At 33.7% G+C, this 135,105-nt stretch overlaps 9 protein-coding genes, 1 long non-coding RNA gene and 1 pseudogene across 15 annotated transcripts in view; 3 read left to right on the forward strand and 8 right to left on the reverse strand.

The window, feature by feature from the left end:
• Window positions 1-7,636: 7,636 nt before the first annotated feature.
• LOC105178588 (choline-phosphate cytidylyltransferase 2) lies at window positions 7,637-11,823 on the reverse strand. 2 transcript variants are annotated; one of them, XM_011102098.3, is made up of 8 exons: window positions 11,505-11,823; window positions 10,873-10,986; window positions 10,348-10,443; window positions 9,404-9,446; window positions 9,123-9,278; window positions 8,855-8,923; window positions 8,026-8,136; window positions 7,637-7,948 (listed from the first exon to the last, which is right to left on the reverse strand). In XM_011102098.3, exons 1-8 carry the CDS (start codon window positions 11,702-11,704, stop codon window positions 7,790-7,792), a joined length of 948 nt encoding a protein of 315 aa, XP_011100400.2. In that variant the 5' UTR covers window positions 11,705-11,823; the 3' UTR covers window positions 7,637-7,789. The 2 variants fall into 2 exon arrangements, with proteins under 2 accessions (XP_011100400.2, XP_011100399.2); XM_011102097.3 differs by having other exon boundaries at window positions 8,843-8,923; window positions 11,505-11,822.
• Window positions 11,824-15,123: 3,300 nt separating this feature from the next.
• LOC105178633 (uncharacterized) lies at window positions 15,124-16,634 on the reverse strand. Its single transcript, XM_011102143.2, has 2 exons — window positions 16,248-16,634; window positions 15,124-15,879 (listed from the first exon to the last, which is right to left on the reverse strand). The coding sequence occupies exons 1-2, from the start codon at window positions 16,632-16,634 to the stop codon at window positions 15,124-15,126; spliced, it is 1,143 nt and encodes a 380-aa protein (XP_011100445.2).
• A 20,102-nt stretch (window positions 16,635-36,736) lies between these two features.
• On the reverse strand, window positions 36,737-37,696 carry LOC105178631 (VQ motif-containing protein). The gene has a single exon (XM_011102140.3). It carries the CDS (start codon window positions 37,515-37,517, stop codon window positions 36,966-36,968), a length of 552 nt encoding a protein of 183 aa, XP_011100442.2. The 5' UTR covers window positions 37,518-37,696; the 3' UTR covers window positions 36,737-36,965.
• A 16,211-nt stretch (window positions 37,697-53,907) lies between these two features.
• On the forward strand, window positions 53,908-65,758 carry CYP97B3 (cytochrome P450, family 97, subfamily B, polypeptide 3). Of its 3 annotated transcripts, none has more exons than XM_088876131.1 (14): window positions 53,908-54,230; window positions 55,013-55,202; window positions 55,636-55,743; window positions 58,201-58,285; window positions 59,369-59,607; window positions 60,314-60,487; window positions 61,041-61,088; window positions 61,223-61,282; window positions 61,576-61,662; window positions 61,805-61,893; window positions 63,090-63,181; window positions 64,108-64,169; window positions 64,419-64,565; window positions 64,976-65,320. In XM_088876131.1, exons 1-14 carry the CDS (start codon window positions 54,103-54,105, stop codon window positions 65,087-65,089), a joined length of 1,623 nt encoding a protein of 540 aa, XP_088732257.1. In that variant the 5' UTR covers window positions 53,908-54,102; the 3' UTR covers window positions 65,090-65,320. The 3 variants fall into 3 exon arrangements, with proteins under 3 accessions (XP_088732257.1, XP_020554993.1, XP_011100398.1); XM_020699334.2 differs by lacking the exon at window positions 64,976-65,320 and adding an exon at window positions 65,351-65,570 and having other exon boundaries at window positions 53,909-54,230; XM_011102096.3 differs by lacking the exon at window positions 64,976-65,320 and adding an exon at window positions 65,341-65,758 and having other exon boundaries at window positions 53,913-54,230.
• A 619-nt stretch (window positions 65,759-66,377) lies between these two features.
• Window positions 66,378-72,000, reverse strand: FHY3 (far-red elongated hypocotyls 3). 3 transcript variants are annotated; one of them, XM_011102095.3, is made up of 9 exons: window positions 71,795-72,000; window positions 68,026-70,250; window positions 67,893-67,949; window positions 67,554-67,622; window positions 67,399-67,467; window positions 67,236-67,304; window positions 67,099-67,146; window positions 66,947-67,026; window positions 66,378-66,717 (listed from the first exon to the last, which is right to left on the reverse strand). In XM_011102095.3, exons 2-8 carry the CDS (start codon window positions 70,198-70,200, stop codon window positions 66,970-66,972), a joined length of 2,544 nt encoding a protein of 847 aa, XP_011100397.1. In that variant the 5' UTR covers window positions 70,201-70,250; window positions 71,795-72,000; the 3' UTR covers window positions 66,378-66,717; window positions 66,947-66,969. The 3 variants fall into 3 exon arrangements, with proteins under 3 accessions (XP_011100397.1, XP_088732256.1, XP_088732255.1); XM_088876130.1 differs by lacking the exon at window positions 71,795-72,000 and adding an exon at window positions 70,947-71,399; XM_088876129.1 differs by lacking the exon at window positions 71,795-72,000 and adding an exon at window positions 70,933-71,399.
• A 5,026-nt stretch (window positions 72,001-77,026) lies between these two features.
• On the reverse strand, window positions 77,027-81,406 carry LOC148784820 (metalloendoproteinase 1-like; annotated as a pseudogene).
• Window positions 81,407-88,966: 7,560 nt separating this feature from the next.
• POP2 (Pyridoxal phosphate (PLP)-dependent transferases superfamily protein) lies at window positions 88,967-97,682 on the forward strand. The gene is made up of 18 exons (XM_011102091.3): window positions 88,967-89,235; window positions 90,816-90,949; window positions 91,194-91,278; window positions 91,369-91,441; window positions 92,630-92,727; window positions 92,809-92,901; window positions 93,662-93,735; window positions 93,814-93,852; window positions 93,944-94,032; window positions 94,111-94,187; window positions 94,296-94,370; window positions 95,252-95,383; window positions 95,470-95,557; window positions 95,645-95,723; window positions 96,068-96,158; window positions 96,246-96,324; window positions 96,440-96,555; window positions 97,468-97,682. The coding sequence occupies exons 1-18, from the start codon at window positions 89,191-89,193 to the stop codon at window positions 97,537-97,539; spliced, it is 1,539 nt and encodes a 512-aa protein (XP_011100393.1). The 5' UTR covers window positions 88,967-89,190; the 3' UTR covers window positions 97,540-97,682.
• A 109-nt stretch (window positions 97,683-97,791) lies between these two features.
• On the reverse strand, window positions 97,792-99,221 carry LOC105178584 (uncharacterized). The gene is made up of 2 exons (XM_011102090.3): window positions 99,046-99,221; window positions 97,792-98,184 (listed from the first exon to the last, which is right to left on the reverse strand). Exons 1-2 carry the CDS (start codon window positions 99,139-99,141, stop codon window positions 98,065-98,067), a joined length of 216 nt encoding a protein of 71 aa, XP_011100392.1. The 5' UTR covers window positions 99,142-99,221; the 3' UTR covers window positions 97,792-98,064.
• Window positions 99,222-111,483: 12,262 nt separating this feature from the next.
• Window positions 111,484-120,452, forward strand: LOC105178583 (uncharacterized). The gene is made up of 6 exons (XM_011102089.3): window positions 111,484-111,651; window positions 114,998-115,117; window positions 115,266-118,517; window positions 118,626-118,868; window positions 119,099-119,257; window positions 119,931-120,452. The coding sequence occupies exons 2-6, from the start codon at window positions 115,034-115,036 to the stop codon at window positions 120,174-120,176; spliced, it is 3,984 nt and encodes a 1,327-aa protein (XP_011100391.1). The 5' UTR covers window positions 111,484-111,651; window positions 114,998-115,033; the 3' UTR covers window positions 120,177-120,452.
• Window positions 120,453-126,102: 5,650 nt separating this feature from the next.
• On the reverse strand, window positions 126,103-128,044 carry LOC105178582 (scarecrow-like protein 23). Its single transcript, XM_011102088.3, has one exon. It carries the CDS (start codon window positions 127,940-127,942, stop codon window positions 126,593-126,595), a length of 1,350 nt encoding a protein of 449 aa, XP_011100390.1. The 5' UTR covers window positions 127,943-128,044; the 3' UTR covers window positions 126,103-126,592.
• A 5,858-nt stretch (window positions 128,045-133,902) lies between these two features.
• Window positions 133,903-135,105, reverse strand: part of LOC148784821 (uncharacterized) — a 2,275-nt gene continuing 1,072 nt past the window's right edge. The window contains exons 1-3 of the long non-coding RNA XR_016063016.1: window positions 134,796-135,105; window positions 134,610-134,710; window positions 133,903-134,504 (exon numbers count right to left, since the gene is read on the reverse strand). The exon at window positions 134,796-135,105 is cut by the window's right edge and continues 1,072 nt beyond it. This is a non-coding gene — a long non-coding RNA (uncharacterized LOC148784821). The remainder of the gene's footprint in view (window positions 134,505-134,609; window positions 134,711-134,795) is intronic.

The raw sequence follows: 135,105 nt of genomic DNA on the forward strand, positions 1-135,105 counted from the left end.
AATTACGTTGAGTGGGATGCAAGGAAATTGAGAGGAAAACATATCATTAACTTGGCTTATCGTGCACTCCTGGTTGCTTGCATTTACCACATTTGGAGGAAACGAAATTTGAGATGCTTTGAGCATACGGAGCGACCACCAAATATCATAACCACCATTATTATGGAAGATATTAGACAGAGGATTATCAGTGTTAATTTATCCCGTTCTGTTAGTTCATGTGCATTATATAGATTATGGCGTATCCCTTGGCCTATCAGAGAGAAACCACCAGTTGAGCAATGTTGTACTGTATGATCTTATTTTATTAATGAAACTTACATTTACCCAAAAAAATATAGAAGACCATTAGTGACAAAAAAATCAAGTAACAATTTTAATATTACCATTAATTATATATTTTTAGTGACAAGAATGTTAATTTTGTCATGATAACAAATTTCATGATTTTTATAATTGCCATTATTATGTAAAAATTGGTACTAGCTTGACTTCGTAACAAAAAAACGTGAATAAAGTTATCACTAAATACAATTAGTGACTCATGTATAGTGACGACCTAGTAACAACAAATAATAGTTTGTCAGTACAGATGTATCACTATTGTATTTTGTGACAACTTTATAAATAATTTTGTTAACACTTGCACTAGAAAAAAAATGACAATTGGCTATAATTTTAATAGTTATGGACTAAAATTTATGGTTAATATGTTTACCACAGTTAAATAAAATCAATACAAAAACATAAATTTTCTACCAAGAGAAAATTATTTGCCATAAGAGCCATGGTAAAAGTATTTGCCTTATTTTTACCATGACTTGGCAAATATTTTAGTTACGCTTGCAGATACTACGACCAACAACCATTTTATGGCCATGGCCAATGATTATTTGCTATGATTTTTTTTAATGATGACAATTAGCCTTAGTTAACTGTTGTATTTTTTGTAATGTTAATATATATTTTAGTAATTTAAAACTTTCACTTGATATTTTGTCACTAATATCATATTTTCTTGTAGTGCAAACAAACCCATATTAAGTGAATAACTGCTTTTACAAATTTCAGACATCAACTCAAGAATTATATAATTTCATCAAACATGAGGGGTATTTATAATTTTTTAAACAATAAGGAAGTATTCATAATTATATATCAAACTTCAGAAGGTCTTATTATAAGTTACGCAAAATTAATACTTTCTATCTCGATTAAATAAATTTACGTAAAAACTTAAATTTTGACGACAATTAACTAAAATTTACCTTAGTTCTAATCCAATACAGTATTGATTTGAGATAAATGAAAAAGGTGATCAAAATGAGCTAGTAATAACATTTTTTTTATTCAATCTTAAACTATTGGTAATTTTAACTTAGTAAAATTCATCCATGATATTTTAATCTAATGGTTAAGACTGACCTGAGGCCCCATAAATAAATTTTGGATCATGAGTTTATTATAGTCTGTTTCACTATTTTTAGTTATATTAATGATTGATATATTAATTGAATTAATATATTGCTCAATTTATTGAGATATTAATATAATTATATAAATAACACTTTATAGAAAACAAAAAAGGGAAAAAAAATTTCGTCTTATAATTTTGGTTTGAATTCATTTTGGTCCTTTATCTTTGATAATATTAATTTAGTCCTTTATCTTATCAATTTTGCTATATTTGGTCCTTTAACCTGATTTATGACTCTTTTGCCCTTTCGATGATAAAGGCTAATAGTTCATCATAATGCTCTAAATATAATATAAACAAATATTTTTTCAATAAACTTAAACTCTTATACCATTCTAGGCGTGCATTAGCTACGAATGCAAAATGAATGGATATATATGGACTAAAATTGCTTTTGAAAAGTTGTGTAGGGATAAACTTATCCGAAATTGAGCCAAATGACTAAAATTAAGCAATTTTTAAAAAATTAAACTTAATAAATTACAAACTTATTAAATAAATAATTTTTCCTAAAAAAAAAAACAAAACAAAGACTTAGTGAATATTTTTTCGAGTTGAAGGAACAAAAGCAGTCAAAGCAAATTGGGCTGACTATTGATGTGTAGAAACAAAGGAATATCCGAAAAGATGTTTGTCCTCTAACAGAAGCTACGTTCTCATCATTCTCAATGACCAGAAAACTAGCCATGCCATGTGAACATACATTATTACTCTTTTTTACTATTTAATTAAATTATTGCTTTCTTTAGAACAAATTATTTAATCTATATCTATACTTCAGTACTAATATAAATTAGAAATGTTATCTACATTCATAAATGACGATTAATGATATTGTCGTATCAATTTTTTGAAAAATCAAAAATGTTGTTTAACTTATAACTAATTTATTCAACTTTCTAAATTTTATATTAACTGGTAAATTAGTTTTCTTTTACTTCTTTCTTTTTTTTTCTTAATATAGTGTATTGATTTGTATATTTTTCTCTTATTTATAATATATTTTAAAGAAAAATTATTTATTATATGCATGCAGGAACGGCGTGCCATGATAGCGAGTTAATATAAAAAAAATATATATTTTTACTCCCAAACGACGGTTTGTGACACAATTGCACTAAGTTTTCTTGTTGTGATGATTATAACCTTAATTGATTTTTTTTATTTATTTTCTTTTTATTTAAATGTGATCTGTTGATTTATACGTCTTATTCTTATTTATAATATACTATAAAACGTGAAAGATTTTCTTTAGATGCATATAGAAGTAGCGTGCCACGATGACTTATTTATAATATCAGGTACTACTATATTTACTTGAATTATATAGTATGTAGTATATTCTAAATAATGAATATTAAAAAAGCACAATTCTGATTTGAAGGACACATACATTAAGAGAGTGTTTGCGAAAACTTTATTTTTTAGAAAAGTGATTTTTGTAGAAAAAGTTAAAAATTATAGTAGAATAAAAAATGAATAGTATTTGAAAAAAAAGGCTAAAAGCAGATAAAAGCTAAATTGGATAGTGTTTGAAAAAAAATTACTTCTAAAAAAAGCACTTATTGTTTGTCAATAATAATTATTTTTCTACAAAAGATAATAAATATTATTTCGATTAGTATATTACATATTTAAGATTTAAAAATATTAATAAAAAGTGAATCTTTAGTTTAATAACTCTCACACTGTAGTAATATAACTACTTATTCATATACAATGATTAAATTAATCACAGTCATTAAATTTATATTTTTAATGAAATAGGGATAATATAATTAGATAATATAGAAAATAAAATATAAAATATCTAAAATATAAATAAGTGTAAATTTGATATTGTTAAATTATTCAAATTATTTGAAAGTTTCATAATCAACTTTAAATATGAAATATATAAAAATAAATTGAAAGTAATAAAGTTGAATTAAAATTATTGTAATGAGGGTACAGTCACGAAAAATAAAGTTGGATTGATTTACAAAAAAGTCAAAGCTGTTATTTTTTTGCCTAAACGTGTTTTTTTTTAGCAATTTCAAAAGTAGAAGTTGGCATCTCAAACATTTTAAAAATACTTTTTAGGAGTCAGAAGTTGAGAAGCGCTTTTTAAAACTCCTAGAAACACTCCCTAAGCATTTGATTGGGTGAACCACCCCAGTTGTTTGCGTTGGTCATAGATTAATTATTTTTAGGGTAAATTTAAGCCACCTTTCTAAAATTTGGCGTAATTATAAATACTTATTTATTATTTAAAAATTATAAATACCTTCTGAATTTTGACATTTGTTTAACAAAGAGTTCATTCAATTAACATCAGTAGATTTTTATTCAATTTTTATGATATACTAACCATAATAACCTTTTGGATTATGACTTCTAATTTTATATCTTTTGTAAAATTTTCTAAAATATTTTTATGGGTTATTTACTGTCCACACTTAGGTAGTTTTATATTTTTTTAAAATACTTTTATATGTCTGTGTTTGTGTGTGTGTATTTAAGAGAAAATATTCTACTAATGTTATTACACTAATACTGGGAAAAATTTAAGCTAAATTGGATTTGTCCGAATTTGAACCACTTATATGATAAATACAATATACTTATTTTGTGATTAGTATACAGTTCGTGAAGAGTGACAATACCGTGACAAATTTGATTTGATTTAACCTGATTCCGATAAAAAAATTTCCTGATTCAGTCAATTACGTCAAATAATTCTAATCAATTATTTTCTTAATATATCATAATTGTGTCATAATATCAATATTCTAAAAAATTGATCATACATCAATATATTGTCAATGACATTCGAATTACACCAAATAATAAAATAATAATTAAAATTTGTTATGCCCAAAAAAAACCATAAGGTATGTGGATGGTGTAAGTTGGTATTAAATCTCTCAGCTACTCCAAATGTCTCGAGTATCCTATCAGATATAGAATAAGCCTGCAAGAGAATACAGGGTTATAGCTAAGTCGAAATGAATTCCGGCAATGGCTCTTTAACGCTTAAGTAAGTACGGGTTTAAGGTCTTTGAAAGAAAAAGCATAAAAGTTGGAGTGGCCAAAGTCGTTCCTGATGCTGGAGAGCCAGTATATATAGGTATCGGCTGGATTGTACAATTTCACATGCACTCTAGATCAAATATTTGATCCAACGATGTACATTAAGTTGTACATACTCAAGATAATGACAGGTGGTGGTTCAGGGGACAAAACCTGTTATACTGTTAAAAGTTGTTGTGGGACTGGTGGTACCAGACAAATGTCCTTTTCACTAAGTGCGGAGGTGTGTAAAATACCTTGATACTTAGGCAATTTCGGCATGGTCCCAGACCTAGCATTTCAAAGGTCCAATACCCATTCGTAAGGTCTTCAGACTTCACTCTGTCAAAATCTCATGACTGAAGTCCTTTTTCGATTGTATAAAGATCTCTCAAGTGATATATAGGCATATTTCTAGATCAAATTTATAATAACTTCACATCAAGTGATATAAATATCGATACATGGGATTCCAACTTATCATCTAAAAAATCTTCAATGAATTATTTCATGAGTCCAATTTCATTGAACAAAGTCTTTATAAAAGTTAGAATATGCAATGAAAATGGGAAGTCCAAAGTCTTACATGTTAATTTTGGTCTATGGCCTAACTCATACCGTGGACCAAATGTCATAAATTTCCGGGGTTTTCTATTTGCAAACAAAAAAAATAAAATAGTTCACAAATACGTGACGTCTTAATTAATAATTAGCACATTAAATTGTACAATTACATGTGAACCGTCTGGACATTATTACGTTCAGAACTAGACTTCTGCAGTCCAAATAAGTAGAAAGGTAAAAAGGACAACTTGAATATAAAAATTGCACTAAATCTACAAAAGAAAATTATTTTGGAACATATAGAAATAAAAGTTATATATATTTTACAGAATGTAAGGAATATTAATTTCAACTAGCAATCAAAATTTTATTTTGATTTTGTAATATTCTAATCTCGTCTATGATATCACTGCATCGAACTATCATATGATAATATTAAATATTATTAAAATAAATAAATATCATAAGATTGATAAGAACGAAAAAGAAAAACATAAAGTTAGTTCATCAAAGGACAGAACAAAGTAAGGAAGTCAATTTGTGTGGACAATATTGTTTGTCGGAGCATCACAACTTTGACTTCAAACTAAGCTTTTCTTTTGTTCTATTATTAGTTTATGGGCAATGCAAAGAATTTAGTAAAGTTGTTCAGAGGAATTCATGAATCCACTGTTGAGGGGTGTAACAGTCTTTTAACATTTTAATTCACCTAAGTTATGACGAGTTTTTTTTAAAATTTAGCATAATTATAAAGATTTTTCATTATTAAAAAAAATTATCAACACAACATGCCGTCTAGACTCTATTTTGCATATAGTTGCGAGTTGATTTTTTAAAGTTTGTAGTTAGTTTTGATCGGGTAATAATATTTGATCTCATTTTTTTTTTTTCGGAAAGAAAAAAAACCAGTATCTTCTAATCATTCAAATTAGTTAAATCATCATGATCGTCTATTGAATTTTTAGTAATTTCATCTCAAAATTTTTAATTTGAGATAAATGAATTTTTTTTTTTTCCTAAAACTCTTCTGTTTTTTCTTGGTACAAACAACAAAACTTTTTTTTTATTAAAAAAAAAAAAAACTCAAAACTTGTCGAATACGCCTGTCAGCGTCCTTTCTTTTCTTTTTTATTTTATATTTTTGGATATATGAATGTTATGCCCAAAACGTATCCTTATCCTATACTGTGCAGAATAACATTATGTATGCTTAACCTTACATGGACCTACCAAAACCCAATGTCCTTTTATAGGAGTTGGTTAAGGGCGCCCACTTTCCTTAATGACAAGGAACATACATTATTGTTGTACTTGGTATTGATACCACTCCACTCAAATAGACGTAAGAGTTGCACACCATTTAGAGTGGATATCAGAAAAATCCTAATCAACTATTACAATGAATATGGAGTACTAAACTCTTCAAATGATTACAGGCCAATAATACAGATTATAAGAGAATAATAACAATGAATAAATGAAAATAACGAAACTTGTAAATGTAGAATAAACTCGGCTTAGATCAAGCCAGATCCAACACAAAGGGAATACGGTCACAAAAGTCTCGCACCCAAGAGCACCCACGGTAACACCATAGAAAACTCGAAACCCGACCACAAACTCCGATCAGTCAGATCTGTTTATCACTCGGTCACAGAGACCCCCAAACTCTTTATTTCACGAAGAAATGTAGTATGCTTTTCAAGATAATCACTTTTCTGTGTTTGAGAAGGAAAAGTCAAGCACTGACAGTACTTTTCTGATATTCTGTCCTTTGTGTCCAGAAATCTTTGTTGACCTTCAAATACCTTTATATCACATGTCCTCTAAAATCTTTCCTTTAACTGCATAACCTTCGTATGTTGCAATTGGCCCTAGTTCTTTTATAGGCCTCTTTCTGCATTATGAAGGTCTCGTAAGGAATGTTGAAAATATCCCGCATCACCATCCATAAATTGTTTGTTCTTTTTTCTCCGATAAAGCATCCAAGTGGTTATGCTGATAACAGGGCAAGACTCCTCGTAAACTCAGAAACCACAACCCTCAACTCAAGGAGGGAACTCACAAATCCCCCTCAACAGCTAATGTAACTTAAATAACAATATGATTCATCATTCAACACATCAAAACATCCAAATATATCAATAATTTTACATTTTGAATAACTCCAATGGTATATGAAGTCAATCTCACAGAATAATTCAAAATGGATGCTAGATTATTAGAAATTCGCTATAGTCAGGCAACAAAATTGTTATGAATTTGAGATCCTGAACAACTACAATTTTCAATTCAAGATAAGACCTACTATACATCAATCTGCTTGAGGGGTACTGAATATGGAAACAAAACTCTCCTTCCAGTCCTCGACCGATGACAAACTGATGCTATTCGGATAATATGAGACAAGCACATGTAACACATAGACTAAGCATCCCTTTCTCACAACCAAATCTCCTCGACGGTAACCAAACCATACATTTCCCAGTAACAAACTATTTGATGACAATTCATACCATGAGAAAAGCTAAAACTGCAAAGATATGGCAAACACCAAACCAAAAAGCTCAAAAGTCAGTAACATCCAACACAAGTTTGAGGAGAATATGTCAACTATTCTACAATAGCTTACACAAGCCCAAATATAAAACAGACAGCCGATGGGGCGACTACCAATGGGCCTAATGTACAGGGCAGTCATTTCTCATCACTGTCGTAATATTCTTCATTATCATAATAGTCTTCCTCCGTATCATAATAGTACTCATCATCATCACTCTCACGGCCATTAGCCAGGAAACCCGACACCTGTTGTCCTCTTAAACTCTCTTGAATCCGATCCCTAATAGCCGTTCCCTGAGAAATAGAAGTTCAGGGAATAATAATGACATAAAGTTTATGTATCTTAGTTTAGAAATAAGACTGCTGCTTACCATTTTATGACAACCTTCCTCAAATATCTCAAGAAATCCAGCAACCCATCGATCAGCATTTTCAACCCACATATTACGATGAATGCTAGCTGTTTTTGCAACAGTTTGTATCTAAAAGATGGAGACTTAAAATCAGTGCATGCAAAGAAACATGATAGATGAACAATAAGCAACACTCGATAGATGATTAAAGTTATAGTATCACATCATACTAAATGAAATCAGTGACTACACTAATACTAAAACAAAAAGGACTATAGGTCAGAGACCAACAATACCATTAGTCAGTGAACATGCATGCTTTAATCCCATATAAATTGTGAAGCAGAATGCAAAGACCATATTAATAACATCAGAAGAGGACTGCATTCAGCCAAGCAACATCAAGAGTTGGGATAAGTGCATCATTTAACATAGTAACTATATTTGGGTCTATTAACAGTCAATTACACCATGTTAGTAGTTATCGGGAAAGGTAGCACGGAAGCTTTCTACTGAGCAAATAATGAGGAGCGTTGTCAAAACATAACAATAATTGGTTTGGCTTACTAAAATCCAAATAAAATTTCTGTTTTATGACGGAGCAAACTAGAGAAACAATAATCTAGCAAAAATAAATATAAAGGTTCATTTAAACATTTCTATCTCCCGATATTCTCTATTTATATATTTTTATTCTTTACTCAAGGACACGGTGTAACTTTAAAATTAGCAAAAATGCAGTATCCTAAATATTAAGATCCAGTCATGTTTAGTGCACTAAAACTAAACTAGCAAAAACTGAATTAGGCAGTATTTCCATCACAAGAAGCTGTACCTTCTCCCCCACCTTTTCTTGATGCTCCTTGACCTTCTCCTGCAGCTTCTTCAGTCTCATATTTACCCTTAGTCGCTTTTCCTGGCAATGTGAAAGAAAAATCTAAGATCCAGCCTTACAACAGACGGACAGAGCAAACAATAAATTCAAGTCCCAAGTTTAGGCCCTCACTACAAATAACATAACAGGTTCTTGTAACTACTTTCAGGTCAATGAATGAATTTATGTAGATAGCAATAAATTCACGACAGAGCAAACAATAGTTTTCCAAGAATCATACCTTGACATAGCTAAGATTAAGCTCCTTCCTTGAATAACCACGATCCAAGTTGCGCATCACATATTGGTTATAGTCCTTCACTATCCGCATAATGATGTCAGACGTTGAAATTCCATCGGTTCTTTTAGTCTCTTTAAATCTTCCCACAGCTTTGACCTACATCAAGAATAGCATGATGTAAGATAATCAGCTACCAAATTGAAAAACAAAGATACCACTGCACAGAAAATCTGGAAGAAGATTGGCGAAACAAGAAATTGTGAGAAGAATGTCATGCTTACAAATTCATAAACATCGTTTCCAGCTCCACTTGCATCAGCATAACTGCGAAGTTACAGGAAGTTAAAATGCACAGTTTTTAACCACACCTACTTAGTCTCTTAGCAAAATGCCAAGATAGGGCAAACACTTGCATCTCACAACCACTGAATCTGGCTTGCATGGTCCTCAATTATTTTGTTTTAACATGCCAAAAACAAATACCACTCGCCTAAATTATACGTACCACTCCGAGAATCAACTCTTGTTATTGAATACCGGTTGGATTACGAAATCTAAATTTGCAAGGTTAAATCTATGCTCTCTTTGTGTTCGAATGAAGAACAGTGTTTAATAGATCTTTTGGTGGTTTCAGGAAATAGTTAATAAATCAGTTCTTATCAGATTTCATCTGATCTACCACTGTATTGACATAAAAAATAACTATCACAGCATTTCCGTCTGACACAATCCGAGAGGAAGAGATAGCCAAAGAGTAATAAAGACTGTTTTGATTCTGTTCTATTTCAAGACCACATGGAATTGGGACATGGAGCCTAAGGTGACTTGAAATATAAAGATAATAGGAAAATTGGAAATTTTCTCACTTTGTTTGGTTCATTCAATAACAGAACTGCAACATGTACCAAGACGTGCATCTCTCTAGACTAGCAAATCAAACTAGCGAATGCCTCTAATAACTAACTTCTTCTAATGTCGGCAAAACTTGTGTTAGATGAACAAGTAAATTGGAAAAGGCCAGATAAGCAAATATAGAAAAGTTTAAATGTTTGCAGGAACTGCTAAAAGTAGGTGGGATGACATTATCTTTCCAATTTTAAGGGTTAATGCCTAACACTTGCATAAGGAGAAAAAGGAGGGGACCTCTTTCATTTTTTTCTGCACCTTCATGGATCTAATCTAAATTCTGTAATGAAATGAATGTTTCTAGACAAGAAACTCTTACGGAAGAGAATCATGAGCCACAAAATCTATTCGGTGTTTGTCCAGGAACTCTTGATTAATTACCCATGGGGCATCAGGAATAACCTCATCAACCCACCTGCCAAAGGGAAATGCTTTACATGTTAAGTTATTTGATGATCCCATACATTCGACAACCAGATCAAGTCAAAAAAATCATTAGAAAACAAAAAACATTAACTAGGTACCAAGAAGAAAAATTCTAATTGTTTAGAGAATAATCATAATGTCACTTGCACATACATGGCGTGGCCAATCAGATGCAGCCCGGCATTATTAGCATCACATATCACCATCATTTACTCTAACCACAAAATGCTCAACACAAATCAACATCCTCACATGATGAACATGCTGGAAATTTACTAGCACTTCATGTCCACATTCAGTAACTACATATTAGCATCTAAACTCTACTAGGCTACAATAAACATAGAAAAATCACCAAATGAAACATTTACACAAGCATCCACGTGCAAATACTAAAAGGACAGGAAAGGAAACAAACTTGCAATGGCGAAGGGATTCATAACGCTCCGATTCAGTCATAACAGTCTTGCCTTTGAACTTGTGTGTAACCTCGTCATTGCAGCATCCAACCAGCAAGTACGTGTTGGGGAACCTACATAGATAAGTGGCATCATGCACAAGAACATCAGCACTTGTTTAACCATTGACCCACGAAAGAAAGAGAAGATTCAGAAGAAGCAAGAGCCCATTAATGTGGAGAAATTTGTAAACCCCGAGCAGATCGATGAGCTCTAACAACAAAGTGTGAAAAGGAAAGGGACAACTGAAACAGATCTTTCAGACTCCCACTCAACCAAAAAAAACAATACTAATTCCCCGAGAATATGAAAATCGACTGTAGGAAAAATAAAAGAATATATATTAACTTGCAGAAGAAAAAGTGATCTCAAAGGAGTGAAAAAAAAAAAAAGGAAAACCTCGGAAAACAGAGACACGATCTCTTAGAATCCCATCCAACAACAGAAACAAGACTTACACGGACATAAAATCAAACATCCGGTGAACAAGTAACAAAATTTCAACCAAACAAATTTTACGCAGATAAAACCACGAATTGAAAATCAAAAGCAAACCCAGAACAAAAAATCAAGAAAAAAGAAGAAAGCATACAGCTTTTTGGCTTGTTCCAGGGAGCGAGCATGGCCAAAATGAAAGAGATCGTAGATCCCATCAGCGTACACACGAACTGGGCCATCGGACGAGGAAGGAGTGTCGCCGGAGTTACAAACGGTGTCGTTTTTGTGGTTCACAGCTTCATCAACGGCGGTCTGCCTCTGCTCCTCCGCTATGGCAACGCCGCTTTCTCCCATCGCAACCGCTTGGGCCCCCCCTCTCTTCGGTTCTTCTACAATTTTCTTTCAGCTGCAATAATAATAATAATAATAACAAGAAGAACGAAAAACCGAATATCCCCCACGATGCCACCGGCTTATTTCCTTACTTTATTATATATTTATTTTAAAATAAAAGTTTTAGATAATAAATATACATTTACTCCCACCGTCCATGTGCCATTTAAATGTTCAAGGATTTATAATAAATATGATGGGTATGGCCCCAAAAGGATTGGCTCACCAAGAAATGTTAAGCCCAAGCAAAGGCTCGCCACCAAAAGAGAATCAGTCCACCCAGGTTATCAAGCTTAACCCAAGAAGAAGGCACCGTGCAATATGGTTCCGCCTAAAGGGGAGGCCCACTAGGCTCAGTCCAAGAAAGAGCCCCCCACACTAGAGTTGGCTTAAGAAAGTGGCCCAATCCGAAGGCCTGCTACTCTCTTCCAAGCCAGCTCGAAGAAGAAGGTGCTCTCAAGGGGTTGACTCTTCAGCCTAAGAGGACTCCCCACCAAATAGGAATCTTCACGATGAAGGAGTCCTCCTTCATACGAAAACTTGCCGCTTGAGGAACAGATAAGGTGCAACCTTATCCCCCATAAATCCCGCCTTCCTCACCAGACACGCTGCTCCCCCACCCCCAAAACTCCTTGCACAGAGGGACTCTTCATCTATAAATTGGGAAGCACCCCTCTACAAACAACTCCCCTTCCACACTCGAGAATCTCTCTTGCTGCTACTCTGTTATTCGAATTCATGCTCTTGCATAAGAAATTCTCACTTTTATCATAATTTTCTGTCGGAGAGAATATTTGTAGTAGGAGAAAGAGAACAAAAATATTAACTAAAATAAATAATTATTTAAAAAAATAGATTTTTTTTTTTGGTGAATTGTAAGTTTCCATTTATCCAGTAATATTTACAGAGTACTTCGGGCATACTCGGAGAAATACAAAAGGATCCACACTAAAGTTTAAAGAGCAATTAAATCGTGCGGGAAATGTGTCAAAAGGAGCCTATAGACTGGGTGATCTTTATGGAAATAATGAGGCCCTCGGGACTGGGTTTTGCACCCTCAAAGATGAATTCATTGCGATGCCTCCAAAGGGTGTAGACTGTGCATGACAAATCTAGGTGTCGCACTTTGTTATGAACGGAGGAGCCGGTTTTCTCCTTCTTGAGCCATTTCACCGCACTGTGCAGGATGGACATACGTCGGTTAATCCCAAGCCATACTTGGATATGTGACCAAACGTAGTTGCTGAACGAGCACTCAAAGAAAAGGTGTTTGGCCGATTCCTTGTTGTTGATGCAAAATGAACACAAATTCTCCTCATGGAGGAACCCGAGTCTGTCCCTTGTAGCTAATCTATTGCGCAAGCCAAACCACATAATGAACGAGTACTTCGGTGGGATGAAAGCCTTCCAAATAGATGCTTTCCAAGGTTGTCTTGTAAGTTTCGGTCTGAAGTACTCATATGCTTTCGACGTTTGGAGGCCCTTAGTGGTAGCCCATCCCGTCATATGTTCAATTGCTGTCGCCGGTGACCCAAAAGCAGTGACTATCTTATTGCGGATATCAGCATGCCGTTGAAGGAGTGGAGAATCCCCCTTCTTCGGTTGCCAGTCCCAAATCGAGGCATCTCTAAGGTAGACACCGTTGACCCACTGCACCCACAACGTGTCTGCCTTGTGGTGGATGTTCCATAGGATATGTGTAAGGAGCGCAACGTTCCAAGATTGAATGTGCCTAATACCGAGACCGCCTTCTTCCTTGGGATGACATATTTCCTCCCAGGCGATTGGTGCCCTCCTTGAGTTCCATAGAAAATTCCTACAGAGTCGGTGAATTTTCTCGATGACCGCCGCTAGAAGAGGGAAAACTTGGAGGCAAAAGCACTCCATGCCCTGAATAACCGAACGGATGAGTTCCAGTCGGCCTGCATAAGATAAGGATTTGGACTTCCACTTCGAGATGCAGTTAGCAATTTGATCCACAAGCTGTGAGTAGTTGTTGACTGAAAGTCTTTGTGCCGCTAGTGGAATGCCAAGGTATCGGATTGGCATTTTGTCTCTCGCAAACTTTGTCCTAGCGAGAATTTCATCAAGCTCCTCATTCCGGACACTCGCTGTAAAAATGCATGACTTGGAGGTATTGACGGAAAGGCCGGATGTGTCCCTAAAATCTTGTAGGCATTCCATCAAGATGTGGATAGATGGAAGGTCTCCTCGAGAGAAAAACATCAGGTCGTCGGCAAAGAGGAGGTGAGTGATTTTCAACTTTTCACATTTCGGGTGATAGTTGAAGTTTGAGTTGGAAGTCTTCCTGTATTCCATGCTAAGGAGGAAGAGGGCCGGCGACATCGGGTCTCCTTGCCTTAGGCCTTTCTTCTCCGAAAAAAACCCATGGAGGGAACCATTCAAAGACACTGAAAAGGATGAAGTGCAGACGCACGCCATAATCCAAGCTATAAACATTGGGGGAAAACCATACCCATGAAGTACTCGGGAGAGAAATGTCCACGAGACCGAGTCATATGCCTTGCGAAGGTCGATATTGATAGTACATCAAGGTGAAATTCGTTTCCTCGAGTACTACCACACCATTTCTTGCACCAAGAAAATATTGTCGGTGATATTGCGATCTCCAATAAATGCAGATTGGCAACGGTCGATTAGGTGCTCCAATGCGGGTACAAGCCGGTCCGAGATAATTTTCTTGATGGCCTTGTAGATGACGTTGCAGCACGAAATCGGTCGGTAGTCAGCAACAGAAGTGGAGTGCTCTGATTTTGGCACGAGAGCAATGATGGTGTGGTTAAGTTGCCGTAGCATTCGTCCACTCCTAAAGAAAATCCAAAATGGCCCTGCATACATGATCACCCACCACATCCCATGCTTTCTTGAAGAAGCATGAGGAATATCCATCGAGGCCGGGTGCCTTGTTGTCGTTAATATTGAAGATTGCTTCCTTAGCCTCCAGTGCTGTGACTTCCCTACAAAGCTCATCAGTAAGCTCGGAGGAGAGTTTGGGGCCGCAATCGAACACTCTGTCATCGACTGGGATGGTGTGAGCCTCGGTGCCCAAGAGTGATGTGTAGTAATCAACGAACTCTTGGGGCAATCTCATCGACAGCAGTAATAATGGTCCCATCAGCTCTAGTGACTACCGTAATGGAGTTTCTAGCAGCGTTTCGTTTCACCATATCGTGGAAAAATTTGGTGTTTCGGTCCCCCTATTTGAGGTAATGGATCTTGGCTTTATGGTAGAAGAAGTGTCGTTCGGCCTCGGCAAGGAAAACAACCTTCTTCTTAAGATCTCCCAAAGATTCCCGAAGCGTTACATTTCCCGGATTGCTTTCAAGTTAGTTCTGAGCATCTTGCAGTGCAAGGTTAGCCTATTTGGCCCTGGTGGAAATGTGGCTGTAGTGTTGTGTGTTGAAAGCTTTCAGTGCACCTTTGAGTGCTTTCAGCCTCTCGCAAAGGCTGAATTGTGGCGTTCCCTCCACATTCAAGTTCCATCGTTGTTCAACAGTAGTTAAGAAGTTTGGATAGTCTGCCCACATATTGAAAAGGCGGAATGGTTTTGGCTTAGTGGGAGTATGATCAAAGATAGTGACAATACCCGGAGAGTGGTCTGATAGGCATCCCGGTGGGTTGAAGTGGGCGCCGCAATGTAAACCGGCCTCAAGCCATTCGTTGTTGTAAAGGACCCGGCCAAGTTTGCACCACACAGGGTTGCTTTCGTTGTTGGAATAACATTTGTAATAGCAACCCGTTGTGGGGACGTCAAGCAGTCCAAGTGCTGCACAGCAGTCCACGAAATCCTTGAGTTCATACCAAGTTGGGGCCACTCCAAGTTGCTTCTCCTTGGGAGATTTCACACAGTTGAAATCGCCCATAATGAGACGTGGCATGCTTATCGTCTGTCCCAATTCTGTAAGCTTCTCCCACATACTCTTTCTATTGACAACAGAATATAGATCATAAGTAAACGAGATATAGAAGGAGAGTTGAGAAGACTTATTCGTGGCACGGCAGTGGATCACTTTCGGTGAGATATCCTCCAGTTGAAGGTCGATAACTGCCGGGTTCCAAATCACAAGGATGCGTCCACCGGCAATGGTGGCAAAGTTGTTGGCTTGGCACCATCCCTGAAATGATCAACTAAGAAATGTCTGAATCTTAAATGCTGCAAGCTTTGTCTCCAAAATGCCCAAGAGGCAAAGGTAGTTATGCTTGGTGAGGTGGGCTACCCCATTGTGTTTGAGGGGCCGATTGAAGCCCCTCACGTTCTAGAAATCGATCTTCATGGGGATCAAGTGGGGGACTCCCCTCCTGTCTGCTTCATTGGTTTACTGAACATCATTGCAGTCTCATTGGTCTTGATCCCCGGCACTATGTGTTGAGTGGTTGTCGGGAAATCAGTCGATGAGCTATCAGAGTCTGTTGGTATGGGAACCTCCCTATCTTGAAGTTTGAATGAATGCAGTTCTTTCGTGCTAACCCGTCCCTTGTGTACCTTGATGGCCGGTGATATTGGTTGGTGACCCTCCACTGCCGGCTTGGCTGCTGTATCTATAGATTTTCCCTTGTTCCTCCTTTGGACCGTAGTCCACTCAGTGGTCTGTGATTTCTTTGCTTCTGCCTGCTTGACAGGTGCAGTAGCAAGGGCAGCGGTAGCAGCCACTGCCGGTGTATGCGGGCCCTGGCATGTCTCCTGAAGGTGGCCGAATCTGTTGCAGTCAGTGCAAATTTTGGGGGTGAACTCGTAGACGACCGGTTGTTTTCGGGTTATGCCGTTTGGCATAACGAACTCCACTTGGTCGACAAGCTTTTTGGAAGCATCAACTTCTACCAGTATTCTGGCATACGATACCCTTTCCATTTTCATCGTAAGGGAATCCATGGTAATGGGGTTGCCAATCCTAGAATCAATCTTGCCGAGCGCATTAGGGTGTCAGCACTCAAGGGGGAGTGATGGGAGGGTGGCCCAAACCGGTGTTAGGCTGATATCATCCTCTTTAAATTCGAAGCAATACGACATGTGCTTAAGAAGTAAGGGACGTCCATATATGAAGTAGGGTCCACCGGACAAAATCCGTTGCCTATCCTCCTCACGGGCAAAATGGAAGATTAACCAACCGCTCTCGTGCTGTTGGAAACTGGATCCCCAAGATTGGGACAGTGCACAGATTGCTTTTAGTCTCGCGAATTTGCCGGCAATATAGCCGACGAGGCAAAAACCCAATTTGCTTCGAACATCAAGCATGTCATTGGGGTCCAAGGTCAGAGGGCCATCATCAACCACAAATTTGCTGAGTTTGTTTTCTTCAGTTAGTCTGCAGTTGGTGCTAAATAGCCCCCAAAGGAGGCAGTTTTCTTGGCCGAATTTTCAGCGGCAGTATCAGTAGTCGGTTGTTTTCCTTCCGACCCGGAGGCAGTGCATGTTGGAGCATCATTCTTAGTGAAGGAGGGGGTACCATTCAAGGTAGAAATGAAATCACCAAATGTAGCCTTACCGGAAGTGGTGGCATCATGTTGTTGCATAGCCGGTTTGCTAGCCGGCTGTTGCAATATTTCAGCAGTTTTGGTGGGTTCGGTTACTGTCAATGACTGGCCGGTAGTAATAAATTCAGCAGCTTTCCTTTGCTTCTTAGTGTTTGCGTCAGGTTGGTGATCGCCCGGCTGTCGGCTAGTAGCACCTGTTTTGACAGTTGCGGCCTTTGTCGACGGCTGGTCGGAGTATAGGCCGGCAGCAGGTTTCCGTAACTTATTGATTTTGGTCATAGCAGGTAGAGAAACGGCTGCAGAAAATGCTATAGAGTAATGGCAGCAGCAAGGCGGTTATGCAGCACTCAAAATTCGAAATTCAAACTCTCCGTCCACCAGAAAATTCAAAATTCAGACCCTCCGACCACCGGAAAAGGCCTGAGAAGATGGTGGAAGGTGCGCAGCGGTAGCAGAATATTGAAAAACAGTAGCAGGGCAGCTATTGAGGCTGAAATTCAAAAACTCAAAATTTAAAATTCAAATTTTCAGACCACCTGAAATTCAGAGTTTGAACCCTCTATCTAATTGTGGCCGGAGAAGTGGTGGAAGGTGCACAGCGGTAGCAAGAAAATGCTGCAATCTGTAGGAAATTTGCGCCAGCAGGAGCAAAGAATCTGCAGCAGAAACAGTTTCTCCGGCAAGACAGTAGGTCGTGGAGGCTTTTCAGCTGGCGAAAAGTCTTCAAAACTTAAAATCATTCGGTAGAAATGATGAGCAACGAAAAGAGATGCGATTAATCGGTCCAGAATTTGCAGAAAATTGAAGGAGATCCGTTAGAGAGCAAAACAAGATGGAGGCACTCTAGAGAGAAAACTTTCTAGAGAGAGAAACACTCATGACCTCTACTTCTACTACACTACTGAGAGCTCTTTCTTGATTCTATGGTTGGTGGTGAGAAAGTGAAAGATAGTGGGTGGAAAAAAGAAAAAATAAATAGCATACCAAAAATAAGGAAGACATCGAAAAGATACTCTCCCTTAATATATAATATAGATAGATATATAGTATAGATACTCGGTCCTTGTTGTGTCACGGGCTTCTATCATATTAACCAAATAACGGACTATACATTATAGTGGATTCTGCATAATTTCAATGAACCAAACGAGGTCTTAAGTTTTAATAAATTAGCAAGGGCATTTTAGTGTGTTTTGATTTTATTATTATTTCTTTTTTGGGAGCAAGATATGGTTTTAATTAAATGTCTCTTTTAATCTATGAAAGTAACTACATAATTTACATATTTTTACAGTGAAAATTATCAATTTAATGCTGAATTTAATAACTATTACTTAACATCTTGGTACAATCATTTTGAAATATTTACTTGTTGCAATTGTTTCAATTTTTTTTTTTTAAATTCTAGTTCCTTCTTTTTGCATCTCAATCATCATTATGGCCACTCACTATACTACAAAAAAAGGCGAGATTTGAGGTAGATTTTGGAACAATTTTTTTTATTTTTAAAACGATTTTCAGAATACAGAACTTATTTGGGCCGAAATTTGGAACGATTTTGGAACGGATAGAAATTCATCCTTACAGTCGATATTATAAAAAGTTAGAAACGGTTATCAAATAATTGTTCCTAGTTGGGACCGTAATTGTAACTGTCTGTGACAACCGTTCCTAATGTCGAATTTGTCTAACTTTTTTTAAAATTTCAAATTAGAATGGTTAGGGGCGGGTTTTGGAACGAATAAATTAGTTTTATCGGGGAACTTTCAGAACGAACTTTGTAATACTCGTGCCTGAATATTGAAATTTTTTTTTTTTTTGTAATTGGGATTAATGTAGGAACAATTTTTTAAACTGTAATCTACAACGGATTTCGGAACGGTTTTCTTAATTAGGAACATGTTTGTAGAACTATTTTAGTAATGGTATTAGGAACGATCGCATATAATTTGGAACATATATTAAAGACTGGAATAGCAATAGTATTTGGAACGGTTATCCAATAATTTGGAACACATATTTGAAATGGTTTCAATAATGGTATTTGGAATAGTCCATCCAGTTTAGAAACTCTTTTTAGGGACTGTCTTATTAACCGTATTTGGAACGAGTATTTACTTAAATTTGTAAATTTTCTTTACAATTACTAAAATCATTCCTAATTTTTTAATTTTACAATTTTTATTATAATTTATTAATATATTTAATAAATTTGAATAAATAAATAACTTTATACATTTTAATAAATTTTCATATATAATTAAATTAATTTAATGAAATTTTAGTTAATTGTATTTAAAAATTTAATTAATTGAACAAATATAAAATAATAGAATTTAATAAACATTATGAAACATAAATAATTAAGAAAAAAATATTATATTAATATGAAAAAGTATTTAATTATGAAAATAAAAGAAATTATAAAACTTAATCTAACCCCTTCTCGTTAGCGACGTCCATGTTGTCCTAATTCGAGGACAGGGGGTCTGTTAGAAGTGGTGCTGCAATTGAGGAGGAGGCCCACATCTCCCTCGTCATGGTTATCATGAGCTCGAGGCGACCGATGCAGTCCTCCATGGCCGGGTATGGCGGGGGCGGGGGCAAGGGCGGGGGCAGAGGCGGTGGGGGCAATAGTGATGTGAATGTGCGGTTGGAAATGTGGGCTTAAGAACCAAAGTCGAATACTCGGCTTTTGCTTTTGCCCCCGACTACAGCCAGCCACATCTACGCCGCATCATCGCCACTAAAGCCTCCGATTCTGTAGGGGCATTGAGGTCCTCGGCCGTGGGCTGAGGCTGACGATCATCCAGCAACTTTGGGAACATCTCCTGCAAAACAAATAAAATTGTTAGTACTTTTATTAAACGAAGAATTAATTATTAAAAAAATAATATTAATAATTTAGCTACTTATCGCCACCTCCGCTGCCCTCAGCCCGCTTCAACCACCATCCTCTTTCTTCTTTTAGCACCGCTCGAATAATTCAATCTACTTGAGTGGTCGATCGAGATCTGTCTCCTGTAGAAGAAAAAAATAATTAGCATCATATTTAAAAATAATGATGAAGCATATAAAATACTATTATTTACTTACCAACTTCTTCTTCTGCATGCCAATTGAGGTAGACCCCCCCTAATACACAGTCGAGGAAGCCGTGAGGTTCGCCGCCCGATTCGCCTTATTCTTTGAGGACTCCTGCTGGAAGTCCTCGCTGGCACAGTACGCCTGGAGCTGGAGCCAGGACTCGTTGGCCAACCAAAGTGGCCTGACCAAGCTGGACCAAGTGATGAAAAAAGTCTCCCGGATGTACTTTTTGGCCACATGTGGAAGATCCAAAATATGGACTTATTGACACAGTCCCACTAGAAAATCAAATAGAGCATTAGATAAAATCAAGTTAGTTTAAAATTAATTACTTTCATGCTCTCAAATCAGAAATACTGGTGCTCTGGCGGCACTTACCTCAGACATGACCACGGATGGGGGCAATGCCCTTGCACGACCGCAGTGACACGCTAGTGGAACCGACAATCAGACCTTAAAGAACATGTTATATTAAACATTTTCAAGATAAAATAATTAATACTAAAAAAACTAGGTAAATAAATTTACCTCGCGTCATCGGGACTGATGGACTGGCGCGATGATGGTGGGGCGACTGATGGTGGTGGTGGAGCAGCCGTCGAGGTGGCAGGCTGCTGTAACATGTCATCAGCAGCCTGTACAGCTCCAGATGCTCCAGCATCATTTGGAATCTAGCGGATGGTGGACGGTGCGGGCGTATGAGGTGGTGTGGGGTGGTCAAATGAATGTTTCCCAACCTGGGAAGCATCTGACGATAATGGTGGAAGCGGCAGGCCACGACTGCGGCCACGCCCTCGACCACGCGGTACAGTCGGCGTACCAGTAGATATTATCTAAACAAATTATTAAGTTAGTCTAAATTTTTTTATTATTAATATTAATATGTTAATAGAACAGAATAGATTACTTTTTGTTATTATTATGTGAAAATGTTAATATTGGGAAAATTTGCAAGTAAACAATTAGGTGCTCCATTGAATCGAAGAAAATTGCAGAAATATTTTCTCGAGGTTGCATAAGATGGTGGTGACACTAGCCTCCAATTCTTGTGCCTTGTTCACATCGAGCATCGTCGGACATAGAATTTGGAATAGAAGACTGATCTCAATCAATGCACTCCACACAGGCTCAGGAAGCATTTAATGAAAGATAATTGGGATCAACTTCTGCATGAATACATGAAACTCATGACTCTTCATGACGTGAAGTCTCAACTCCTTTATGTCGACACAACAAGCCAAATTAGATGCGAAGCCATCAGAAAACTTCAGATGACTAATCCATTTACATATCCTCCTGTTTTGCTCTTTGGTCAGAGTATATACAGTTTTGGGCATCACGTTCGGCCTTCTTTTGTCCACCTCAAGCTCTGGTCAATTAATATGATCTTGAGGACCTTCTGTGCATTCAGAGTATCTTTCGTTTTTTCCTTTATAACCATCACGGTATTGAATATATTGTCAAACACATTCTTCTCAATGTGCATGACATCAATATTATGTCGTATCAAATGCGTCGATCAGTACCCAAGCTCCCAGAAGATACTTTTCTTTGTCCACTTATGCTCGTTGCCGTATCCATCAGGGAGTGACCACGGCACCTCAACCATAGGATTAAACTTTTCAACCCATTTGTGGATCTATTCTCCTGTCACTCTTGGCCGTGCAACCTTCCTTTCTACTTGGTTCTTAGTGAATGCTTTCTTATTCCTACGGTAAGGATGGTCCGGAAAAGGAACTATCTGTGGTAGTCAAAGTAGCACGCCTCCCTTCCATTCTGTAGGTAGAATGCACATGTGTCTTTCATACAAATTGGACACCCAATAACACCAGCAGAGCTCCATCTAGACACCATCCCATAGACTGGTAGGTCGTTCACAGTCCACATCAATGCAGCGCGCATTGGGAATGTCTCATTCTTCGCAGTGTCAAGCTTCAGTATACCCACATGCCACAAATTCTACAACTCCTCGATCAGCAGCTGCAGGTAAACATCGATAAGACGTTTCGAATTAGAAGGACCAGGGATCACCATCGTCAGGAACATATACTTATATTTTATGCACATTCGCGGAGGGGGGGGGGGAGATTATACGGTGTAAGTATAACGGGTCAACCGTATTGCCTGTGCGGTGTGAACCCATCTATGCACAAATCCAGTCTAATTTTACAAGGCTCTACTATAAAATCAGGATATGTTCGGTCAAACTGCCTCCATGCCCTACATCAGATGAATCGCGCATGGATCCCTCTTCCCTCTGATGGTTGGTATACCATATTGTTTGCTCGACAATCGCTTCGAAAGCATACAACCTCTGCAAGCGAGGGATAATTGGCAGGTACCTCAGAATGACGTACGGTGTCTTCTTGTGACTAGGATTTCGCTCCCTGGTCGGCTTGTACCTAGTTTTTTCATAAAACTTACAGTAGTCCAAATCAATGCCGTCCTTTCAGTACAGTATGCAACCATTCTTACATGCATCAATCTTCTCAATAGGTGAACCCAAGTCTCTTATCAATTTGTTCATACTATAGTAATCTTAGGGTAGGGTGTGGTCGCGCAGCAATATATGATCAGGGCCATCAGCCCACTGCGATATTCGATCATATATATGCTGAGAAATATGGCCCTCGACTTTGATATTCACCAACTCAGCTACAACCCCCAATTGAGATTGGGTGCAACCATTCCACAACGGCTGCTCGGCAGCATGCACTACATCGTGAAATTGATCTGCCAGTCTAGATACATAATTGTAGGGACCCCCACCATAATATAAACTAGGCCCTGCATCAGTAAGACACGACCTCGTACCATCATCAGGCACACCATCCTGGTTATAATTAAGAAGACCAGACAGCCAGCCCGACGAAATAAAAAACCATCCTCAGCGCCCAATCCATCTGCGTTGCATCACCCCAAGGCATACTCGTACCCTATATAATACGAAAAATTGGAGTTTTCTCCTCCCGCAATGGGGCCGCCATGACGGCATCAGAATACTCCTGCACCCTTTTCTCGCCATAAGAAGTCCAATTATAAACTTCGGCATAAAACCTTTCATAAACAGGTCGAATTTTACCTCGCCCGTGGTTTTGAAAACGTTATATTTGTACTTCCGACAAGGACACTTAATTTTCTCACCGTTCATATATGCATGCCCATTTTATAAATGTAGCAACACCATCCTGAAACTTCGAAGTAAGACTCGCCCTATTTGGAAGGTTCTTCTCATACATCCATCTCCTCAACTGTCTTAACGTGACGATGAGTCACACACACACACACACAATATATATATATATATATTATAACATTAAATTTAATTAACAAAATTACAATAAATAATCAATTGATAAATAAAGGGTTAAAGTTGTTACTTGAAAATAACTCCAAATATCAAAGAAAATTTAAGACAGATTGACGAACAAGAGAAGAAAAATATTAGTTGGATAGTGAGAGATTAAAAAGTTCGAGAGAAATTGAGAAAATAGAGAGAAAGTAAGAAGAATGAAAGAAGATTGTTAGATTAAATAGAAAGAGAGAAACACATGTATATAGAAAATTTTGGAACGGTCTTTGGAACGGGTATAGAAACACGTAGCCATTAAAAAATAGCTATTAATTTAGACTTTGGGATGGCACTTGAGATGAGCTTAGGAACGGTCATTCAGACAGTTGAAATATAGACATTGTATTTCATTTGGAACGGCCTCAGTAACACTAAAGAAATAATTCAAAACAACCATTCCAATTTGTATCAGGTTTTGGAACGATTTTAGAATTAATAATACTCATAATCTGAAACAGCATATTTGATTAAGGGTATATCAAAATCGTTCCAAATTGTAACTCATGATACATTTTTGAACTGTCATTTTTGGGACATCCATTGCAACACATCTAGGAACAGTTTGATTATGACCGTTCCTAATTATTATATTGTTCCAAACAGAGTTCCAACCATTTATCATTATTATTTTGGAACGATAGTTGGAGCGGAGTTTGTAACCGTTTTGTTGGAACTCATCTTGAAACAGTTTTGACTGTTCTAAATTTATAACCAAAAAAAAAATGTCAAACACGACGTCATGTTTCAATATCCGTTTTTGATGTGTTCTAAAGATAGTTCCAAGATGGAATGGGGTTTAGAACGGTTTGGACAGACCGTGCCAAATCCCACTTTTTTTATTGTGCTATATAAAGCTAAAACTTAACAATTTAAAAAATACCTGATTTTTATTAATAAACTTGTCCTTCATAAATATATTATTCTAGAGTTATAAATATTAAAGTTTTTATATTTTAAATAGGCATAAAAATATCCCCCACAAAATGGTAAGGCAAGAAGTGTTCATTTGGTAAAATTGAATTGAACTTGAAAATTTTGATAAATAAAAATTTGATAAGACAAAATATTGTACTGAATTAATGTATTCGATCTCAATAATTATAGCTTTTTTTTTATATTTCAATTCGATATTCAGTAAATTAATTTTTTGTTTTGTTAAAAGTACTTTAAAATCGTCAAAATTAAATATTAAAAATAACTGCACTTCTTATTTATTTTTATTTGTAATAAGTGAAAGCATAGAAATTATGTAAAAATCATATATATATATATATAAATTAAATTATATAAAAATATATAAACATAATATTTTGATATTCATTACGATTTGGTAAGTCGAACTAAAATAGAAATCAAATCAAATACAAAAAGTTCGATTCGATTTCGGGTCATATTCATATTTCAATTTCGCCTCGATTTCATGACATCTCCAAATGTCAGCTTCGGCTTGATTTGATAGTTTGATTGAACTATGAACACTCCTAAAGCAACTTCCTTTAACACAAAAAAGAGGGGGATAAAAAAGAAAGAAGACGAAGAAGAAGAGGAAGAAAAAGAGACAAACAACTTCTTTTCGAAAAGTTGAGGGACGATCTTGTTATTTTTTTTTCTAGATAATTTATGCTTATTAGTATTTTTACGAGAAGTAACATGCAATTAATCCTTTAAAAAATGAATATTCAGGTTATAATTAGACGATTTATTTCTAAATTTAAAATATTTCAAAAAAGTTAATTAGTCCTGGGCGTTTAAGTATATTTTTTTACTAGAAAAATGTTACAAAAAATATTATAAATTAATATCAAATTATGGATATCTTTTGTTTTTCTAAATTCGAAAAAATCAGTATTATGTTGTATTTTATTGACTAGTGTGCCATTGGAGTGTGTGCAGCAAATGTTTACGTGGTAGAATTCAGACAGCGATGGGTCGTGGATTTGAACAATTCCTAAGCATTCTTTGCAAGGGTTTTTATTTAATTTATTTAAGAAGTTGAGTTTATAATAAAAATCTTTACAAAAGTAAAAAGGAAATAAATTGATAGTATTTTGAAAAGAAATTGGAAGAAGAACTTAATCAGAAAATACTATTTTAGCTTTATATATTTTTAAAAAAAATACTTGTTTTGCACTTAAATAATGCAATTAAAAGTATTTTTAATTAATCTCAAGTACTTAGGCCTTATTTTGTTTTATTTCCATACCTTCGTTTTCAATTTTTATAAAATTTCAAATACTAAGATTTTGTTCGACTAAATATTTTTAATATTTGTTTTTAATGAATTGGACAACATTTATAAAAAAAAAAAAAGCTGAATGGACTACATTTGATAGTACAAAAATGAGTTCGACTAAATATTTATTTATCGGGATCAGACAATTATACTGGAATCCTAATACAAGCTTCTTTTTGTTCGCTCCCCCTTCTGATCTACTGATATTTTGATTTTTTTTTATACTTTGAGAAAGATAAATTGTTAATTTAATTTTTACCATTTTTAATTAGAGAAAAATATAAGCAACCCTCTTGTGATATTGCAAATGAGCAAATTACCCCCTTATGAAAAAACAAATAGCGATTTACCTCTCTATATTTTTTAAAATACAATAATTTACCCCCCTATGATTTTTAAAATGAATCAATTTACATCCCTATATAAGGAGGTAAATTGCTTCATTTTAAAAAGTACAGGGGGTAAATTACTATAATTTTTTCATAGAAGGAAAATGTGCTCATTTTCAATATCACATGATAAATTGTTAGTCACCTTTTTTAATTAATACGTAAAGGGTAAATTGAAGTCACCCTTTCTCAACCATTTAGGACCACAATAAAGCTTCCTTCCCTTGATTGTTTGCACTCCATGAAGTTTTCAAAGAATGCACAAATTGTTCAATTTGCATGTTTCTTGGACCGTTCCATCATTTTCTATATACGTTGCACGAGTTGTATTTGGATTGATAAATTTAAATTTGACTGAAAAAATAGAAGAAAAAATTTCAAATGATTATAATAAAAAGAATTTGAAATTTATCAATATTAAAAAAATATAATTAAAAATTAGATTTGGAATACTTTATATTTTGAGTCATCCAAGTAAATTCAAAAAAATTGCTATTAAGGATTTAAATTCATAATTTCAAATCTTTCAATTCAAATGCAACATCAGCGAATCTCAATCTACTTAAATCTATTAGCTCCGCCACTGTTTCTTGGCGACTCCTCTTTGTTTTTGGGTGAAAAGAATTTAGTAAAAATGGTTAAATATATATATGTACATATATATATATATATATATATATATAAGTGGAAGGAGATGAATTCGGAAGGAAAATTTAGAGAGAAACAGACAGTAAGTGTGGAATTTGGATACAGAAAGTAGGCTAGCAATGGTTTCAGGTTTTTCGACTCCATGACCCAAACTCGTTCCAGATGGGACGAGTTTCGGTCCAAATTATGGGTAGTGGGTCCTAATAAATAGAATCCATCGGGAGTCATAGAGGGTCTCGAGTCCATTCCAACTTGCCCGTTAATATTTATTTATTTTATATATATTATAGATAAATATAATATGTAAGATATCCGCTTCAACATGTAATGAAAAAGTTGTTTGTTATGTGTAATTTAAAAATGTGATTTATTTGGGTTGTTTTGGCTATTTGTAATTTTAATTTACTAATTGCATAAAAATACTTTTGACTTAAATATTTGTGAATTAGGCCACGGATAATTTTTATTTGACATTGATATATTATTGAATTTTTTTTTCTTTATACTTGATATGATTTGTTGAACGTTTCAAATCTTATTTTAATTAAAAAAAATAAAAAAAATCGAGTCAGACTTATCCCGACAAATTTTGTAGCAGGATAGGATGAGTCTCGGGTCCGTATGTGAGTTGGCGGGCAGATTTCGAGTCCACCCCAACCCGTCCTGCTGCCACACGTACACGTAAGCAGTTTGACCATTTGATGGATAATTATTGAAGTGAAAATGAGTGATGTGAATGGATAATAATGCATTTACACTCAAAACACAAATACCATCTAAAAGAGTCGCTCTCCCACCACTCATTCTTCATCCACCTCAAATATGTGGAGGGGAATAATCTTTTTCCTTTAACAGATTGGAGGGAAATATTTACTTATATTAAAAAAAAAATAGTTTTAAAGTTTTAAAATTTTATTTTTGAGATAATTATATTTATAGCCCCTCAATTATTGTCAAATTACAAGAACAATTCACATTATTTAAATAAAGTGATAGTTACGCTCCCTTCTCTCGAAATTTGGTTTAATTGTACGTAGATCCCATGTAATTTTAAAAATTACATCTAATACCTCTGACGTTTGCTTCCTTATAAAGAATAGGTCCCTCTATTAGTCAAAATTCACTGAATTTGCTGATATTAACAAGAAATTTGAAGAGAATTTGATTTTTACCCTTGATTGACTTATTGATAATGAAACAAATTTTTTCTGATTAAACTAATCTTATAACCATGAAGATATACCTCCTCACATGCATTAATGTGTGAAGATGTATCACGGTAATTTGGTCATAAAAAGCTCTTGACCTGCGATAAATTAATAATAAGTCAATCGGGGGTAATTGTTGATTTTTATCCAATTTTTTTGTTAATATCAACAAATTCGATGAATTTTGACTGACAGAGGGATTTATTTGTTAGACAGAAACAAACTTCAAGGGCGCTAGATGTAATTTTTCAAACCACAGAAGGTCTATGTGCAATTACACCAAACCTTAGGAGAATAGAGTGTAATAATCCCTTAAATAAATACATAAATCGTCCTTATTTTTATGTCTCATTACTCTGACACTCTCTATTAGTAATGTTTTTATTGTACTGGTATCCTCCTGATGTATTGAAAACATTAGTAATAACTACAACAAATAATTTTTCAAACAACAAATATTAGGGTACAACCTTTTTTCGTTGAGATTTGATATAATTCTAAATTCCTCATTGATGTTTTAAAAATTATAAGTAACCATTAATTTTAATGTTCGTCTAACAATAAGTCAATTTTTTTTAGCATTTGTTTGGTTTTCATCCAATTTTTTTGGTGAACTCACCAAAATGTCGTTTCGAATTATGGACTATAATATTACATACTTTTTAGAATGTTTTTTAAGGTATTTTTATGGACAATAGTGTGTGGATTATTTCTTTTATCCACCCTCAATTATTTTTTTTATATTTTTTCAAACATAATTTTAGAAAATAAAAATAAGAGTAAAGTAGTAATGACCACTCCAATATATAGGGACTACATAATTATTTTTTATTTAAGAGGGGGTATTATTAATTTTTAAAATAATTGAGAGTATTCATAATTATACCAAATTTTATAAAAAGTAATCATAATTTACCGTAACTATTATTCCACAAGTATTGAGTGTGTAAATCACAATAACATTAGACTCAGAATCTGACTGGTCACGCCTATTTAAATAAATGTCTTGGGTATGAGTATCAGTATTGTAAAAATCAGGGAGTTTGCGGACGCTTTAGAAAAATGCTTTTTAGTTTTTGGCTCCAAAAGAGCACTTTTGAAGTATTTGGGATGCCAGCTTCTACTTTGGAAACGACTAAGAAAAGAGTTTTTAAACTAGAAGCACCCTCCACTTTTTCTTTTTCCTAAATAAATTCAATATTATTTTTGACTATTTTATACTTAGTATAATAATTTTAATTCAACTTCCATTTTTATTTTAAAATTGTATATTTAAAGTTGATATCTGAGTTTCAAATAATTTGAATTCTTACAATAACTAAATTTACACCTTCACCTATTAATATTTTACGTACTATATCATCTGATTATATTATTTTGTTTACATATTATTATTTGATTAATTAATAAAATAATTTTTTTTTTGGCAATCATGCAAGTTTGATTATTATGCAATTTTTTTGCAATCAATTTAATTTTTATCTGATTTTTACTTTTTCTTTTAGAAACACTATTCACGTTTAATTCTGTTATAACTTCTATATTTTCTACAAAAAAATCACTTCTCTAAAAACAAAAAAAATTGCTAAAAATAATTATTTATCCATTAATTTAGAATCATTGAATATGTAAATGTTTAATAAATCAATTGACTAAATCACATGTAAGACCTAACGCATATTTTATGAGTAGAGTGAGGACTCCACGTTTCCCTTTTCTTTTTTTAGTCAAAAAATGGTGAACATAATTTTATTAATATTTTTATTTTATTAAAATTCATAATTAATTTTTTGTTTTAGTCATTATCTTACAACTCATATATAAAAACTGACGAGAACTTTTCAATGCATTAATTCTCAATACATATTTTATTTGAATTAAATTAAAAATTGAAACTTCGTGCAATACTATAGTAGCGATGATTATATTTACATGCAAAATAAATATTAATATGTTATTTTAATTTAATTAATAATAAAATTAAACAAAAGCAAGAAATGTAATTTGTAAGTGCAGTAAATTGCATGGAATTAATTTTCTTAAGCCACTTGATTGAATAGCTAATTCAGTATGAGTTGGAAAGTTAAATAGGTTCTCTCGGTGGAAGGATATATTTGGCATTTAAAAAATTTATAATAATAAAATTACCCTTTAAATCTAAGTTATTTTTTTTATATGAATATTCATTCAATAAACTAAAATTGACATTTGATAGATAGGAAGTGATGGTTTCAAAATAAGACTTAAAGACATTTTAACCAAAAATTAACTTTTTAAATTTAATTTCTAAAACATACAATTTAAGAAAAAAATATAGTAAAACAAACAAAAAAATAATTAAAAAAAATAATTTTCACCAATCTTTTCCTTAAATTCTAATCTTTAGAAACTAAATATAAAATTTTATCTCTTATATTTTAATAAATATCTACCTTATCAAGGTGACTTTATTTTTATTTATTGTTTTAAATTGTGAACTTTATACTTCTCAATTTAATTATATATTATTGTGTAATTTTTTATGTTATTTTGTATAATAATAAAATTATAATATTCTAATATTTTTTCCTAAATATTGTAAATTTAAAGTAATTAAAATGATTTTTTTTTTATATTTTTTTAGTATTAGAATGCCACATCATTTTATTTATAAAACTAGTGGCTCCCATCAAAAGTATTTTTAATTTTTTGGGTCATTAAAGACAAAATATTTATATGTTACTATTTACTATTACTTTTACTATTATAATTAAATCATGTTATTTATTTTATCACGGAATTCACCATGATAAATAAACACTTAGGATTATTTTTGGTTGAAATAGAGAAACTATTTTTAAATTAAAAGATATTTTTGTCTTTATAAAATATGTTAAGATAGACATATGTATCTATTCAATAATTTTGGAGAAACTCAAGTATCAATCCAAACATCTGTAAAAACTCATGTATCAATTTAATATTTATAAAGAAACTTGGTTACCAATTCGATCATTTGCAAAAATTCATACATCAATTTGATAGTAATGCTAAAACTCAGGTACTAAAATGATTTTTACTCAAGACATATATATATATATATATATATATATATATATATATGTTAACACAAATATAGCATAAATTATTGTCACGCTACTAAAACGCAACATTTAACTATGATTAATTGTCATAATTAAAAATAAATAGTCACAGCAAATAGTTATTGACTACGGCCATGTAATGGTTGTTAATCATGGTATCTATGAGGGTGTTTCAAACATTTGTCATGGCAAATATTTTTACCATGACTCTTAGCCATGGTAAATAATTTTTTTTTCATGGAAAATCTATGTTTTTGAATCGATTTTATTTAACCGTGATCAATAAAAATAACCATGATTTTTTTAGTCCATAGCTATTAAAATTATAATCAATAATTATTTTTTTCTAGTGTCAATTTTACTAAATTATAAATACCAACTTAATCATATTTATATGATTATAATTTCACTCACAAAAATTATTATTTTAAATGAATCCAACGTCTAATCGAGTCAATCACATTTGAATAGATTAATATAAATTTTATAATTTAATGAATTTGAAAATTTATTAATTTAAGAATAATATTTTACTTATTATTGATATTAAACACTATATTTTTTCTATTCGATCTTTTTATGAAAATCAATAATAAGTACATAAATATAGAAATATAAAATAAACATGTCGAAATAGTGATAAATATAATAAAAAAAAAACTCAAAGAATAGAAAGAAAATAGTTATATTTTTTTATTGAAAAAAACTTCTCAATGACCTAACTTTGATTTTAAAAGTTGTGGGAAGTTGTTATATAAAAATATTTGAATTATAAAAATTAATTGATGTAAAATTTAAGAGAAATTGTAAAGATTTAAAAATAAAAAATAACTTATAATGAAAAATAATTAAGAATTTAATATAAATGGATGGACTAAATAAATAAGAAATTAATTATGAAATATATACATATAGGAGATAATAAAATATTAATCAATTTATTTTAAATAATATAATATAACTAGACCTGCCACACGACCAGTTTTCGATCAGTCGGATCAACCGACCGGTCGGTCCAATTTTCAAAACCATGCTTTATTGGCTAGAAATAGACATTGATAACCTAAAAACTCATAAGAACATAAAACAAAGTTTGTTTTTGTTTATTTTTGACAAATTTTCATTGACCATTATGGAATTTGTGGTATTTTGCAATTTTTATTTGTCTGATTTTTGCAATTTTTATTTTGTTATGCATTTTTTGTGGGGAAAAAGAAATTTTTGTCCTTTAATATTATCTTTAATTCATTTTGGTCCTTTAAATATTATTATTATTGTATTTTTTAAATTAATTTGCAAAATAATGTAAATGTGGTCCAATTACGGTTTTTAATCAATTTTTTGGCATTTTTCGCTGGAATTTTCACTTAGGCAATAAAATTGATGATGTGACGGTGATGCGACACAAATGACTGAAAAGTTTATTGTCTGTAACCAACATATGCCTTTAAAGCTAAACCCTTTTCTATACTTGAAGTATTTTGATATAGATTGATATTAATATTACAATGTATTAAATATTTAAACAATTAATATATGATATTAATTTTTTTTAGAAAAGATTATTCCTAAAAGATCGATGCATATTAATATAATTTTTTTATTCAAGAAGAATATAATTAAAATTAATATTTATCTTAACAATGGAATATTAACAACAAACATATATCTATATATTTAAAACACTTTATATATTACTTTTTATATGCTGATATTTATATATTCTACATAATTATTTATTATTTTTTAAAATTTATTATAAATCAAATAAATATTTCTTAACCAAACAAACTTTATAGGGGGAAGATGTAACTCCTCACTTCTATCAGCGCCTGCGAAGGTGTATAAGGTAGTTTCATAAAAAAAGAATTTGTCTGATATGCAATAAGTCAGTAATAAGTCAATCGAGGGTAAATATAAATTTTTATTTATTTTTTCCTGATATATCAACAAATTCAGTGAATTTAGATTAATAGAGAGATCTAATTATTGGACGCAATCAAAAGCCAAGGGTACTAAATATTATTTTTCTAACTATAAAGGGTTTATGCATAATTACACTAAATTCAATGAGAAGACAATGTAATATTTCATTTTTTAAGGAAAAAATAAGAAAAAATATCCTTTTTCACGTACTAATTGGTCCAAAGCTAGATTTTTCACTCCATCCCATCGTCATATTGAATTGTTTGATCGCCTAATAGGCCTTGTATTATGGAGATGACATGGTTTACCAAACACGAAATTAGTAGTAAGGAAATATATAAGTGGGGTCTTGTATGCCATTCGGTAAGCCCATAATGCATCATCAAAGTGACAGCCTTCTCAAATATGGACTTAATTTCTTGATTGGTGATTTGAGCTTGTCCACTTGTTTTGGGGTTGGGGGTAGGCCGTGGAGACTCGATTAGTGATGTAATACTTTATTCTAATAATGGGTTTCTCTCATTGCTTATCTAAATTGATGCGTACTGAATTTCAGCTGTATCATGAAATTGAAGGATTTTGATGAAAATTTTAAGATTATTGGGGACTGATTTGTGAAACAGAGGGTAGCACTTTGATACTTACGTCAGTAACATTCTTATTGAATAAATAAATGGAAAACTCGAATCAGAATGAGAATAATGATTGAAAATAATATTGAAGTGATGAAAATCGTGTGGAGTGCCAATAATATGCTGGAAATATCTTAGAAAATGAGAGAGAATGAGAGTTTGAGTGATAGATTGTGTTACCAAAATAACTGTACAATGTCTCAGTTTATAAACATTCATAAAGCAAGATCTTAAAGTTAGTTGGAGTGGATCCGGTGCCATCGGATAGTTGTATTTGTTAGCTACATAACAAAAAAAGGAATCTTGAAATTTGGACTTATCTAGATGAAAATATGACCGTTTGACCAAGCATTGCCCAATTTGTCAGGGTATATAGGGATGCAGTTGCTTGTGACTAAAGAATTAATTCCAGTCGAACCTCTTAGAGTTATCTGGAGATTTTTTACTATGACGTCTTAATGTGTCGGCCTCCTGTATGACGTGGCCTCTTTAATATATGATGACTAAGCTTGCTGTATTGGTCTTACTTCTTCGACCTGCCAGGTTAGGAGAAAGAATTAGTATTATGGACCTTTATACCTTACGTTAGGACTAGAAGGGCTTAGCCTGCTGAATTGCTCAGCGAGGGCCCACCTCCTTATCCTTAGGCTTTGAAAAAAAGAAAATTTGAGGAGGTATCATCACTTCCCCCATTTTCGGAGTGCAAGATTTGGTGTTAGACTACGGGAGTAGTAAGAATAGTCCTGCAACAGAAAATTTTTCCCATACATGCTCATCCAGTAGGAAAGATCCTGTTGGGTTACTGCTGTTTGTGCCTTGCTGTGCTGTTGAGCGAGAATCCTTGTGCGAAAGGAAACAACTGATATAGACATAGATTTAGGAGAATTGTACCTTTGTAAAAAAGGGTATGTAATCATTCAAATGATAAGTGAGAGGAACAAACTTAGCTATGCATGAGCAATGCAACATTCTCTATTGGCGGAGCCTGCGACAAGTAGGAGAGCAATCCATATAACGAGCAAGTATTGATAAATCATTGGATGGTAAACCAAGTAAATCTGCCTTTTAAGGCAATTTTATTAGGGCCCATAGCCTGCAAAGTGAACAAGAATGCATCAGCTAAGGACGACTTATCAAGGCTCAAGGCCAATAAGAAATGAGTGCACCGGTTGAGGGCGGCTTTAGGGCTCGAACTCGGCAAGAATGTGTGTGCCAGCTGAGGGCGACTTATTAGGACTTGAAGCAACCAATATATATATAATACTACACATATAAAATATATATATAAATCAATTAGCTATACTTACCTCAAATCTCAAAATGCTTCAATTAACATAAGTGACTGCTCAACCCTCAATTTTGTCATCAAGTCCTATAATAAAGTATTATACATATAATGAATATATTGAAAATATCATAAACTCTAAATAAAACATTATATAATATACGTACGTTTTTTACCAATCTTTTAACATTTTATCTATATTGAAGTTCAAACCTCTATTTCATTTTCTTTTAAATAACTACACTTTCTAAACTTCTCAAGTATATTTTAATTTATCAACTAACTCATAAAGAATTCATTTAATCGCCTTATATATTTATAACTATTATTTTCAATAACACCCCTAAATTAAATTATGATTAAAAACCTCATTTTCCTCTTCAATAATATAATATTTCTTAAATCTAATTTTCGAAATCTATGAATTTTTTATCAATTCCTCGTTACTACATAATTTAATTAAACACCAATATATATAATTACGCATTTGGTTGATAGGCCCGATGAAATTAAATAAATAAACTATAGTAATAATTAAATCTACCAAATCTAATAATTTACTTAACCAACTATAGTATTTTCAAATCAAATGGGATATTTAATTCAACACCAGTCTAAATGTTCAAACTCATAAAATTTTCTGATTAAATATTATTTCGGACAATATAAATTAAAAAATTAATAATAATTAAAATCAAAATTGTCCCATACCTTACGCGCAAGTCTGTCTGTGCATAAACGTGTGAGTGTGTGTATTTGTACATTAAAATGTGAAGGGGGGGTTGAGGTGGTGCTGCCGCCCCCCACTTTTTTATTATTATTTTTATTTTATTTTATTTTTGTAATAATTATCATTACGTTCTACCTAATTTCCTAACTAATATAATTTGCTCTCAAATATTATAATGAATTTCAATTTACTCCATTCAATTTTTATTATATTTCACTTACGACTTATAATTTATTTATTAATTAACTAAAATTTCATAAATGTTTACTAATTAATCCCACAAGTCTTTATAGTTTTTCAAATTCTTAGCTTATGGGGGCCGATTCCCCGACAAGTCAAGTCTTCTATCGTATGAGACGCTAAATAGTTGGCTCCTTCAATGAAAGAATAATATCTATGTAATGTTTCACATATTTCTTCAAAAAAGTAAGGCTTCTTGTTCAATGTGTTGTCCAATGCAGAAAATAATATCTATGTAATATTTCACATATTTCTTTAATAAAAGTAAGGCTTCTCGTAACTTGTTGTCCAAAATTCTATTAAGTCCCTATATTGGAGTGTCTTCTACGCCTTAAGGTAGGAAACGAAATAGGATTGTGTTGTTTGTTGCTGAATGAAAGTGCCTGCGAACCATCTGCTATAGTAGTGTAGTTGGAGGAAATTCGTAAAATCGATAACTTGAAATCGCCGGGAACAAGGTGATTGAAAAAAAGGTACAAATTTATGAGGATTTAATTTATTTTGGAAGCATGTTGGGCCTAATTCTGAATATAAGGGGTAGATTATAAAAAAAAAAGTAAAAAATTTTGATTAAAGGACCAATACAGTTAAAGTTTTAAAAATTTTGGGACTATAAATATCGACCGAGTAAAATAGCGGACTAAAAGTGATAATTGCCCTATCTAATTTACCTAAAGGATCCAAACAAAGTGAAATTTTGCTAGTTCGTAAGTCAAATAAAGAAGCTACGCAGTTTGGGGAGTTTAAGGAAAAACAAATGGCTAAAAAGGCAAAGCGACGTCGTACCAGCTATCAGGATTGAATTTGCTATTACAAGTGTGAAAAGAAGAAAGAAATTTACACCCTACGTACTAAAAGTCAGCATACACCAAACTTTTTTTTTCCTCCGAAGAAGACTTTACTCCTTTCTCAGTCATCAAAGCATGTAGCTCCGCCCGTAACCCCGGTTCTCACTCCCCGGCGCCGCCGCCTGCGTTGACAGACCGCTGCCATCTCCGCCTCCTCCGTCATACATGTTATCTACCATGAACATGTGTTGTTGCTGCTGTTGCATTTGGCTTGGAATATACTGCACATGAAACCCACTCCCCGGAACAGCGTTGGCGTTGGTGGTAGCGATGTGCTCCATAAAACTGAGGGCGGCACCGCCATCAACCAGCTGGGGCCTGTTGGCAAACGGGGCGGCGGGAGCGCCTGTGAATTGCTGCACCATGGCCCTGAAGTTGGCGGTGTCCGTGTTGAGCAGGGTGGTGGGGGTTCGTCGGGAAGCCCTCGACCGCCTCCGGAGGGGCTTTGATACACGGCCTTGATCAGGGATCAAATTATTATTTCTTGAGGCGGCTGCTGCGGCGGCGGCGGTGGTGGTGAGAATGGTTGATGGAGGGGTTTCGGTCTGAGCGATAAAATCAGATTGATATGGTTGTAATATCCAGTCACTCGAATTCGACATGGTATGACTAACAGCCATATATTGGGGATGAAGAGTGGAAATCAAAGCGAGAGCTCGACGAGCACTCCTCAGGCTTAGTACTTGAAAAATAAACAAGAACGATTGAGGTTGGAAGAAGGAAGAGATAAAAGGTAGAGTTATTGTGGTTGAAGTATTTATATAGTGGAGGTCTTACTAGTCTTGGTCTTTTTGTATTCTTTTTTTTTAAAGTATGTTGGGGTGTTTTTAATTTTTTATTGATATATTTGTATGAAAAATAAGAATGTGTTTTGGTGTAGATTCATTTAAGTTATATTTTAATATTCAAATTATGCTCGTTTTTATATTTTAATATTATTTTTTTTTGTATCAACATGTCATTTCAACTTTGCAAAATTTGCACTTTACTATATATGATTGTTCTTTTGCTGATTTTTTTTTGTGGGAAAAACATAACATATTGTGCATATATGAAACATATCACATCATATAATTCTTAAGTATCACATGTGCACTGCATGTGGTTTTTTTGACAAAAAATTTGGTGAAAAAATAGTTATAAATTGCAATATGCAAAATTCCATAAAGTTGAGATGGTAAGTTAACACACAAAAAAAATTAGATGCCAAAGTGTAAAAATGATCATAGTTCGGATGGCAAAATATAATTACCCTATTAAAATTATTAGTGGTGTGATATCAATATACACTATAAAAAAAAAATTATTCCCTATATTGTAATGATACGATCTAAAAATTAGTATAGCCGCGCTGGTTATACTAATTCTAACCACGGTAAATGAACATTTGACGTAGTTTTAACTATAGTCAAAATATTATCATAATTTAGAATTATGACTAATGTTTTGGCTTCGCTTGCACAATCAACGATTAATAGCTGCTACACAAAATCACAATTAATTAGTATTTACTAATTCTTTTCACTTTTAAATCATTGTAATTACCTATTACCAAAAGTAATATTTTTTCTAGTGATAAATATATCTCGTTTTTAATTAACTTAGTGATATACATATATATATGTATGATTAAAAAGATCAGATTATTTTTCTACATTATAAATGATTACAACTTGAAAATTATGATAATTCTATACTTTTTGACACGATCAAACAAAATTCATAATAAAATTTAAATTTTAATCATGATTAGTCAAAATTTATCCATGATTTTAGTTGTGGCTCAAATATTTGACATCACATGTAAAAATAAATAATTAATAATAGTTGCATAGCCATAATTAATTTGTATTAGTCATTTTTTATTTTTCATTGTGGCAATTGCATATCACAAAAAGTTGTACTTCTTTTAATTTATATATATATATATATGTCCTAAATTCCCAATAGATGTAGTTTGAAAATTGAGGTGAGAAGGTACAAAAAAAAAAAAGTAAAAATTAATGGGAAACCCCAATTTTAATTAATTAAAACCGACAGGGGACAAATATAATTTCAATTTTTTGTAAAAGAGATTATAAGATCGTGAAAATTAGTAACGAAAATGAAATAAAACGAAGCCAAAACAACTGCGTAATTACAACCTATAACTAATATTTTTCATTAATAATGTCTCAGCTTAGTAGTTAAGGTTAAGATTGAAGTTCCATGAACAAGTTTGAGGTCATGGATATGAATCCCACCAGATTGTTTTCACTTTATGTGAGTTATCGCAATTTGTTTGTCCTTAGTTAGTTGAATAAATATAATTTGTCTATTGATTTTAGTCGTACTGATGTATTAGTTGAATCGATGTATTACTGAATAAAAACTAATAATTTTTTTTATTTTATTTAAAAAAATAATTTAATTGATGTTCATCCATTACTTAGATAAATTTGTAAAAATTTAATTTTTTATGCTTTCTAAAAACATATTCTGATTTAAATATTTATGGAGAGAGGGTGAAATGTGAATGAAGAAGTTGCGAGTTGGAAGTAAAGCTTAACAAGTCAAAGCAAACGCTCCTTTCAGTTTGGTCCGCATGATGATGGCGTCTGGTGGGGTTTCTGGAAAGTGGCCGTACGTGTTGCTTCCGGGAAGCAACCCATCCGGTATTTGAAGATGAAAGCAATGACGTCATTTGTATTTTTTTTTATTTTATTTTGGAGATAATTACATCGCGCTTTTTAAAAATTTGGTGTAAGTATACGTATACCTTTTGTAATTTGAAAAAATTATATTTAGTATTTTTAATATTTATTTCTATCTAATAATGAATTTATCAACTTAATCAAAATTTATCGAATTTGCTTATATTAGCCAAAAAACAAAATGAATGAAAATTCAAATTTGTTTGACCTGGAATAAGTCAGTAATAAGTCAATTGTAACACACGGGTTTTTCCATTCATTTTTTTTTGTTGTATTAACAAGTTTGGTGAATTTTGACTGGCGTTGATCTATTTGTTGATGTATACAAATTTTGAGGGTATTAAAAATTTCATAAACGACATAAAATTTTCTGTAATTACACCAAATCTCATGGGAGAACGACGTAATTATACCTTCATTTTACTTTTCAATCCAAGATTTTATTGACTTGCCACACTTTTGACTGATCGATTTCTATAGTTCTTTTTGTCGTTAGGTTGGACGTTAAATCTGACGGAAAGCAACCACAGGAGAGACAGAAGGTCACGTTGCTTCCCAAAGTATGAAAATTTGGGCAAAAATGGTAGACATTCTGAAATTTTCATGTACAGACAGTAGCAAGCTTAAAGTGTGGTAGGAACCGAAAACTGCCGTATTTCTAGACTTACTAGAAAAAATATGATTTTTCGCTACAGTTAATTACTATAATAAAAAATAAAAAAATGAGATAAAATATAAATTGATTACGACTTTGCAATGGGTTATTAGTCGTTGTTTCTGCAAGTGTGGCCGAATCATGACAAATATTTTGGCTATGGTTAAAAACCATGGCGCATATCGATTAAACGTGGTAAAAATTTAAGTTTTTATTTTATTTAACCATGGTTAATAGTAGTGTATTACCATGATTTTTTAAGCCGTGATCATTTATAGTGTAGCGAAAATTCAACTTTTCTTTTTTGTAGCGAGTGATCACATGTCTCTCGTGTTTTTTTCTTCTTTTTTTTCTCATCAAATTTTGACATCGAAGCTAATAATGATACAATAAAACTGTGAAGATCAAAATTTAAATTTTTCAAATTAATTTTACTTGATCGTGATAAATAATAGTAATATAATATAATTTTTAAATCTTAGTAATTTATAATAACATCAACATCTTGATTGAATTTTCAACGTATGAGAAGGAATTTAATGCATTGAAGTAAAGCGTGTTGGAATATTATGTGGGTAAGTAGCCTTCTGACCACGTTGAAAATATGCATTCTTTTCTCTTACTATTATTGGAGTAAATTATATTTTGCTATTAAAATTATGTCTGTTTTTACATTTTGGTATCTGAATTTTTTTTTGTGTGAACTTGTCATCTTAACTTTATGAAATTTGTATTTACCATATATGATCGTTTTTTCGCTGATTTTTTTTTATTTTTATGGAAGAGCATTACATGTTGTGCATATGCGAAAAATATTACATCACACAACCCTTAAATATCACATGTACACTGCATGTGATGTTTTTTTGACAAAAAATTTGATGGAAAAATAATTATAAATGACAAAGTGCAAAGTTTCGTGGAGTTGAGATGATAAGTCGACATTAAAAAAAAAGTTCAAATACAAAAGTGTTAAAACGATTATAATTTGAATGGTAAACTATAATTTACCCTTGCTATTATTACAAGCCAAAGACGAGGGACACTCGCAATGTTTGGATTTATGTTCTCGCATTTTCCGAGACAAGATAAAACACACCTAATGTTTGTTTTTGTGTTTTTACATCTTATCTGTGTGTTTTTTTATTTTTCAACTTTCTATATAATATATATATATATATGTTTAATAATATAAAAGAGACATGATTTGACAATAAACAGTGATTTTTGTCTCTAAAAAATACAACATTAAATATACAATATTTATATATAAAAATATATATAAAAGAGATATGATTTGACAATGAACAGTGATTTTTGTCTCTCAAATCCCAACATCAAACCTACACCACTTATTTTAAAATATTTTAAATTAATTCAAACATACCATCTATTTTCAACACACACTTACTTATCTTTATTTTTCTCTCCCTATCTCTAAAACACCAAACAAAATACTCAAAATATAAATCCAAAACATAAGTTTTGATTTGTCGGTCAAACTTGTCTTTCTTTGTTCCTTTTCTGGTACCTTAGTAGCCGTCTTAGTAGGTAGTCATGTTTAATGAGAGCTGTTGGGATGTTCTTTTCATTTTCATACACATATCAACATTGAAATTATGTGACTTGGGAGCTGCTAATGTAATATTGTAATGACAAAACATTGTATAGTATGATGTACGATTTCCTGGGTTGTCGATTGTGAGGTGAGTTAAAAAATGTCTCATATTAATGTAGAGAGAGAGAATTTTTATTTGGTTCCCCAAGTTAAGTAGTAAATCAGTTCTAGTAACCTATGTTTCGACTTCATTAATTTTCGTTCTCAAGTTTTTTTTTAAAATATTTAAAGTCGGTCTTTTTTCGGTTAATTTAGATAGACAATTGACGAATATGACTGATTTTGATTATTTTAATAAAAATTGGGGACTAAAATTGATGAGGTGACAGAACTGATTTAGTGACTGACGTAGGAGATTAAACATGGAATTATCTGGTAAAGTTCCACTTTTAATCCCATAGAATAGATAGGAAAACACTTTTAGTCCTTTGCTTTACGAGAGTTTTAATTTGGTCCAAAAATTAAGAAAACTTGATATATTTTGTTTTATGTCGAGATTTCTATAGAAAAATAGACGAAAATGCACGTGTTGGTTAGTCAACTATTTTGGAGCAAAAATTTGCTGCAAAAATACACTTTTTGTCCAATAGAATTGGTTGGAGGGGGGGGGGGGGGGGGGGCTGAGGGGTGCCAACACTTTTAGTCCCAACACTTGATGTATTTAATTTCATGTATCCATTCCACCCCAAGGTATTGTTGCTTGGGTTTTGTGGTTCTATTTTCCCTGCATTCCATCACATGAACACCACATACTCATGCTTGTTCATAATTGGCACATGATATAGACATTTACCTTAAGACTTTTACTTGAAGTAGGGACACCTTGTTGCCTGTTGATGCTGGTTTCTTGCTTCTCTGTTCAATGAATGTAAACATTTTAGAAAATAAAAATAAAAAAATATTGTAAAATTAATTAAGTTAATTGAATTGGTTGTTTGTCATTCGTCAATTTTTATCAAATAATATTAAATTGATAAATATGGTAAGAATTCATCAAGTTGGCAGTATATTCGTTGTGTTTGCCCTGACATTGAACGGGGTCTCAATGTCACAATGCAATGTCCACAGACCGAAGAGTTAAACCTGTGGAGTTGGGCTGCGCAGAGATTTGACAGCCATGAAAAACCAACTTTTAAGGGTTGGTTTGAAACGTTCCAAGTTGAGGACTTCGAGATAGGGTATCAAGGGTTCTATAAAGAATTGCACTAAGTACTGCAGCCGTGTTTCGTCGGCAGGGGACGTAGGTCGTATGTGCAATTCTGTTGAGTTAGTTAGCAAGGTAGTCGACTGACTGAACTGACTCGCATGAATCGTCATATGGAAGCCTCTTAAGGTTTGATCGATATGACTGGGATTCTTGGTTCCAATAGTACGAGATTAATCCTCAAACTTGAAGAATCATGGCAGTCGCGTACATATGAAGACTGTATCTTGGATATATCGAGCGGTGATTGTGGCACAAGACATGGTCATCATAAGCTTTGTCCAGTGCAGTCGGATTATGTAGCGAGGATGATGGATTCTAAATAGAATTTGTCCCTTGTCAGTATATGACAGCGAAATCTCCTATGCGCTCTGAAATGGTTTAAACTCTTCAAGTCTATGGCCATAACGATTGATCCAATGGGAAGGAATTTCCTACGATGATTAGTAGAGTAAACGCATCTCGAGTTTCAACCATAGTTGCCTAGTCAAAGATGGAATTAATTCAGAAGTGTCGGATTAATTTGATTGGATTAAATTAATTCTTGAAAAGAATAAATAATTGTATCATTTATTTAGACCAATTCATTGGACGGATGGCCTAAAATTTAATTAATTAAATCAATTAGAATTTTAAGTTAGCTATTAAAATTAATTAGATGAATTTTATTAGGTTTGTTCCGACTTGTAAATTGAATTTATAAATTGAAAGTGAGATAATAAAAGGTTTGGATCCTTTAATTGGATTAAAGTATTTTTTAATATTGGGCTTATGAATTAAACTAGGTTTGATTTTATGTCCATTAGATGTGGACTTGATTTAATTTTAATTAAAGAAGCCTGAACCATAAAAATGCAAGCCAAGATCTAACCTTGGTTAGACCTTGGCTAGGTTGAGGAGGAGCCAAAACTCCTGCATGGGTGTGTTGTAGCCGAATTGGTGCCTTAAGGTGCACCAAAATCAGCCCCCAGGTGACTTAGAGGTGTTAGTTGGTAGTAGGAGTCTTGCTAGACTCCTTGGTGTCTTGTGACTACGTCACATATAAGACACCTTAAAACCCTCATAGCCAACTAGCAGCTGCTGCACACACATACCCACGAAATTTTGTTTCTAATATTCTCTCCAAAACCCTCTTAAATCTTAGAGATCGAAAGAGGGACAAAGGATCCAATGTTAATCAATAACGTTGTTGATTCTTTATACTTCTGTGTGATGGTTTTGCTAGCACGAAATCTCCACCCTTTAGCGGTGGTGTGCCATTTTTTGGTGGATCTCCAAATCAAGATATCACCGTGAAAGGAGCTGGAAACAAAGAGAAATCAATGCTTGTAGCCATGCAAGAAAACGACAAGGGTAAAACTTCCATTCTAGTTTTTGGAACCTCTTATCTTGTTTTCTCGCGATTCTTGGCCTTCTTATTTTCTACTGTATATCGAATGTCTGGAAAAAGATCAAGGGTACACCTCTTGATTGGGATTTAATTGTAGGTTTAATCGTATTTTTCGACTTTTCGCGCTCCTGCGGCGCTTCCTGGGACGATCCACTCCCTTCAATAAAAAATGCTTAATAAAAAAGAATGATGTATTTTCTAACAAAAATAAAAGATATTTTACACTTTTCTTATTTTTTAAACTTTAAATTTGATAAATCTTTATTAATATCTCTTCATTATGTTAGGTGTATGTCTTATTTATACACACATATATACACATAGACAAGATATGATCAAAAGAGACTTTCATAATCCTAGGTATGGGAGAAAGAATTCTCCTGTTGATTTTTAATTTTTAAATTATTAGTTATTCTATTTCATGAATTTATAAATATATTATTATTTTTTATGACTTCATGAAATTTGTTATGCTTAAAAAAAATTTCATTGATTTTTAATTTTTTTATAATCAATTTTTGTTTTATGAGATCATGAAGATCGGAATTTTTTTCATTGTTTTTTATTTTTCTTATCATCAATTTTTTTTTCATGAGTTCGTGACATATATAACTTTTGTGTTATTTATCATCATTTTTATTTAGTTTGTGTTTATCATTTTTTTATGAGTTCATGAAATTTCTTACGTTCTAAATTTTTTTCATTGCTTTTTACTTTTTTTATTGTCATTTTTGTTTCATGAGTTCATAAAATATATGATTTTTCGTTAATTATAATTACTTTTATTTAATTTTTATTTCTATTTTTTTATGAGTTCATGAAATTTCTTATTTTTGAATTTATTTCATTGATTTTTATTTTTTTATTATCAATTTTCCTTTCATGAAATCCTGAAAAGATTGAAATTTTTGCACTGCTTTTTATTTTTCGTATTATCATTTTTTTTGTTTTATGAATTCATAAAAAATATGATTTTTGTGTTATTTATAATTATTTTTATTTAATTTATATTTATCATTTTTCTATAAATTCATGGAATTTTTTATGTTCGGAATTTTTTTCATTGATTTTTATTTTTTTTATTACCAATTTTTGTTTCATGAGATCATGAAAGATCAAAAACTTATTCGTTGCTTTTATTTTTTTCTAAAATCAATTTTTGTTTTATGTGCTCATGAAATATGTAATTTTCGTGTTAATTATGATCATTGTTGTTTAATTTGTATTTATCTTTTTTTTATGAGTTTATGAATTTTTTTTTTGTTCAAAAACTTTTTATTGATTTTTAATATTTTTTAATTATCAATTTTCGTTTCATGAGTTCATGACATATATGATTTTTGTGTTAATTATAATTATTTATGTTTAATTTTTATTCAAGAGTTCATGAAATTTCTTATGTTCGATTTTTTTTTCATTGACTTTTAATTTTTTATTATCAATTTTTATTTCATGAGATCATGAAAGATCGAATTTTTTTCGTTGCTTTTTTAATTTTTTTATTATCAAATTTTATTTCACGAGTTCATGAATATATGATTTTTGTTTAAAAAAAGGAGATCACACATCAAGAAATGATTTTTTTTTTCTTTCCTTGATTTTTAATATTTTTTATCAATTATTTTATTTTGTGAGTTCATAAATATGTGGTTTTATGTTTAATAATATATTTTTTATTTAATTTATATTTAACATCATGTGCATTTTGACATTTTATTAATAATATTTGGTGGAAAGATTGAATTTTGCAGATACTTTTTACTGGTGAGAATCAATATTATTGAAATTTTAAATAGTGTTTGTATTTGTGTTTTGAATATTTTGTTTTGGTGTTTTGGAGATAGAGAGAGGAAAATAGAGATAAATAAGTGCGTGTTGGAGATAAATGGTATGTTTGGATTTATGATTTGAGGTAATTTAAATTATTTTAAAATAAGTTATGTAGGTTTGCTATTAAAATTTGGGAGATAAAAATCACTGTTCATTGTCAAATCATGTCTCTTTTTATATTATATATAAAAAGTTCAAAAATAAAAAAAATACATAAATAAGGTGTAAAAAATACAAAAATAAATATTGAATGTGTTTTATTTTATCTAGAAAAACGCCCAAAGATAACACAAAACATAGTGTTAAGTTTTTTACTATCAATTATTTTATTATTTGAGTTCATGAATTGTGTGATATACATTTGTATTATTAATTTAAAAGCACTCTCTTTCATTTAACTTTTACAAAAACAAATTTTTCATAAAATATAATTTAATTATTAATTAATTTAATCTGTACATAATATGAGCACACGCTAGTATCGATAAAAGGAACATAATAGCCAATAGTTAAAAGAGATTTAATGACCACTTTCAAACCAAAATTTACCTTACATGAACACTTATATTGGAAAGATTTAATCACCTTTTAAAATTTCAAAATAATTATTTTAGTAATATAATATTGAATTAACCAAATTTTTTTAATAAAAAAAAATTCTAAAAATTTTAAAATTTGGTCAAAATGTTGTAACAAAAATCAAAAGACCGCCTTGCTATAATATAGTCAATAGCCAAAAGATGGATAAAAGAGGTTTTGGTTTAATTGCACTTTTGGTTCTATTAGATAGGGTCATTATCACTTTTAGTCACCTGCTTTACTTGATTGACACTTATAGTCCCAAATTTTTCAGAATTTTAACAGTATTGGTCTTTTAATCATTTCCTTTTTCTTTTCTTTGATAATCTACTCCTTATGTTTAGAATTGATCCAACATGCTTTCGAAATAAATTAAGTCCTCATAAATTCATAGCTTTTTTTTTTACCGCTTTGTTCCCCAATATTCCAAGTCCTCGATTTTACAAACTATCTCCAACCACACTACCGTAGCAGATGGTTCGCAGGCACTTGGCTCCTTCAGCAACAAACAACACAACCCTATTTCGTTTCTTACCTTAGGGCATAGAAGACACTCCAATACAGGGATTTAATTTAATTTTGGACAACAAGTTGAACAGAAGCCTTACTTTTATTGAAATAATATATATGAAATATTACATAAATATTATTTCCTCCGTTGGAGGAGACAACTATTTAGCCTCTTATATGATAGACAACTTGACTTGTTGGGGAAACCCCCATAAACTAAGAATTCGAAAAGCTATAAAGACTTGGATAGACTAAAAATACTATGCTTTCAAGAGTTGGAAAAATTTTCTGATGATCCCCATCTGCTTCATTGCTTCATTATTTGTAAGCGTCCGGGGACTTCAAGCTCGAAGTCCAAATTTGTATTTTGATGATGTCACTGCGTTCGTCATCATCTTGTCTCTTTCAGATAATGTCACTGCGTTCTTCATCACCGTGTCCTTTCGAGCTATTGGTCATAATGGTTTGTCGGCCATGTGATTGATAACTGGCTTTCCTGCTTTGCTAACTGTTGGTCTTTGTTGTTTTCTGTTGATAGTCTTATTCTTGATTTTTTAGATTCTCCAATTTTTACTTTATTTTGTAAAACATCTTTCTTTTACCCTTGTCTTGATTTGGTTCAGGTTTCTTTTGGTAACCCGAATTTTTATCTCGAACAAGGGTTTCTTTAATATTAGTATTATCAACTTCTAAGGCGAATTCTTTAGCATGTAAAAATAAAATTCATTTCTTAAAATTCTTCCAAACTGCAAAGAACTCCTTCTTGTTAATGTGCAAAACTTAGACTTGTTGTTCTGAGAACAACCCTACTGTGTAACTATAAGGTTCGTTTCCTATAGCCGTGTCTTTCATGAGCACCGCTGCCCATCGATAGTCATTGGCGTCAGTGTAGACTACCAATTCGTCCTCATCTTATGGGATAGCAAGCTTGAGTAGGTTACTGCAAACTTGTTTTAGCTCACAAACTCTTTGAGTGTGGATTTCTTCCCATTTCCACTTTGAATTTTCTATTTCTTTCAAAAGTGGTCAAAAATCCTTTCTGTATCTTGCAAAATCCTTAAGAAAGATACCTGTAAAATTAACAACTCCCAATAAACTCTGCAAGTGCTTCTTGTCCTTGAGTACGTTTGAGAAATTGAGGATTTTCACCACAATATAATCCTGTAACTCAATATCTGTTTCGTTAATAAGAATTCCTACAATTCAATTTTAATCTGATAAAAACCTTATTTTCAATCAGATTTAGAAAATATTTTGCACAATCAATTAAGTGTTCTCTACTCAGGATGTAATAACTATCAAATTGTAATATTCCATTAATACCCTGATAGTTAATTACTAACATGAAATTTACCTCTCTTTATGTCGCCATGGTTTCTTACTAGAAAACCAGGGGTATTGTAAGTAGAGACTTTAGGCTCGATGAGTCTTGATATGCTCTTTGATAATCACATGTATATCCTTCTTGTCCTCCATGTTCATCTGGATAGATTTGTATTGAACGTACTTGTACCTACACTCTTCTTTAATTTTCAGAGTAGTTTCAATCTTTTTCCTATCCCACCATGCTAGAGGGTCTTCACTAAAGTTCATCTGGATAAGCCTCTTAACATTCTCAAGAGAGAGCTTTCTTTCTTCGCTAATATCTAGTAACTTTATCTCCTGCAATGTTTCCTTGAAATTCTTAATCTCTTTCTCCGATTCTTCGTAGAAGCTATCGCTATCGCTGAGTCCTTATTGCCTGAAAGACAAAAGAACTTTACAAAATTTCTTCTTAACCTGTATTTTTGAATGAGTTAATCTGGCATCGAAATCACCATGCTTGCTGCAAAAATTTATAGGCATTATCCTATTAAATGTCTTTTCTCTTTCTAAAACTTGTATCTCGCTACTACAATTAGTAGTAAAGATTAATAGATTACTCTGATTATCCTGCATATATCCTGCAAATATTTGAATGAAATTGTTACCTAGCAAGATATCAACCCCTATAATTTTGAATGCTCATTCAATCATGATCTTGGCTTCTTATATTCCCTTATTGAGTATTAGGACTTTATGCGAAAAATCCCTTCCTGCAATAACAAGTAATGTTTCCCTTGTTTCTTTAGGAAAAAAACTCCAGATTTTGCTTTGCAAATTTCTGATCCTGAATCAATATAAGCAGCAAAATATTTTGTCTTATATTGATCATACAACATATCAACAGATATATATATATATTTGGAAAAGGACTCGTCATTTAGTTCTTATGGTAAAACCATCAAGAATGAATTCCATAACTCCTTTTCTCCCCCATGGTTTATGATCTTTGAGAAAACTTCTTAAATTCATACTCCCATTTTCTCGTCCTACAACTAGAATTTTATAGCCTGCTATTTCTAAAATGCATTAATATCTACCAACAATAATTTGCTGCAAATGATATATTCATCACAAGGAAAAAAGTTTTCTTTCTTACTGATGCCAAATATAACTTGAATTTCTTTCCATCCTTTAGGGCATCTAAGTTTTACGTTATCTACCTTAATCTTTTAAAGAGTTAAATCTTTTAATAATTCTTTCTCCTTTCCTCTGTAGATTGTGATCCTATCTTCCGAAAGGACATTCTGCTACTAACCTCAGTTCTAAAACTAAGTGTTCGATCTAAAACTGGATGATCTTTTATGACAATATCGACACCACCTATTCTAGGTATCCTAATTGGATATGGTGTCATAACCTTAGCAAACTCCTTAAAAGTTTTAGTAATCTAAATGTACTCTTTCCTAAGAAACAGATCAGAATGATGCGTGTTGGAAAGGGCAAGCAATTCTATAAGTTATAGAATATGGTTTATTACCTTCTTTCAATAGATCTTTTCTTTTAAAATCTTTATGAAGGGTTAAAACTCTACTAAAATCTTTGTCTGCTAGGTTGTATGCAATCCTATAATGAATGTCAAAACATTAATTTTTTTTGCATACAGATTACCTATTATTGTCCTAAGGCAACCATATCTTAAATTGTTGATTCTTCTATTCATTATTGATGAATGTATTTCATAATTAATACCTTCCTTAAAACTTATTTTTATTACTACTTCAATAGTTCCTATGTGGATCTATTTCATAGTAACCACTACTTCTTCTTTAAGCTTACTCAATTCTTCAAGAATTTCCTCTTTAGGAATAAGCCGCATTTCCATCACATTACCTATAAGTTTCATGGGAATAGTAAACTCATCTGAACTTACTTTGTAGATTACGTGATGTTTTCTTTGGTTTAGTCCTATTTGGTTGAGGACTCTCCCGATCGCTCCAATCCTAAAATTATCGTATGGGCCTCGGTTGGAATCTTGTCAAATGATTCTTTCCCTGATTTTGTTAGACACCGTCATCCTTGAAAAGAATCCTGACAGACTTTCAGAGGTTTGAAACATATTTCCCTCATTGTAATTATTTTGACTCAATTGAAGATCCACTAGATCAATCTCTATTTCTACTTCATTTTCATGTTAAGGAATCTTAATTGGTATATTAGTACCAAATCGCCATAATAGACTGCATCTAGGATGTCATCCGTGGTTGCAAATTTGCGTAATTCACTACGTTTCTGCGGGCAGTGTGGAGAGATATGACCTTTTGCTCCCCAAGTCCAGCAGTTGCAGTCCTTGAAACTTTTATTGGCTCGAGTATGGGCCCATCTGAAAGTCCTCCTGTAGGGGTTCTCTCTATGGATCTTGCATGTGTTCGTCTAGATCCTTGGTATGAACCCTTGTTGGTCCGGTCTTCTATCCAAATTTGTATGTTCGGATTTTTTATTTGGACCACCACAATCTTCTCCTGAAAGCGGTTCATCTGGAACTCCTAGGATAGGAGTCACTACTTTGCTTCTTCCTCTTCCTTGGCTCGCTTGATTCTCCTATAATTGTCGAAAAATTATTGTTATCACAGTAGAGAGGGGTTCGTTGATCTTACGTCTTAGCTTCTTCACGTTTTTCTAGATGGATGCTTGATAGCACTAATCCTTCAGCTTGTCTTTAAGAAAATACATTCTCCTTGCAACTGAATCCAGCTGTTCTTTGGGTACTTTGTTTGACTGGATCAGCATTTCCCTCCATGGATTGCAATCTTTGCAAAGAACATTGGTGCTACTTCTTCTGTTGCTACTCCACTCTGGAAGAAATATTTATGAAACCAATTGATATATTCATCTGCTGCTCAAATACTCTTTAGTTCAAGGTAAAAAAAGAGCTTGTGCATCCTCTCTAGTCTTTTCTGCTCTACTTCCTTCAAAAGTATCCATCTCCGATGAAGTGTATCTTGATAAGCCTTCCTAGACGATCTGTTATTGCGCTCTTTGAATCTCTGGCAAGGATACTGACTTTGGTATCTTCTAGGGTGTTGTCCCATCCAATCTTCACTGAACCCTCCAAGCTCAACTCCACTAGTTTTATGAAGTTTTCTTTTATTGAGTTCTAAGGTAGTTGTCGCTATCTTTACTTTCCTTCATTCGATGATCCTGTGGAAGACCATTAGAACCTGTACTTCTCTCCAAGTGATTTTGTTGGTTCGAACATTGACTATGTCCACAATTCAGCCAATTTCAGTAAATTTGATAGATCTGCCCTTGTAACTTCTATTATTTCATGGAGCTAATGACTTCTCGAATCATATCGTCTCCTTTCTTCAGCTTTGGAATCTCCATTGCCTTTCCCTTCTGATGTATAAGACATATTGTTCCAAGGGTATCCCTGATTCGCTCCTGTCTGGATCTGGATGTCTTAGGACTCTTCCTTTGGTTTCTCTTTAGATCTGCAATTTCTGATTTCAAATCTGTAAGATCCTTATGTAGATCTGGAAGGAACTCATCCACCTTTTGGCTCAAGGTTTCTATTTTTATAGGTATATGAATTAATTTATGACCATAGTTTTGAATTGTCTTTTGAATTTCTCTCAAATTTTGCTAGATCTTCGAGGTATCCAGCTTGAGTCTTTCTAATTAACTCCTTTAATCATAATTTATAGAACTATATTAGTGAAGGATATTATCCGTTCCGTTTATCCTTGCTGGTAATCTACCATGGACTTCAGTTGCTTATATGTTTTTCATCGTATTTCCTGGTAACACCTTCTGAGTCTGGTGAATTTTCCGCTTCTTCTTGTTCCTCCTCAGTAAGAGGTTCAGGATCCGGCTTTATGGCCTTCTTTAGAATTCCTAAGGCGAAATTCTTTCTTGTTTTTGCAAAATCTGGAAATACTCTTGGTTGTCACTCGAACCCTCATTCGGTGTTTGGAGATAATCTTCTCCCTTTTCTAGAATTTTCATAAAGAAATCCCATCTTCGATCTTTCAGAATCTGAAAGTATTTCCTGTTGTAACTCAAACTTCCATTTGGTTCCATTCTCTTTAAGAGTCTCCTCCGTTAGTGGAAAAATATCTAAATGCAATATAAATAAATATTTCTTCAATAAACCTAAGGTCTGATATCATTCTATCCACTAGTCCCTTGTAATTGGGGTGTCCCAATAGGAGGCACCTATCAGTTTGCTAACCCTAAACTAGTGACTTCTCGGCCAGGCCCTCAGAGGTCACCTCTTATGGAGAGTTGCACTTCGGGACTGGGCAAGGTCGCCACATGTCACGCATTAGAGGATCGGGGTTTTTTTATAAGCTCTAATACCATTTTTGACGAGCATGATATTAGCATGCAATTAGAGATGAATCGAGACTAAATGTGCAAATTTTATGAAAGCTATGGAACTAAAACTATTAGCCCGAAAAAAAAAAAAGGACCAAAAATGAGTACTACCCCAATCTTATGGTACCAATTCAGCCTTCCCCCCCCCCCCCCCCCCCGAGATTTTACTCAATCTTTATGTGTGAATTTTGGCTCCTTCACAATATATTTTTGCCAAAATAATAAGAGTTAATTACATTTAGACCCCCTATAAAAATATAAAATTATATTTTCTCTCCAAAAATTTTTAAAATTATACTTAACTCCCTCCGAGAATTCTCTATTTACGCCTAACGACTTTCGTTAGGATTTGGACGAAAAATGCCGACTTTAACAAAAAAAATTACATTCAGTTAACATTCTCATGTAATAATTTTTTACTTATAAGTAAAAAATTGTAATAATGTTAATCTCATTCAACATATATATATTTTATATTTATCCCTATATAAGTATAAAATATATATATATAAATATTAAATGAGAGGTACAATTAAAATTTTATATGATTCTTTTTTGTTAGCGTTAGCATTTTTTATCCAAATCTTAATGGAATGGTCTCAACTGTAAAAAAAAGAATATTCGAAAAGAATGTAAATATAATTACAAAACTATTTTTTAGTAGAAGGTATAATTTTGAATTTTCAGAAGGAGGTCTAAGTGTAATTAACTCAAATACTAATAAATTAATTAGAAAAGTCGTAGCTATAGGGACATCAATTTTAAAATAAGTGTGCAAATGCTGACAATAATGTTAGATTATAAGAATGCCTGACGCGTGTGTGTCACTACAATAGTACTATCACTAGAATACTATTATCAAGATTGCATCATGGACGGATAGCAGACACAACTCTGAGTGGGAAGCTTTAAATTATGAATTATCCTTAAAAATAATCATTTTCTGTAAGTGGGATCTCCTTCTTTTCCTCCAATTCCCACCCAAAAAGGTGGTTGTCATTCTGAAGAAGAAAAACCAATAGGTTGGAGTTTGAGCTTTCAACTATGGCTTCTGCTCTGAGTAATTATTCATGCCTTGTGATGCATCGTTCCACTGAGTTTTCCTCCTCCCGTTTTCTTCCTTCTTCAGCTACTCCACTAGTGGGCTGTAAGCCAAAAGGGTCTTCAGTAAGGTATTATTTCAGGCATGGTTGTCTTTGGTAAATTTGAATTTGGTTTAAGAATTCTTGCCATTAACATGAATTCTTGTAACTGCCCATCTCTTTGTAATGCCCCAACGCATGATGATGGAATCAAGATTGAAACTTTCTTAGTGCTGGGGTGTTTTGAGTTGAATGCTTAGAGTTAGATTATGAAGGGTTCTGTTCAAATTGAGTGGAAGTGTTTCTGATTCAAATTCAAGGTTTGGATTCCTTGTAGATATGGAGTGCTGTTTCCTTATTAACCCCATTCATTTCATTCCCAAGTCCATTCCTTTGTAGCTTTTTTCTGTTATCTATCTCTGTTAATTATGTTCTGTTTTCCTCTGTGCTAATTATATCATTGCCGGCAATGTTTTACTTGTTTACTTCTCTTATTATAGGCGTTGCAGTGTCAGAGAATATTGTTAAAACTGTCTCATTGTTATTAATAAAGTTTCATACTATTAAGTTAAATTTGTAATCTCTTCATTTACTTAATATGCTGATTCTGTGAGAATTTTCTTGATGTTATGTATATAACTGTCAAATCATAGCATTTCTCTAATATTGTTCTAATAGTTCCTCTGTAAATGAATGAAATTGCTTGGTTCAGCAGCAAAACATAGTGAATTCAATTTACCAGTAGTACCATGGGAAACACTCTTTTATGCACGGGAGTAATACATATTATGAAATTGATTAATGGTTTAGGTAAATTTTGACAAGGGCATGTTGGAGTTTTATCTGGTTTGATACTTTTGAGCTGAATATAGGTGCCAGTCATCCACGAGTACTGATGAAAACAAAACAACCAAAAGCATGAACTTATTAGACAATGCAAGCAACCTCCTTACAAACTTCTTAAGTGGAGGAAAGATTGGATCTATGCCTACAGCTGAAGGTGCAGTTTCGGATCTTTTTGGCAAACCACTTTTCTTCTCCCTGTATGACTGGTTTATAGAGGTACTTCTTTAAGCACCATTTTATGTTATCTATAGTTGCATTTGTCGTAAAATTGTTCATGGAATGGCTTGGCATACTTAAAATTTGTATACTTATTCAATACTGAATTCAGGAGATATTATATGTTCATTGATTTTGTTTCTTCCACAACTCTATCTTCCTTTCGTGTATAGTATTTCCAAAAAATGAAATTGGTCAATTTAGCACTATATCATTATATTAAACATAAAGATGGGATGATGTACTGTCTTGTAAAATAGCCTTTCAAAACAAAAGCTTAATTTTCTTATGTGGAAGTAAATGCTTTGGAAGCGGGTGCTTGGTTGTGAGTGCAGCTACTTCTAATTTTCTTTTGGTAGTATTTATTAATTTTGGCTTCATTACTGATTTTGTTTGCGGCTCTAATTCCCTTTTAATTTTTTGGACTTTGCAGCATGGCTCAGTTTATAAACTTGCTTTTGGGCCGAAAGCATTTGTAGTCGTTTCAGATCCCATCGTTGCAAGACATATTCTCCGCGAAAATGCATTTGCATATGATAAGGTATGACTTGTTTCTATAATCCTCTTCTACTCTCTTTGAAAATTTGTTTTCGTATAAGACTCATTTTATGGAAGCCATTTGGTCAATGATGCCAATGGTGCATTATTGTCTCTTGCATTGCTTTGCTGTGTTCTCATTTGACTGTATGGATTAGATAGCTGTTTCATCAGTATTTATGCAAACCTTTATGCATAAATCTCTTATGGTTATGGAATTTTCTGTAATCGAATTGGGAGATTCTGAGACATCTTTTTCTTTGCAATGTAGTCCAACAGAATGAAAATTTCTTTTTGATGGTAAATGAATAAAAGGATGCGTGTTGTATTCTCATATAACATTTAGATTAAAAATAGTGCATAAATGAGGTTTGGTCTTAATTAATTACGTATCGGACCTCATATCTATCAATAGGCAATGGTCAAAATTTGAATTACAAAAACTGTTTTTAGAAGGAATACTCCTAAAAAAAGAGGATGTTTCCCTTTTTCTGATATAATATATCAAGGAAAATCACTTAATGATTGTCCATACTCCATACCATTACTCTTGGGGATCGTTTCATTTCAGTATTTGAGTTTCCACCCTAAGTACTCCTATTTTTTTAATAGGAATCTTGGAGCTATGGGAATAGTTCCCTTTCCCATTATTTTGAAGCCTAAGGTTTTGCTCTTCATGAAGACCAAGCTTACAATCGGATATAAGTGAGTAATAGTTAGTTTTGACCCTCATTATTAAGCCAAACACTGACAACTTTTTGACACCCAAATTCTCTGTTTTACCACTTGACCCTGCATATGAACAAGTGAACTTTTCTTGAATGGTTCTGAAAAGATTCAATACATGTTGGAATTATGCACACTTAAGGTAGAGTTATAATTAAAATTTACTCCAGTGCTTAATCTAGCTTTTCTGGAAGTTTTTAAAATTTTAAAAGATATGATGCATATGCAAAGAGCATCTATTTAAAATCTGTTTAAAGACAGAAGATCTTATGGATTTAAAAAAGTTTTAGGATGCTGCGAGGATTGATCGTACTTATCGTAGCTTTTATTGAGGCTTTGAAATTTATGATACTTATGCATATAATATCTGTCTACTCACCTCTGGTTAAAGACAGAGGATCATATGGATTTCATATAAGTTCTACGATGCTAAGACGATTCATGGTAGTTAGCTCTGCTTGTTAGTTAGTGGCTCATTCATGAATAGCTTGCATCAAGCATGTTGGTTTACTGTTCCATGTAACCACAGCTTTACAATCGGTTATACCTTTTAGCAGAGAACGAACTTCATTGCCTCAGGATCATTATAATTGTGGGCATTCTTCAAGAGGGCTTCTTCTTAAGATTAGATGCCGAGATCATGACCACCGAATAGTATCTGATTAGTGGCTATAGCTTTTGCATTTTGACAAGCCAAAAGCATAAGGACATGTAAGATTATATGGCTAAAGGGCGAAAAATCACTAACTTCAGGAAAATGGCACTAGCCATAATTAGTCTGGAGATGAAATTAAATATAAGACAGCGGGTGATTACAAATTAATTAAGACTCTTATTTTGCAGTGGTCTGTAAGATGTATTGGAAAAACTGAAAATTCTATTTTATTACCTATTTGGAAGAAAAGTTAGTTGTAGATCCCGTTCAATATACATAAATATATGATACTCTGCAAATTGACAAAAGCAGCCCCAGCACTAAATCTGAAACGAAGGTTAAAAAACATAAAGATAAAGTTGTAATCGGATGTTTTCAAAGGACAGTATTTATGTACTGACGATGGTGCTTTTGTACTCTAGTATAGGTGTTTAGAAATGCTAACTATTATGATTAATTGTTTTAACTCTTGCTTTTGGTAGTTGATCATAAATTGAGTAACTTATTGTTGGATGTGCTTATTCATTTGCATACTCATTGTTGACGTTATTACACACCTGAAAGATGCTGATATTTTGAGTATATGCATATCACTATCTAAGGAAGCAAAAATATCCAAATATGAAAAAGATATTGAAAATATTTCAAGAATAGAATATATTGAGTCTTGATGTCCCTATTCAATTTTTCTTCCACATCTTTAGGCTATAAATTTTATGGTATAAATTTCTAATCTAATGTTTGGGGTGCCATCATAAGGTTGCATCTCAAAATCCTTGTTAACATTGCCCAAAGCCTCTCCTCAAAATTACAAATTCCGGATTCCAAGCATATAGTCTTGATTGGTTTCAATTAGCATGACTTTATGGGACCAAACCTCACCATCATTGCCTCAATGATTTTACACTTTGTTCATAAGTAAAGCACAGAGTTGCTCTCTACAACATTCGTCAAGAAAGTTGTTTCACTGTTGATACCGGATATTATTGAACCAAATTAGGAGTAAATCATAACTTCTATAAATTCTTTCTGTTTCTCATAAAGTATTTTCTGATTGGCAATTCCAATAACATTATATAGGGTGTCCTTGCTGATATATTGGAACCAATAATGGGGAAAGGACTTATACCTGCTGACCTTGACACTTGGAAGCAGAGGAGAAGAGGTGAGCTATTACCACTTGCATAATTCATTTATTTTCTGTGTTCGTTCCATTTAATGTTGTGATAGAATTTCAGCAACGCTCTAAATTCCATGATGGACTTTGTTGACATTATTCTTGTACTTCACCATAAATCCACATTTGCAATAGTTTTGAATTGTTGTTCACATTTCAAATCTTCTTCGTTATATAACTGATAGCAACATCTGAGATTCTAGAAAATACCATGGAAATTATTGCATATTATACCCATAGTTTTTATAGGTGGAGACTTGGACTCTGAATCCTCTAAACCATATGATTCACTATGTAATTATTATTCTAGGAAGCAAATTTTTCTATTTAGTTTACAGTTGGTTTGTTTTCTAGGCCATGCTTTGAAAGAATCAAGTGAACAATGTAAATGTTAACCAAACTAAATGATGTAGTTTGGCGTTCTAGTCGCAAGATAAACTGAGAAAATTGGAGAAAAACTAGAAGTAAAAGAATACATAAATTTACAGGTTGTACCTATGAAAACCTATATCTGGAGACTGAGACAATTAATTAGTTCACTAAACTATCGTTCTCCCAAATCTCTCACCAGATCCTAACTCCTCCTTCTAAAACTTGTTCATAAGAAAAATCCAAGCTGCAATCTCCCTAGTTATAGGCAGCATTAGGCAATTAGAGTAGAATGGAAGTGCAGAGCAGAAAGTAGGAAATGTGAGGAATTGGGATTCTCTAGTCTCTAGAATGTTCGAGATAAAACGCATATGATTTTCTGTTTTTACTGAATTATTAATCTTATATTAGCAATTTAAAGTTTGCAAGTCAAAATCGTGAACTTTTTGGCACCTGCAATTTGCGGTTGACTTTAAAAGTCTCAAGCTTGGCAAGCTGAATATTGAGCTAAAAGAGGTTTTAGCTCAAGTTCCATTGAGCATGCTCTCAAAGCTGAGGTCATCTTCCTCTCCCAGTTGCAGCGGGGTTTTAATGGAAATAGGCTTGTTTTCTGGGCTGGATATGAAGGTTATGCTAATGTACTGGGAATAATGCTAGATAAATGGAATGTCAATCTCACTATTTACAATATTTTAACTGCAGTTATAGCTCCTGGATTCCATTCACTTTACTTGGAAGCAATGGCTAAAGTATTCACGGATTGCTCAGTGAGAATGATAGCGAAATTTGAAAAGCTTTTAGAAGTAGAGGCTTCAAGAGGAGAGAAAAAGATAGACTTGGACCTTGAAGCCGAATTTTCTAGTTTGGCGCTAGATATCATTGGACTTGGTGTGTTTAATTATGACTTTGGTTCTGTTACCAAAGAGTCCCCGGTGATTAAGGTATTCTTAGACTGTTCCCTTTTAAATTTTAACCATTGTAGATTCTTCATTTGTCTTCCTGTGTATGTTGAAGGTTTTCTTTCCTTTTTTCCTTTTCTGATATGTGCTCTTATTTGTGCTCTTTCTTTGTTGTAGAGAAGAAAAAGAAAAGCATGCTCTATGTTTTTGTATGTATGATCATTTGTGCGTCCGATACGCACGAGATTCTTTATCCTTTTTTTTCTTTTCATTTTTAAGATTTCCTGGGTTGGCACATTTCTATTAGTTTCAAAACAAATTTTGGTGTCAGGCTTTAATTTTGACAATACTCATAGGGCTGGTCATTAGATTGGCTATAACAAATACAAGTAAAGTAACTATTGTTTCTTAAGCTCGAATAAGATTTGGCTCAAAATTGTATCATTCTGATAGTTTTGGATCCATTTCCTTCTGTAAGCTGCTGCTAGAGTTTCTCTTAGCTTCACAAATTTTCTTGTGTAAGCTGCTGCAAGTGTTTTTCTTAGCTTCACACGATTCGCTCAATTTGAATTTCACTTAAGTTGGAAACAATGTCAGAGACCTGTCCACATCATAACACTACTTCAAGCCTGAAAGTGGTGCCTACTTTTTATGAGTTTCAGTTTCATAGTAGCGTTCCTTGTTCCCTCTCTTCTTGTTAATTGAGCATTATGAACCAATTGTTAGATGCTGTATTTTTTACTCGCAGGCTGTATATGGTACTCTTTTTGAAGCTGAGCATCGTTCAACATTTTACCTTCCTTACTGGAAAATCCCATTGGCAAAATGGCTTGTTCCTCGGCAGCGGAAGTTCCAGAATGACCTTAAAGTCATAAATGATTGTCTAGATGCTCTGATAAAAAATGCAAAAGAGACCAGAGAGGTGAGACAATATGCAGCTAGTTTCCAAAAAGTAGTAGAACCATATTGATGTTATTCTATGCTTAAGATAACAATGCTTGTGCATCATTAAGCATCCACAGTTAGAACTAAAATCCAGTTTATCTGTTCTTGAAATGTCATAGCAGTTGATATTTACCATGTAATATCTTTTTTATCTGTGTTAAAGTCAATGCTGAAACTCAAAATTTCAAATTCAAACTTCTAAATATCCAAGGAACTATTTTCTTGTCATCCAGTCTTGTAACTTTCAAGTTCTGTGTAAAACCTGATCGGTATTGGTTTCTGCATTTCATTGATGGATGTGAAATAGCTACAGCAATCTCAGGACTTTAGAATTTACTTTATGCGCAACTTGGCATCACTTGATAAGCCGTTGAAAAATGGGGAAAGATTTTTGGATGAGGAGATGATACTTGTGATAAATATTCTGATAAAAGTAACTGTTTTTTCTTTCTTGCATGCACGGTTCACTTAGTATCCAAACTGAGGTTTGCATTGCCTAAAGTGCGTATATCCTTTGCATTTTGTCCTAGGAAGCTGATGTTGAAAAACTGCAACAAAGGGACTATTTGAACATCAAGGTATGCTACATCCAGGGCCTGAAATGACAACCAAGTTTCATCTACTTTTGGCTTTGAAAGATTAGAATATGTATGTTTTCAGCTTCCGGAGACCCTGAAATTGAATTTCGGCACCGTAACTGAAAAGTTTGCAGGACGCTAGTCTCTTGCGTTTTTTGGTCGACATGAGAGGCGTAGATGCTGATGATCGTCAGGTAAAGAATTCCAGCCCCCTATGCCTCTGTTGATTCTTTGAAAAATGAGAAGGTGGTTTCTTTTCTTTTTTGTTCTTTCTTTTTTATTTTGTGATGAACCAGATGGTGATATCTTATTATGGAATAATGTATGCATAATTTTGAGAGAACTCTCCCGTTGGACGTATGTACTCTACATATTTATGCTATGGCAGACACATGTTTTGTCTTGGGCTAGTTAATAGCATTTGATATTCCTTGTGGTTGTCACTGATGAGATGTCATCTTATAATTCATTTTTCTCTGTTGAATAGCTAAGAGATGACCTAATGACGATGCTTATAGCTGGACATGAAACAACCGCGGCTGTCCTCACGTGGGCTATTTTCCTTCTTGCACAAGTATGGTATTTTTAATTGCAAAAAACTTAATTTTACTGGACGTAGGCATATTAGATTCTTAGAGATCAGTGATTTTGATTATTGTACCCAGTTTCGATAATTATTCATTCTTGTAATAGCAAAATTGATTCACGTGCTGCAGCACCCAGCCAAAATGAAGAAAGCACAAGCCGAGATTGACCTGGTGCTTGGAAAGGAGAGAACAACATTCGAAGCAATTAAAAAGTTAGAGTAAGTCATGGAGCTCTCCAAAACTTTTCTATTTTGCAGACGAATTGCTCTTTCATCCATTTAATAATGCTTATTACGAGTCATCGTAGGGTTATAAGATATGATTATGAGATAATTACAACCATTCTTCCACTTAAGCTATGTCAATAAGTCCCTGTTAATCATGATTTATGTTAAAATGGCATTAAAATATTTATTGAATTGAAAAGGAAAATTTAGCATCATTTGTCTCTCAACTACATCGGCATTTGTGGTTGGATAACTGTTTTTCCTTTTAACTATCGGGAAATCCTTGCAAAGATGGCCTAGATAATTTACACAGATTTATCGATGTAATATATATAATTAGTCAAGATAAAAATGTAAAAGCCGACAGTTAATTTCAATACCTCTTTTATTATTTTCAATCAAAAGAGCCTAGTGTCTATATCTTTATACATCACATTATTAATTTTTTTGCAGCCAATCAATAAAATTGGTTGGTCACGACAAATATAAGGCTGAAAAGAAAAAGAAAGATATTATTCTTATTTTCCCTTCACTTTGTGGTCCCTCATATTTTTTGCTCTATTTGGACCAGAGAACTGAATGCGGAAAAAATTTCAAAAATAAAACACAAAGTTGTATTATTGAAAGTAACAAAAATTTCATTCCCAGTAACTAAATACGTGTTCAAATATCATACTAGAGAGATTGCAAAAATTGGGTGTATATTTTGTATTCAGGTTCTATTTTCTTTAGTAATTTTAGAAAATTTCTAATCTTTTACGTCATTCAGGTCATACGAAAAACTTCACTTAAAAACTCAATTTTCAATGCTCTCTCTATTTGTATTTTATAAAAGCACAAAAATGTCTTGCAAGCATAAAATTTGGATAAAAATATATATCTTACATGTGTGTGGTTCAACTATGATAATGGACAATTATGTCCGACTCAAATTTGAGAATGAATACGCATTCAGAGCAGCATGTTCCCGAAGTACAACATAAGAACTAGTAATCTACAGACCTGGATGCATGATAGTAGTTGAATTATATTCTCTTGTATCTGATATTACATGCCATTATTTTGGCTGAAATATCCATTTTGTGATGTTCGATGGATTCTTTTTAGAATTTGAAATCACTGAAATGCAAACCGAAACCATCAAGATAAACTTTAGATGTTGTTTTACTTGTCCTATCTTTCTTTAGGTACTTGCGACTTATTGTTGTGGAAGCTCTACGTTTGTACCCACAGCCTCCGTTGCTTATTAGACGGTCTCTCATGTCAGACACATTACCAGGTGTGTTTTGTGCTAATAGATTTATTAACTTAAATAACACAATATCTAATTGTTGTGATAAATGGACTCCGAAACTCAAATTTTATGTCATACTTATCAATTTAGTGAAAAAATTCTGTTGTTATTGATTTTCTTCTCCATGGACGCCCTCTTAAAAGTGAAGAAGTTATTTAAATGACTAATGCCCTATGTTAGCATGCATCAAGGTGTTGCTTTTGGGTTCAAATTAGAGGGGGCCTAAGTCTAATTAAAATTTATAAATCGTGGTATCAATGATAATATTAATAGGCATTCTTCCACATCAAATATGCGTATATAGATATTATCAGTATGAAATAAATGCATCATAAGATGTAAAATTCTAAAAAGTTAGTAACATTATGAAAATTATTATTTTCATATGACTTTGAAACAGAAATAGTTCATGAGTAATGGTTAATGGTGAAAAGAAAATAGCCATTGTACATGTAGCAATACATTAAATAAATCATATTGTAAAGAATCCAAAAGAGGATTATCAATTTCATGGATAGATACAACATTCACAATAATTGAATTTTATCAAATGATATTGTGGATAATATTCTGATTTGGCCAATAGTATCATATCCCTATGATATAAGCCGATATTTATGAATATTATCAGCAACACATGCATTGCACTGCGTATTATTCAATATTATCATGTATCTGTTGATACTCTAAAGCATGATTGAGATAATAGAAATCTGACACACTAGGAATATAATAAATATCGGATGATATTATTGGATCTGCAAGGCCTGATAAGGACATATCGGCATTGGATAATTGTTTATCTTCAAGAATTCAGTAATTACATACACAATAACAATGATCGGTAGTTTCTTCTTTCTTTTTTTTTTCCTAAAATATGTGTATCCCATGGCTCAAATTCTTCCCTGCAGGTGGTTATAATGGCAACAAAGATGGATATGCAATCCCACCTGGCACTGATCTATTTGTTTCCGTACGTCTTTTCCTCTCTTGCTAAGTTTACGAACTCGATGACACAAGTTGCATTTTCTTGTGACTATTATGAATAGATATGTACAGTACCACTTATTTAAAGGCAATACAAGCATAAAATTCAAGTCAGTGAATACCACTGATAACCTCTGTATCTACATTGAAATATTAGTTAACGGCTGCTACCATCAGAACGATCCCAATATCGTCTATATTTATTAAATAATTATGTTAAACCTGATTCCTTCAGGTATATAATCTCCATAGATCTCCCCATTTTTGGGATAATCCCAACGACTTTGAGCCGGAGAGGTTTCTCATGCAGAAGCTGAGCCAACTTGAAGGATGGGCTGGTTTTGATCCATCTCGTAGCCCAGGAGCATTATACCCAAACGAGGTAATCGATCTACTATTTGATTTTCTCTTTATGTAAATACAATCTTAGGGTCCAAGTTTAGCACACACTTTAAACATAACTAGTCTTACAATCTTTCCGTCACAAATATGATGATGATCTCAAAATAAGTTTTGGGTAATTATACACCCCCTCATCTATCGATGAATTGCAGTATCTGTCTCGACAAGTTGAACAATTACGCTAAAACCCAATATCACTAATGTTTTTATTACAATGGGGGTTAGCAGTGAAATTATCCATGTACGGTTAGTTTCTAGAAGTTGACTATAATAGAGAGAATTTTAGTGTAATCATCCACAACATCTTGGAAGATAAAGCTTGTAAAAACAAGATACTAACCACGTAATCTAAGCTAGAATATGTTGTAATACACTTGTTTCCAACCACAGGCGAGATACGACATGAGGGGAGTTGCTCATGTAAGAATTGCATGGATTGAATTGTCAACTAAGACACATGAGTTAAGACTATTGAGCGTACTCTTACACAAGTGGAGACTGTAAGAGTGGCGAGAGAACTGTAGACCGCTTCCTGTTCCGTGCCTAGGCATCTTGCATCATAAATACCCCAATTTTGTGATTAAAAGTGAAGACCATGATGTCCTACCTAGATACCATGAGTGTTGTTTTGACATTTGTTGTTGTACAAGCATTACATAAAACATCATATCTTGCATGCACAATCCTGAGGAATTTGTTTTGACATTTGTTGTTGTACATACTTCCTCTAATGCATCTCTTGTTGATGCGATAAGATTATATCAGATTTCGCCTTTTTGCCTTTTGGAGGAGGGCCAAGAAAGTGCGTTGGTGACCAATTTGCCCTCATGGAGTCAACCATAGCACTGGCAATGTTATTACAGAAGTTTGACGTCAGCCTGAAAGGATCCCCGGAATCCGTAGAACTCGTTACAGGAGCTACCATCCACACCAAGAATGGACTGTGGTGTCAACTAAAGAAGAGGTCGTCTCTTAATTGAACATCAGGGATGCAACAGCATGAGTATATCAAACTAGTTGACTCAACTATGTGAAATCCTGTAGAAGGAAGCAGTTCTCTTCATTTTTAGTGTTCATTTAACATCGGCTCCTAGATTTTGCTAGGCCAATCCAGCCATCGGCACCAAAGACACGGTTCTGTTTTTAATATGAAACAGGTTGCTCGTGCTAAAATATGAAGTTTGACAAGTATTACTACCTATTTATCCTTTTTAGAAACCGGAAGAATGTAAAAGAGGGTCTTCGACCACACCATTGAAGCAAAGATAAGAGTAGCCTCTACTAAAATTGTGAAATGAAAAGAATTAAGTCAAATTTATTTGAATATGGTGTGTGAGAGCAATGGACATCATAAATGGACTTTTGATTATCAAATCCATTTAGAAAATGGACTTGCAAGTGATCATGTAGTAGCACTAAAGAACTTGTTGGTTATTGTTACATGTTTTTCATCACATCGATTGGGAGAGGGGCATCAAGTTAATCGGAATACTTGCACTTGCCACTGAGTTTAGCAGAGTACTCTCAACAACAGAAGGAAAGCATTTTATGAGATCCTGCAGTTTACATTCAGCCATATCAAGTTCTGGGTGACGCAGTGTCAACTGAACTAAGGACCTGTATCATTCGACTTGACATGAATACATGACGATCGGTCAATCTTGCAGAAGGTTGTCGAACTTTAGTACGAAATAGAAACCTGGTGAGTGAATGAGATATGGTGGAGACCAACACAAAAGGAACCTACACACCATACCAACGCAAGGAAGCTGAATGTGTACTACGATCCTACTAGATGTGAATTCTTCCATTTCTGGCATATATTTTCTAGTTCGCCGCAAACACAACCATGGAACTAATTACAATCATACTGAACAGCATACCCCTGACTTTAAGTGGTCCTAATTACTGTAAGTAACTATTGATACACAGCTATAATCAACTACAACAGCAAACCATAATATAGAGTTTGCTCGACCGGATAGGATTAAGTTAACAGCTGCCCTTCTAAGTTCGGTTACTACACAGTCAATCAAGAGATAATCCTCTAAATTTCCGTGAGCGACTCTGGATGTAATGTTCTGTATTAAAATTGAGGTCCCATCGCCCTGACAAAGCTGTTAGCCACTCTTCTGCAGAAAAAAAATAGAAAAAAGAAGGGGAAAAAGGGAACAAGGGATTTAGCTCTGTAGAACAATATGTAACTGATGCAGAACTGAAATCTGAGAATGTATGATGGTATTTAAGAACAAGAATTTGTGAACAAGGAAAAGTCAGTTCAGATATTCAAGACTGAGAAAGTGTAAGTTAGATAAATCAGTATCAGCAGCTCTTGAAAATTGAGGATATAATGGTACCCACCTCAAGGGGGAGGAAGATCATTGTCAAGCATGTCTAGGTGCATCATCATGCAACTGGGCAGATCTCACGTTCGGATCCTCCTGCCAAGGAGGTATGATAAATGAGCTGCAGATCAATAAGTTAAATCAGACCAATTTATCAACCTAACTAACCCGAATTCCATAGCCAAAACTTGGAGTGCGGAAAAAATCCATTTGTCCCTGCAAGAATGGAGGCATGGAAATTTTGCCCAAAATTAAATGTGAATTCACCGAAACAAACATATTTGAGGTACAAGAAAACAAAATACCAATCCGTGTATGGCTGGTTGAGTGCCATAATAACCATCATGGGTAGGTGCAATAGAGTTCAGCTGGCCCTAAAGAAGATCACAATATCAGGATTCCATTAGCACAACACTACTTCCAAATATTAGTAACTAATTTTTCTGATGGTCATGATTATTGACATACGAGTCCTTGAATGGTCTGCTGGTTCCCATAGTAATTATCACGCGTTGGCGCCATTAAGTTCAATTGTACCTTCCAAAAAATAGCAGTAAGTTATGGATATACAGAAGGAATTCAATCCTCCTATATGGCTATATCACTTTGAGTAAATTCCTTACCATTCCTTGAACACCTTGTTGAGCACCAAAAAATCCATCAAGATTGACTGGTCGGGAATTTAATTTCTCCTACACAAAGAAACATCAATTGACATAGAACACATATAAATGCAGGTTGAAAAGCACTAGAAAATTTGGTTTTACTGCAGATAATATCAGCTACCAACACACTACACTTCATAGTTTCAGGTGGAAAAGAACTAGAACAGAGTATCCACTAACAACATACTTTTTCTGCTTTCACAGAAAGACGAATTCATTTCAATTAGTATAGGTTATTAAGATTCAGTATCTTATACTAAAGTGCAGTATATAAATCTGAACTTCCAAAAGACAAACCATTTGTTGCAAGCTCTCCGGTGTGCCGACTGTTATAACATCTGGCTCCATGTTTACCTGCAACAAAGATAGAATAGTAGTTAGAATCATGGAAAACATGAAACACAGCATATCACTTTGATTCACGACAAACCTTTCTTTTCTTAGTTGAACTCTTCTTCTTATTTGTCTTGCTCAAATTTCCACTTTGAATGTCTTCTTCAATGCACAGAAGAGCTGGTGACGATGAAGGGCCAGCTTCCAGAAGATTCTTACAGGAGTTGTTAGCATTCAAACAGGTTTCAAAAGCATCATCGAGAGCACGAAGTGTCAGATTATAACTCTCTTGTGAAAATGATCCTTCTTCACCCAATTTTATTGCCCTTTGACAAAGATCATTATATCGTTGCAGCCTCGACTGCACCTGTTCAGACCCTTCTCCCATTGGGTATCTGCTCTTAGCATCTTTAGTCCACCGTTTCAAAATATATTGCGACGGAATATTAGAAATGCCACAGATTTGAAGAACGATCATTGCATGTCTACAAAGAAAACCTTTAAATTCAAATAAGCGGCATATGCAGGACACTTCCGATTTCAATTCATTCAATGTGACAATGAATTCTTGATTCCTTTCAAAATCTTGAACTTTAAAAGTAATGGTTGCATCAACTTGTTCCTCCCTCTTAGGTATACAAGCTACTGCACCCAAGACCTCAACTTGAAATTTCCTGAATACAGCATGAGTATACAGCCCAGCCACATGCTTCTCAAATGGTGACGGAGACTTCAAAGAAGGCTGTTTGTTCCATGTGTCAGAAGATGCCTTTGCTTCCTCTTCATACCTGTCCTGCAGAATTGCTTCATACTGTTTTATGAACTCTTGCATGGTGGTCTTCTTATGTACATACTTGTCAAAGAAAGAGTTCACACTCTCTGATCGTTGACCTGTAGACATCCCAGCAAAAAATCCGTCTTTCATAAAGTTAGGCACCCATTTTTTACGATCTTCATACAATGATTGCATCAACTCATTCTCTTTTAGTCCAAATCTGTTCACCAGTTTATGCCACCTCTTATCAAACTCGTCATCCGTCCATGACCTATAAACACATTTTTCAAATTTAGACATGAAATTCTCATTCTGTTTGATTACATGATTCAATGTTTCCGAAACCTTTCCCATGATGTTCCACAAACAGAAAAAATGAAGAGTGGATGGAAAAGCATCCGCAGTTACAGACTTCATAACCTTGTCTTGGTCAGTGATTATAATTTTCGGAGCTTGACCACCCATTGCTTTCAACCATGTTTGCATGACCCACGAAAATGTGGCTTCACTTTCATCCGAAACCAAAGCACATCCAAGTAGCATGAACTGATAATGTTGATTGACCCCAACAAAAAGAGCTAGAGGCATTTTATACTTGTTTCTCACATAGCTAGTATCAAAAGACACAACATCACTAAAATTGGGGTAATCATGCCTGCTTTTGGCATCAATCCACAAAAGATTTTTCAGGCGTTGATCTTCACCAACATCGACTGCATAAAAAAAGTTGGAATTCAGACTCTGCATCTGGACAAAAAAATCAAGTAACATATTTGCCTCTCCTGCATCCATTGCCATATTCCTTCCCTTCTCAAAATGGCTTCTGGAGTCATGTTTAAGACCAACTGCACTTTTATATTCAGCAAACTGTCTAGCCATTGCCGCGTACATCCTCCTGGTTTGTTCACTTACAGCTTGGGCAGGTAATAACTCATGGTTATGCTCTTTCTCAAATCTATGTATTATCCATTTCCCATCAGACCTTCTCTTAACATGCATGCTTGCTTTGCAATCAGTCTTTGCACATGCTCGCCGACCTGTAGCATTCTCTGCATCCTGATTGCTTCCTTGTCTACTTCGTGGACGGTTTAACGATTTCTCATATTCACGCTTTGTGCCATATCTAGAGCATGCAAATTTGGCATCAATGAATTCTCTTGATGTCTTTGAACGGCGACTGTTCTGAATCGCAGTATTGAACCCCACAGACCTAGCATATTCCTGATAAAAAGCATAGGCATCCCCATGTGACCCAAATTCCATACCGGGAAGTGGCTCAAGAATCGTCACGTCTTTAAAATCTATATCATGTATGGGAGAATTCACATCCTCCGCATCTTCAATTTGTAACTTTTCCTCAACATCTCCCATACTTCCACCAACTCCATCTACATTGAGTGGTTTCTCTTCACCATCTAGCATATTAACAATTCCATTAGGTTCTTCTTCTACTTCCTTATCATGTCCTCCAGAAGGCAACCTAAGATCTATATCCATGGTAACAACTGTTCTTTTTTCCCTTCTGCAAAAGACTGTTCTGCAGCAACCTGAAAGAGTATTTATGATTATGCTAAATACAGCAATTAACAAATGAACTTTCATGTAATGTTTCAATATTTAATATAACTTCAACAAATGTTGGCAAAATATCTATGTCGTGCTCCAGTAAGAAAACTATGTGCCCAAAAGACTCAAAGAAACCATTCACCGATTTCAAGAAACAAGCATTTGGAAACAACAAAGTTCATCACGATTTTTAAACTTCAGAGAGATCATCTACTTAAGTGACTCCAGTGCGGTGAGCTAATCACATTACATAATTACTTCTGGAAAAAAGTTTTGTTCTACCAAGAACTAGTTTGTAACTTAGTGGATACTCATTTTCTGAAATGTTAAAAAGTAGCACATCATGAAATGTCTTGCAATCCACATCCTTATAGTGACAAATAAGACTCACATCCAGTTGTAACCAATAAGAACTGCAGGACATGCACCAACAATGATATTCCCACCTAGAAGCAGCATTCTGATGCAAACTCAATTTCATCAATATTCTACCAAACCTATCAAACAGTTTTGGATTTATATATGGACAATGCCAAAACTCCAAGATTAAAAATATGGGTTAACTACAGGACCCTAACATATCAATTTTCTGTATGATCATAATACCAATAATAGTAATAATTGTTAAAGCTGTAATGGCCATTCAATTAACTCTTGACATGCCATAAGGAATGGACCTCCAACGTCACAGGACTATGCCATGCATCAAAGATGGTATTGCCGTTGAGAGAGTTTAAACTCAGTTCATTAGGTCCAACAGAAAGCCCTATTAAACTGTGTTGGTAAGATGAATCAGATTCTCTTCTTTCCTTGAGAAATTGAGACAAGGGAACAAACATTTAGAGTTAATAGTAAGTAATCATTTATGTGTCATGGAGGCTCAAAAGTATAGAACAGTCGGCACTGCATACTGGAAAATGCTTCAATCCCGAAGAATGACAAAACACAATTAGATTGAGTTGGTTTTTCCATTGATACATCCGATCCATCCCTTCCCCCCATCCCCTCTCTTTCTAAAACATGGCCAATTACGTTGCAATTGTACAGCCAAGAATAGATTCAAAACCAACATTCGAATACAACCCTAAACGTAACATGGAAAACACAGCTTTCTGCAACAAATACACGAGAAAAAAGAAAACCTTTTCGCCAAAAGGCAACATAAATAATCTGGTAATTGCTGGTGAAGAAAAGAAAAGTGAAAAATAATTGCCACCACATAAATAAGCGTGATACACTCCCCCCCAGCAAGAAAAAGCACCCGCAAGAAAAAGAGGGGGGGAGAAAAGACAAACGTGAAAAAGTCCCATGCTCATGCAAAACAATTCACATAGAAGAAAATAAAAAAAGAGGGAACACGGAAAAGAATCCGTAGAAAAGAAAAACTACTAAAGAAGATTGTATTGTTAATGCAGAAATAAGGGATTAATTTCAAGGACCAGCGAGCAAAGAATAATCGGGATGATTGTTGAATAGAAAGAAGAAAGAGGGAGAAGAAGGGGTTATGGAGGAGAAGGGGCAGTACCTGTAATTTTTATAGTTTACTAGTTGGATCTTCAGAACTGCAAATCCACGCGAGGGTTTGGGCGAGTCGACGATCTTCCCCCAATTTGGGAGATTAGGGTTCCCGAGATTTGATTTCCACTCGCTCCTTTCTAACAGTCTCTCTCACTCGCTCCAACCCTTTCTCTCTCTAGCGCGTGACTCACTCCTGTTCTGCCTTTTCCTTTTACGCACACCTCCTTAATTATCTATCTATTTTATCAATATGCTATCTATAAAAAAGGATTAATTACATTTTACACCCCTAAAGTATACCATCCTCATCAATTACCCCCCTAAATTAAAAATACTTTCAATTTCCCCCAATCTTTGTGATAATTCTTTAAAAAATAAAAATTAACAAAAATACCCTTGACTTTTAATAATATGATATATTCACTTTAATGCCCTCTATATCAATCAATTTGACTTCAATTCTATTCATTTACGATGTTAATAAATTAATATTAAGTTAATCACATATTTATAAGATCAACGTCAGTACTTTTAAATTAAAATAAATTTATAAATTTATATTTGTCAATTACACTAGATATAATTCTAATGATAAAAAATATTACAAGTGGTCGTCGAGTCTATTATTTTGGCACTAAAATGTCAAGTGATGTAATTTGAAAGTTAATGAGGTAGTCTCTTTTTTGTTTTTCTATGTAGTAACTTTATTTCACCCTTTGATCTAACCTAAGATCCAAGACCGTTAGGCCTGTCAACTGGCGTGCAATACCTAGACCTAGACCTAGACCCAAGCCTGGATCCATTTTGATAGTTATGACACATATCCGTACCTAATATTTTTACGATCTAGACTTGAACAACTATCTGCGGTAATAATTTTTTGGGTTCGGGTAGTAGAATACCAGCAGGTAAAATTCAAATATGCAAAAATGCATCTTTGTTCGTTAACTTAAAATTAGTGAATTTCAAAACTTTTGCTAATTATCAATACGACAAATTTGAAATGATTTTTTTTTGTATTTAATTAATTTATAAACATTGTAATTGAATAGACTTTACAAATTGATTGTATATTTAATAATGGAGGGCATTAATAGGAATATATCATATTATTAATAGTCAAGGGTATTTTTGTTAATTTTTTATTTAATTTAAAGGATTATCCAAAGATAGGGGGGTAAATAAAGATTTATTTAGTTTGCGGGATAATTGATGGGGGTAACATACATTAGGAGTGCAAAATGTTCACACAGGGAGGTTAATGACACCATCGCGTCAATTTTTTGTAAAGTCAAAAATGTCTTTAAATTGATAAGATAACTAACGGATTCAATTTTTAAAAATTTACATTAACTGATAAATTAGTTTCTTTTCTTTCTTTCTTTTTTTTAATGTAATGCACTGATTTATATATTTTATTTTTATATAATATATTTTAAAACGTAAAAAATTATTTATTATATGCACGCAGGAACAACTTGCCATAATGACTAGTTAACATAAAAAAAAAGGGCCCTCTAGATTCACAAACGGCAAGTAATGATATTGTCGCACTAATTTTAAAAAATTATAATTATACTCTTGATAAATAATTTCAAAATTTAATTATAATTATTTATTTTTCTTTTTACAAAAGTGACTCCACATTGTTTTAATATTATTAAACCAATTTTTTTGTTGTGTTGATTATACCTCCAGTTGGTTTTTTATTTGTTCTTTTCTTTTTTCTAAATATTATTTATTGTCTTATATATTGTATTCTTATTGATAACATATTTTAAAATATTAAAAATTATTAATTATATATAATATATTTTTACAACAGCTAGTTTTTATAAATAAAAAATAATTAGGGTGTGGGGGTTGGTTTAGGAAGATTTTAGATTTTTCTTAATTAAAACTTACAAGGAAAAAATTATCAAATTAATATGCATTTCAAATTTTTAAAAGATTATTTGAAAGTGATGATAAATTTAATTTTTAATAATTATATTTGGTATTTCAAAAAAATTATATTTTTAGTTCTATAATATAAAAAGTATTCGAATTTCGTTCCATGTTAAGAATCTCTTTTTTAATTAATTTTTAAAACCTATTTCCATTAATTTTTAATGTCACGTGCATATTATGTGATCGTCTTGAAAAGGAAAATTAGGTTAATATTGCAAATTCTAGTCCCAAAAATTGAATTTTTACAATTTTAGTTTCATACTTTATAACTTTAAGAATGTTTTTTTTTTAAAAAAAAAATTGTATTTATGACTTCAAATTCTTTTATCAATAGTAACTAAAAACTATTTATACACAATTTAAGAATATAAAATCCCAATAATACAAAATTAGAAAATTCACCTCTAATTACTTGATGCATTTATCTCTTTATTTTCTTAAAATTCTTTAAAAAAATTCACAAACATGTTTATTTCATTTTCTTTGTTTTTGGTCCATCGTAATTTAAAATACAAATTAAATTAATTAGGATTATACCACAAAGCATCAATAGTAGCATTTGAGTATAATATATTTTTTATTATTTTTCTAAAAATGAAACTTTTTCCAAATAATAAATAGAAGGCGACCAGAATATTTTTTTTTATTTGAAACGATGAATTATTATTAATTGAAATAATTCGATTATAATTGAAAAGGAATTTGGGCCAAAAACAAAACTCTTCTCTTTAGTGAAGAAGAAATTTTGGATCAAAACTAAAAAACTGGGACTATTTATTGAAAGAATCATAAAACTTGGGACTAAAATCACTAAGCCCTTAATTATGTGGACTGAAAATGCAAATTTTGACCTCTACTTTACCCTGGACTTTGAAACTAACAAACACGTGCTTTCTTCTTTTAAAAACAAAGAAAATTTGGATTTTTGGACTAGAATTTAGTGTAATTTGCATTTTGCACCCTAAAATGCTTTAACGAGGCACTTTACATCTTAAACTGGAATATTAGCACATTACACCTTGGAATTAGGATAAATTTGACAGATTGTACACTATCCATTTCTTCAACCAAAATGCTCATACGACCAAAGGGTAAAACAGTCCAAGATAAAATGGGGGTCATCAAATTTTGGTGTTTATACTTTATTATTAAAGGATAGCACCCTTTGATGTCTTTCATAATTGGTCCGCCATTTTTTTTGTTAATTTTAAGTTTTTAATACTATTTTACTGAATATAAACTCTTCTATCTTTTTTAATGACTTCTAGCTTCCTTCTCTCTCTAATATTTGTGTTTATGCAATTGGAATATATTTTAGCGGGAATCCAACCCGGATTGTTAGTTTGGAAGACTAGGGGTTATAGTCGACGTCGATTCAGCACTTTGAACATCTCTAATTGAAAACCGAACATGAAACTTTGATTTCATTCGGCTCCTTTATAGAATATGAGTAAATTTCTAGATGTAAGATATGAACAAAATGAACAAAATTATACCATAACACCTATATCATCTTTTTGTCTGAATATAAACAAAACGAATCGCTTTCTAGATGATCCTTCTAGAAGAAGGTGATTCTAACGATCTTTCTAGTTACTTCGTCCAAAATAATAATTGATTCTTAAGTTTCTAATTTAGTCACACACACTAGTGCAATATAAAATTGGTGAGACAATTGCCAATTTGCTTGGTGTAAGCACCATTGTGCGATGTTAGGCGCTAGTGCAGCACGCATGCGCATCAATGTACCTATCATTGTTGGCATGGTGCGACACCAATGTTGGCAATCAAGCAGGTAGACAACATGTGTTGGTAGATTGGTCAGTGTGCATGGTTATGGCATGCCTAGGCAGGCTTGCGGTGCATGTCTTGTGGGCTTTGTGTGGACGGTTGCAAACATTTGCCAAACAGTGTACATGCGAATTAAGGACTACGCGCTAGCAGTGCCTGATACGTACTTTTCGGGTGTTGCGCGCACAGGCAGGACATTGTGCAGAGTTGGCTAGATGCGCACACATAGGCAGCACGCATCGTGCGAATGAAAGGATGTTGCTAGCGCAGCTAGCCCCCTACATGCGATAGGCTCAATAGACAGCTTGCAAGAGCATGTGCAAGGAATGTTAGATGTATGCAGAACTAACCGACGTTGGTAATTTCGCTCGACAGTTGAGATGTGTAATAATTGAGCAATTCTAGATAGTTTTGGAAAAACATGGCTAGAGTTAAGGGAGGTGGTTGGCATTGTCCACTATTGTGACAACCGCCATCCACTTGGCGTTGACAGGATGCTTACTTGGCTTATTTTGATTAGCCCTGCAGTTCAGGGTTATCCATTGCACATTTTTTTTTTGTTTTAGCATCAGAGTTACACACTTAATTGAGTGTGCATGCCGAAGGAGTTCTTTGTATTCTTACTTGGTGATTATTGCAAGGTTAGGTTAATTCCTGTATATTATTGTGCATTGGTTACATTTGTTGCTAATCTTGTGTGGTGTTGCTAGCTTGCTAAATCTAATTCAGAACTATATCAAACACGACTGCTTGTGAGATTAGGGGAAATACCGACTAGTTGTGTGCAAAACTAGGGCGCACAGTGGGCAAAAAATTGCTAATCGTTGAAACCCCTGTGACAGTTGGTATTAGAGCCAGGTTGCATCTAATTCTGTGAGTTTTCGGCTATAGCAGACCAAACTTCCTTGCGGAATCGTGTTGCTGAATTAGAGATTCAAGTTCATCAGATTGTGGAACTGCTTGAGAAACTGAACCGCTTCGTGTTGTTTCCACAAATTGAGACCTTACACTTAAGAGTCGTTATGCTGGAGAAATCAATGGATGAGATGCCAATTCTAAAGTAAAAACATGTAAACCTAAAGTTAAATTCTAAAAAATCAAGTTAAAATAATTTAAAAAAGCAATAAGTGTTAAATTGCCGTGTGTTAATAGGGCACAAAATTGAGTGCGCACCCAGGCGATTGGTATCGACTGAGCCCTCGAATCAGTAGAGACATGATATGATGTGAATTCAGAGCCAACATATATTTTTTGTGAATTATATACTATAAATTTGAATAATCCATTATTATTCTTTTATTAAATTCATTTTAATGCACAATCCCATAAACCCAGCATTGAAGGTTGAGTAAATTATCAAATAAAAAAAATAAAACTAAACTTTTTCGAAAATATAAAAGAGTATAATTGTGTAGGAAATGTAAGGAATTATTTGGGATAGGCATCATGTAATCATTTATTCCTCAATTATTTACCAAGAAAAAGAAGAATATTTTGCTTAAATATGGTACAAAGCTCTTATTCCATTAATATCATCTTGTCCCAAGCCTTTTTTGGTTCCAGGTCTAATACTTGGGTACATTAAAGCATCAAAATCTCTGCTATGCCCAAGTCCAAGAACATGTCCTAATTCATGCATCCCCACTGTCTCTAGATCATATTTATCTGGTGAAACACCATTTGTCTATGTCTCATCTCCATCAAAATGAAGTCTACCATCAATTGGTGCAAAAGCATGTGCTAGAATCCCTTAAGGCCCATCAAAAGGTACCTCATCCCCAATATCTCGAAACTGAAAACTAATCTTGATATTCGTTTGACCATAGTTTGTAATATACTTAAACTTGAAATACGTCATATTAGCCCATTCTTCAGTAGCGTCTTTAACCGCAGTCATAACATCATTGCGCATGCCTGGAGGAAATGAGTATGTGAGGCTTTTCTTTGAAGATGGCCATGTGGGCGTACCAGGAAAAAAAGTATAATGTGAAACTAAGGTCGAATTTTGATTCTGGAATTGGCTTGCATTTAGATTGAAAAAATCTGCAACCCCACATCTGGGCAGGAGTAGATTTTTAATTGTTTCGGCATCCAAGATTCCATTTACTTGTAGCTAGAAGAATAATCGGTATTTTTTTATAGCCAGCTCTAAATTATCGTCAAGAAGGAGAAGCATGAGAGGTAATTTTATTCAATGCTTCTACCTAAATATGATTTATGAAGAAGTATATGACTTTACCTAAATATGTTTCGACATCTCAAGTGAGCATTTGAATATTGATTGGATAAATTTGAACAATTTATTTTTCGATGGGAAAATTGCAATTTTTTTCGTCTCGTAACTTAGGTATAGTACATTTTTAGTCCCATTGTTTATGAAATTCGAGAAAATAGTTTATAAAATGTAAAGTTTTATTTTTAGTCCTCCAACCAACTCGTCTAGAAAATTAAACACGTGATTGTTACCTTTTAGAATAGAGGAAAACATTAATTTTAATTCTTTAAACCTGAAACGTTTTCAAGTGAGGGTTCCAAAAACATATGACCATACAACTTACACTTGTTTTTTTTTTTCATTAATTTTTTAATGAAAATTGGTAAAGAGGCCTGAAAGTGAATTTCTTTAAAATTATGGGACTATTTTCTAAAATATCGTAAATAATGGAACTAAAGTGTACAAAGCTTAAGTAATGGAATGAAAAATATAATTTTCCAATTTTTCAAGAGAAAAAATATATATGTAGATATAATTAATCAATTTAGATTTAGTGATGGTGATCAAGAGGAATTAGTTCCCAACCAAGTGTTGATATCAATTTCTTGAAAATCTTTAAATTGATAAGCTCTAAATCTAAGGTTAAAACTAATAATGGTGTTTGTACAAAACAATAGAAAATCAAATGAGTACTTACTTTCATAATAACATAATCATCATAATTTGATGTACTCAATTCTTATTGATGCGTATTAGGGTCCAATCATACCAAAAGAATCGAAGAATCTTTATGCAAAGTTTTAAGATTAACAGGACACTAACCTACAAAGTATACATTAGTACTCCGATACTTAAGTCAATAATAATTTACTAAGGAAATAAAAGGGAAAACTTGAAATGATGTAAGAATAACGGTTGAATATGATGATAAAGTGATATAATTTGTGTGGCGGAAAATTGTGAGCTGAAAATAGCTTAAAAACTGAGAGATAATGAAAGTTAGCGTATGATAGAATGTGTTACCAAAATGCCGGCACAAAGAGTCAATGACTGAGAGAGAATGAAAGTTGGAGTATGATAGAATGTGTTATCAAAATACCTACATAAAGAGTCAATTTATAGGCGAACTTGGAGTAAGATCAGAAAAGTAGTTATGGTGAATCATATACCATTGGAAAGTTTCACGTATTAGCTACTCAATAGAAAAACTAGTTCATGATTTGGACTTATCTAGATGAAAATATGACCCTTTCACTGGAGTTTGTCCAATCTGCCCGAGAATTTGAAAATCTATTACTTGTTGGTTAAAGAATTAAATCTAGTCGGACTGCTTAGAATTAGTTAAGGATCTTTTTATACGATGTGTCCTAAGGTGTCGGCGACCTGTGTGTGTTAGGAAATGGATCGGGTTAAGATGGATAACAGGTGGAATATGAAGGCGATAAAAGACACACGAATTTGTTAACCCAGTTTGGATATAAATCCTACGTCTGGGGGCGATACCAAGCCAGGAGAAAACACTCAAAGAGGAGGAAAATTGAGGAGTACAACACACACACACTTGTATGCAAGTCTTCACCACACGTGAAAGACAACACTCACCCTCGTCTCAACTCTTTCTTTTCTCTCTATTCTATTCTACTTTTCTCTACGAAACAATGCTAACAAGAGTAGTATATATAGCCATGACTTATCCTTTTTCCAACTCAACTTGGGATTTCTAAGTTGAATGGGGTTATCCTTCTCCAACTCAACTTTGAATCGGGTTATCCTTCTCCAACTCAACTTGGGAATTCTAAGTTGAATCAGGTTATCCTTTTCTTCTTCAAATCAATCTTCACAACTTAACAATCTCCCACTTGAAGATTGATTAGCTTTTCTCCACTTCTTTCTTGGTACCGCCGGGTTTGTCCACTCTAGTCATCAAGGCCAGTCGAAGCCGTACACAGCTTCAACTTCTCCATCGCAACCGCCTTGGTCAGCATGTCCGCAGGATTCTTTTCTCCTTGGATCTTCTCCAGCTGCAGTGCCTTCTTCTCCAGAAGTTGTCGGATGAAATGGTACTTGATCTCGATGTGCTTTGTCCGCGAATGGAACGCGGGATTCTTTGCCAGATGGATCGCACTCTGGCTATCGCTATGAAGAATCACATCTGCCTGAGGTTTCCCTAATTCACCCAACAAGTGTTGCAGCCAAATGAGCTCCTTAGCTGCCTCAGTAACTGCCACGTACTCAGCTTCCGTCGTGGACAGTGTGACAACCTTCTGCAACTTTGAGACCCAGGATACGGCTGTACCGCCATATGTGAACACGTACCCTATAGTGCTCCTCCTTTTGTCATAGTCACTCCCTGCAAAATCAGCGTCAACAAACCCAAACAAGGTAAGCTTGCCCTTACCAAACACCAATGCTCGGTCCTTAGTACCCCTTAGGTACCTAAGAATCCATTTCACAGCTTCCCAGTGCATCACTCCTGGATTGCTCATAAAACGGCTAACTACTCCCACTGCATGTGCTATATCCGGTCGAGTACAGATCATAGCATACATCAGGCTCCCAATTGCTGAGGCATACGGTGTGACTCTCATCTTTGCACGTTCGGAGTCAGTCTGGGGTGAATCACTGTTGGATAGTTTGAACTGATTTCCCAATGGCGTTCCAACCGGTTTTGCATTTTCTATCTTGAATCTGCATAATACCTTCTCAATATAATCAGATTGAGATAACCATAATTTACCAATACCTTTGTCCCTTGTGATTTTCATGCCCAATATCTGTCTTGCTTCGCCAAGATCTTTCATGTCAAACTTCCTCGATAACTGATCCTTGAGCCTATTGATCTCCTTGACATTTGATCCTGCTATCAACATGTCATCAACATACAAGAGTAGAATGATAAAAAACTCATCGAACCTCTTCACGTAGCAGCAATGATCAGCATTGCATCTAGAGAAACCTATCTCTAGCATGAAGTTGTCAAACTTCCTGTACCACTGCCGCGGGAGCCTGTTTCAATCCATACAGGCTTTTCTTCATGCGACACACCTGCTGATCATCTCCATTATACCCCTCTGGTTGTACCATGTATATCTCCTCCTCAAGATCCCCGTGTAGGAAGGCTGTCTTTACATCCATCTGTTGTAACTCCAAGTTCTCTGCCGCTACCATGCTCAACACAAGACGAATAGTAGTTAACTTGACAACAGGTGTAAAAACATCAGTAAAGTCAATACCGTATCTTTGTTGGAATCCCTTTACTACGAGTCTTGCCTTGTACCGCTTCTTCCCGTCTGATTCTTCCTTAACCCGATATACCCATCTGTTCTGTAGGGCCTTCTTTCCTTTTGGGAGCTGACACAATTCCCATGTGTTGTTTTTCTTCAACGAGTTCATCTCGTCGTTCATCGCAAGCTCCCACTTGCTCTTGTGGACATCATTGACTGCCTCTGCGTAACATTCGGGTTCTCCACAATCAGACAAAAGCAAGTAATAAAGAGAGGGGGAGTACCTATCTGGGGCCCTTCTCAGCCTCGGTTCTCGACCTAGTGCCAAGGGTGTGCTGCTTTCAGTAATCGGTTCCTCCGATACTGGTTCTGGCTCTATCTCCGTTTGTTCGGTTTCGTCCGTCTGAACTCCCATTGAATCCGTATCTGCTGGTCTCATGATCCCGGAATTTGAAATATCGAGATCAACAAATTCCCTTTCCTTCTTGTCATCGTCCGGGCTTACCTTCCTGTCGTTGTACATTACATCCTCATTGAATATAACATTCCTGCTACGAATTATTTTCCGGTTTTGATCATCCCAAAATCTATACCCAAATTCGTCAGTCCCATACCCAATGAATGTACATTTAATCGACTTAGCATCCAGCTTAGTCCGATCATCGTTCAAAATATAGGCTGAACAACCAAACGTACGTAAGAAAGAAAGATCCACTTTCTTACCACTCCATACCTCTTCTGGTATCCTGTTGTTCAACGGGACAGAAGGCCCTCGATTGATCAAGAAAGCAGCCGTGTTGACTGCATCTGCCCAAAACATCTTTGGTAGTCCGCTCTTCAATCGCATGCATCTCGCACGCTCATTCAGTGTTCTGTTCATCCTCTCAGCAACGCCATTTTGCTGAGGTGTCCCCGGGATTATTTTCTGCATTCGGATTCCATGGTCGGCGCAGTAATTCTTGATACCTTCACTGTTGTACTCGCCACCGTTATCCGATCTGAGACATTTCACTTGTAGACCTGTCTCATTTTCTACTAGTGCCCTCCATCTCCTGAATGTATCAAAGGCATCAGATTTTCTTTTTAAGAAATACACCCATACCTTTCTAGTGGAGTCATCGACGAATGTCATGTAGTACGTTGATCCACCAAGAAATGACACTGGTGCTAGTCCCCACAAATCAGTGTGAACAAGCTCCAACTTTTCTTTCCTCGGAGTTCTTCCTGTGGTCAAGAAGCTCACCCGCTTCTGCTTTCCGAACACGCAGTGTTCACAATGACCCACCTCCACCGATTTTAACTCGGGCAACCGTCCTTTCGACTTCAGCACGTTCATTCCTTTCTCGCTCATGTGGCCCAAGCGATTGTGCCACAGGTTAGCCTGCGATACAGTTCCTGCAAAGGGGATGTTTGAACTGGATCCTCCCGCCATGTAGAGCGTTCCCGACTTTAGTCCTCGAGCCAAAGTCATTGCTCCCCGACTGATCTTCCACTTCGCGTCTCCAAACGTCGTGTGGAATCCATCACTATCCAGCTGTCCGACTGAGATCAAGTTCCTTTTCAGTCCTGGTATGTGTCTCACATCATGTAGGGTCCAGCATGACCCATTCGTTGATTTGATCCGTACATCTCCCTTTCCTACAATCTTGAGGGGTTTGTTATCTGCAAGATAAACTAAGCCAAAATCACCTGAGGTGTATGGCTCCATGATGTCTTTGTTGCTGCATGAGTGGAATGAGGCCCCTGAATCCACAACCCATTCATCGGAAGAACTGCTCACACTCAACAAGAGTGCATCCGTGATCTCCTCCGTCGCGGCATTCGCTGTCCGGCCCTCTTTTTCCTTCTTTGGCGCCCGACATTCGCTTTTCATGTGTCCGGGCTTCTCGCAGTTCCAGCACACCATCTCCTTCTTGCCCTTGTTCTTCCCCCTGGACCTTGACCTTGACCTTCCACGGTATTTACCCCGTGTGTCAGGTCTCCCTCTGGACTCTGTATGTAGTGCAGAGTCAGATGATCCACCCGTTTGCTTTCTACGGGTTTCCTCGTTCAACATCATGTCCTTGATGTTGTCGAACTTCATCTTCTCCTTCCCAGACGAAGTGCTCACCGAAGTAACAACCACATCCCAACTGTCAGGTAAAGATGAAAGCAAAATTAACGCTTTTACCTCATCATCAAACACGATATCCACAGACGCCAGCTGTGTCGTGAGTTGGTTAAAGTCATTGAGGTGATCGGCCACCGACTTCCTCTCCTCCATCTGCAACCTGAATAGTTTTTTCATCAGCATAACCTTGTTCATTGCTGAGGGTTTCTCGTACATATCGGCAAGAGTCTGTAGGACTTCCTTCGTGCTCTTTGCTCCCTTCACATGATAGGCGACATTTCGAGAGAGCGACAGGATTATTGCGCTCATCGCCTTTCGATCGAGCACCTTCCATTCTTCATCACTCGTCTTCTCGGACTTCTCTGCAAGTGGTTCGTACAAGTCCTTCCCGTACAGGTAGGCCTCCATCTGCATACGCCAAAACCCAAAGTCGGAACCATTGAACCGTTCGACTGGAAACTTTCCCTCCATCTTAACTCCTTGAACCAGGCTCTTGATACCAGTTGTTAGGAAATGGATCGGGTTAAGATGGATAACAGGTGGAATATGAAGGCGATAAAAGACACACGAATTTGTTAACCCAGTTTGGATATAAATCCTACGTCTGGGGGCGATACCAAGCCAGGAGAAAACACTCAAAGAGGAGGAAAATTGAGGAGTACAACACACACACACTTGTATGCAAGTCTTCACCACACGTGAAAGACAACACTCACCCTCGTCTCAACTCTTTCTTTTCTCTCTACTCTATTCTACTTTTCTCTACGAAACAATGCTAACAAGAGTAGTATATATAGCCATGACTTATCCTTTTTCCAACTCAACTTGGGATTTCTAAGTTGAATGGGGTTATCCTTCTCCAACTCAACTTTGAATCGGGTTATCCTTCTCCAACTCAACTTGGGAATTCTAAGTTGAATCAGGTTATCCTTTTCTTCTTCAAATCAATCTTCACAACTTAACAGTGTGATGTGTTCTCCATGTTGTATATTGGTTTAGCAAAATTGAGCTTGGTTCTTGGACCTGTCATGTTGGTTCTTGGTTATAAAAATATTTATTTTACCTATAATAATCAGTAATAAGTCAATCAAATGTAAATAATTTTTTTTTTCAATATTTTTGTTAAATATCAGCAAATTTTGTGAATTTTGGTAAATGGAGAGACTTATTTGTTAGATGAAAGCAAATATCAGGATTGCTAGATGTAATTTTTTAAATCACAAGGGGTTTACGTATAATTATACCTAACTTTAAAAGAGCGGAGTGTAATTATCCCTATTATTAATACTAATTCTTTTTTCTATATATATATATATTACATAAAGTGTATATGAGCAACTTCAACTCTAATTATCACTATAAAATAATAAGAGATGGATGTATTTTGAAAACATTTAGATAGATGAAAAATAAAGGATAAATTACATAAAATCTCTTTGTGTTTTGAAAATTAAGCCAAAAACTTCTATATGTTAAAATAAATAGATAAAATCCATTGTATTTTTCAAAATATTGTACATTTTCCCATTCCATTAAGTAAGTTTAATGACGTTAAAATTTGTACTGAGTTGCCCATTATATCCTCATATAATAATCATTGATTTTCAATTATTAAACTTTGAACGGTTTAATCTTAAATAATTTTAAAAATATTTCTTATTATATATATAATTATATATGGATACAAACTAAATATATATAATATATATATATATATAGATGTAGGCGGGAGCGACCGCGCCAATGTGGGTGGCGAAGCAAGATAGACTGGTGAGTCACCTTCTCCCGTGCACAAAGTGGTCGACCTCGCGTCGCCCCATTTAGCCGCCCTCGAAAAAGGGGACGATCTTGCCGTCATCCCCTTCTAAAAAGGGCAGCGACTCGATCTGGAATGCCGTCACCTAGAAGAAGGGTGACGGCAGAAGAAGGGGTGACCTTCATTCTCTAAGCGCCATTAACAGCCTTCTTCTCCATTTGTGACGAGGTGACGAAAAGTTAATTCTTTATTATTTTTAATTTTTTAAAAAAATTAAGTTAAAATAATTTGATTTTTTCAAAAATTTAAAGATAATTAATCTATATTTATTTTTAGTTTTAATGCATATATTGTAGTTTTAATTTAAATATTATTTATAATAAAAATACAACTTAACAAAATTTGATATAATTTTTGTATTTTGATATTTAATTAGTATGTTTTATATATAAATATAACTTATTGAAATATATTTAAACTAAAAGATCGACGTTCTCTTATATATCAAAGAAAGGGGTAAAAATAAATTTTACAAATACAAAAATAACATAAAAAAGTGTTAAAAAAAATAAAGAAATTCACTTACATTTTAGGCAACTGAGATGTACCCTCAGTTAATTTCTAGAGATGGGGTATTTTGTTGTCTTTTTCATAATATGAGAGGCTTTTTTTCTATAAAAATAACAAAACGGAATTTGCTATTTCACCAAAATACGGGAAGGTGTTATGCAATTTACCCTAAAATGAAAGCGTAGTTGATGAAGTACGTAATTCGACTATGGTAGTCCAATGATATTAACTTTTGGTCCAAGTTATATGCCAATCAATTTATGCCTGTGGTTCTTTTTTCGAGGAGAGTTTTATGTGTGCAGGCCCATAATTCGAGGTTGATTATCGTCATTTCGACCATTATCTGAGTGTTTCTTCTAAAATTTTCTATTTTTCAATAGAATTTGTTTAATTTTATATTTTATGTAGTTCTAAGAAGTGACTAATGCTTAAATTATTTCCTAATTTAAGTTAATCAAGATGCACTATCACAAAGAAAAATAAATGCATATGGGACAAAGTGATAGGTCCAAGATAAATGAAGTTGACCAATTGGAAATGTATATATGGTTGAAGCTTCCTTTGTTGTCACTTTCATATGGACACACTCTCCAATCAATTGGGCAAAATATCTTTATACAATTGATGGAGACAAATCATCAAAATTTCAAAACATCTTTGTATCATATATAATTATTATTATTATTTAATTCCTTCTTTTCCCTATGTGCAATTCATTTAAATTTATGAATAAATTACTACCATCTTCTTATATTAAGTTCAAATTCATAAATATTTTATATTTTTTTCTGTAAAATTACAAGTACAGTACTTTACGACGATTTAATTATAATTACAAGTACACTTTCTATTTAATAGTAAAGACTGTTTGCATACGCGGACCTAATTAAATAAATGTTCAAAGAAATGTTGTTGGAATTAAATAAATATTTGGAATAATGTTTTTTTCAATTAATAATCACAAATATTGCCTTATAATTAATTCATGAAATTCACCTAATTTATCCCAAAGTTTGTAATGGCAAAATCAAACTCTGCCAAAATAAAATTGTAAGAATCAAAATCAAACTTTGCAATCTCTCGGTCTCAATTTGGCTGCCCAAAAATTAAATAAAGAAAGATGAAAATCTTATCCAAAGTTTACACACTAAAAAGAAATAGAAGATTAGTGCAAAAAAAATAAAAATCAAATAATAATTTTAATATTATTATTAATGGGATTATTTAGCGATAAAAATATTTATTTTATCATAATAATGAATTTCATGGTTTTTATAATTACTATATTTTAGTAAAAATTATTGTTAGCACAAATTAGTTATAAGAATATGCGCACAATATCATTAAATACAATTAGTGGCACATGTATAGTGATGCCGTAAGGTTCGTTTGGTTCAAGTGAGAGGAAAAGGGAAGCGAGAGGGGGAGGGAGCAAGAAAAAATAAAGTTTTCCTTCAAGTTGTTTGGCACGATTCGAAGGGGAGTAAATTTCAAATAGAAGCCACTTCTTTGGTAAGAGAAAACAGATTGAGAAGAAAATAATATATTTGTAATTTTACTGAATAACTCTTCTCTTTGTTTTATATTAAAAATAAAAAAATTAATATTGTACTAATATAAATTTAGTATATAAAAAATTTAAAACCTAATTAAATAAAAATACTTATCAAAGAAGAATAGCAATATTTTATATCAATAAAAATATTCATCTTTGACTTTGATTTAGTAATTTTTCAGCAATGTTGTTATCTTTTCTCTAACGATTATATACTGCATTATCAACGGAAAGGAGAAAAGAATTGGAGAAAAATTATATGTATACGCGGACAATAGAGTAAATAAAAATATACTACGTACTTTTTTATCTTTTCGGTCTTATACGTTCACTTTTTCGCCCAATTTTGGAAGGAAACAAAATTGGACTTTGGAGGTGTTTCATATACGTCAGTTTTACTTCCCTTCCGAAATCTTCCTCCTAACCAAACTCCAAACTACCTCTTATATTTAGTGACAACTTTATACACATTTTTTATCACTAATAATTATCTAATATTAAGAAAAAAATTATTACTATTTAATATATATTTTTAATAATAATTTTAAAATTATCAAATAATATTTTGTCACTATTATCATACTTTTTTTTAGTGGCAATAATAATAATAATAATAATAATAATATTTTAGCCTTAATCTTTGATCTGTTTGGAGCATAATCAACAAAGTCCCATTATTGGATATGTTCATATTTTAATGCTGTGGGATCCAAAATGTTGTGGATAATATATTTAATAAAATCACTCAAACAAAAGTCTATGTTTAATATATAATATGTCCGATATATATTTCAATAATAAAAGAATGATGTGCATATTTTTAAACATACCAAATAAAATACTTAATTGTTATTTTTATATAGGAAAATATAATATAAAAGGAGAGAAAAATAAAAAAGTCAGGGGAAATGTGTCTACTAAAGATAATTAGTTTTAGAGGAAGAATAATTATATATGTTAAAAATTAGGCTTAAAGGGTTTCGTCCCCTAACTTCAGGCCATTCTCGTTTTAGTCCTCTAGGTTACTAGTGTTCCATTTTGGTCCCGTAGAACTGAAAAAATCTCAATGTTGATACAAATTTGATTAGAAAGTTGAGTCACTCATCGGAAAAAATCACATGCTAGGCATGTGACTTTTTAAATTGGGACTTGCATTGTGATTGGCTGAAAAAGATGATGTGGTAAAGACATGGCCTGAATTTAGGGGACTAAAACGAGAATGGACTGAAGTTAGTGGACGAAAATTGCCTTTAAGCCTTTTATTTCAGCCAATCACAATGCAAGCCCCAATTTAAAAAGTTTTTCCGGCGAGTGACTCAACTTTCCGATCAAATTTGTACCAAAAATTGAGATTTTTTCAGTTTTACTGGACCAAAATGGAACCCTAGTAACTTAGGAGACTAAAACGAGAATGGCATGAAGTTAGGGGACGAAAATTATCTTTAATTCTAAAAATTATTAAAAATACACTTAACAGGCAACTTTTTACAAAACAAAAGAGAAAAATAAATCGATAATTACATTTAGTAATATAAAATAAATTGAGGCGAGTCGAAAACATACTATTCAAAAGGTTTTAAATTATTATTGAATTTGAAAATATATATTTGAACTTAATTTGATTATTAACTGAATTAACCTCAAACGAGTTTTTAATTGAAATAAATACGAGTCGAACTTAAGTATTTGATATTTTTGCATACTTTATTAATTGAATTGAGTTTAAAAATTTATCGAAACAAATCTTTTGTGCAAACTTAATATGTTAAGTTTAAGGATTTGAATTCAAATAATTTTTTACCAATTGAATTTGATCGAATATCGAATAATTTAAATAATTTTTTGCAAAATTATGTTATGATATATATATAGAGCATTGGTACTAACAAATTACAAGAATCAAAATTGAGAAGCGTTTCTTGAAATAAAGTCCTAAAAGGAAGGAAACTTTTGGGAAAATCCTTAAATTTTGCAAATGAATATTTTCTTTATATTCTTCAAACTGCAAAATCAATGAATGTAGACATCTGATGACGGGCGCTGCTGTCCAGATCAAGATTACAAAATCAGTTTAAATATGGATTGCTGAGTCGTCACTCGTCACTCGCATCATCTATCCAACTGTCTCTCATACAAATACATACTTCTCTCTCTTGCTGTTCCGTGCATGCTTTGGCCCAAGAATAACAATTTTATACGATTCTTTTTGCAAAAGGGTACAAGGAAAAAGTGATGATGCATCGTCTTCTTCAATTGACTCTCAGAAACGCCAGCCAGGTGAAAAACCCGCTTCTGTGTTTGTGTTATTTTCCCCACATATTGATGTCTGTGTTTGAATGCGTGTCTTCGTAAGTTTTTCTTTGTATAATATGATGAGATGCTTTCCTTTGCGCTTTTTTTTTTTTTGTATATTTTTGTTATATTTGATGGGAGCTTTTTATGGGTTGGGGGGTGGGGGTGGTTGCATCTTTAGTATCAATCAGTATTTGCTTTTTCTTTTACTTTCTTGATTGATGGATGGATGGATATAAAATTGCCACTGAAGTTTCTGTGAAGGTCACCATGTAATTTAATCTTGGATACCTTTGCAGGAATGTTTCTTTCTTGGGTGCGCAAATTTTCAACCTTTTTTCTGGGTGGGGTGGGGGGTGAGTGGGCTATGGGTGTGTATGTTGAAGAGGATGAGTTATAAGGTGGATGAGAGTTCATCCTGCGTCAGGGTTCTCTGATTTGTGTTTTGCTTGATTGAGTTGGTAAAATTCCGGCATTCTTAAATTGGCCGTGCTGATGGATGACTTTGCGGAGATTATGCTTTTTGTACGATGCACATTTAGCTATAACTAAGAATTAATTAAATGCAATCAATATATGTATTCTAGGTACTTAGAGCTGCTTTTTAGGATTATGCCGGTACGTTCTTTTCCTTTACTTGACTTTGTCCATCATAGCTCATTTAAGTCTCCGTAAAGTACAATAATAACTGATTAGCATAAGAAAAGTAAAAAAGCAGCTTGACATCGATGATTTGTACCAATATGTTGACTAAGAGAAGTTGAATTTATGTGGTTTGTCAAGCCACAGTGTTCCTGAGTCCTTGTATAAGCTAGTGTTACACCTGAGACTTCCAGTCAGATCAATTCAGCTCGAGGGACCATTCCAAATTAATTACCTTTGATTATCTAGTATACTTTTGTGTGTTTTTCAGCTATATTTTTCATCATTCCTGCAGGTTTTGATGTAATTATTTCCCATAATAGCCCTTATTAAGACTCAACCTTCGAACTTTGCATGTCTAGGTATCCATGTGGAAATCAAAGAAACCCCTTTACCCTTCCTGATATCGAACAAATGGCTGATCTTCTTAAAGGATGCTGGTGTCTTTTTTAGGACTAAAACATGCATCTTTGCCTTTGATCTCAAGGCCAAAAACTAGAAGTTCCTTTGAAACTAATTTATATGTCATGAATATTAGGTAAATGCTCTGTCAATTCTCAAGATGTCTGGTCTGTTAAAACCATGGTGGACAATGAGACCAAGCTTGGATTTACATTTCATTGTATGTTTTTTGAGTACCTTCCCGTGAAATGGTTGATCGATGTATCATTATAGCTGTAATGGCTGAGACAAAACGACACAAACTGTGTTTCTGTACCTTTTTGAAACTAATGCAGAGCCAAGCTTGATGCTTATTTTAGTTCATCTAAAAATTCTGGCTATTTAGTTGGAGAAAGAAAACAAATGAAACAAGCTCTGTCCAGAGAAAATCCAAATGTGTCTTTTAATCAATATTTACTTTGTTCTGCTTCTTTATTTGGTTTTAAACTGATTATCTGACATTCACACTTGCAATGCTACAGGCTGGTCACTATGTGAAGGATATTTCAGCAGGTAAAAATCTGCAGAAACATTTGGTCCAGGCTTCTGTACGTGCAAAATCATATGGTACAGAGGCATCTTTACAGAAGGATGTTTCATCAACTGATGATAAAGGGTATATGCCATTTCTTTTTTAGCATTACTAATTTCAGCATATACATCTTCGCTGCTTTTCTGTTCATATCAACAGAAAATGACTACTGATGTCTCTAAGGTATTACATGTCTATTGTTATAGTATATTAATGAGTTTCCGTATAATGAAGACTTTCTCCAAAATATTCTCTATGAACTCTGATATCAAGTGATGTAAATGAAATAGTTTTATTGCCTGTCACTATTAACTATCGACATTTTCAGCTATAAGGGGCATGATATGCTAGCGCCATTTACTGCTGGATGGCAGACTACAGATTTGAATCCTTTAGTTATTGAGAAATCAGAGGTATGAAAGTTGGATTTACAATTTGTGTGTCGTACTTTCAAAGTTTTCAGCCTTCTAATCGTAGGTGCTACATTCTTGTTTGTTTTTCAGGGCTCCTATGTATATGACGTTAATGGGAAAAAGTATCTTGATGCTCTTGCTGGATTGTGGTGCACAGCGCTAGGTATTCGAAACCCCCACTAAAAGCCCCAATTATACAGACTATTTGCTTCCTGTTATTTGACTTTTTATCTGTTTATCTGCCACCCACATGCTCTCACTTGTACGATTTTGTTGTGATTTTAGAATCTTGTGTTTCTCCTCTCTCGTGTGTTCAAAACTTAAAACTGAAGAAAACTTATCCTATTAAGGGAAAAAGACTTCTAACATTATGCTTTGATCATCTTGTATGTGCATATATAAAGCAATAACTTGTCTGTTACATCTTTGTCACTAGTTCTGGGCACTGTAACAGACATGGAGGATGTAATTTTTGAAAGCAATAGTAGACATGTTGAGAGGCCCAAAATATGTGCATAATTTAGTTTGACTACATATATTTAACAAGTTGATTTATGAAAAATAACCCCTCCTCTCCTAGTCAATGGAAACAAAAAAGTAAATCCAAATAGTCTGACTATTTCAACACTTCCTTCTTGGTGATCTTATCCTTGTCGTACTTATGACTTCCAGGAAATATTTCATGATAATACATTATGACATTTGACGAGTTGATTTCTATGCCTATACATAAAAAGCAATTGTAACCCAAGTTTATACTTGACAAAAAGTAATCACTTAATCAAATGTTGACATAGCTGATATACATTCATCTTCTCCTCACTTCTCCAAATGTATACATTAGTTAAGCATGTCCAGAAACATCTTATCACCGTAAAGCATTACACTCAGTTATTTCAAGCCCTATATAAATTATTATAACTGACTCCGTACTAGTAGCATACGATATGTAGCTGCTTGCCCTCTATTGCAATTGATGTGAGAAATATGGTCGCACCTAGGGCCAACCACTGAGCTGTGAGTACAAGTGATCACATGCTGGGATTACATGAGATCTTTATAAGCGACTGCAATGTGGCTCAAAATATGAGAAGTATTGTTACTTTTGGACTGCAACATGGTTCAAAACATGAACATAATTGAAAGTTTGTCTGCTAAATTTACTGTGTGGCGAAGCAAATATCTTGAAACCACAACAGTCATGTTTCTCTCCCTACCGTTGGTGGGACAAAAACTTTCTACTTGAAATTCATTATATGAAACATCATGGAACTCTTTTCACTGAACATTTATGTGGAAGACATAACCAATATTATCAATTAGACACTTACGTGGTCTTGCATTCTTGCAGGTGGCAATGAACCACGTCTTGTTGCTGCTGCAACGAAACAACTAAACACACTGCCATTTTACCACTCCTTTTGGAATCGAACCACGAAACCCTCTTTGGTACAAAGATTTACACTCAATTTGAAAGCTGCATATCAGGAATTTGGATATGTCCTCATCCTGATTTCTTCTTATATATAGGATCTTGCTAAGGAACTGTCGGAGATGTTCACTGCAAATAAAATGGCTAAGGTCTTTTTCACAAATAGTGGATCAGAAGCCAATGATTCACAGGTTAGGACATCTTCTTCTTCCTTTTTTTCTTCGTCTCTCATTTGTTTACAGATTTGATCATCTTTAAGAAACATTGAATTGGGTATTTTATCTTGACTGATTTTCATTTGCATCTATTTTGAGATGGAGTTGTAAATCTAGAGTTTAAAAATACTTAATCTGTCTAGTTCTAGAAAATGATGAAGTATGAAAACTTCCACGCTTAATTACATTTATGATGATTTTATTGACTGAACTCTGAAATAAGGTGGCTTAAAAGTTACAAAGTGTGTGGTGAAGCTATTAGGAATGAGATGCCATATTCCTTAATTCAAGAAACAATTCAGTTGAAAAGGCCAATTTCTAGATATTGGTTTTCTATCAACTAGACTAGGGTGTGTAGTGCACTCAATGCTTGTACGCAAATATTTAAAGTTATAAATAACTAGGTGTCTTTTACGGTTTTACCAAAAGTTTCTTTAGCATTTATTTCATTTGAAAAAAAAGAAGAAAATAGTTCAGTACATGAAATGGAATATTTGAAATAAGCATTAGATAGAAAATAAATGATTTTTTGAAAAGACAAGATGTGCGAGTTGGAAAAAGAGAAAATTGAAATAGAGAATGGAGAGAAAAGTGTGAGATCGAGATAAATAGATAACTAGAAGGTTGTTATTGATTGATTAAAGATCCTAACAATGTGCTCTTCTATATGAATAGTATAGGTTCTTAAGATGCCAACAACCTATTAGTAATAATTATGTTTTTCCTTTTGTTGCAGGTGAAGCTAGTTTGGTACTACAATAACGCCCTTGGAAGGCCTAACAAGAAGAAGTTCATCGCTAGACAAAAATCGTAATCTTCTGCTCCATTTCATTTTATTTACTTTGCTGTAAGTTCTCTTTGTCAATCCAATTTCCTTTGGTTTGGCAGATATCATGGTTCAACACTCATATCAGCGAGTCTTTCAGGGTAATTTTGTTGGCCTTTAAATTTCGTATTGTTGCTGTCATTCTTATGTAGTAAATATTGTAGACACAAATAACATATTGACTTTTAACAGGTTGCCTGCGCTGCACCAGAAATTTGATCTGCCAGCTCCATTCGTATTACATACAGACTGCCCACATTATTGGAGGTATCATCTGCCAGGTTGTGATGCATTCCTTGACTTAATATAATCTCCCTTCATCCATGATCATCTGAAATTTATAAAGTAGAATTTTTCAGGGGAAACTGAGGAAGAGTTCTCTACCAGGTTGGCCAAGAACTTGGAAAATCTTATCCTCAAAGAGGGACCTGAGACGGTAACTGATATTAGATTCATGTCATTGATTTGTTTTATTTTTGCAGCCTTCTCTTTACTTATAATAGATGTTGAATGTTACGTTCATAACAAAATGGAGTGCTTTCAGATTGCGGCTTTTATTGCGGAACCGATTATGGGGGCAGGAGGTGTGATACCTCCACCAGCAACTTATTTTGAGAAGGTGAGTTTCCTTTTACAATCGGTGCTTTACCATGGTAAGGTATTTCAAACCCTTTACCACAAACCAGTCTCAGACTCTCGGTTCACTTGTGCAGAAAGCATTACATACCCTTTGGCTACATTCATTGCCAAGCATTTTCGGTTATTTTTTTTGCCTCCCTGAGATGAAAATACATTTGCATGCAGGAGGGAAATTCTCAGTCTATCAAAATTCTCTTCAAAACATTTTCCATCATTTAATTATTACTCTAATGATTACATATTTTGTAATTACATCTTTAAATCATTGCACTAACGAAAAATATATATTTACATCTTCAACACATTTTTCACCATGCAATATCTGAATATCATATATATGACATCTTCCAGTCAAACTTGTTAATCATACAATCCAGAAAAGATTGATTTGACACGTTCACAAAAGATCCCAACAAATCTTCAAGACAGACTTTCATTCTCAACACATTCACCAATCCCACTTCCAAAGTACCATTTCCTCAAAACAAAACTCCAGAATAGTTTCAAAATAACTCCTGAGGAAGTGTAAAAGTTTGCTACTGTTGCAAGAAAAAGTTTACATCTTAACTTTGACTGTCTCTCCAGGAATGGGTACATACATGGCCTGATATATTTCCTATCCACATTAACCATGTTTTAACTTATTGATACAGCATCTGCACATAAGCATCCTGCAATGTTGTATTCTTTCTCAGATTGAACTGTATATTATCAATTTGTCTCCAAGCTAGATGGGCATTATATGGACCTTCTGTTTTGCATGTGCAGCAAAGGACCTGTTTTACCAATTTGTGTTCAATCTCATTTTCTTACTCTGCAATTATAAAGGATTTGGTCTGAGCATCTTCTACATATGTGCAGGTTCAGGCTGTGGTCAAAAAGTACGATATCCTTTTTATTGCTGATGAGGTAATATGTGCCTTTGGAAGGGCTGGCACAATGTTTGGCTGTGATAAGTATGGCATCAAACCTGATCTCGTCTCGCTGGCAAAGGTAAAAATTTTCAGCAAAGTTGTGATAAACCCCATTTCCTAGTCTTGCAAAGTGCTTAATTTCCTTTTGCTGTTGATTATGCACAGGCTCTTTCTTCTGCGTATATGCCTATTGGAGCTGTTCTTGTCAGCCCAGAAGTCTATGACGTCATATATTCTCAAAGCAACAAGCTTGGTTGGTGCTAGCATATTGACTTGAGTTATATAAGATTTTTTGTGATAAATCCAGTTTAACACGTTGCTCCAATTTTTGCGTCTAAAGGTTCTTTCTCGCATGGATTTACTTATTCTGGACATCCTGTATCATGTGCCGTTGCGTTGGAAACACTGAAGATTTACAAGTATGTTGTTCTTGATCTTTACCAGTGAATTCTGGGTTTTTATCTTCTCTGCAACCAATTTCCATCTTGATTTCATGCTCTATCGTTTTAATCCCTCCCACAACATGATTAAAGAAAGATGGAAATTTCTTTAGATATATGACAAGAACTAACATGAATGAAGAATGTTTTGAGAATAAATTTAAGATCTTTGTGCGGTCATCATAAAGATGCTTAAAGATTCGTATGAATTTGAATTTTCCAGGCAAGTTCATTGGGGACTAAATAGGTGCTTAACGATTTAGTTTAAACAATCTGAAATGCTTATTTACATGGAAACAAAATGTTTTGTTTGCTTTCTGCAGGGAGAGAAATATTCTTGACCAAGTAAATAAAATAGCCCCAAGATTTCAGGAAGGGTTGAAAGCATTTTCCGACAGTCCCATCATTGGGGAGGTACAGAAAGCATTTTTATTTGTTTATATAATAAATACTGGAAGTTATTCTTTTCTCGTTCATTTGACTCATTGCACTCTCCTGAAGATACGGGGGACTGGTTTGATTCTCGGGACAGAATTTGCAGATAACAAGTCACCAAATGATCCATTTCCTCCTGAATGGGGTATGTCTGTTATTTTGTCTCTGAATCTTTGAGCAATGTTTTTTTCTTCTTTGGAAAAGAAATTGTGCCTTTTCTAGTACATTCTTACATTTTATATTTTTCTGCAAATTTTCAGGTGTAGGAGCTTATTTTGGAGCACAATGTGAGAAGAATGGAATGTTGGTACGTGTTGCGGGTGACAACATAATGATGTCTCCTCCTTTTATAATGACTCCTGAAGAAATCGAGAAGGTAAGTTTCCCTTCAAAGTAATACGTGTTAGCAACTACTACCACAGAGCTAAAGTCTATGGAAAAATGAGCAATCAAAATTAAAGGGCTAAATGCAACAGGTCTCCGGTGAAAATGAAAATACTAATGGGCAAAAAATCCTCCCGTAAATATAAAAAGGCTACGCGACCCTTGGAACTTTAGGAAAACAACAACCTGGTCCGTCTGGCACCGAAGACAATGAGGATCTTTTCTAGAAGTTCAGGGGTCGTCCAACACTTTTTCTTCTCTTCAGGGGGTCTTTTAACCTATTAATATTTTCAGTAGAGGACAAAAATTTAAGCGCGCAATATTAAATACAAGAAGAGACTAGTTTTATGTGGTCTAGAGATTGAATTTCTCCTAGGTCCAAAGTTGCCCAAGTTTATAACTAGAATAGAGTATGTTACGAGTAAAATAGACGGCAGCCCGTCGATCTTTTAACTAGGGCCTGTATCTATATAGTAAATGACGAGATACACACTAAAGCTACATGGAAATATAATGTAGTGTCAGGTCAACTGTGGTGGTACGTAATTCACATACACAAATGAATTATCTTGAAAAATTTACTCTTCCTGTTTAAAGCAGAAATGGCTGTGAGAGTGGCTGTTTTAGACTAAAAGTTTGAGTTCTTTTGGTTTGAGCTATCTTCTGCCGAGTCATCGTTCCGTTTATGCCACGGCTGAAGTGTTGTCTGTAAAGTGCTGTGTCTAGAGTGTTAGTGCTCGGGTGTTCTTGCTGTTGATGCTTAAACCTCTTACTCTCCCGAGAATGTTGCGTGTGGCCTATGTTTATCGAACACGTCTCCAACTGATCAAATTTCGTGAAAGCTATGAATTGTATGCCAAATTTTGTGATTGGAACTGAAGCTCTTTTTGCTTGCACCTTTCAGCTGATAGAAATCTATGGGAAAGCTCTGAAGAGTACAGAAGAAAGGGTTGCAGAGCTCAAGTCTCAGAAGTGATCCATTCAAAGCAGTTTGGACAATGGTGAAAAGATTTGATGTCTCCCATGTAGAAAAAACCTGAGCTGGCTGTCCCCTCCCCCCAATAATATTACACTGGAATTTCAATCAAGAAATCAAATTTTTACTTGTCATTTCACAAATGTAGGTAGCCAAGCAAATGGTTATTCATCTCCTCTTGAGGTGCATGTTCTGCTGTCTCACACTACCAAAAACCATCCCTATCTGTAATGGATACTTTGAAATCTTCAATAATTATAAATATCTCATCATTATTTAAAGAATTATAAATATTCTTCCCCGAATTACAGATACTCCTAAAATTACAAATACTTAATAAATATCCCCTATAATAGGCTGTTACAAGAAAATATTTTTTAAGTAACGACGGAAAAGCCCGTTGTAATTTACTTTAAAATTTTTAAGCAATAACTACTTTCAAGAGAATTTTTCCAGAAAAAGGCACAACATTTTCTCCAAAAATTTAAAAAAAAAAATACATAAATTGGTAGAAAATTGATGATGTCAAGATTTGGACTGCTTCTCAGCCTTTCTTCTTGCCCTTCTCACTCTGGAGCTCAAAGATGACTTGAACCCACCACCCCCATCACTCTCTTCCCTTTCTTCTATATCTTTCAATGATTTCTTCACACAATCAGGAAACAAAGTTATTGCCAAGATTTTCTTTTTCTTTTCTTTTTCAGTAAATCGATTACAATTACATAATAAATTAGAAAAAAATACAAACAATTTTTTATGATATTGTAAATAATTCAATTATCTCCTAAGAAAAAATAAATAATATTTTTTTACCTTCTTATATTTTTTAATAAAATAATTTTTTGTCATGTACTATTTAAAATAAAATAATTTACTTCCTTAAACAGGGAGGTAGATTGATCTATTTTAAAAAATATAAGGAGATGTATTGCTACTTTCTCCTTTTCTTCCGTAAAACGATAATATGTTGATTTATAATATCACAATGGGGTAAATTGCAGTGAACCCAATAAATTGCAACATTAACAATATTCAAAATTACCCAACAACTACTATTATTGTCGACAAATTCCAGATTCAAAGATATTTCGTTAAAATATTGAATTTTAAAATTAAGACATTTAGTTGAGTAATTTGGATATTAATCAATACAAAAAAATAGAATGGGTTTTTTGAAAGTAATGCATTTATACGTGAAAAATTGTCAATAAAAAATATATATATGTAGAAAACTTATTTAAATATATATATATATGCATTTAAAATAAAAAGGAAAAACAATTTGGCAATTTATGTCCACTTATTTTGATCTGATAGAAATAGGAAATTTTTGTTTATAAATGAATTGCTCTATCATCAAACTCTTCAAATCACTAATCACCAAAATTTGGAAATGTTTATTTGTGTGTGTGTTTATATATATATATATATATATATATGTGTGTGTGTGTAGATATTAAGAAGAAAGAAAAGAATATATATATATATATATAGGTATGAAGTTACCTCCCTGAGCTCAGCAAAACTGACGACATAGAAAGTAAGAGCAGCAGCTGCAAGAATTCCTACAACTGGAACACCAATCTGCTGAAATCCATCCATTCACACTCCACTCTTATGGGGTTCCAAATGGATAAAGCAAGAACACTATCAGTCATGTAAAGGGATAATGTTTATAAAACCCCCCACCCCACCCCACCCCACCCCACCCCCTCTTTGTTTTTTTTAGTTTATCTATTTATATACGGTGGGGTGCATTTCTTTCCTCTTTTTCTTTCTTTTTTTTCTTTCCCACTTGTGTTGAAGGAAACTACAAAATTGCAAACTTAATCCTATAAAATAGGGTGATTTTGAAAGTACTTGCACACTTTACAAATTTGTAGGAGGGAATTAGATTTTGCCATTCGAACTATATTCGTTTCTACATGTTGGCATCTAAATTTTTTTTTTTTTGGTGAACTTTGCGAAATTTGCACTTTACCGTATATAATCTCTTTGTTGCTGATTTTTTTATCGGAAAAACATCACATGCTGTGCATATGTTAAAAATACGACATCACATAACCTTAAATACCGTATGTGCACTACATATGATTTTTTTTGACAAAAACTTAGTGAAAAGATAGTTATAAATAGAAAAGTATAAAATTTCGTGAAGTTGAGATGGTGAGTTGACAAAAAAAAAAGGTTTAAATGCTAAAGTGTAAAAATAGTCATAGTTTGGACGCTAAAGTGCAAACAGCAGACTGCACCCGTCGCGCTAACCATTGCGTTGTTGGTAAAGCTTCATGACAAGCTCGCCAAACAAATGTCCGGATCTTTGGTGGTACATGGCTTCTCCACATCCTCCTCTATGCCTTCTGTTGCCCTGTTCTCACTGCGGCAGTCTGTGAAGATGAACTAGGCGCTTCATGCTGTCGCAACCTTACCAATTCCACACGATATGCGCTTCTCACCGAGAACTTGCCTGATTTTTATATGGTCTTGTCATATCTGTAGTACGTCCCGTGCTGCAAGAATTCCCTGCCACGTCAATGATGGTCGATGTCCCAATTTAGCTTCACCAAACGTCGAGTTGGGGGTAATACCTAGCTTTATATATTTGACTAATGAAGCTATTTGGTCACGTGAATAGTCTCCATCCTTGTTTCGCCAATAGCGCCATATTAAAAGCTCGCAGCTTTCGAAAGCCAAGCCCTCCTTCCTCCATTGGGTGGCATATATATCTAGGTGGATTTGGCAATGCCTGGAGCTTGGTCAAATGGTCATATTTTCGTCTAAATAAGTTCAAATTCTGTTATTATTTTTTTTTTTTGTTACAAAGCTAATACGACAACTATCTAATGACATCGTGTTTGCCACAACTAACTCTTGGGGCTTTTTCTACGAATGCTTATAAATTGAGACATGATGCAGTTCTTTTGGTAACACAAGCTATCACACTTAAACTCTCATTCTCTCTCAGTTTTTAAATTATTTTCAACTTACTTTCGGCACTCCACACAATTTTCTTCACTTTCACACTATATTCCACCATCATTCTTACATTTATTCAAGTTTCTTCCTTTTACAACGTTATTAATTTAAACATCAAAGTGCTAACCTTTATTTGCAAGGCTAGTCCTCCAATAATCTTAGAATTTTCGTGAAAGTCCTTTGACCATTGTGGTGCTAGTGATATACGATATACATCATTATCTAAAAATAAGCTTAATCAATAATTTAATAAGTTTTGATAATTTTTTTATAAATAATTATTTAATATAATGCATATGAATCAAGTTCTTATATTTCAACATCCACTACAACGAAAAGCTTTCTTTTTTTTTTTTTTCAAAATTTAGCATGTATTAGAATTATTATTCAATATCTCATATTTTAAATTTTTATACTAATAGAATATGGTATTTTTTTTATATTATCTAAAAATAAGCTTAATAAAAAATTTAGTAAGTTTTAATAATTTTTTTGTAAATAATTATTTAATATTATGCATATAAATTTTATTGTAATATTTCAATATTCACTACAAGAAAAATACATCTTTTTTCAAAATGGCAGTCAATTTTCTTTTTATCACATTGCTTCTTTTTAGCTTCTTGTGAATGTCTTTTTTCAAGTGCTCAATCTCTCATTTAAATTTTTGAATAATTTATTTCAAATTATAAAATAGTCTGATAATCTTTTATTGTCCATATTTTGTTTTAGAAAAGAAACAAATAAAATAATTGAGCTCGAGCTCGTGATTTGCAAGCTTGGGCTCGAACTCGAGCCTGAATTTTTAACTGACCTCAGCTTGTTTGCTCCCATATCCGACTGGTTATGTGTATGGAGACTCGATAGTTTTATTAAAAATTAGTATATGAACGACCATTTATCCCATACTAAAAAGTAAACGAACTTTAAAAAGATTATATAAACAAATAGATTTTTGTGAAATAATTTTGCTTATACTACAAAAAGAAAAAGAAGAAAATAGTAATTTCACAAAATCAAGTGATGGTATTTATATTGTTATTAATTATATGTATAAAAAAAATATCTTATCACAATGGGTTTTATAATTTTAGTGATGATTATTTTATAAAGTTGTCGCCAACAATAATTAAATAATATGTTTATTGAAAACAAATTTGGTTTTTATTATATTGTATTGTCGCTAAATTTCACTTAAACTTTCTTTAAAAATATAGAATTATATTTTTAAAAAAAATTAAAATTGCAGTGACATCCCTTTTAAAATTCTCCATTTTAGTGGTAATTGATTTAGATATGTTTCACCATCTAGTTATTCGATTTCTTGATGATATGATATGAGCAATTGAAAAAATCCCAAAACTATTTAATTTAAATTTAAATACAAAGTCCAAACAAATAAAAATGGAAATTCCATAAAAAGAATCACTATTGAAATAATTCCAACATTATTTAATTAATAAATATAAATTACAGACAACAACTAGATCCAATCCCCTGTTTTCTCCATCTCAAAAAAAAATTCTATTAATGTGTGGGATGTTATTTTACTGCATAATAGGTATTAATATTAAAATTTTGGAATAAAATTATCAATTAAAAGTTCAAATAGATTGGGTGATAATTGGATTCCAATTTAAAGTCCATAATGAATTTGGGCTTTATCCTCAAGACGATGAATTTGCATAAGTGTAAATTTGGGCCTTATGTATTATGATGGATTGATTTAAGATAAATATAAATTATTGTTTTATTTTGGAGCAGCTAATTGGGTCAAAACATGTTCAATTACAATTCGATAGTTGATGGATCCATATCAAATTCATGGAGTTCACGCCCAACAGATGTGAGCCCAAACTATTGTAACCCTACGCATGCCTATAAAAAGGGCCCTCCCCACCCAAGTCAATAGAGGGGAGAACATTCCACACAATAAGGGAGGACATACAACATTCCTCCACACTCCATACAACACGCAAGACAAGAACTCACAACAAATCAAAGGACTCAGGGTCCAAAATTCTCTGCCACAACGAATCACTGCAACCGCAAAGGTTCCACGTCTTCCTAAACATTAACTCCTCAAGTCTTGATATCAAATTTCAAGATGACACACAGTTTGCTCCCCAAATCCAGAAGAGACAACACATCTACATCGAAGAACATGCTTCAAGCCCTTGGATCCACATTCGGAGCGAAAAATCAGGGGGATATCTTTAAATCAGAGACTGTATCCACTTTTCTTTTAAATCAATAAAATTCAAATGTCCATATTTTTCTTATCTCGTAATTATTTTTGCAGACACAATTTTGTGTGAACAGTAGGTGTTGTCTTTCTATTGTACTAACAGGCGTTGTTTAGATATAATTTATTTGGTATTATTGATTAAGGTATGATTATTATAATTATCTTTATTCGATATAAATATTTAAATAATAATAATTCATCGCTTAAAAAAAAAGTACTTGGAATATTCTAGAATTAGGCAGGAATGTGGATTTGAATTGACCATTTAGAAGAAGCTTTCAACTTTCAAAATCAATACAACAGCAAGTCAAATCCATGTTGCCGGCTATGTTTAAGTACTCAACAGTTGGCTGAGTCGTTCCAAGTAAACCCTCCACACAAACACACCCTCTATCCCCACTAAGAATAAATCAAATAACATAAAATTAAAATAGTTGGCCAAATAAAGACCCCACGATCATAAAGTCATGAATTTGAGTTCCACTAATTTGTACGTATTAATTTACTTAATTAATAGTTGATCGTGACAGTAGTTATTGGTTATGTATAGTATTGATAATTAATACATATTGATTATCAATAATTAAAATTATGATATAATTGTAATCGATTCACTCAAAATAATAAAATAGAATGATCATGCATCAAGGTGCACAATGGGCTGGATCGGCCCAGGATTGACACGGACCAACCCAAGAAAACCTGACCCAGGACCGAACCACTACTGGTCGGGCCGTTCCTGGGTATCTGATTAAGCGGGCTCCAATTGAGTCCATTTTTAAATCCAGGACCACATTTGGGCCGAATGCGCTTGTTTTATTTTTTTATTTATATGATATTAAAGTCTTCTTATAACAATTACTTAAATTTATAATTATCTTATGAAATAAATAAATAATAAATTAAATCACACAAAATTTATATATAAAAAATAATAATTAAGAATATACAATGAACTTAAATAATAATTCGGCTAACAAGCTTAAAATAATAAATTTAGATGATAATAAATTCAAAAGGAACTTAAAATAAATTTTAACAAAAAAACAACCACAGTATTAATGAATAAAATACTAAAAATTTAAAAGTAGAATAATAAAGATTAAAGTTTTTAAAGTTTCAAAAGCATAAATAAATTATTAGAAATCAACTTAGAAGAATAAAATAAAAATTATATGACACACATTATTTAAAAAAAAAAAAAAAACCCAATAGGCTCGGTCCATGACCATGTGGTCTTGGGTCACTGGAATGGGTTGTCCCAAGTATTGATTCTTGGAACCGGCCCGATCCCAAGAGGGTCGGGGCTGAACCAGTTCAATTTTTTATTAGTTCAATTCGGTCTTGGGTTGGGTTGAGCTGTGCATCTTGAATCATGCATAGTTTAGGGGGATAAATGCACTTCATGAGGGGGCGTTTTAATTATATTTTATTATTTACGAGGATAAATACATTTCATGCATAGTTCAAGAATGCAAAATGTATTTAACTCGAAGATAATTGATGACACATTTACAGTAACAACATAAATATAGTAACAATAAATAATTATTCTCACTACATTATCACTATATCTATGACACTAATTGTTCTTTTAGTATTAATCTTATGCACAATTTTCTGTCACTGATTTTTGCTAATGACAATTCACATTAAGAGTAATAAAACTAAAAACTCATTACTGTGATAAAATAATATTTTTGTCATTAAATATTTGTAATTATTGAATAATATAAAACTGTCACTCAACTTTTTTTATTTCTGATCTTTTGCTTTCTATGTAGTAAATAGGGTTAATTATACCATAAGGGGTCTACGTGTAATTATACGTACACTTTTTGTAGTTTGAAAATATATTTAGATATTCTATACGTTTGTTTATGTCTAACAAATAAATCCATCATTTAGTCAAAATTTATGAAATTTATTTATATAAGCAAAATAATTGCATGAAAATCTATATTTACCCCGACTGGCTTACTGCTGACTTATTGTCGGTCAAATAAATCTTTTTTACCAAACTATTCGTATAAGGGTGAGGAGATATATACCTCCTCACATGTATTAGTGTGTGTGTGAAGACGTATAATGATGTTTGATCAAAACAGATTTCTTTAATCTGCAATAAGTTAATTATAAGTCAATCGGGGGTAAATAAAGATTTTTATTATTTATTTTTGGTAATATCAACAATTTCAGTGAATTCTGACTGACTGAGAGATCTATTTATTAGACGAAAACAAAACGTCAATAGTGTATACATAATTTTCTAAACTATATATGATTTACATGAAACTGCACCAGATTTTAGGATAGGATGGTGTGATTATCCCTAATATTTATGTACGAGAAACATAGGTATTATATAATATGATTTTTTAATAGTCAGATTGACATTATAATGAAAATAATTTCAAGTGCAAAATTATGAAAATTGTTATCAACAAATTAAATTATTAATATAAATAATTTTATTATCCTTAATTTTAGCATTATTGGGGTGAATTGGTTGTAAAAAAACATAGTTGATGTAGTCGAGGTTTTTTGCTAAAGGATTAAATCGGAATTTTACCGCGATGGAATTGCACACCAGGTGAAATGCTATGGCCGCAAAATGTGTAATTTTCAAGAGTGGGATGTCTTGTCAATGAATAGTGACTTGGATTAAAAATTTAGTATTTTGGTATTTATAGTGGTATGGGAAATTATATGGTGTGGTGGGTTGCATTTGCTTAAGGTGTGCCTCATACCTATAAAATTACATTTTTACCCTTAGAAATTAATATTTTTTATTAATACATCAATAGTAAAAATCAAAAGGAAGTAATTGAAGAATGCCAACGAGGTCTAGTTCAGCTAGTGAAGTTGAGGTTGTCATAGGTTCGAACTCCGCTATATGTGTGAGATGTTATTTTCACTGCATAGTAGGTATCGTTTAAATTTTATTTATTTTATTTTGTTGATTAGAATATGATTGTTTTAATTATATTTGTTAGGTTTTTTATATTTGACAGAAATAATTGTAATAGTTTGTGGCTTAAAATAAAAAAAAAAGGATAATTACGTACACTCTCCTCCACTGAGGTTTGGTGTAATTACACGTAGACCCCTTGTGGTTTGAGAAATTACATCTAGCACCCATGAGGTCGGTCTAACAAATAAGTCCCTCCGTTAGTCAAAATTCACTAATTTGCTGATAATAAATTAAAAAAAACTGAATGAAAATTAATATTTACCATCAATTGGCTTATTAATGATTTATTATAAGTCAAATAAATTTTTCTGGAGTAAACTACCCTTATAATGGTGAAATATATCCCCACATACATTAATGCATGAAGATGTATGAGGGTAATTTGATTATAAAAAAATTTATCCAATCGGGGTAAATATACATTTTTTTCCAATTTTTTTGTTAACATCAGCAAATTCGATGAATTTTGTCTGATGGGGGGACTTATTTGTTATATAGAAGCAAATATTAGGGATATTAGATATAATTTCTCAAATCATATATTACACCAAATATTAGGGAAGAGAAGTATAATTATCACTAAAAAAAATAATGATAATTGAAGAATAATTAGGGAGGAGAAAAGGTTGAAGGAGTTTGATGTCTTTATCAGAGGGCCAACTCAGTCTGTCAGCCTTGCAAAAATTACGAGTGTTGGACGGTTTGGACGGTCGTCTCTGCCCGCCACCACCATTACCTTTTCAACTTTCAAACAAAACTATAAACACCCCCTATCAACCCCCCCCCCCCCCTCCCTAACCCACCAACCCCCAACCATTTTGTACATTGACCAAAACAACCTTATTATATTGTCACACATTAAAAGGTATGTAATAGCTTCTACTTTTGTGATTAGAATATTATAAATTTAGTATTTATAAAAGTCGGGAATATTTGAAAATAAAAGTAAAAAGTGGGAAAAAAATTGGAGTTGATAGGAAAGTGTTTATAATTTTTAGTTTAAATAAACTTAATTAAAATAATTTAAAAGTAGAAATTGTATTACAGGTCAAATGAGTCTTTTTATGATCAAACTATCCTCATACGTTTTCAAATGTTAATGCATATGAGAATGTATATTTTCACTGTTATAAGGGCAGTTTAGATCGAAAAAAATTATTTGACCTATAATAAGTCAGTTAATAAGTCAATCAAGAATATATATCAATTTTCATTTAGTTTTTCTGCTAATATTAATAACTTTACTGAATTTGAAGTAAAGGATGGACTAATTTGATAGACAAAAACAAACCTCGAAGGTGCTAAATGTAATTTCCCAAATCACAGGGAGTCTACGTGTAATTACACACAAAATCTCATAGAAGAAAAGTGTAATTATCCCTCCCTTTTTATTGAAAAATGTGATTATAAGGACATTTGATCCTATTGAAATCCATACACTTGAAGAGAGGAGTTTAATTTAATTGAAATCATTTTTGAGATTTTTATTTCATTTAACTTTTGACAACAAATTAATTAAGGAAATTCAACAAAATAAATATGAAAATGAAATAATATTGTGATTCTCTCATTATATTTAATCTTGAAGTTTGATATTTTTAGTTAAAAAACGTTTAGCTGGCGTGGCTCTTGTTATAACTACGACGGTTAAAATAGTTATCATGTTTATAAGAATACATTGGCCGCAGAGGGCATTTGAGCGAGTTTATGAACTCTTTAAAATATTTCATAAAATGTTCAAAAATTTAATTATTACATATTGTAAAATATTCAATAATTCTTTTTGAAAAACGAACCATAAGATCCAGAAATAAATTATTTGAAACTTTTTTATATAAGCTCTGTCTTAACAAGCTCATTTAATTCCAATCACCATAAATTGTAACACATACTGTCGTTACAAATATTTTATAAGTTTCACAATTTTATTTAAATTCGAGCATGAATTTTTTTTTAAAAATAAAATTAATATTTTATAAAATCTAGAAATACACCTCTCATAGGATATATAAAGTTTTAAATTTTTTTAAATAAATTTAATAATTTACATCCTCATCCCGAATACATGTTTTAAGCCATTATATTTACACATACTCCCCTTTATAGCAAGAACAAAATTGGAACAATTACCATAAATCTTGAGACAAATAAAATAATTTCAACCCTATTGTTTTTCCTTTGTGAAAAAAATCATTTGAGTATTTTATTGACATTTATGTAATTTACACACCACTACAATTAATGTCAATAATTACATATAGACAAATGTAAATATTGACAGTCCCCGTTTCCTACATAAGTCAAATTGCTGTCTCATTTTTCTTTTTGTTTTTTTTTTATCAATTTTTGACGTTTTTTACTACACAGTTGGTGGACGAATATAATGAAGTGGAGGGGGGTGGGTGGGTTAAGACTAAAGCATTTAAGCCTAAATATGTGCATGATGCACTCTGCAAGCCGACGGGTGTTTCATTGTGTAAAGTATTGTTTGCTTTAAATTGAGATATTTCGTTAGAGAAAAGAAGTGTTGGGGTTTGTAAGACAACTCAATCTCATTGTCTGCAGTTGATGTGGGACGTTCGTCTACATCTTCATGGGTATATAGTCTTGTTCCCACTGATGACGTCTAATGATGCCCTTATGACTCGACGATTGGGGCCGTTCCGCGACATATTGTCTGCAACGGATATGGGTTACATGTCTATATCTTCAGACCTTCAGACAAGAGGTTTGGAATGGGTATATGCCCTGTTCCCATAAACAATACCTAATGATCTGACTTGCGGCACGATTGATACTCATTGTGCCGAGTATTATCTGTTTTGGCTTCGCACAAGTCTTATAGTTCCATTCTGAAAATATGCCTGGTTAGAAAGATGAGACGTTAGGCCATATAAGCCATTGAAACTACTCGTCTGTAATCAATACGGGACGCGTGAATTAAACTTATACACTTCATTTTAGTTCTATTTTTAAGGTGTTCTTCTTCTTATTTGAATATAGAGAAAGAGAACAAGCATGTGTATTTTCAAAAGTTTTTAGGGCCCGTTTGAGCCTGTGATTGAACAGATCAAAGCATCGTTTCGAGTACAAAAACATTTTATACCATTTGGCTCCTTTTCCTAAAATCACATTTGGATTAAATTCTATCCAATATTTCGATATAAGTTACAACTTTTAGTTTTTAATCCTGATAATTATTTTTCATCGAATTATTTATTACTACCAAAACCAATTATGATATTTTTTTTGGTAAACTACATAATCACTTTCACAAAATCAATTATTTTTAAATAATTCTCTCATAATCAATTATGCAACCGTGGCGAAATTGGCGTTGATATATTGGATTTTGTATTTGTATTATTGTATGATAAATAAGGATAAGTTTAAATAAATTAAGATGCGTATTCGATGAGGACATAAACAAACTTTTGAATCATGTTTTCAGTTATATATCTTTTTAGACAGGAAAAAATGGAAACAAATAAAGCCACAAACTTTCAAGAATATTTGATTCAACTTTTCTTGTGTTTTATTTTATTTTATTTTATTTATAATTACTCCATTAACTTGACCAATGACGGTGTGCCAACGTCTATTTTGTAAAAACCTTGTAAAGAAAATATAATTTTGGTCCATTGACGGAAGGTGGCAGTTTCAATCCTAGCTAATTCAAAATTTGCAATTTTGGTATCATGTGCATGCCATGTGACGAATTCCTGCCAAAAGATATTAGCACAAGTAATAAGTAAGCGGGTAGTGGAACGAACTATAAATGCGGGAAACAAATAATTTTAGGGGGCATTATTTGTTTTCCTAGTCCTCGATTCGTTGCTTCTCCTGGTTGCCTCCTACTTGCTTATGGCAGGCCCTTATTTGGGGGTGGTATCCGCGCAAGAGGGCTTCTTCTTTCGTCACTTCCGCTGCTAAAAAGTGTAGCATGCCTGAATCTAATTGAGTTTACAGGCCGCGAGAGCGGTCCCAAATCGAGGCAAACTCTGAATACTAGATATTACCTCAAAATAACAGGGGTCAAGGTCGTCCTGTGAGACAATGGAGGATAAGCTTTAGGATTTTTTTGGACCAAAATTGCTATTTTTCACGAATTACTGCTTTTTATCGCAAATCTCGAATTGGCCTGGACTGAAGTTGCCACCATCCATATGAGAGTGACCAATTTTGATCCAAGAAATTCTAATTTGCCAGGAAAATCTAAAAGTATCCAATTTATGTATCTCACGTGTAGGTCATTTGACAAATTATGGCTGAATTAGAGTTTTTTGGATCAAAATTATCACTTTCTTTATAAACTATAGACATTATTTATTTTAAATTTTGAATTAACTTCGATTGAAATTGCCACTGCCCTATAATAGGACCAAGATTGCATTTTTCCAAAAACTTTACACATGAAAATTAAAAGAAACTTAAAATTTTAGCCCTAAAAGTTTGAAATTTTGCATTTTGTAAGAGTAGAAATATCTTGTGTGCCTCTAAACCAAAAATTAGGGTATTAAACTTATAGAGTCTCATACTCATACATTAGTCAGTTTCGAACCCATAATCATAGAGCCTCGCCAATTAAATTAGACCTTAATAGGGAATCCGCATTACATTTTTAAGGAATAATTCACATCGTTTGATGTTTTTATAACCATTAGATTAAAAGATTCCCGTAAACTCGACTAGTCTCGTTCATCCTAAACAGCATATGCAAAAATACCCTTTCATCTGATAAAATATTTTTTTCCCCACCCCAAAAATTTGTAAAATTGTCATTACCAAAATCTAATTTAATTTCTCAAATTAAATTTTTTGCCCAAATTATCATCTGATTTAAGCTAATGATGTACTACCACTAACTTCGACTATTTTTTGTAAAATAATAATAATAATAATAATAATAATAATAATAATAATAATAATAATAATAATAATACAAAATTTGTTATTTTTTAATCCTTATTTAACACTTTTTACCATAAAAATAGAGGTACTATAACATCAAGAAACTAGTACATATAATTTTGATGTGGGTTTTTTTATCACTCTTTTAAAAATTAAAATATATAATTAAATTAAGTTATAATTTAAAAATAAAAATATGTATCATACATATCTTGATATGACATTACTTTTTTTTTTTTTAAATTATAATGAGCTCCCTCTAGGTTTACCTTATTTATAAATATTCTCTTATTGTTTGAAAATTATAAATATCCTTTTAATTTAACAAATACCCTCTATAATGAGTTGTCACAAGAGAGTATTTGTTATAATATTCGTAATTTTAAGAGGTTATTTATAACTTTTTAAATAACGAGTAGGTATATATAATTATGATAAACCTCAAGAGGGCTCGTTGTAATTTATCCTATTGTTTTTTTAAGTGGTAATACCCAAATATTTGGAGTAAATCAAACCCGGGTAATACCAAAGTGGTATTAAAATTTCTCATGAGATTTGTTATAATTATAAATACCTCTCGTTTTCTGATACATTGTAGGGGTATTAGTAGACGTTGACTAATTTTAGGAGTCAGTTCATTTTTTCAATGAAGAAATTTATAATTAAAATAAATTTCCGTAGAGCTCGTTGTAATTTACGTTTTAAAAAAATTCTGGCCAAACAATGTGGTGGGGAGGGGCAAAAGTGTCAAGGGGGGGTGGGGGGTGGGAGAAACAGCGGTACACTACTTGTATTTGAACTCATAATCTAATGAGAAAGGGCCCGCCAGTGTGCTCCGCCGCGTACAAAACATCACGCCCCTCTCTCTCCCTTCTCCCATCTCTATTAATTCCAAATTTCCAATACCAACAACATCTCTCCACTCCACCAAAACCCTCTCTCTCTCTCTGAAAAAAATTCAATAAAGCCAGCGCAGGAAAGATCAGCACATTAGTTCTCTCAGGCAAGCTCTTCTTTTAGTTTGATTGATCTGTGTATGATTGTATGCATCTACCTCTCTGTTTGTGTATTTTTAATTTTCGTATTTTTACTGTGTTGTTGCTGCTGCTGTTGATGGTTTTGGTTCTGATTTGTGATCTGTTTATGGAGTGGTGTTGTAATCTGAATTTGATTGTCAGATGGATCGATCAGCTACTGATTATAAAAAACCATCTAGATTTCGATCAGGATTCTTATTTCTTGCTTGATTACGCACGACGCTATGCATATCACTCTTCCCAGTTTTTTGAATCACTGAATATTTCGCGATGATCACAGTTTTTTTTTCGGTTTTTCGATTTTGATTAGTGGTGATTTGTTTTTCCCTCATAAGTTTAATTTTATTTTTGGGCGTGTAACGTGGGATTTAGAGGTTAAACAACAGCGAATGCTGTAGCTTAATTGGCAAAGATGCTGCTTTACTTGAACGCCAATTGCTCTTGTCCTTTACTACGTTTTTACTGTTTGGTCAATGGCATCAACATTCCACAACTATTGACAGAACTTCATTTTAATTTTGTGCTTGCTGTGATTTTGAATAATCAATTACATTTTCCTTTTTATCAAACGAATCAAGCTCCAACTTGAGTTAACTCGAGTTTGATCATGAATAAAGTGGCTTTCGGGTTTCATCACCAAAAATCCATCAATATTTGCTCCTTCAGATTCATTTATGCCCCTTATTTTATTCAATTTGATTCTCTTTTAGCTGTTCGTGCATCCCCAAAACAGCGCACGCTGTTTTCTCGGTTGCCAAGTCAAGTTTTCTTGTCGTTTAGTTTGATATGTCAGTAAAAACAGCTAGAAAGAAAAAGAAATACAGAATCTATCCACACACACATACATACATAAGCCGGTTGAATAGAAATTTACCTATGTGATGTTGAAAATAAGTATATTACCCTTATAGAAAAATATAAAAATTTATCCCTTATACTTTTTAAAATGAATCATTTTAAAAATCATAAAGGGATTAATTTTTATATTTTAAAAAATATAGAGAGGTAAAGCGCTACTTGTTTTTTCATAAGGGGATAATTTGCTCATTTGCGATATCATTGGGTTGCTTGCATTTTTCTCTATATAAGTGTATAATTTTAAATTTTATTAATTATATAAAAAGAAAACATAAAATAAATAATTAGGCAGATTGATATTTTTTAATTTTAAATGTCCATTATTAGAAAGAAATGACCATTTTGTTTAAAAATAAGTACGTTTGGGGCTTACTTTATATTTTTTTGACTCAAAAATAGTTATTTTAACATCTCACATCTTACAAATAGTGTATATATATACACATAAATGTTTTTTTTAATAATTACTTTTTTAAGGTAAAGAAAAGAGTGAAGAGCATTGCTTACCTTTGCGGGCTCCATTAGCTTTATTTTCGAAAACAATTTCTATAGTAACTACTTTTATTTTTTTATTTAGTTACTTCTTTTGAGAGAAGTTACTACTTTTATTCCTTAATTGAAACTGGAATCTTTTTGTAAGGTGGGTACTTTTTTTATTTATATTTTTTATTAATAAAAAGATAAATTATAATAACTTATCTCGATGCATTGAATAATATTTTAATTCAAATAATATACTAATATGTTTTAAAATAATAAATAAATTATAGTAATTCAGATAAAATGAGACAAATACTCGTCTAGTAAGATTCCAATTCATTATTTTCGAAATTGTTCATGTGACTTCAATTTTATCTTAATTACTAGATAAGACATCATTAGTTGTAAGGTGGGTACTTAAGCGTGAGCTGTTGCATCATTTTCTGATTTGGCAACGTCTACATCCAGTGGGCCATGCTCCATTACTTCCTTTTTTCATAGGAATATTATATTGACAAAAGAATATGACAAAATTCTGAAAATCTGATTTTATATTCATATTGTATTTGGACTCTGAACATAATTATTCATATATATATATATATATATATACTATATAAAAAATAACTCTATTTTCACTCGCAAACAACAATTATTTATATAGCGATACCAATTTTTTAGATCAACAAAAATATTTATGTATTTTCAACCATTCCTACTCAAATTCTTCTTTTAATTTATATATCTATACTCTATTTTATATTAATATGAAAATTTTACCCACAAACTGTAATTTGTAAAACAATACTACAATTTTTTTTGTGTTGATAATGTCAGTAAATAAGTTTATTTTTTAATTAATTATTTTTTTAAAAAAATATGATGTGTTGATTTATATATTTTATTCTTATTTATAATATATTTTAAATTATAAATAATTATTTATTATATAAATGCAAAAATAACATGGCATAACGACTATATATATATTTATATTCATTTAGTATTTCACTCTACAGATCTCACTTGTGCGATCTCTCGTCAATTTGAACACTCTTTGACTAAGTAGTTGCATTATTCAACATCTTATTTTCAGTCAGCCCGAACCAATTATGAGATTTTATACCAGAGTTGATTGGTATTGCTTGTGGCATTCTCCACTCCACCATTCCCTAAGTCCCATCTCGAATATTCTCTTTTTAATGGAGACGATATTTTAAACAAAATAATGTTTTTGGGATTTATATCCTTCCTTGCTGTATAAAAAGCGATTCCCGGTTATTATTTTTACGTCGTTATTTTAAGTGAAAAGTTTTTCTAAAAAGAAAGATATTTATTCAGAGAATAGGATTTATTTTGGATAGTTAAAAAAATAATAAAAGATCAAATCTGGGGAAAATAAACTCATTCTTGTCGATAAGGCTTTGAAATAATGGAGAAGAAAAAAGACAAAATTACTCGATTATCTACCCTTACTAAGTTAAAATTACCTTTAGCTAGGAATGATTTTGAATTGCATCAAAAAGTTGATCTAAACAATTTTTTGTATAGTGATGGTGACAAGAATTAAAAGTATGCATATGGGTCAACATTAGTTTCAGGCCCCCAATGTCAAAGCCCAGTGAATATATAGGGCTTAATTCTTGGGCCGCTACATTGTAACATTACTTTATGTTGCATTTGAAGGAAATCCTTAATAACAAATTCTTCATATATGTTTGTATAATTTTAAATTTAAAAGTTTTAAATCATTTTATTTGAATTTTAAATTATATTTAGTGAATATGGATGTATTTCAAATTATTCAAATAGAGCCGTTTGAATTTTTTTTTCAAATTTTTCTTTCAAATCTAAATTTACTAATCCGAATACACCCTCTGTTAAAAGTTCTTTTGTGGAGTAATGAGGCCCAATAATTATTACATTATTCTACAAATTTATCGATCGACTTATTTCTTGTGCTGATACTCTCAGGATTACATATTAGAGTAAGTTGCAATTCATTCAGTCATGGCAGAAGAGACACTTATAAGTGAGGAAGTACCAGTGACAAAGCTGGCTGAGGAAGTTGAGAGCAATGGGGTTCCTGTTAAGGTGAGAGCTCTTTTGCTTTCCTGCAGTGATCATAATAAATATTTGGCTAAGATTTAGTTATAATTGAAAGATTACCCTTTCTAGGATGAGATGTTCTTGTGATTTTTGCTGAATTTTATTCTTATTCTTTTGAAAATTTTCGCTTCAGATAATAGAAGAGAACACTGTTGACAAAACGGAGGAAGGGAAGAAAGAAGAGGAAGAAACGGCCCTTGAAGGTGAATTCATAAAGGTAGAGAAAGAGTCAGTTGATGCGAAGGATCGTTCTCACACTGCTGAGGTAAATTCAGTAGCAGAAGAAAAACCATCCGTCGCTGAGCATACAGCTAGCAATCCAGAAGTAACCCGGGAGTTGCTGGAATCACAGGAAAAAGTTAAAGAGCTTGAAAATGAACTGCAGAGGATTTCTGGTGTGTTAAAGGAAGCTGAATCAGAGAACACGCAGCTGCAAGATGAACTCTTGCTCACGAAAGAGAAGCATCTTGAAAGTATGAAGAAACAAGATGAGCTTGAACTTAGCAACAAAAAGCTGCTCGAACAGATTTCAGAAGCAGAGGAGAGATATAACGAACAAATCAAAACTTTGCAAGAGGCACTGCAAGCTCAAGAAGAGAAGCACAAGGATTTGGTAAATGTGAAGGAAGCATTTGACAGTCTTGGCCTTGAGCTAGAGACATCAAGAAAGAGGATGGAAGAGCTTGAACTCGAGTTGCAAAATTCTATTGGAGAAGCGCAAAAGTTTGAGGAATTGCATAATCAGAGTGGTTTGCATGCTGAGTCGGAGATGAAGAGAGCCGTGGAATTTGAGAGGTTGCTTGAGGAGGCAAAATCTACTGCCAAAGAAACGGAAGATCAGATGGCTTCTTTACAAGACGAGCTGAAAAGCTTGTACGAAAAGATTGCTGAAAATCAGAAAGTAGAAGAGGCACTGACAAGCACAACTACTGAGCTTGCTACTGCTCGGGGAGAATTGGAGCTTTCAAAATCACAGGTGCAAGAAATAGAGCTGACGCTAGCTTCAAAAGAAGCTCTTATCAGTGAACTGTCTCAAGACTTGGAACTCTCAAGGGCTGCACAATCTCAGGCTAAAGACGATATTGCATCACTTGAGAATTTGCTGAAAGCAACCCAAGAAAGCCTTCATGAGAAAGCATCCCAGCTTGAAGATTTAACATTGAAGCTTAGGGAGGAGGTCAATGCAAAGGAAGAGGTCAAAGAAATCTTGATGAACCAGGAAACAAAGATGAAAATCGTGCAGGAAGATCTAGAAAAATTAACTAAAGAAAAACAATTGCTGGAAGATGCTGTCTCTGATCTAACCAATAACTCTGTCCAAATGAAGGAGTTGTGTAATGACCTTGAGGCTAAGTTGCAGCAATCGGATGAGAATTTCTGCAAAGCTGATTCTCTTTTATCTGAAGCAGTGGCGAACAGCAAAGAACTGGAACAGAAACTGAAAGCCCTTGAAGAGCTTCACACTGAATCAGGACATGCTGTCAGCACGGCCAACCAGAAAAACGTAGAGCTTGAGGGCATGCTACAAGCCCTGAATGCGGCAGCAGAAGAAGAAAAATTGCAGCTGAGAGAATCTGAAACCCGCTGTATTGTGGCTGAACAGCGGACTCTTGAGCTAGAGCAACTACTGAATTTGGAAGAACTAAAAAGCCATGATTATCAGAGGGAACTGCAAGAGTTGTCTGAAAAATTGTCTGAGCTGAATGCTGAACTCAAGAAGGAGGTGGAAGAGAAGCAACAGTTAGACAATCAGTTACAAGAAATCCAGGCTAAAGTAGCTGAAAAGGACTCTGAGCTGGGAAAGTTGACAGCTCATAATTCTGAGCTTGAGATAGAATTAAAGAATGCGATAGACAGATGTACTGATCATGAGGGTCGAGCCAATACGATTCATCAGCGCAGCCTTGAACTTGAGAGTTTAATTCAGACATCAGATTTGAAAGCAGTGGATGCTGGCAAAAAGGTGAGTGAATTAGAGCTACTTCTTGAAACAGAAAGGTATAGGATTAAGGAGCTTGAAGATCAAATAAGCATGCTAGAAAAGAAATGTGAGCATGTGGAAGCAGAATCCTTGAAAAACAGCAAAAAGGTTTCTGAACTTGAAACTGAGCTTGAGGTGGTCCAGTTAAAAGCATCGAGCCTGGAGGTTGCGCTGCAAGCCTCGACGGAAAAGGAAAAAGAGTTGTCTGATAGCTTGAATTTAGCAACAGAAGAGAACAGAAACTTAAAAGATTTGTCAAAAACCTCAAATGAAAAGCTATCTGAGGCAGAAAATCTACTCAACATCTTGCGGGACGAACTGAATATTTCACAACAGAGGTTAGAGAGCATTGAAAATGACCTTAAGGATACTGGGATGAGGGAAAGTGAAGTTATGGATAAGCTTAAGTTAGCTGAGGAACAGCTCGAGCAGCAAAGTCAAGTCTTGGAGAAAGTGACTGCAAGAAGTGCAGAACTTGAATCATCATACGACACTCTAACAAGAGACTCGGACCTGAAACTTCAGGAGGCGATTGCGAATTTCACCAACAGAGATTCTGATGCAAAAGTTTTGCATGAGAAAGTAGAAGCTCTAGAACTTCAAGTCAAAGCTTATCAAGTGCAGCTAGCAGAAGCAACTGAAAGATATGAAACTGCAAACAAAGAGCTTGATCAGATTTTGGAGAAGCTGGCTTCTTCCGAGAGCATCAATGATGACCTTAAAAGTAAGATCTTGGAAGTAGAAGGTAAAGCTGACGCGTACCTCTCTGAGAATGAGCTTCTATCGGAACATAATGCACGGCTCAATGACAAGGTTAAAGATCTTGAAGAAAAGCTTACTACTACAGGTTCCGAGATGGAAACTTCTGCAAAGCAGCTTGCTTCTCACATGAACACCATCACTGAATTAACAGAGCGCCACTCTAGAGTCTCGGAGCTTCATTTGGCAGCTGAAGCCCGTGTTTCAGAAGCAGAAGCAAAGCTGGAAGAAGCTTTACAGAAATATAATCTAAGGGATTTAGAGGCGAGGGACTTAAATGATAAGCTAAAAGCTATTGACGCACAGGTGAAAACTTATGAAGAGCAGGCTCAGGAATCATCAGCAATTTTGAAAACTCGAGAATTAGAATTGGAACAAATCCTGTTAAAATCAAGGGATTTGATGGATGAATTGGAGAGAAACTCTGGTCAGTCTAAAAAGGAAATTGACACATTAGTTGGAGAAAACTCGCAGCTTACTCAAGATCTGGCTTCATGTAAATCTCAGCTAAACGAATTACAGACGAAATTGTCCAGCATTTCATCAGAGAAAGACGACACAGTTGAAGCACTAAATACTGCCAGAAAAGAAATTGAAGAGCTGAAACAGCAGCTCGTTTCAGAAGGCCAGAAGCTGCAATCTCAGGTTAGTACTCTACAACAATGATTTACTTTGTGAACATATGATCTCTGTTTTTTAAGTCGTCTGTCTTTCTGAGACTCAGATAGTTATATGGCCGTCTTGATCTTTCAGATATCTTCTGTTATGGAAGAAAACAATTTGCTTAACGAGACATTTCAGAGTTCCAAGAAGGATCTCCAAACAATAATAGAAAATCTTGAAGAGCAGTTGAAAGAACAAAAATCAAATGAAGATGCTCTGAAAGCTAAATTGGAAATCCTCCACGCTGAAGTTGGCCAGAAAGATGAGTTGCAAAATCATCTGAAGGAGCTCGAGAAACAGTTAGCAACTGCAGAAGCTCAACTTAAGGAAGAGGTAATGCATACTATTTTTCAGTGTTGAACAATCAGACATAAAGAACTTTTTGCCGTATCTCTCAGTATATTAACTTGCATGTAAAAGAATTAGCTGGATTGGTTTTTCAGCTTGCTGAAAAGAAAATTGTTTTCCTTTCATTATGTTGGGGTGATATAAAATTTCCTCTGGAGATTCTAAGCACGAGTACTAACTGTTGAGTTCTTGTGTTTTTTGCTGCTTGAGAACAGAAAGAGTTGAGTATCCAAAAGGATCTGGAACGAGAAGCTGCTTTGAAGCATTCGTTCGAAGAACTTGATGCTAAGAAAAAAGAAGTCCTTGTTTTAGAAAACCAAGTGAAAGATCTTGAACAGAGATTGCAGTTGGCTGATGCTAAATCGAAAGAAAAGGTTAGCATTCTTCATGCTGACATGCACATGCATATGCTATCTTCAACTCTTAATTATCTCCAAATATATGAAGCATAAAAAATAAATTAGAAATTATGTATAATGCTCTGGCAGGTTATCAGTTTCTTCACTTAAAAAATATTGTATTTCAACAACCATATTATTCTTTCACTAGCCACGACTCTTCGTAGTCACTGCAACAGTCAGTTAACAGTTAGAATTGTCTTTCTCGTATACAATTTCAAGTCATAAATGGTTCTTGTTTTCTCAAATTTCAAGAATATAGATATATTCCTATTTCCTAATATAAACTTTATCGTATCCCAGCATTTAATGTTACATACAGCACAAAGATAAACACAGTGTATTTGAGTCAACAACATCACGTACACAGTTACACATTACATAATAATCAATGTCTCATTAGAAGTTCCTTCAGGACTGCCATTTTTTTCTCATCCAAATTCTGTCTCAAAATCTTCATCTCTTAGACCTTCATTACGAGTCAAAAGGTCTTTTCTTGTTATTCCGGAAAAAACATGTGTAAATATTTCCCCCTCAATATTGATTCCGTTTCACAAACGTAAAACAAAGTACAATACCATATAAACGCTTTTTTCTCTGTAATCAAAGACAAACATTTTAAATCTCTGATATCTGGACTACCGTGCAGGATACTGAAGGCGCTGCCCCCGAACACAAGGATGAAACGATAAAGTCACGGGAAATTGAGTCTTTCTCATCTACTCCTTCCAAAAGAAAGAGTAAGAAAAAGTCGGAATCAGCTTCCGCTCCAGCATTGGCCTCAGATACACAGAGGCATACTACTGAGGCATCTCCAGCCATGAACCTTAAGTTCATTCTAGGAGTGGCAATCGTTTCAGTTATTGTCGGCATTATTCTTGGCAAAAGGTACTAGATTGATTGTTGAGGTTTGGATCTGTGCTTCCAGATTGAGTTCACTTTTTCTTTTTTTTGATTCATTTCCGCCCGTTAATTAGTTTGTTATTTGTAGAAAGCGCAACGCAAGTTCTATTTGTATCATGTTTTTGTTTGGGTTTTTGATCTTGGTCAGGAAGTTGGTTTTATTTTTGAATCCTGACCTGTAGTTATAGGAGGGAAGAAAAAACAAGAAAAACGTTATTATTCTTGGCTGTAACCAAGTTTGTATTTAGCTATTTATTGTTTTAAGATTTGTTTTGCTCCAAAACTCGCATTAATTTGGATCATTTTGGAGGGAAGTTTAAAATCATACACATGCTTATTTACTAAAATGCCCCTTCGTTATAATCATACACGTAATCTTTGTAATACATTGATTCAATTAATACATCAACATGACTAAGATCTGCAGTAGACAAATTACATCGATTCAACAAATAAACAAAAAACAAATAAATTAAAATAACTTATATAAAGTGAAATAAGTACTTTTCAAAATTATTGTAAAGAGTGTCTAAGTTGGGTCATTTACTCCTTATCCCATGTCCGACAAAATATCATGTGGTGTTTTGAAGCAACACGAGAGACAAATAGTGACCGTTTTTAGTAGATTGGATATACATACAACATGTACATATACAAACAGCTCGAGTTTGAGTCACAAACATGTGGATGGGGTTGCCCTACTTGGTTGAAATTCATATTTCATCTTTTAAGATGTAAAGTTATGATTTTTTTACCATGTCAAAGGACAGTTATACACCAAACATAGGACATAAAACACAACAATATTTGAGTTATTCATGCCCTAATTAAACTTTTTTTTTTGCATGCATGTGCAAGGGAGGGTGACACTTTTGAGTTGCGAATTGGATAATAACCCTGCGATGAACAAAATATTGGTCCATGAAATTAAGAGATTAAACTGCGAAAAATGATGAAGGTATTGGATCACAATTACATAGAAGCAAAATAACAGTTTAGTCGTTGCCAATTAATCCATACTAATATATATATATATATATATATATATAAAGTTATTTCTTACTCACAAATGATGATTTGTTATACCACAACACTAAATTTTTAAAATACCAATCGTAGCCTTAAGTATCTGTATACATATAGTTATTTATTTATTTCAAATGGACAACATTCTTTGAAACACCAATATATTGTCATACTTATCCTTCCTCCACTTCTATTCATGTTAATCACTTGATCTACTTTTAACTATATATTAATTTTTATTTTAAAATTTTTCGTATTATATGTGCACGAGTATTGTGTGTATAAGTATATACGTATATATAGAGCAATAGACATATGGATATGATTGTAATGATGCTTTATAGGTAAATTACATCACCTCTCAGCGAAGTTAAGTTTAATTATATAAACACTTCATATATTTTGTAAAATTATAAGTACATCCCAAAACAAATATTCATATAAATTTTTGTTCTTAAGGAGGTGTCAACCTAAATTATTATTATAACCTAAAAGGATGTACGTGTAAGTTTATAAAAAGCAGACGAGCCTAGTGTAATTAGGTTTATGATTTGTTGAATTGAATATTTTTAAATAAATTATCAATTAAGATCCCAAATAAATTGGCTAATGATTAGGTTTCAAATTAAGGCCAAATAAAATTTGGGCATAATATATTTTCGAGACGCATAAATTTGCAATAAGCATATGATGTGAGAAAAAAATGTGGTTCTTAGGTCCACTTGGAGCAGAAAATAGTGTACTAGAAAATAAAATATTAAAATAATCTGCTTTGGATGATGGTATCTTTTAGGGATAAGGATGCCTTCCCTAAATTTTAGGGTGATGGTTGAGGAGAGGTCTTCTCTCAGTCGAAGTCCAAGCTATTAGGGTTTATAGGTCACTTTTGGCTGGAGGTGCCACATGTCCCCAGAGGGGTTATCGGTCTTTATCTGATTCTGTGAGATGTGCTTCTAAAGATCCTACGTGGATGTCACCTAAGCTACCGGTAGATGCCATGTGAGATGGGTTGGGGATTTCAAGTCCCTAAGCTTCATTGTGGACCTATGAGACATTCTTGGATCCAGGCCCTCTCGAATTTGGACCGATCGGACTTCTTCTAGCCAATTTATTTTTTGGGAGTGCTCTTGCCGAACTCTTTAGGAGCTCTACTCGAATTGGGATTTCTTGGATCACCTTAGGCCCTCACCCGAGTTGGACCTCCTATATGGAGCAGGGCTTTGCTGAAGGTGCCTTCTTGGAGCAAGGCTTGTGTACCTAGTGATGGCAACAAGGTGGATTTGAGGCAGGTTTGCCTGGACTTGAGATTCCTCTACTTCGTAAATCTCAAACCCGTACCCGCCCTGTCCACTTAAAAACCCGGCCCCGCCTCGGATTGCTCTACTCCGCCAAACCCACCTAGTTTCGCCCTATTTAATTTATTATTTTTTGATTAAATAATATTAATTTAAATTTAGTAATTTAACATAATTTGTTAATATAAAATAAATTATATAGTACAAAGAATAAATTCAACTAATATTTTATTTTTTTCAATAAGTAATATTAGTTTAGATTTAAATACTTTAACATAGTTTTCAATATCAAATTATATGTATAAGACAAAGCATACACTCAACTAGATTTTTATTTTTTAAGTAATCATTTTAAATTTAATAATTTAACATAGATTTTGATCTAAAATAAATTATATAATACAAAAAATACTTCAAGCAATTTTTATTATTTCAATAACTAATATCATTTTAGATTTAGGTATTTTAACATAATTTTCCTAATATAATGAATTATATAATATATACAAAACATTCATCTAAATTTTTAATAGTTTAATAAGTAATTTCAATTTAAATTAACATAGTTTTATCTAAAATAAATTATATAATACAAATAATATATTCAATTAATTTTTTTATGAGTAATATTAAATATTATTGTAAAATTAGGTAATTTAACATAATCTTTTTTTTTTATCTAAAGTAAATTATATAGTATAAATAATACATCCAATTATTTTGTTTTTGGTATGTTATATATAGAGTAGGATATATGCAAAAACTTACCTATAATATCATAATTTTCTATTAATAATATATTACATATGAATAAATAAATAATAAAAAATATTTAATAGAATAGATTTGGGCGGGTTCGGGACGGGTCCAGTACAAGGCTAATAACCCGCCCCAGACCTGATAATATGAGTACCAAATACACCCCATTCGGGAGGGATTCGAGTCAGAGCCCTGAAAAATCAAGTTCGATTGCCATCCCTATATGTTCATCTAGGGAGGAGGACTTAGCGGGTGTTGTTTGTGCCTATTAGGTGTAGGGATTTATTTTCTACAAGAAAATGTTAATAATAGAGATGTCTCTATTATGAATATTGTTTTTCCGCTTGGACGGAGCAAGATTTGTGTGCCCCCATGGAAGAGGGCTTATTTGAGGATGCTTACTTGGAGTAGGAGTTAGGACCTCGCTAGAGGGGGGATGAGGGTCTACTCGAAGCAAGTTTTATGTGTCTGTGTGAAAAACAAGGCTTATGTGCTTGCATGTAAAGCAAGGCTTTTTTTATGCCTGCACAGAGTAGAGCTTATGTGCTTCCCCAAAGGACCTTAGTGTCTGCCCGAAGAAGGGTTTGACTGCCTCCACAGAGGAGAGCTTGTGGCTAGAGGCTTGGAGAAGTATCCATCCTGAAATTTCTACAATAATACACTGTTAGCAATTCTTTCACGCACATGTTAGCACATCAAAGGTAGTAGAATGGACCTCAAGGTTGTTAAGTTAAAATACTCCTTAAGGGAAGCTTGTATGTCAAGACTTCTGAAGGGGGTACCCTCCTGCTCTCACACGACGATCCTGAAGACACGCCTCTGCAGGTCTAAAAACTTCTGCTGAAGCTTATCAATTTGCTCTCTCCAGTCCCCTAGCGACACTTTTTTTTGTGGGGATTGGTGCTCTCACTTTCTCTTAGAGGGGACGTTTTGTCACCAAGTTCCCTACACATTAAAAGTTGGTTTAGTATAGATATTAGCACTAGATAATGATAATTGTGGGGCCGCTAAAGTTAGGCTCTGAATTGAGGTAATAATCATTCGTCGTAATTCCTCTAATGGGAGGGGGACCACTTTTGGAGGAGGTACCCTAGGAGGTTTTAGCTATGGTGTTGGTAGCTTCCATTGTTCTCACATCTTAGTTCTTTATTTCCACAAACAACACCAATGATGCAAGCAAAAAATATGGTGCTCGGCTCTAATTGGAGTAGAAAATAGTGAAGTAAGTGCTAGAAAATAAAAGAGTATAAACGAGTGAATTGAGAATGTTATTCCTTATTTTTTGTGTACAAAGGAGAGATGAATTTTAAGGTAAAACTATAAGTACGAAATTACAATATTTCTTTCAACTAAAGTAATAGTATGAAGGTGAAAGTTGTAGTTATATTGACCCAAAGTTTAGAAACATGTCTTCTGTCATTGAAGGATCTTTCTATTTATAGGCAACAAAAGTTGGTTGGAGAAGATCACAATTGGTGGAATATGACTTCAAAGTTTTTAGACGAGGCAGAATCTCCCTTAGATTCGATCAAGAGTCCCAAGTGGTTGGAAGATCCCCCTCGAATTCAGTGAAGGATTATCTCTTAGCAATAGAGGATCGTGATTCTCGGGACAGTTGGAGTCCCTACGAATGAAAACATCTTCTAAGGATTAGGATGCCTTCCTGGAACTTTAGGTGGTAGTTGAGGAGATGCTTTCTCCCCGTCGAAGTCCAATATTTTAGAGTTTATAGGTTACTTCTGGCTGGAGGTGCTACGTGGCCCCAGGAGGTTGCTTGTCCTTATCTGATTCTGTAAGGTATGCCTCCAGATATCCTACATGGATGCCACCTGTGGATGTCATGTGATATGGACTCCGACTTTGGCTGGGGGATTTCAAGTCCCTAAACTTCCTTGTGAGGTTTTCTTGGGTTTGGACTCTCTCGAATTTGGACATGTTGGACTTCTTTTTGTCAATTTTTTTTTTTTTTTTTTATGGGGAGGGGCTACTAAACTCCTTGAGAGCTCTACCCAGATTGGCATTTCTAGAGGCACCTTGGGCCCTCACCCGAGTTGGTCTTCTAAGGTGGTACTTTGGGCTTTGCATTCATTTGAACTTTTGCAATATCTTTCTTCTTTTTCGACTACTTGGCTTCTTCAGGCCAATGAGATACATTACAACACACAACAAATCCAAGTTCCTAAAGTTCAAAGCTTTCTATCACAATGAAGTGACAACGAAAAGCTCCACATCTTCTTTGACATCAAATCCTCATAATGTTGATATTAAATTTCAAGATAACACATAAGTTTCCTCCACGAATTCGCAGGAGATTATGCATCCAATTCAACAACAACTTCCAACACTTGAATTGCAAATTGAAGAGAAGAATCAAGAATAATCTCCATTTTCAAATATTATAACTTTTCAATTTAAACTTATTATAAATTCATTTGCCCATACATTCTTTTTTAGTAATCTTGCCATTATTTCTGCAAACTCTAAGTTTGTTTGAGCACTAACATTAGGAGAATGTTTTGTGCTTTCGAGAAATTTCTTCTAAAACATACATATATGTTTGGTACTAGCTAAATTTTTCAAAAAATTATTTCACACCTCTCTCACTTCTAAATTCTAAAACAATATATTACAAAATGGTCATCCTCTTATTTTTCCATACTAAGTATCCAAAATTATTTGTTGTTTCTCTAAACATATCTCTTCTCTATTACAAAATCATTTTTTTATTAAAAGACGTACAATCCAATCACAGTTCACAATTCTCAAAGAACGTCCGAATTCCCACACCTACACAATAGACAAAAAGTTGGATTCTACGCCAACATGACAAGCAAAAATGGAATTATCATCATAGGTTGTAGTGATTAGTTGAATACTTCTTCCAAGAACTTACATTGCTCTCAGTTTGCACTTCAATCCATCACAACTAATTCCATTTTCCATATCAACACATTTCTCCTAATTCTTGGGAATTACACATTCTTAACATCCAGAAGGATAATCTATGATTCCACCAAAGGACCCTATGATCATCAAATATTAGCACAATATCCTTCTTATTTCACCATCAAAGAATGATACTCTCTCTATATATATATCTCAAACTAAACCAATACAATACAATGTATCACCAAGAAGAATCAACCAAGTGAACAAGATCAAATTCACTTCTCAATGTGTGTGATCCATTCCTCCATATCCACATTGATAACCAAGAACATCAACTTCTCATATGATCCCCCATCATCGTCAACGTTTCATCGATGCCAAGATCCCAAAATCGGACTCCATTTCCCGGTTGTCACGTTACAATGAACTCCTAAGGATGCTAATCCATCGGCTGCCAAGCCGAGGCGGTGAGCAACGACAAATCCTTCCACCCCAGCTTCAAGCACCCATTCTCCTCCACCAGAGTGTACCCTTGCCAAGGGAACATCCCAAGCAAGAGATTAGCTTGGGCGGCCGGATTGCCCGCCAACGAAACAGGCCTAAACCCAACCCGAACTAGCTCATCTCCCCACCTCTCCACCTTCACCTCCCCCGTCCGTTTCGGCCCCCCCACTGCCACAATGTTCCTGATCTCACACCCCAACAATTGCTGCTCCACCGTGTGCCTCTCCACGCTCTCTGCCCCCAAGCTGTCCCCCAATGCATCAAACAACGCCGAGTAATAATGCAATGCCTCGACGAATCGGCCTAGGAAACTACCCCCATGGCTTAAATCTTGCTCGACGATGGTGATCAATTTAGGCCTAATCAAAGTGAACAATCGCAGAGCGCCTAAGTCGCTGCCCGTTACGTCGTATAAGCAATGGTGCATCCAATGCACTATAACAGTTTCCCCCATCTTGATGTCTAATTGATTGAGGTCTGTTACGTTGCCAATTTTCCCTTCCAGGGGTTGGAACTGGAAAGGAATGCTGAGTGCACTTGCGAATTCCGCGAGACGCTGGCCTGTGGAGCTCAGCAGCTCGGCTGACGATCCGAGGCCAGTGATTCTGAAGGACTTGAGCTTTCGGGATTTGGAGGCGAGGATGTGGAACAGTCCCGGCCACTGGAGGCCCTGCATGATGTCGAGGTCGATGACGTGGACGTGGTCGGCGCCGTCCACCGCCTGCTGGATGGCCTGGTTGGCGGTGAAGTGTGAGAATTTGATTAAAGGGGTGATGGAATTGTAGATTTGGAGGGCATTGAGGAGTTTCTGGTGGTGAGATTTGGATAAGGGGGTGAGGGGGGAGTAGGTGCCGAGGTAAGAGCTGATGACGCGCGCCGAGAGAGCGTCGGCAAAGTACGCGCCGACGCGTTGAGCGGAGGAGCCAAAGGGGGAGGAGAGCTCAGCGATTTCAGGGAGGAGCTGGCCGGCGTCGTCGAGATTGTCCACGGCTACGCACTCGGCGCATTGTAGTAGGAGGCCAAGGAGGCGGAGGCCGGTGGCGTCAGAGTCGGACTCGTACTGGGCTGCAGAAGAAGCAGCAGCGGGGGGTAGGAACTGCGGCCCCGCCTCCTTCCCCCCCTCTTCATCGGGTTGTGGGTCTTGCTCCGGGGAGAGGTGGGACCGGAGGCGCTTGACGGGGTCCGAGACATCAGTGGAGGAAAGGTCAACGGGGCGTTTTCCGGCGGAGGTCATGGAGGCGGAGGGATTATTGGCGGTGGTGGTGGTGAGGAGAGAGTGGAGCATGATGTAGAGGAGGAATCAAAAGGAAGTGTACTTTTCTGAGAAAGCGTTCAAATAAGAAGTTGACAAAAAGGTTTTTAGAGAGACAGAAATGATTGTGGGTCTCTTTTTTCTTATTTTCTTTCTTTCTCTGCTTTTTATCAGAAATTTGATCATCATTCAATAATCATACCTTCCATTTAACATTTTCTATCACATTTTCAATTTCTAAATTATTTCTCATTTTATTTTAAATTATAATAATATCATGTAATTTTATTTTTTTATTTAATAAAAATATGTGTTTGATGGTAAAAATCATAATTTTGTCTAAAAAAAAGACTATTTTGCCCCTGAAAAGTCCAAAATTTACGATTTTACTTGGAAGATCCGTGCATTTTTTATCGGGCCAGGTCACGATCTGGATCAGGTCGCGTGGAAGACGCCTATTAGACCAACAAGACCCCTAGTCTTACATTATAAATACTCCATAGTCAGTGCATTCATGTACGCCTTTTCTATTACTCTTTACTTTTCATAGCTCAGGCTCGCTAGCTCGCTAAGCGACCTGCTTTCACCACCTCGAAACCACAATGACTTGAGCATTGGAGGATTTTAGCTGGGGACTGCCCCAACAAGCCTAACGATCTGCTTCTCTTTCTCAGGGCCCTTACATTAGTTTGGGAGAAATAGCGACCTCAAGCCGCTTGGAGAACCAATTCATTCGACCAAGGAGGTGGCGCAGATTTCAATCCGGATCAGTGTCAATAACACATTAGTGCAATATCGACCAATCGTATTTTTGGTATCATATGCCGGTGTCTTTTTTAATTGAATCATGTTTGTTATGATCTTATCACATTGCACTCCATAAGTTGAATTTTTTTTCAATTTTAGTCCTCACATAGATGTTTGGTTTAATAATTAATAGAGTCGTTAATTATTAAATACAACGTGAGGAAATCGTAACAAATAAGATTAAATTGAAAAAAGCAATAATATATAAGATCGAAAATACCGTGTAATATCAATATACAACAAAATGTGATAAAAAAAATCCACATTGGATGGGGCTTGCCAAGCAAAAGAATCTTTTATCACACTTTAGTATCTCACATTGGTATCATACCAACACGTGATTGACCCGTATTCTTTTGAGAATTAAAAAAGTATAATTAAATTAAATTATAACTTAAAAATAAAATGCATACTAATTATATAGGTATAATTACATTTCACTTTCCTGAATTTGATATAAATACTCGTAGGTTTCACGTGGTTTGAGTAATTACATCTAGTAGCCTTGACGTTTGTTTGTCTGAGAAATTACATCTAGTAGTCTTGACATTTGTTTGTCTGACAAATAGATTCCTCCATTAGTCAATTTTTATCGAATTTGCTGATATTAATAAAAAAGTTGAATGAAAATATTTACATTCAATTAATTTAATACTGATTTATTGCATGTCAAACAAATATTTTTTATGACCAAACCACCCTTACAAAGGTGAATACACACACACATATATATATATATTCTCATATGCATTAACGTGTGAAACAGATTTTGTCTAAGGGGGTGTTTGGTACTGAGAAAAGATAAATCACTTGATATTTTTATTTTTATATTTTTGGTATATTTTTGCATCTTGAAATATTTATATTGTTAGCGTTTCAATGCCAACCCAATAATTAAAATAAAAAAAAATTAATTTTTAGAGTTTAATATGGGAAGAACTAAAGTAACTTTTTCTGGAGTTGCATGAGCTGAAATTGGATGGAAAGAGGACAATAATGAGCAACATATTGTGCCCCACCAAACACGCCCTAAGTCAAAGTACACAAATTGGGATCACTTTGTGGTTATCAATCAGTTAACATTGTTTGAATCTCCATTGGGTTTTGGGCACATTGAGGAGATGAACATTTGTCTTTACTCTTTACATCATGGGATTTTGATATCACTCTAATTTTTCTTTATATTTAATTAATTAATCCATTTTAATACATATTTATTATTAGTCTTCCATGATATTATATCCAATTTTTTTAAATAATAATATGCTTTTTGGCCGCCTAAACCAAACATATTATGTGGTCCCTATAAAATTTAGATTGAATATTTTATTTTTTGTTTAATTAATGACATATATTAATTTATTTGGTCTATCAATGTGGTCCATGTATTATAAGAAAAAAAATATTTTATTAATTATGCACAGATCGAGCCGAGCTGAACGTTTATTATACGAGAGGAACGAAAAACAAAAAAAGAAGAAATAATATTTACTGAATTTTATGAAATATAAAAGATTACGTTTAAGTCCCGAATCGAGTACAAATTAAGTTCTAGTACCTTAAATTTTATGCGCGTATTTTATTATCTTTCAATCGATCGAGACGACTGAAATGAATTTTAAAGTTTATTAAAATAATAATAAAAAAAAGAATTATGAAGCTTGGGATTTACATAAAATTTTAATAATATTGATCCCAATTCAAGAATCAAATAAATTGATTAGTTTTCAACCACATCAATCAACTACTTGTTGGAATCATTGTCTTCTATTCATATCAAAAGGATTTTGATGATAATTTAATGATTAAACAAAAGTACTTAAAAGTGCCAATTTGTCTTGTAGATGTATATATCCTATCTTCTTTCATGTTAAACAAATGGATTCAACAACCTTGAAATGACATTTATTCTTCCTCTTTTGTTTTTTTTAGTTGAATTGGCCTTTTTTCTTTTTATTATTTTTATTATCCTTACTTTGGCAACATTTAAACAATAAAAGTACATAATTTGAGTTAAATTATAATAGACTAAATATTGATCCCTAGTGGGGATTATGCAAACTTCTTACAAGACCCTTTAATTTATGTTGAATAATTATTTTAGGATAATTTAGGTCGGTGTCGTTAAGATTAGATTTAATTATATAAATATCTTCTGTAGTTTACAAAAATCACAAGAACACCGTCTGCGCGGATGTCAATTTAATTTAATTCAATGTGGGGGTTTGGGTGTCAAATTTTGCCCTAAGTAGGAGGTGCGGTACTTATAATTATAATTAGGGATGTAATTTAGAGGGTGTCTGATAATTAGCTCAATCCGTTCGGCTTTCATCCAATTTTTTCGTTGAATTGTCAAAAATGCCTTAGTGGATTAAAAATTATAATTATATTTATTTTTCAAAATTTTTGAATTTTTTATGGACTAAATGGACAACTTTTGAATTTTTCATCCACCCCCGTTTGATTTTTTTATAAGTTTTAAATATTTTTAGAAAAGAAATACAGTAAGGGCAAAACTGACAATTTCATACCTCAATTTAAGGATTATATAATTTCATCAAACATAAAGGGGTATTTGTAATTTTTCAAACAAAAAGAGGGTATTCATAATTATACTGAACCAAATGGGAGATTATTGTAATTTACCCTTACAATTACAACCTCAAGGCAGGGGGCGTATTTATAATTCTATAGAAAAAATTAGAGTGTTTATGTAATTACACCTAAACTTAGGATGTGTAGATGTAATTTATCCTTTTATTTTTAAATATATTTTTATTTTATTGTATTTTTTGCACTGCAATTTTGAAATGAATTTGCACTCCAGAACTAATTTATTTATTTATTTTATTTCAATAGATAAAAAAAAAAGAGAGAATCATTTAACTTTGTACCACTTCTTTACCAATTATTTAACTTTTGCCCCTTCTAAATGAAAAGGATGACAACAATAGCGGCAAATTTGTCAACCACAAAGTGATCCAATTAGTGTACTTTGACTTAGGGTGTGTTTGGTGGGACAGCAATTTTGGATATTGTCTACAAAGAAGGCCCAAAATTTATTTTAAGTCCTTTGAAATAGGACATATATGAGTTTCAGTCCATGCTTTATGAAATATTTTAAAACATCTCAAAATTAAAAAATCAAAAAAGAAATTAATAACAAGAATTGGCAGGTTTAGTCCGAGCACTACAAGAGAGCAGGGCTTCAGAGATGGAAAATATATTGCCCAATAATTTTCGCCATCTAGAGATGAAAAAAGATTCCGTCCTAAAATTATAAAATAAGTTTACAAATATTTCATGAATTGGCATTTAAAAAAAATAGATAAACAAAAAAATTAAAAAAAATAGTTTCGCCTGTGATTCAGTGTTTTTTGAAAAATTGATAAAAAAAATTTTAAGATAGAAATTAATAATTTTTTAAATAATAAAAGGGTATTCGTATAAGAGAAATTGAGGGAGCTCGCAGTAGCACTAACATGTGGAAGCCACATTCTACACAGAAAATTTTGTGATGAACAAACCAGATGAAGTGGATCTTGGCCCCAGTTCTCCGGGGAATTTATTAAAAAAATGTCAAAAAAATAAAAAGTTAGTAAAATAGGGTAAAATTGAAATTATTAAAAAAGTGAGTGGCACCGTGGTTACTGACCGCGGTGCCACAATTTTTTATTTAAAAAAAAAAGTTTCTTTGTGTCACCACGGTGACAAACCGCGGTGACATTGCTTTTTAAAAAAAAAAAAAAATTTAATGTGTCACCGCGGTTGGAAACCGCGGTGACAAATTTTTTTTTTTTTTTAAAAAAATTATTTTATTTTATGACGAATTGTTGTCAACTTCTCATTAAAATTTTGGTACTATTATGGCGAGTTGTCAGCCATTAAATATATCGTTCGATTCTCCTTGATGAGACGAACATTTTCCCACAAACAATTTCAAGTTTTATCAATCGTAAATAATGAATTTTTAGCACGAACATCGCACTTTTCGGCCGTCGATTCGCCGCCACCGGAGCGACCCACGATCACGAACCACCGCCACTGGACTCGCCTCGACCTAACGGTTCTAACGAGACCAACCTACTTCAATTTTATTAAATATTTGTTAAGATATGAAAATTTGAAGTTTTTTCGTCGAAAATTCGCATTGAAACTGTTTGCTGCCATTTCTCCACCGTCAGGATAAATCACAGATTAAGACCATAGCCGTTCGAATCCTGTCGTCCAGACGATTCCAACAAGACTAATCTTGCTCAATTTCATCAAGTATTTGTTTGTTCAATTAAAATACATTTGTTTTAAAATAGTTATAATTTTATTAAATTCTATTTATTAATTAATAATACTATTTATAATTAATTAATAATACTATTTATAAAAATAATTAATTAATAATACTATTTATAATTAATTAATAATTAATAATTAATAATACTATTTAGACCAGTCTTGCTCAATTTCATCAAGTATTTGTTGAGATTTGAAAATTTGAAGATTTTTCCACCAAAAATTCGCTGAAACTGTTTGTCAAATTCATTTTCTTTTTTTTTGTTTGTTCAATTAAAATACATATATTTTAAAATATTTATAATTTTATTAAATTCTATTTAATTAATTATAAATAGTATTATTAATTAATTATAAATAGTATTATTAATTATTTAATTAATTATAATAGTATTATTAATTAATTAAATAGAATTTAATAAAATTATAACTATTTTAAAAATTGAACAAACAAATACTTGATGAAATTGAGCAAGACTGGTCTTGTTGGAATCGTCTGGACGACAGAATTCGAACGGCTATGGTCTTAATCTGTGATTCGTCCTGACAGTAGAGAAATGGCAGCAAACAGCTTTATCGCAAATTTTCGGCGGAAAAACTTCAAATTTCATATCTTAACAAATATTTAATAAAATTGAACTAGGTTGGTCTCGTTAGAACCGTTAGGTCGAGGCGAGTCCAGTGGCGGTGGTTCATGATTGTGGGTCGCTCCGGTGGCGGCGAATCGACGGCCGAAAAGTGCGGTGTTCGTGCTAAAAATTCATTATTTACGATTGATAAAACTTGAAATTGTTTGTGGGAAAATGTTCGTCTCATCAAGGGGAGTCGAACAGTATATTTGATGGTTGACAATTCGCCATAATAATGCCGAAATTTTAACGAGAAGTTGACAACAATTCATCGTAAAATAAAATATTTTTTTTTAAAAAAAAAAACTCTCTTGCACCGCGGTCTGTGACCGCGGTGCCACAGAGAATTTTTTTTTTTTTAAAAAAATGAGGCACCGCGGTGTCAGGCCGCGGTGCCACTTACTTTCCTAATCTTTTCAAAATGGCATGCTTTTACTAATTTTTTTTTTTTTGCATTTATTAAATAAATTTGCCCAGTTCTCCATCACTGCCTCTCTGTGTATTGCCGTGGACGACGTCGCCCCTGCAGCTCGATTTGATAGCCACTCCGCACATTGAATTGCCCATTCGGTTTCATACTAGATATTATTCAAATTTATTATGTACCAACGATATTATTTAATATCATTCGATATTATTATCGATACAATGATGCATTTACCGCCTTGTTGGTTTATTCTACTAGACTTCTGTCTTCAATTCAGGGGAGGCACAATACTTACACATTTTGGCGTTGGACCTCCTCAACTAGCCACATTGGGCACCTCATGTTTTTCCTGGCGTACTCAATGTATGGCGGAGGTAGAATCCTGCCCGCTGCCAAAATCCTTGTGCATCTCGTTGTCTAGCTAGTCTCTATAGTACTTGAGCTGAAAAAGAGAGAGACATACGAAATTATTAGTCCTGAAGAATGAGTTCAACTGAAGGTGATGAAAATGAAATTGAACTGAAGATTGGATAGGACATTGTATTACCTAGAGCTACTGGAACCTTTCAATTCTCCTATTCCTGGGCAGTATTATTGCATATGGCCCGAGGCTGGGGATTATGAGCACATACCGTGGCATTCATCGCACTATAAATTAGTATTCGAGGAAAGAATTAAAAATTAGATGAAAAGCGATAAAACAATTTAATTTACTTATTTCGCGGTGGACAACCTGATGTTAGGTGGTGGTGGTGCAACCAAGGACGGGTTGGGAGATGCGGAGGACAAAGTAGGAGGGGCGGATGAGGGCCCAACACGTGATGTGCTCGGAGCTGCGAATGATGGTGGCAGCCTTATCAGTTCAACCAACACACAGTGAGATGTTGAAGCACCATCCGGAGCTGGATCAGGTGACAGGATGGGTCGTGTTGATGCTTCCTTAGCATCGGAAGCATCAGTGATAAGTGATGGAACCACCTACCCACGATCGTGCGCACGTCCCTAGCCACAACCCTAAGAGCTGGCCCAAAACCTCTAATCAT

The sequence above is a fragment of the Sesamum indicum genome, linkage group LG12 (genome assembly GCF_026168435.1).
Source record: "Sesamum indicum cultivar Baizhima isolate 11 linkage group LG12, ASM2616843v1, whole genome shotgun sequence".
NCBI classification, from domain to species: Eukaryota; Viridiplantae; Streptophyta; class Magnoliopsida; order Lamiales; family Pedaliaceae; genus Sesamum; species Sesamum indicum.

Coding starts and splice junctions, on each gene's coding strand:
- LOC105178631 (XM_011102140.3), bottom strand. CDS start 37,517: ATGGCTGTTAGTCATACCATGTCGAATTCGAGTGACTGGATATTACAA.
- LOC105178583 (XM_011102089.3), top strand. CDS start 115,034: ATGGCAGAAGAGACACTTATAAGTGAGGAAGTACCAGTGACAAAGCTG. Junction 118,518..118,625: donor GCCAGAAGCTGCAATCTCAG/GTTAGTACTCTA, acceptor TTGATCTTTCAG/ATATCTTCTGTTATGGAAGA. Junction 119,258..119,930: donor ATGCTAAATCGAAAGAAAAG/GTTAGCATTCTT, acceptor ACTACCGTGCAG/GATACTGAAGGCGCTGCCCC.
- LOC105178588 (XM_011102097.3), bottom strand. CDS start 11,704: ATGGGAGAAAGCGGCGTTGCCATAGCGGAGGAGCAGAGGCAGACCGCC. Junction 10,444..10,872: donor GAATCCCTTCGCCATTGCAA/GTTTGTTTCCTT, acceptor TCCCTTTGGCAG/GTGGGTTGATGAGGTTATTC. Junction 8,137..8,842: donor AAGAAAAGGTGGGGGAGAAG/GTACAGCTTCTT, acceptor TCCATCTTTTAG/ATACAAACTGTTGCAAAAAC.
- LOC105178582 (XM_011102088.3), bottom strand. CDS start 127,942: ATGCTCCACTCTCTCCTCACCACCACCACCGCCAATAATCCCTCCGCC.
- POP2 (XM_011102091.3), top strand. CDS start 89,191: ATGATGCATCGTCTTCTTCAATTGACTCTCAGAAACGCCAGCCAG. Junction 91,442..92,629: donor ATTGTGGTGCACAGCGCTAG/GTATTCGAAACC, acceptor GCATTCTTGCAG/GTGGCAATGAACCACGTCTT. Junction 94,188..94,295: donor TCAAAGAGGGACCTGAGACG/GTAACTGATATT, acceptor GAGTGCTTTCAG/ATTGCGGCTTTTATTGCGGA.
- LOC105178584 (XM_011102090.3), bottom strand. CDS start 99,141: ATGGATGGATTTCAGCAGATTGGTGTTCCAGTTGTAGGAATTCTTGCA. Junction 98,185..99,045: donor GTTTTGCTGAGCTCAGGGAG/GTAACTTCATAC, acceptor GATTGTGTGAAG/AAATCATTGAAAGATATAGA.
- LOC105178633 (XM_011102143.2), bottom strand. CDS start 16,634: ATGGATTCCCTTACGATGAAAATGGAAAGGGTATCGTATGCCAGAATA. Junction 15,880..16,247: donor CAATATCACCGGCCATCAAG/GTACACAAGGGA, acceptor TGATCATTTCAG/GGATGGTGCCAAGCCAACAA.
- FHY3 (XM_011102095.3), bottom strand. CDS start 70,200: ATGGATATAGATCTTAGGTTGCCTTCTGGAGGACATGATAAGGAAGTA. Junction 67,468..67,553: donor AACAAGGTGTTCAAGGAATG/GTAAGGAATTTA, acceptor ATTTTTTGGAAG/GTACAATTGAACTTAATGGC. Junction 67,027..67,098: donor GTTTTGGCTATGGAATTCGG/GTTAGTTAGGTT, acceptor CCTCCTTGGCAG/GAGGATCCGAACGTGAGATC.
- CYP97B3 (XM_011102096.3), top strand. CDS start 54,103: ATGGCTTCTGCTCTGAGTAATTATTCATGCCTTGTGATGCATCGTTCC. Junction 55,744..58,200: donor ATGCATTTGCATATGATAAG/GTATGACTTGTT, acceptor AACATTATATAG/GGTGTCCTTGCTGATATATT. Junction 64,566..65,340: donor GAGCATTATACCCAAACGAG/GTAATCGATCTA, acceptor TGATGCGATAAG/ATTATATCAGATTTCGCCTT.